The sequence below is a fragment of the Hyla sarda genome, chromosome 2 (genome assembly GCF_029499605.1).
Source record: "Hyla sarda isolate aHylSar1 chromosome 2, aHylSar1.hap1, whole genome shotgun sequence".
NCBI lineage: Eukaryota > Metazoa > Chordata > Amphibia > Anura > Hylidae > Hyla > Hyla sarda.
This window is the reverse complement of record NC_079190.1, coordinates 505,340,356-505,469,940: the sequence shown is the minus strand read 5'-3', so window position 1 is coordinate 505,469,940 and position 129,585 is coordinate 505,340,356. Positions and strand designations below refer to the sequence as shown.

The 129,585-nt window shown below is 43.2% G+C and overlaps 1 protein-coding gene across 3 annotated transcripts; it reads right to left on the bottom strand.

Annotated features, from left to right (window-relative positions):
- Positions 1–17,629: 17,629 nt before the first annotated feature.
- Positions 17,630–116,960, bottom strand: B4GALT4 (beta-1,4-galactosyltransferase 4). Of its 3 annotated transcripts, none has more exons than XM_056559893.1 (8): positions 116,908–116,960; positions 61,134–61,264; positions 46,108–46,559; positions 39,138–39,370; positions 38,128–38,315; positions 36,401–36,523; positions 27,652–27,756; positions 17,630–18,173 (listed from the first exon to the last, which is right to left on the bottom strand). In XM_056559893.1, the coding sequence occupies exons 3-8, from the start codon at positions 46,379–46,381 to the stop codon at positions 18,038–18,040; spliced, it is 1,059 nt and encodes a 352-aa protein (XP_056415868.1). In that variant the 5' UTR covers positions 46,382–46,559; positions 61,134–61,264; positions 116,908–116,960; the 3' UTR covers positions 17,630–18,037. The 3 variants fall into 3 exon arrangements, with proteins under 3 accessions (XP_056415868.1, XP_056415869.1, XP_056415867.1); XM_056559894.1 differs by lacking the exon at positions 116,908–116,960 and adding an exon at positions 95,883–95,904; XM_056559892.1 differs by lacking the exon at positions 116,908–116,960 and adding an exon at positions 83,108–83,236.
- Positions 116,961–129,585: the final 12,625 nt, after the last annotated feature.

Below are 129,585 nucleotides of genomic sequence, written 5' to 3'. Positions count from 1 at the left end.
TAAAGGTTCAGTCCATTGTGCGGGAGCGAAAGCTAAAACATCAAAGAACAAAAAGCTGCCGTCCCCTGGAAAGTACCGTCATACAGTGCCATACCGCACCCTATACAGTGGCATACCGCACCCTATACAGTGCCAGCAAGTGTGCACCCTATACAGTGCCATACCGCACCCTATACAGTGCCAGCAAGTGTGCACCCTATACAGTGCCATACCGCACCCTATACAGTGCCAGCAAGTGTGCACCCTATACAGTGCCATACCGCACCCTATACAGTGCCAGCAAGTGTGCACCCTATACAGTGCCATACCGAACCCTATACAGTGCCATACCGCACCCTATACAGTGCCCGCATCATACTGCACCCTATACAGTGCCAGCAAGTGTGCACCCTATGCAGTGCCATACCGAACCCTATACAGTGCCATACCGCACCCTATACAGTGCCCGCATCATACTGCACCCTATACAGTGCCAGCAAGTGTGCACCCTATACAGTGCCATACCGCACCCTACACAGTGCCATTCTGCACCCTATACAGTGCCATACCGCACCCTATGCAGTGCCATACCGCACCCTATACAGAGCCATACCGCACCCTGTACAGAGCCATACCGCACCCTGTACAGTGCCATACCGCACCCTATACAGTGCCATACCGCACCCTATACAGTGCCAGCAAGTGTGCACCCTATACAGTGTCATACCGCACCCTATACAGTGTCATACCGCACCCTATACAGTGCCAGCAAGTGTGCACCCCATACAGTGCCATACCGCACCCTATACAGTGCCATACCACACCCTATACAGTACCAGCAAGTGTGCACCCCATACAGTGCCATACCGCACCCTATACAGTGCCAGCAAGTGTGCACCCTATACAGTGCCATACTGCGCCCTATACAGTGCCAGCTTTATACTGCGCCCTATACAGTGCCAGCTTTATACTGCTCCCTATACAGTGCCAGCTTTATACTGCACCCTATACAGTGCCAGCTTTATACCGCACCCTATACAGTGCCAGCTTTATACCGCTCCCTATACAGTGCCAGCTTTATACCGCACCCTATACAGTGCCAGCTTTATACCGCACACTATACAGTGCCAGCTTTATACTGCACCCTATACAGTGCCAGCTTTATACCGCACCCTATACAGTGCCAGCTTTATACCGCACCCTATACAGTGCCAGCTTTATACCGCTCCCTATACAGTGCCAGCTTTATACCGCACCCTATACAGTGCCAGCTTTATACCGCTCCCTATACAGTGCCAGCTTTATACCGCTCCCTATACAGTGCCAGCTTTATACCGCTCCCTATAAAGTGCCAGCTTTATACCGCACCCTATACAGTGCCAGCTTTATACCGCACCCTATACAGTGTTAGCTTTAGACCGCACCCTATACAGTGCCAGCTTTATACCGCACCCTATACAGTGCCAGATTTATACCGCTCCCTACACAGTGCCAGCTTTATACCGCTCCCTATACAGTGCCAGCTTTATACTGCACCCTATACAGTGCCAGCTTTGTACCGCTCCCTATACAGTGCCAGCTTTATACCGCACCCTATACAGTGCCAGCTTTATACCGCTCCCTATACAGTCCCAGCTTTATACTGCACCCTATACAGTGCCAGATTTATACCGCACCCTATACAGTGCCAGATTTATACTGCACCCTATACAGTGCCAGCTTTATACCGCTCCCTATACAGTGCCAGCTTTATACAGCACCCTATACAGTGCCAGCTTTATACCGCACCCTATACAGTGCCAGCTTTATACCGCACACTATACAGTGGCAGCATTATACCACACCCTATACAGTGCCAGCTTTATACCGCACACTATACAGTGCCAGCTTTATACTGCACCCTATACAGTGCCAGCTTTATACCGCACCCTATACAGTGCCAGCTTTATACCGCTCCCTATACAGTGCCAGCTTTAGACCGCACCCTATACAGTGCCAGCTTTATACCGCACCCTATACAGTTCCAGCTTTATACCGCTCCCTATACAGTGCCAGCTTTATACCGCACCCTATACAGTGCCAGCTTTATACCGCACCCTATACAGTGCCAGCTTTATACCGCTCCCTATACAGTCCCAGCTTTATACCGCACCCTATACAGTGCCAGATTTATACCGCACCCTATACAGTGCCAGCTTTATACCGCTCCCTATACAGTGCCAGCTTTATACAGCACCCTATACAGTGCCAGCTTTATACCGCACCCTATACAGTGCCAGATTTATACCGCACCCTATACAGTGCCAGCTTTATACCGCTCCCTATACAGTGCCAGCTTTATACAGCACCCTATACAGTGCCAGCTTTATACCGCACCCTATACAGTGCCAGCTTTATACCGCACACTATACAGTGGCAGCTTTATACCGCACCCTATACAGTGCCAGCTTTATACCGCACACTATACAGTGCCAGCTTTATACTGCACCCTATACAGTGCCAGCTTTATACCGCACCCTATACAGTGCCAGCTTTGTACCGCTCCCTATACAGTGCCAGCTTTATACCGCACCCTATACAGTGCCAGCTTTATACCGCTCCCTATACAGTCCCAGCTTTATACTGCACCCTATACAGTGCCAGATTTATACCGCACCCTATACAGTGCCAGATTTATACTGCACCCTATACAGTGCCAGCTTTATACCGCTCCCTATACAGTGCCAGCTTTATACAGCACCCTATACAGTGCCAGCTTTATACCGCACCCTATACAGTGCCAGCTTTATACCGCACACTATACAGTGGCAGCTTTATACCACACCCTATACAGTGCCAGCTTTATACCGCACACTATACAGTGCCAGCTTTATACTGCACCCTATACAGTGCCAGCTTTATACCGCACCCTATACAGTGCCAGCTTTATACCGCTCCCTATACAGTGCCAGCTTTAGACCGCACCCTATACAGTGCCAGCTTTATACCGCACCCTATACAGTTCCAGCTTTATACCGCTCCCTATACAGTGCCAGCTTTATACCGCACCCTATACAGTGCCAGCTTTATACCGCACCCTATACAGTGCCAGCTTTATACCGCTCCCTATACAGTCCCAGCTTTATACCGCACCCTATACAGTGCCAGATTTATACCGCACCCTATACAGTGCCAGATTTATACCGCACCCTATACAGTGCCAGCTTTATACCGCTCCCTATACAGTGCCAGCTTTATACAGCACCCTATACAGTGCCAGCTTTATACCGCACCCTATACAGTGCCAGCTTTATACCGCACACTATACAGTGGCAGCTTTATACCGCACCCTATACAGTGCCAGCTTTATACCGCACACTATACAGTGCCAGCTTTATACTGCACCCTATACAGTGCCAGCTTTATACCGCACCCTTTACAGTGCCAGCTTTATACCGCTCCCTATACAGTGCCAGCTTTATACCGCACCCTATACAGTGCCAGCTTTATACCGCTCCCTATACAGTGCCAGCTTTATACCGCTCCCTATACAGTGCCAGCTTTATACCGCACCCTATACAGTGCCAGCTTTATACCGCACCCTATACAGTGCCAGCTTTATACCGCACACTATACAGTGCCAGCTTTATACCGCTCCCTATACAGTGCCAGCTTTATACCGCTCCCTATACAGTGCCAGCTTTATACCGCACCCTATACAGTGCCAGCTTTATACCGCTCCCTATACAGTGCCAGCTCTATACCGCTCCCTATACAGTGCCAGCTTTATACAGCACCCTATACAGTGCCAGCTTTATACCGCACCCTATACAGTGCCAGCTTTATACCGCACCCTATACAGTGCCAGCTTTATACCGCTCCCTATACATTGCCAGCTTTATACCGCACCCTATACAGTGCCAGCTTTATACCGCTCCCTATACAGTGCCAGCTTTATACCGCTCCCTATACAGTGCCAGCTTTATACCGCTCCCTATACAGTGCCAGCTTTATACCGCACCCTATACAGTGCCAGCTTTATACTGCTCCCTATACAGTGCCAGCTTTATACCGCACCCTATACAGTGCCAGCTTTATACCGCTCCCTATACAGTGCCAGCTTTATACCGCACCCTATACAGTGCCAGCTTTATACCGCTCCCTATACAGTGCCAGCTTTATACCGCTCCCTATACAGTGCCAGCTTTATACAGCACCCTATACAGTGCCAGCTTTATACCGCACCCTATACAGTGCCAGCTTTATACCGCACCCTATACAGTGCCAGCTTTATACCGCTCCCTATACATTGCCAGCTTTATACCGCACCCTATACAGTGCCAGCTTTATACCGCTCCCTATACAGTGCCAGCTTTATACCGCTCCGTATACAGTGCCAGCTTTATACCGCTCCCTATACAGTGCCAGCTTTATACCACACCCTATACAGTGCCAGCTTTATACCGCACCCTATACAGTGCCAGCTTTATACCGCACCCTATACAGTGCCAGCTTTATACCGCTCCCTATACAGTGCCAGCTTTATACTGCTCCCTATGCAGTGCCAGCTTTATACTGCACCCTATACAGTGCCAGCTTCATACTGCACCCTATACAGTGCCAGCTTTATTCCGCTCCCTATACAGTGCCAGCTTTATACCGCTCCCTATACAGTGCCAGCTTTATACCGCTCCCTATACAGTGCCAGCTTTATACCGCTCCCTATACAGTGCCAGCTTTATACCGCTCCCTATACAGTGCCAGCTTTATACCGCACCCTATACAGTGCCAGCTTTATACCGCTCCCTATACAGTGCCAGCTTTATACCGCACCCTATACAGTGCCAGCTTTATACCGCACCCTATACAGTGCCAGCTTTATACCGCACCCTATACAGTGCCAGCTTTATACCGCTCCCTATACAGTGCCAGCTTTATACCGCACCCTATACAGTGCCAGCTTTATACCGCTCCCTATAGTGCCAGCTTTATACCGCTCCCTATAGTGCCAGCTTTATACCGCTCCCTATACAGTGCCAGCTTTATACCGCTCCCTATACAGTGCCAGCTTCATACCGCACCCTATACAGTGCCAGCTTCATACTGCACCCTATACAGTGCCAGCTTTATACCGCTCCCTATACAGTGCCAGCTTTATACCGCTCCCTATACAGTGCCAGCTTTATACTGCACCCTATACAGTGCCAGCTTTATATCGCACCGTATACAGTGCCAGCTTTATACCGCTCCCTATACAGTGCCAGCTTTATACTGCACCCTATACAGTGCCAGCTTTATACCGCTCCCTATACAGTGCCAGCTTTATACCGCTCCCTATACAGTGCCAGCTTTATACTGCACCCTATACAGTGCCAGCTTTATACTGCACCCTATACAGTGCCAGCTTTGTACCGCTCCCTATACAGTGCCAGCTTTAAACTGCTCCCTATACAGTGCCAGCTTTATACTGCACCCTATACAGTGCCAGCTTTATACCGCTCCCTATACAGTGCCAGCTTTATACCGCTCCCTATACAGTGCCAGCTTTATACCGCTCCCTATACAGTGCCAGCTTTATACCGCTCCCTATACAGTGCCAGCTTTATACCGCACCCTATACAGTGCCAGCTTTATACCGCTCCCTATACAGTGCCAGCTTTATACCGCTCCCTATACAGTGCCAGCTTTATACTGCACCCTATACAGTGCCAGCTTTATAACGCACCGTATACAGTGCCAGCTTTATACCGCTCCCTATACAGTGCCAGCTTTATACTGCACCCTATACAGTGCCAGCTTTGTACCGCTCCCTATACAGTGCCAGCTTTGTACCGCTCCCTATACAGTGCCAGCTTTATACCGCTCCCTATACAGTGCCAGCTTTATACTGCACCCTATACAGTGCCAGCTTTATACTGCACCCTATACAGTGCCAGCTTTATACTGCACCCTATACAGTGCCAGCTTTATACCGCACCCTATACAGTGCCAGCTTTATACCGCACCCTATACAGTGCCAGCTTTATACCGCACCCTATACAGTGCCAGCTTTATACCGCACCCTATACAGTGCCAGCTTTGTACCGCTCCCTATACAGTGCCAGCTTTGTACCGCTCCCTATACAGTGCCAGCTTTATACTGCTCCCTATACAGTGCCAGCTTTATACCGCACCCTATACAGTGCCAGCTTTATACCGCTCCCTATACAGTGCCAGCTTTATACTGCACCCTATACAGTGCCAGCTTTATACCGCTCCCTATACAGTTCCAGCTTTATACTGCACCCTATACAGTGCCAGCTTTATACCGCTCCCTATACAGTGCCAGCTTTATACCGCTCCCTATACAGTTCCAGCTTTATACTGCACCCTATACAGTGCCAGCTTCATACCGCACCCTATACAGTGCCAGCTTCATACTGCACCCTATACAGTGCCAGCTTTATACCGCTCCCTATACAGTGCCAGCTTTATACCGCTCCCTATACAGTTCCAGCTTTATACTGCACCCTATACAGTTCCAGCTTTATACCACACCCTATACAGTGCCAGCTTTATACTGCACCCTATACAGTGCAAGCTTTATACCGCACCTTATACAGTGCCAGCTTTATACCGCTCCCTATACAGTGCCAGCTTTATACCGCACCATATACAGTGCCAGCTTTATACCGCTCCCTATACAGTGCCAGCTTTATACTGCACCCTATACAGTGCCAGCTTTATACCGCTCCCTATACAGTGCCAGCTTTATACTGCAGCCTATACAGTGCCAGCTTTATACCGCACCCTATAAAGTGCCAGCTTTATACCGCTCCCTATACAGTGCCAGCTTTATACCGCTCCCTATACAGTGCCAGCTTTATACTGCACCCTATACAGTGCCAGCTTTATACTGCACCCTATACAGTGCCAGCTTTATACTGCTCCCTATACAGTGCCAGCTTTATACCGCTCCCTATACAGTGCCAGCTTTATACCGCTCCCTATACATTTCCAGCTTTATACCGCTCCCTATACATTGCCAGCTTTATACCGCACCCTATACAGTGCCAGCTTTATACCGCTCCCTATACAGTGCCAGCTTTATACCGCTCCCTATACAGTGCCAGCTTTATACTGCACCCTATACAGTGCCAGCTTTATACTGCTCCCTATACAGTGCCAGCTTTATACCGCACCCTATACAGTCCCAGCTTTATACCGCACCCTATACAGTGCCAGATTTATACCGCAGCCTATACAGTGCCAGCTTTATACCGCACCCTATACAGTGCCAGCTTTATACCGCACCCTATACAGTGCCAGCTTTATACCGCACCCTATACAGTGCCAGATTTATACCGCACCCTATACAGTGCCAGCTTTATACCGCACCCTATACAGTGCCAGCTTCATACTGCACCCTATACAGTGCCAGCTTTATACCGCTCCCTATACAGTGCCAGCTTTATACCGCTCCCTATACAGTGCCAGCTTCATACTGCACCCTATACAGTGCCAGCTTTATACCGCTCCCTATACAGTGCCAGCTTTATACTGCACCCTATACAGTGCCAGCTTTATACTGCACCCTTTACAGTGCCAGCTTTATACTGCACCCTATACAGTGCCAGCTTTATACTGCTCCCTATACAGTGCCAGCTTTATACTGCACCCTATACAGTGCCAGCTTCATACTGCTCTCTATACAGTGCCAGCTTTATACTGCACCCTATACAGTGCCAGCTTTATACCGCACCCTATACAGTGCCAGCTTTATACCGCACCCTATACAGTGCCAGCTTTATACTGCACCCTATACAGTGCCAGCTTTATACCGCACCCTATACAGTGCCAGCTTTATACCGCACCCTATACAGTGCCAGCTTCATACTGCTCCATATACAGTGCCAGCTTTATACTGCTCTCTATACAGTGCCAGCTTTATACTGCTCTCTATACAGTGCCAGCTTTATACCGCTTCCTACACAGTGCCAGCTTTATACCGCACCCTATACAGTGCCAGCTTTATACCGCACCCTATACAGTGCCAGCTTTATACTGCACCCTATACAGTGCCAGCTTTATACCGCTCCCTATACAGTGCCAGCTTTATACTGCTCCCTATACAGTGCCAGCTTTATACTGCACCCTATACAGTGCCAGCTTTATACCGCACCCTATACAGTGCCAGCTTTATACCGATCCCTATACAGTGCCAGCTTTGTACCGCTCCCTATACAGTGCCAGCTTTATACTGCACCCTATACAGTGCCAGCTTTGTACCACTCCCTATATAGTGCCAGCTTTATACTGCACCCTATACAGTGCCAGCTTTATACCGCACCCTATACAGTGCCAGCTTTATACCGCTCCCTATACAGTGCCAGCTTTGTACCGCTCCCTATACAGTGCCAGCTTTATACTGCACCCTATACAGTGCCAGCTTTATACCGCACCCTATACAGTTCCAGATTTATACCGCTCCCTATACAGTGTCAGCTTTATACCGCTCCCTATACAGTGCCAGCTTTATACTGCACCCTATACAGTGCCAGCTTTATACTGCACCCTATACAGTGCCAGCTTTGTACCGCTCCCTATACAGTGCCAGCTTTAAACTGCTCCCTATACAGTGCCAGCTTTATACCGCACCCTATACAGTGCCCTATACAGTGCCAGCTTTATACCGCTCCCTATACAGTGCCAGCTTTATACTGCTCCCTATACAGTGCCAGCTTTATACCGCTCCCTATACAGTGCCAGCTTTATACTGCACCCTATACAGTGCCAGCTTTATACTGCACCCTATACAGTGCCAGCTTTATACCGATCCCTATACAGTGCCAGCTTTATACCGCACCCTATACAGTGCCAGCTTTATACTGCACCCTATACAGTGCCAGCTTTATACCGATCCCTATACAGTGCCAGCTTTATACCGCTCCCTATACAGTGCCAGCTTTATACCGCACCCTATACAGTGCCAGCTTTATACCGCTCCCTATACAGTGCCAGCTTTATACTGCACCCTATACAGTGCCAGCTTTATACTGCTCCCTATACAGTGCCAGCTTTGTACCGCTCCCTATTATACCCTCGCCCTTCACCCTATACAGTGCCAGCTTTATACTGCTCCCTATACAGTGCCAGCTTTATACCGCTCCCTATACAGTGCCAGCTTTATACCGCTCCCTATACAGTGCCAGCTTCTATACGCCTTCCCTATACAGTGCCAGCTTTATACGCTCCGCAGCTTCCATACAGTGCCAGCTTTATACCTGCACCCTATACAGTGCCAGCTTTATACCGCTCCCTATACAGTGCCAGCTTTATATGCACCCTATACAGTGCCAGCTTTATACTGCACCCTATACAGTGCCAGCTTTATACTGCACCCTATACAGTGCCAGCTTTATACTCGCTTACCCCTATACAGTGCCAGCTTTATACTGCACCCTATACAGTGCCAGCTTTATACTGCACCCTATACAGTGCCAGCTCTTATACTGCACCCTATACAGTGCCAGCTTTATACCGCTCCCTATACAGTGCCAGCTTTATACTGCACCCTATACAGTGCCAGCTTTGTACCGCTCCCTATACAGTGCCAGCTTTTTACCGCTCCCTATACAGTGCCAGCTTTATACCGCTCCCTATACAGTGCCAGCTTTATACCGCTCCCTATACAGTGCCAGCTTTATACTGCACCCTATACAGTGCCAGCTTTATACCGCACCCTATACAGTGCCAGCTTTATACTGCTCCCTATACAGTGCCAGCTTTATACTGCACCCTATACAGTGCCAGCTTTATACTGCACCCTATACAGTGCCAGCTTTATACTGCACCCTATACAGTGCCAGCTTTATACCGCTCCCTATACAGTGCCAGCTTTATACTGCACCCTATACAGTGCCAGCTTTGTACCGCTCCCTATACAGTGCCAGCTTTTTACCGCTCCCTATACAGTGCCAGCTTTATACTGCACCCTATACAGTGCCATACCGCACCCTATACATTGCCAGCTTCATACTGCACCCTATACAGTGCCAGCTTTTTACCGCTCCCTATACAGTGCCAGCTTTATACTGCTCCTTATACAGTGCCAGCTTTATACTGCACCCTATACAGTGCCAGCTTTATACTGCACCCTATACAGTGCCCAGCTTTATACCGCTCCCCTATACAGTGCCAGCTTTATACTGCACCCTATACAGTGCCAGCTTTGTACCGCTCCCTATACAGTGCCAGCTTTTTACCGCTCCCTATACAGTGCCAGCTTTATACCGCACCCTATACAGTGCCAGCTTTATACTGCACCCTATACAGTGCCAGCTTTATACTGCTCCCTATACAGTGCCAGCTTTATACCGCTCCCTATACAATGCCAGCTTTATACCGCTCCCTATACAGTGCCAGCTTTATACCGCACCCTATACAGTGCCAGCTTTATACCGCTCCCTATACAGTGCCAGCTTTATACCGCACCCTATACAGTGCCAGCTTTATACTGCACCCTATACAGTGCCAGCTTTATACCGCTCCCTATACAGTGCTAGCTTTATACTGCACCCTATACAGTGCCAGCTTTATACCGCACCCTATACAGTGCCAGCTTTATACGCATTGCCAGCTTTATACCGCACCCTATACAGTGCCAGCTTTATACCGCACCCTATACAGTGCCAGCTTTATACTGCTCCCTATACAGTGCCAGCTTTATACTGCTCTCTATACAGTGCCAGCTTTATACTGCTCTCTATACAGTGCCAGCTTTATACCGCTTCCTACACAGTGCCAGCTTTATCCGCACCCTATACAGTGCCAGCTTTATACTGCACCCTATACAGTGTCAGCTTTATACTGCACCCTATACAGTGCCAGCTTTATACCGCTCCCTATACAGTGCCAGCTTATACTGCTCCCTATACAGTGCCAGCTTTATACTGCACCCTATACAGTGCCAGCTTCATGCCGCTCCCTATACAGTGCCAGCTTTATACCGCTCCCTATACAGTGCCAGCTTCATACCGTTCCCTATACAGTGCCAGCTTTATACTGCTCCCTATACAGTGCCAGCTTTATACTGCACCCTATACAGTGGCAGCTTTGTACCGCTCCCTATACAGTGCCAGCTTTATACTGCACCCTATACAGTGCCAGCTTTGTACCGCTCCCTATACAGTGCCAGCTTTATACTGCTCCCTATACAGTGCCAGCTTTATACTGCACCCTATACAGTGGCAGCTTTGTACCGCTCCCTATACAGTGCCAGCTTTATACTGCTCCCTATACAGTGCCAGCTTTATACTGCACCCTATACAGTGCCAGCTTTATACTGCTCCCTATACAGTGCCAGCTTTATACCGCACCCTATACAGTGCCAGCTTTATACTGCTCCCTATACAGTGCCAGCTTTATACCGCACCCTATACAGTGCCAGCTTTATACTGCACCCCTATACAGTGCCAGCTTTGTACCACTCCCTATATAGTGCCAGCTTTATACTGCACCCTATACAGTGCCCAGCTTTATACCGCACCCTATACAGTGCATGCTTTATACCGCTCCCTATACAGTGCCAGCTTTGTACCGCTCCCTATACAGTGCCAGCTTTAACTGCACCCTATACAGTGCCAGCTTTATACCGCACCCTATACAGTTCCAGATTTATACCGCTCCCTATACAGTGCCAGCTTTATACCGCTCCCTATACAGTGCCAGCTTTATACTGCACCTCTATACAGTGCCAGCTTTATACTGCACCCTATACAGTGCCAGCTTTGTACCACTCCCTATATAGTGCCAGCTTTATACTGCACCCTATACAGTGCCAGCTTTATACCGCACCCTATACAGTGCCAGCTTTATACCGCTCCCTATACAGTGCCAGCTTTATACCGATCCCTATACAGTGCCAGCTTTATACCGCACCCTATACAGTGCCAGCTTTATACTGCACCCTATACAGTGCCAGCTTTATACCGATCCCTATACAGTGCCAGCTTTATACCGCTCCCTATACAGTGCCAGCTTTATACCGCACCCTATACAGTGCCAGCTTTATACCGCTCCCTATACAGTGCCAGCTTTATACCGCTCCCTATACAGTGCCAGCTTTATACCGCACCCTATACAGTGCCAGCTTTATACCGCTCCCTATACAGTGCCAGCTTTATACCGCACCCTATACAGTGCCAGCTTTATACCGCTCCCTATACAGTGCCAGCTTTATACCGCTCCCTATACAGTGCCAGCTTTATACCGCACCCTATACAGTGCCAGCTTTATACCGCTCCCTATACAGTGCCAGCTTTATACCGCACCCTATACAGTGCCAGCTTTATACCGCTCCCTATACAGTGCCAGATTTGTACCGCTCCCTATACAGTGCCAGCTTTATACCGCTCCCTATACAGTGCCAGCTTTATACCGCTCCCTATACAGTGCCAGCTTTATACCGCTCCCTCTACAGTGCCAGCTTTATACTGCTCCCTATACAGTGCCAGCTTTGTACCGCTCCCTATACAGTGCCAGCTTTATACTGCACCCTATACAGTGCCAGCTTTATACCGCACCCTATACAGTGCCAGCTTTATACTGCTCCCTATACAGTGCCAGCTTTATACTGCACCCTATACAGTGCCAGCTTTATACTGCACCCTATACAGTGTCAGCTTTATACTGCACCCTATACAGTGCCAGCTTTATACCGCTCCCTATACAGTGCCAGCTTTATACTGCACCCTATACAGTGCCAGCTTTATACTGCACCCTATACAGTGCCAGCTTTGTACCGCTCCCTATACAGTGCCAGCTTTTTACCGCTCCCTATACAGTGCCAGCTTTATACTGCACCCTATACAGTGCCAGCTTTATACCGCACCCTATACAGTGCCAGCTTTATACTGCACCCTATACAGTGCCAGCTTTATACTGCTCCCTATACAGTGCCAGCTTTATACCGGTCCCTATACAATGCCAGCTTTATACCGCTCCCTATACAGTGCCAGCTTTATACCGCACCCTATACAGTGCCAGCTTTATACCGCTCCCTATACAGTGCCAGCTTTATACCGCACCCTATACAGTGCCAGCTTTATACTGCACCCTATACAGTGCCAGCTTTATACCGCTCCCTATACAGTGCTAGCTTTATACTGCACCCTATACAGTGCCAGCTTTATACTGCTCCCTATACAGTGCCAGCTTTATACCGCACCCTATACAGTCCCAGCTTTATACCGCACCCTATACAGTGCCAGATTTATACCGCACCCTATACAGTGCCAGCTTTATACCGCACCCTATACAGTGTCAGCTTCATACTGCACCCTATACAGTGCCAGCTTTATACCGCTCCCTATACAGTGCCAGCTTTATACCGCTCCCTATACAGTGCCAGCTTTATACTGCTCCCTATACAGTGCCAGCTTTATACTGCACCCTATACAGTGCCAGCTTTATATCGCTCCCTATACAGTGCCAGCTTTATACTGCACCCTATACAGTGCCAGCTTTATACTGCACCCTATACAGTGCCAGCTTTATACTGCACCCTATACAGTGCCAGCTTTATACTGCACCCTATACAGTGCCAGCTTTATACCGCTCCCTATACAGTGCCAGCTTTATACCGCACCCTATACAGTGCCAGCTTTATACTGCACCCTATACAGTGCCAGCTTTATACTGCACCCTATACAGTGCCAGCTTTATACCGCACCCTATACAGTGCCAGCTTTATACTGCTCCCTATACAGTGCCAGCTTTATACCGCTCTCTATACAGTGCCAGCTTTATACCGCTCCCTATACAGTGCCAGCTTTATACTGCTCTCTATACAGTGCCAGCTTTATACTGCACCCTATACAGTGCCAGCTTTATACCGCACCCTATACAGTGCCAGCTTTATACCGCACCCTATACAGTGCCAGCTTTATACTGCACCCTATACAGTGCCAGCTTTATACTGCACCCTATACAGTGCCAGCTTTATACTGCTCCCTATACAGTGCCAGCTTTATACTGCACCCTATACAGTGCCAGCTTTATACTGCTCCCTATACAGTGCCAGCTTTATACTGCTCCCTATACAGTGCCAGCTTTATACTGCTCCCTATACAGTGCCAGCTTTATACCGCACCCTATACAGTGCCAGCTTTATACTGCTCCCTATACAGTGCCAGCTTTATACCGCACCCTATACAGTGCCAGCTTTATACTGCTCCCTATACAGTGCCAGCTTCATACTGCACCCTATACAGTGCCAGCTTTATACCGCTCCCTATACAGTGCCAGCTTTATACTGCTCCCTATACAGTGCCAGCTTTATACTGCACCCTATACAGTGGCAGCTTTATACCGCACCCTATACAGTGCCAGCTTTATACCGCACCCTATACAGTGCCAGCTTTATACCGCTCCCTATACAGTGCCAGCTTTATACTGCACCCTATACAGTGCCAGCTTTGTACCGCTCCCTATACAGTGCCAGCTTTATACCGCACCCTATACAGTGCCAGCTTTATACCGCACCCTATACAGTGCCAGCTTTATACCGCTCCCTATACAGTGCCAGCTTTATACTGCTCCCTATACAGTGCCAGCTTTATACTGCACCCTATACAGTGGCAGCTTTATACCGCACCCTATACAGTGCCAGCTTTATACCGCACTCTATACAGTGCCAGCTTTATACCGCTCCCTATACAGTGCCAGCTTTATACCGCACCCTATACAGTGCCAGCTTTATACTGCTCCCTATACAGTGCCAGCTTTATACCGCACCCTATACAGTGCCAGCTTTATACCGCTCCCTATACAGTGCCAGCTTTATACCGCACCCTATACAGTGCCAGCTTTATACCGCTCCCTATACAGTGCCAGCTTTATACCGCTCCCTATACAGTGCCAGCTTTATACTGCACCCTATACAGTGCCAGCTTTATACCGCTCCCTATACAGTGCCAGCTTTATACCGCTCCCTATACAGTGCCAGCTTTATACTGCTCCCTATACAGTTCCAGCTTTATACTGCACCCTATACAGTGCCAGCTGTTGGGTACGGAAAAAAAAAACCGTGCAAAACGGACGCAACCTGATGCATCTTTTGGCATACGGTTTTCAATACGGTTCCGTATGGTTTTCAAATTGAAAACGTATATGAGAACTGTACTGCAAAAACGAGGTGTGAATGCCGCCTAAGACAGGTGGGCACTGGAATGGGGGGCAGCAGGTAGGGACGCAAGAAAGAAAGAACCGATAATGCACCGAAGAATTTACAGCTTCATTTTGTCGTGTGTCACAGCTCTCGTTGATGTTTGTAGTGATGGAGGAAGTAGATAACTTCTCCTCCCATTTAGATTTAAAGGGGTTCTCTGGTGGAAAACTATTTTATTTTTTCATATCAACTGGTGCCAGAAAGTTATACAAATTTGTAAATTACTTCTATTAAAAAATCTTAATCCTTCCAGTACTTATCAGCTGTTGTATGCTCCACAGGAAGTTGTGTAGTTCTTTCCTGAGCACAGTGCTCTCTGCTGCCACCTCTTTCTATGTCAGGAACTGTCCAGAGCAGGAGTGGTTTGCTATGAGGATTCACTCCTACTCAACCGTTCCTGACACGCAAGCACTGAGCCCACCGTCATCCACCTTGCATTTACTTCCTCCATGAGTCTGCTGTGCTGTGCTGGGTCTCTTCTTCCAATCACTGCAGGCTGCTCTGTAACCCGTTCCTCTCTGTTTTTATGCTGCAGTCTGATAGGACAGGAGTGAGCACAGAGGAGTGCTAGTCCTACCCTCAGTTCCTGGCTTTGTCCCTGTCTGTGTTTCAGCTGGGACAAAGATGATGCTGCAGCCGGACAGGATTATGTTCTGGATGGTATGGGGACCCCTAGTGGTCTTGTTTTTTATAAGTCTTTTTGTATAAAAAGGAAATAAAACATTTTCTTATGAAGTATATTAGAAAGGTTTACATTTTGCCAAAATGTACAACATAGAAAAAGTTTTTGATTCTGATTAGAGATGAGGGAAGTTACAGTGATTCGATTCCTCACGAACTTTATCCTGTATAAATTAGTTCATCTTTCAGGTGCTCCGGTGGCTGGAAAAGGTGGATACAGTCCTAGGAGAGTCCCCAACCACCGGAGCACCTGAAAGCTGAACAAATTTATATAAGTCATCAACTGCCGAGCCGAGAAGTTCGTGACGAATCGAATCACTGTAACTTCGCTCATCTCTATTATTAATATATCTATATTCATAACTAATTATATTATTTACCGTATGTATATTTTAATAAATATTTTAATATAATATATAAATATATATATATATACACACACACACACACACACACACACATAGACAGTATATAAATATATATATATATTTATAAACTATATTATTTATTGATTGCATATATATATATATATATATATAATACACACACATACACAGTATATAAATATATATATATATATACACACACACACACACACACACACATAGACAGTATATAAATATATATATATATTTATAAACTATATTATTTATTGATTGCATATATATATATATATATATAATACACACACATACACAGTATATAAATATATATATATATATATATTTATAAACAACTATATTATTTATTGATTGCATATATATATTTATATCTCAATAAATAATCTAAGTATTGTTAAATAAATATATATACCGTAATTACTATATGTGTGTGTGTGTGTGTGTATATATATATATATATATATATATATATATATATGTAATAAAAATAAATATATATATTATATTTATATATATATATATATATATATATATATACATAAACTAACTATAATTATAGTATATATATTTATTTTTAATTAAAAAAATATATATATCTATATACCATAATTATAGTTAGTTTATATATATATATTTTACTATAATTATAATATATATTTATTTTTATTATATATATATATATACACATATAGTAAATATATATTTATTTTAAAATAACTATATTATTTATTGATTACATATATATATATATATCTCAATAAATAGTTTAAGTATTTTTAAATAAATATATATACACACTATAATTATAGTTAGTTAATATATATATTATTTATTAATAACTTTAATTATAGTATTATAGATAAATATAATTATAAAATTTTAAATGCAATCATTAAATTGCTAACCTGAATAATGCTTTGCCTATTGCATACTGCAGTGTTATCAGTGATCTACTGATCAGCAGATCGGACTTGGGACCTGCACTGAGCAGGGGAGGAGACCTTTAATGGGTCTGTAAACCAATCAGACCCCCACATACATGATGCTGGGGTGCCGATCGGGGCAAGGGGACAATGGCCCTTTAGTGCTATGATCGCTATTGATCACAACACTAAAGGGGCTAATGATGGATCACTAGTGTCTGTAAGTGCACGGCTCACAGTCTATGAAGCAGGCACTGCAAAACTACAACTCCCAGCATGCCCGGACAGCCGTTGGCTGTCCGGGCATGCTGGGAGTTGTAGTTTTTCAACATCTGGATGACCGCAGATGCAGCCCATAAGGGACTCAAGGCCTCATTGGGGATTTTTTGAGGTTCACTTTACATGTAACATAGAAAAATCAGTGTTTCTCTGCAAAAAATGGAATAAAAATAGTCTCCAAAATAAAACCTATGTTTTTATTCTCTTTTTCTTTTTTTTGTATCAGAAATTGTCATAAATAATTGAGCGGTAAGAACACCACTATAACAAAGAGCTGGAATGTGATTTTTCTCCTTGGCGGAACGTCATTGTGTATACAAACATCCGTCTAATAAAGCTTTGAGTGTTCTACGGTATGAAAGTTAAAAGTCAAGGCTCGGGACAGGCAGTGGTGCGGTCTTCACGCCCGGATGTACTGTAAACAACCCTTGACGGTATAATGCCGGGCGGCCATGACAGTCAGTGTAGGGGAGGGGGGGGAGGGGATTGCACTCCAGCAGCAGATGCCGTTATATAGACGACATTCACTATAACAGTCTATAATGTCCATTGTGGAGCCGGCCCGGGAGGTGCCGTCGGCCCTTTGGCTAGTGGTGCGGTTTTCCTATGTCGACTGTGATGTTGATGTAGAGAGGTTCGTGTTCTACGGACAGCAGCTTATAGTTGCAGGAGTTCAGCCCGTCCGTCTTCCAGACCTTGGACGCTTTCCTGAGTAAGTGCATCCTGGTAGAGAAAGAGATTTTACATAAATACCATTGTTACACACGGTGATGTTCCTGTTGCCACCACTAGAGGGCAACCATATTACAGTCATAAGTATACTGTATGGTGCTGTTATCTGGGCACCTTACTATAGGCAGCATTTCTTGTTTACTGTACTGTTATCAGGGAACAGTGCCATGTGGTGCTATTATCTGGACACTGTACTGCATGGAGCTCTTATCTGGGTACTGTATTGTATGGTGCAGTTATCTGGGCACTGTATTGTATGGTGCAGTTATCTGGGCAGTGTATTGTATGGTGCAGTTATCTGGGCACTGTATTGTATGGTGCAGTTATCTGGGCACTGTATTGTATGGTGCAGTTATCTGGGCAGTGTATTGTATGGTGCAGTTATCTGGGCACTGTATTGTATGGTGCAGTTATCTGGGCAGTGTATTGTATGGTGCAGTTATCTGGGCACTGTATTGTATGGTGCAGTTATCTGGACACTGTATTGTATGGAGCTCTTATCTGGGTACTGTATTGTATGGTGCAGTTATCTGGGCACTGTATTGTATGGTGCAGTTATCTGGGCACTGTTTTGTATGGTGCAGTTATCTGGGCACTGTATTGTATGGTGCTGTTATCTGGCAATTCCTGGCTACTGTACTGGCTGGCAGTGTTACCTGGACACCTAACCATATGGCGTTATTACCTGGGCATCGTACTGTCTGGAGATCTTATCTGGGCATCATACTGTCTGGGGATCTTATCTGGGCATCGTACTGTCTGGAGATCTTATCTGGGCATCGTACTGTCTGAGGATCTTATCTGGGCACCGTACTGTCTGGGGATCTTATCTGGGCATCGTACTGTCTGGGGATCTTATCTGGGCACCGTACTGTCTGGGGATCTTATCTGGGCATCGTACTGTCAGGGGATCTTATCTGGGCACCGTACTGTCTGGGGATGTTATATGGGCACTTTACTGTCTGGGGATCTTATCTGGGCACTGTACTGTCTGGGGATGTTATATGGGCATCGTACTGTCTGGGGATCTTATCTGGCCACTGTACTGTCTGGGGATCTTATCTGGGCACCATATTGTCTGGGGGATCTTATCTGGGCGCCGTACTGTCTGGGGATCTTATCTGGGCACCATATTGTCTGGGGGATCTTATCTGGGCACTGCACTGTCTGGGGATGTTATATGGGCACTTTACTGTCTGGGGATCTTATCTGGCCACTGTACTGTCTGGGGATCTTATCTGGGCACCATATTGTCTGGGGGATCTTATCTGGGCACCGTACTGTCTGGGGATCTTATCTGGGCACCATATTGTCTGGGGGATCTTATCTGGGCACGTATTGTCTGGGGCATGTTATCTGGGCACCGTACTGTCTGGAGATCGTATCTGTGCACCGTACCGTCTGGGGATGTTATCTGGGCATCGTACTGTCTGGGGATCTTATCTGGGCACCGTATTGTCTGGGGATCTTATCTGGGCACCGTACTGTCTGGGATCTTATCTGGGCACTGTACTGCCTGGGGGATCTTATCTAGGCACCGTACTGTCTGGGGATGTTATCTGGGCACCATATTGTCTGGGGATCTTATCTGGGCACCGTACTGTCTGGGGATCTTATCTGGTCTGTCATCTATGTATACAGCTCTAAAGGGCCTGCACCCAGGGATATACCAGGGGCGTTCATCACCCATATCAGGCCTGTAAGAAATAAAGATTCCACTGGTGCCATATAACAAAATATTCATAAATAATTCACATCTTCTCCACTACGTCCAATGTCTACACTCAGCAGGAAATAAAAGAAAGAGAGGAGGGGGCATATCTGTCTATACAACCCTGAATATACAGTCATGGCCGTAAATCTTGGCACCCCTGAAAAAAAAATTCTAGAAAAGGATTGCAGTAATACATGTTTTGCTATACACATGTTTATTCCCTTTGTGTGTATTGGAACTAAACCAAAAAAAGGGAGGAAAAAAAGCAAATTGGACACAATGTCACCAAACTCCAAAAATGGTCTGGACAAAATTATTGGCCCCTTAACTTAATATTTGGTTGCGCACCCTTTGGAAAAAATAAGTGAAATCAGTGTCTTCCTATAACCATCAATAAGCTTCTTACACCTCTCAGCCGGAATGTTAAACCACTCTTCCTATAACCATCAATAAGCTTCTTACACCTCTCAGCCGGAATGTTAAACCACTCTTCCTATAACCATCAATAAGCTTCTTACACCTCTCAGCCGGAATGTTGGACCACTCTTCCTTTACAAACTGCTCCAGGTCTCTTATTGGAAGGCGCCTTTTCCCAACAGTAATTATAAGATCTCTCCACAGGTGATCAATGGGATTTAGATCTGGACTCATTGCTGACACTTCAGAACTCTCCAGCGCTTTGTTGCCATCCATTTCTGGTCTCCTCCATAGTGGGGTCCTCCTGGGTCTCCTCCATAGTGGGGTCCTCCTGGGTCTCCTCCATAGTGGGGTCCTCCTGGGTCTCCTCCATAGTGGGGTCCTCCTGGGTCTCCTCCATAGTGGGGTCCTCCTGGGTCTCCGGATAGTTCGCGCTGACACTGATGCTCCCTGAGCCTGCACAACAGCTTGAATATCTTTGGAACTTGTTTGGGGCTGCTTATCTACCATCCAGACTATCCTGCATTGACACCTTTCATCAATCGTTCTCTTCCGTCCACGCCCAGGGAGATTATCTACAGGGCCATGGGTTGTAAACTTCTTGATAATGTTGCTCACTGTGGACAAAGACAAATCTAGATCTCTGGAGATGGACTTGTAACCTTGAGATTGTTGATATTTTCCCACAATTTTGGTTCTCAAGTCCTCAGACAGTTCTCTTCTCCTCTTTCTGTTGTCCATGCTTAGTGTGGCACACACTGACGCACAATGCAAAGACTGTGAACTTCTCTCCTTTTTATCTGCTTTCGGGTGTGATTTTTATATTGCCCTCACCTGTTACTTGCCCCAGGTGAGTATAAAGGAACATCACATGCTTGAAACAATCTTATTTTTCCACAATTTTGAAAGGTGCCAATATTTTGTCCAGACCATTTTTGGAGTTTGGTGACATTATGTCCAATTTGCTTTTTTTTCCTCCTTTTTTGGTTTAGTTCCAATACACACAAAGGGAATAAACATGTGTATAGCAAAACATGTGTTACTGCAATATATATATATATACAGAGGAGAGGAGATCTATATATATATACACAAAGGGAATAAACATGTGTAGAGCAAAACCTGTGTTACTGCAATCCTTTTCTGTGAGAAATACTTAATTGTCTAGAAAAATTTCAGGGGTGCAAAGATTTACGGCCATGACTGTACATCATAAAGCGGTATATAACCGAGGAGAAAACCTATATACAATAAAGATAATATATACCAGCTGTACATATATATTATATACAGTATATACCAGGTTATACAGGCATGGTCCATATCACTATATACAGGAGATATATAACTTATACCAGCTGTACATATATAATTATATACAGTATATACCCAGGTTATACCAGCATGGTCCATATCACTATATACAGGAGATATATAACTTATACCAGCTGTACATATATAATTATATATAGTATATACCCAGGTTATACCAGCATGGTCCATATCACTATATACAGGAGATATATACCTTATACAAGCTGTACATATATATTATATACAGTATATACCCAGGTTATACCAGCATGGTCCATATCACTATATACAGGAGATATATAACTTATACCAGCTGTACATATATATTATATACAGTATATACCCAGGTTATACCAGCATGGTCCATATCAGTATATACAGGAGATATATAACTTATACCAGCTGTACATATATATTCTATACATTGTATACCCAGGTTATACCAGCATGGTCCATATCACTATATACAGGAGATATATAACTTATACCAGCTGTACATATATATTATATACAGTATATACCAGCATGATCCATATCACTATATACAGGAGATATATAACTTATACCAGCTGTACATATATATTATATACAGTATATACCAGCATGATCCATATCACTATATACAGGAGATATATAACTTATACCAGCTGTACATATATATTATATACAGTATATACCAGGTTATACCAGCATGGTCCATATCACTATATACAAGAGATATATAACTTATACCAGCTGTACATATATATTATATACAGTATATACCCAGGTTATACCAGCATGGTCCATATCACTATATACAGGAGATATATAACTTATACCAGCTGTACATATATATTATATACAGTATATACCCAGGTTATACCAGCATGGTCCATATTACTATATACAGGAGATATATAACTTATACCAGCTGTACATATATATTATATACAGTATATACCAGGTTATACCAGCATGGTCCATATCATTATATACAGGGGATATATAACTTATACCAGCTGTACATATATATTATATACAGTATATACCCAGGTTATACCAGCATGGTCCATATCACTATATACAGGAGATATATAACTTATACCAGCTGTACATATATAATTATATACAGTATATACCCAGGATATACCAGCATGGTTCATATCACTATATACAGGAGATATATAACTTATACCAACTGTACATATATATTATACACAGTATATACCCAGGATATATCAGCATGGTCCCTATCACTATATACAGGAGATATATAACTTATACCAGCTGTACATATATATTATATACAGTATATACCAGGTTATACCAGTGTGGTCCATATCACTATATACAGTATATATAACTTATACCAGCTGTACATATATATTATATACAGTATATACCCAGGTTATACCAGCATGGTCCATATCACTATATTCAGGAGATATATAACTTATACCAGCTGTACATATATATTATATACAGTATATACCAGGTTATACCAGCATGGTCCATATCACTATATACAGGAGATATATAACTTATACCAGCTGTACATATATATTATATACAGTATATACCCAGGTTATACCAGCATGGTCCATATCACTATATACAGGAGATATATAACTTATACCAGCTGTACATATATATTATATACAGTATATACCCAGGTTATACCAGCATGGTCCATATCACTATATACAGGAGATATATAACTTATACCAGTTGTACATATATATTATATACAGTATATACCCAGGATATACCAGCATGGTCCATATCACTATATACAGGAGATATATAACTTATACCAGCTGTACATATATATTATATACAGTATATACCCAGGTTATACCAGCATGGTCCATATTACTATATACAGGAGATATAAAACTTATACCAGCTGTACATATATATTATATACAGTATATACCAGGTTATACCAGCATGGTCCATATCACTATATACAGGAGATATATAACTTATACCAGCTGTACATATATATATTATATACAGTATATACCAGGTTATACCAGCATGGTCCATATCACTATATACAGGAGATATATAACTTATACCAGCTGTACATATATATTATATACAGTATATACCAGGTTATACCAGCATGGTCCATATCATTATATACAGGGGATATATAACTTATACCAGCTGTACATATATATTATATACAGTATATACCCAGGTTATACCAGCATGGTCCATATCACTATATACAGGAGATATATAACTTATACCAGCTGTACATATATAATTATATACAGTATATACCCAGGATATACCAGCATGGTTCATATCACTATATACAGGAGATATATAACTTATACCAACTGTACATATATATTATACACAGTATATACCCAGGATATATCAGCATGGTCCCTATCACTATATACAGGAGATATATAACTTATACCAGCTGTACATATATATTATATACAGTATATACCAGGTTATACCAGCATGGTCCATATCACTATATACAGGAGATATATAACTTATACCAGCTGTACATATATATTATATACAGTATATACCAGGTTATACCAGTGTGGTCCATATCACTATATACAGTATATATAACTTATACCAGCTGTACATATATATTATATACAGTATATACCCAGGTTATACCAGCATGGTCCATATCACTATATTCAGGAGATATATAACTTATACCAGCTGTACATATATATTATATACAGAATATACCCAGGTTATACCAGCACGGTCCATATCACTATATACAGGAGATATATAACTTATACCAGCTGTACATATATATTATATACAGTATATACCCAGGTTATACCAGCATGGTCCATATCACTATATACAGGAGATATATAACTTATACCAGCTGTACATATATATTATATACAGTATATACCCAGGTTATACCAGCATGGTCCATATCACTATATACAGGAGATATATAACTTATACCAGTTGTACATATATATTATATACAGTATATACCCAGGATATACCAGCATGGTCCATATCACTATATACAGGAGATATATAACTTATACCATCTGTACATATATAATTATATACAGTATATACCCAGGATATACCAGCATGGTTCATATCACTATATACAGGAGATATATTACTTATACCAACTGTACATATATATTATACACAGTATATACCCAGGATATATCAGCATGGTCCCTATCACTATATACAGGAGATATATAACTTATACCAGCTGTACATATATATTATATACAGTATATACCCATGTTATACCAGCATGGTCCATATCAGTATATACAGGAGATATATAACTTATACCAGCTGTACATATATATTATATACAGTATATACCAGGTTATACCAGCATGGTCCATATCACTATATACAGGAGATATATAACTTATACCAGTTGTACATATATATTATATACAGTATATACCCAGGATATACCAGCATGGTCCATATCACTATATACAGGAGATATATAAATTATATACAGTATATACCCAGGTTATACCAGCATGGCCCATATCACTATATACAGGAGATATATAACTTATACTAGCTGTACATATATATTATATACAGTATATACCCAGGATACTCCAGCATGGTCCATATCACTATATACAGTATATATAACTTATACCAGCTGTACATATATATTATATACAGTATATACCCAGGTTATACCAGCATGGTCCATATCACTATATGCAGGAGATATATAACTTATACCAGCTGTACATATATATTATATACAGTATATACTCCGGTTATACCAGCATGGTCCATGTCACTATATACAGGAGATATATAACATATACCAGCTGTACATATATATTATATACAGTATATACCCAGGTTATACCAGCATGGTCCATATCACTGTATACAGGAGATATATAACTTATACCAGCTTTACATATATAATTATATACAGTATATACCCAGGGTATACCAGCATGGTCCATATTACTATATACAGGAGATATATAACTTATACCAGCTGTACATATATAATTATATACAGTATATACCCAGGTTATACCAGTATGGTCCATATCACTATATACAGGAGATATATAACTTATACCAGCTGTACATATATATTATATACAGTATATACCCAGGTTATACCAGCATGGTCCATATCACTATATACAGAAGATATATAACTTATACCAGCTGTACATATATATTATATACAGTATATACCCAGGTTATACCAGCATGGTCCATATCACTATATACAGAAGATATATAACTTATACCAGCTGTACATATATATTATATACAGTATATACCAGGTTATACCAGCATGGTCCATATCACTATATACATGAGATATATAACTTATACCAGCTGTACATATATATTATATACAGTATATACCAGGTTATACCAGCATGGTCCATATCACTATATACATGAGATATATAACTTATACCAGCTATACATATATAATTATATACAGTATATACCAGGTTATACCAGCATGGTCCATATTACCATATACAGGAGATATATAACTTATACCAGCTGTACATATATATTATATACAGTATATACCCAGGTTATACCAGCATGGTCCATATCACTATATACAGGAGATATATAACTTATACCAGCTGTACATATATATTATATACAGTATATACCAGGTTATACCAGCATGGTCCATATCACTATATACAGGAGATATATAACTTATACCAGCTGTACATATATATTATATACAGTATATACCCAGGTTATACCAGCATGGTCCATATCACTATATACAGGAGATATATAACTTATACCAGCTGTACATATATAATTATATACAGTATATACCAGGTTATACCAGCATGGTCCATATCACTATATACAGGAGATATATAACTTATACCAGCTGTACATATATCATTATATACAGTATATACCAGGTTATACCAGTGTGGTCCATATCACTATATACAGGAGATATATAACTTATACCAGCTGTACATATATATTATATACAGTATATACCCAGGTTATACCAGCATGGTCCATATCACTATATACAGGAGATATATAACTTATACCAGCTGTACATATATATTATATACAGTATATACCAGGTTATACCAGCATGGTCCATATCACTATATACAGGAGATATATACCTTATACAAGCTGTACATATATATTATATACAGTATATACCAGGTTATACCAGCTGTACATATATACAGTAATTATATACAGTATATACCCAGATTATACCAGCATGGTCCATATCACTATATACAGGAGATATATAACTTATACCAGCTGTACATATATATTATATACAGTATATACCAGGTTATACCAGCATGGTCCATATCACTATATACAGGAGATATATAACTTATACCAGCTGTACATATATAATTATATACAGTATATACCCAGTTTATACCAGCATGGTCCATATCACTATATACAGGAGATATATAACGTATACCAGCTGTACATATATATGTTATATACAGTATATACCCAGGTTATACCAGCATGGTCCATATCACTATCTACAGGAGATATATAACTTATACCAGCTGTACATATATATTATATACAGTATATAACCAGATTATACCAGCATGGCCCATATCACTATATACAGGAGATATATAACTTATACCAGCTGTACATATATAATTATATACAGTATATACCAGGTTATACCAGCATGGTCCATATCACTATATACAGGAGATATATAACTTATACCAGCTGTACATATATATTATATACAGTATATACCCAGGTTATACGAGCATGGTCCATATCACTATATACAGGAGATATATAACTTATACCAGCTGTACATATATATTATATACAGTATATACCAGGTTATACCAGCATGATCCATATCACTATATACAGGAGATATCTAACTTATAACAGCTGTACATATATATTATATACAGTATATACCAGGTTATACCAGCATGGTCCATATCACTATATACAGGAGGGTAGGTAAGGTGTATTATTCCAGACAGGTCCGTAACTCACCTTTCCACGTTGACTTCATTTCCTGCATCTCTAGTGTGGAAAATCATGGTGTATCTGGCTATTTCTGGGGGAGGCCGAACCACCACCATCTTTTCAAATTCCACCCTGGAATCATGTGGAGATATTAGTTATATTAGTTATATACTGCAATAAACCGACTTTTCACACAATGCTCAGACATGTTCAGATCACCATGGAAGTTATATTCTTGTATACAGGAGGCAGTATTATAGTAGTTATATTCTTGTATATAGCAGCAGTATTATTGTAGTTATATTCTTGTATATAGGAGCAGTATTATAGTAGTTATATTCTTGTATATAGGAGGCAGTATTATAGTAGTTATATTCTTGTATATAGGGGCAGTATTATAGTAGTTATATTCTTGTATATAGGAGGCAGTATTATAGTAGTTATATTCTTGTATATAGGAACAGTATTATAGTAGTTATATTCTTGTATATAGCAGCAGTATTATAGTAGTTATATTCTTGTATATAGGAGCAGTATTATAGTAGTTATATTCTTGTATATAGGAGGCAGTATTATAGTAGTTATATTCTTGTATACAGGAGCAGTATTATAGTAGTTATATTCTTGTATATAGGAGCAGTATTATAGTACTTATATTCTTGTATATAGGAGCAGTATTATAGTAGTTATATTCTTGTATATAGGAACAGTATTATAGTAGTTATATTCTTGTATATAGGAGCAATATTATAGTAGTTATATTCTTGTATATAGGAGCAGTATTATAGTAGTTATATTCTTGTATATAGGAACAGTATTATAGTAGTTATATTCTTGTATATAGCAGCAGTATTATAGTAGTTATATTCTTGTATATAGGAGCAGTATTATAGTAGTTATATTCTTGTATATAGGAGGCAGTATTATAGTAGTTATATTCTTGTATATAGGAACAGTATTATAGTAGTTATATTCTTGTATATAGCAGCAGTATTATAGTAGTTATATTCTTGTATATAGGAGCAGTATTATAGTAGTTATATTCTTGTATATAGGAGACAGTATTATAGTAGTTATATTCTTGTATATAGGAGCAGTATTATAGTAGTTATATTCTTGTATATAGGAGGCAGTATTATAGTAGTTATATTCTTGTATACAGGAGCAGTATTATAGTACTTATATTCTTGTATATAGGAGCAGTATTATAGTAGTTATATTCTTGTATATAGGAACAGTATTATAGTAGTTATATTCTTGTATATAGGAGCAGTATTATAGTAGTTATATTCTTGTATATAGGAGCAGTATTATAGTAGTTATATTCTTGTATATAGGAGCAGTATTATAGTAGTTATATTCTTGTATATAGGAGCAGTATTATAGTAGTTATATTCTTGTATATAGGAACAGTATTATAGTAGATATATTCTTGTATATAGGAGGCAGTATTATAGTAGTTATATTGTTGTATATAGGGGGCAGTATTATAGTAGTTATATTCTTGTATATAGGAGCAGTATTATAGTTGTTATATTCTTGGATATAGGAGCAGTATTATAGTAGTTATATTCTTGTATAAAGGAGCAGTATTATAGTAGTTATATTCTTGTATATAGGAGCAGTAGTATAGTAGTTATATTCTTGTATATAGGAGCAGCATTATAGTAGTTATATTCTTGTATATAGGAGCAGTATTATAGTAGTTATATTCTTGTATAAAGGAGCAGTATTATAGTAGTTATATTCTTGTATATAGGAGCAGTAATATAGTAGTTACATTCTTGTATATAGGAGCAGTATTATAGTAGTTATATTCTTGTATATAGGGGCAGTATTATAGTAGATATATTCTTGTATATAGGAGCAGTGTTATAGTAGTTATATTCTTGTATAAAGGAGCAGTATTATAGTAGTTATATTCTTGTATATAGGAGCAGTAGTATAGTAGTTATATTCTTGTATATAGGAGCAGCATTATAGTAGTTATATTCTTGTATATAGGAGCAGTAATATAGTAGTTACATTCTTGTATATAGGAGCAGTATTATAGTAGTTATATTATTGTATATAGGAGGCAGTATTATAGTAGTTATATTCTTGTATATAGGAGCAGTATTATAGTAGTTATATTCTTGTATATAGGGTGTAGTATTATAGTAGTTATATTCTTGTATATAAGAGCAGTATTATAGTAGTTATACTCTTGTATATAGGGGCAGTATTATAGTAGTTATATTCTTGTATATAGGAGCAGTATTATAGTAGTTATATTCTTTGTAGCTTAGTCAATGCTGCTTTCATGCTCTGTTCACCCTGGAAGCTAATACAAGGAGGGTAATATGATAGATTAGTTTGGTTAGTGGGAAAGGAGCAGTATCTTATTGGCCGATGTCTCGGTTTCCTGCTGTCGGCGGTAATGAATGTGTACTTTACATAAGAAAACTATTTGATGATGGACGTTTTCTCTGTGCTCTTATTTCTGAGACATATCACGTTTGTTATGTTATCTGGGGATTCCTTCATTACCGCCCATGTTCTGCCAATATTCGCTCAGATCTGTGAATGGTTCTACTATTAATGTAGGATTATTCAGAAGACTCCATGATATTATGTCTGTACAATGCGTCTTCTACACAGATCACATGCCCAGAGGAATAATGATCCCTGTGTCTGACTCCATTTACTTGTAATTATAGCTTCACTGATAAGGAAACTCACAAACACTTACATATGAAGTAACTACAACTACTATGAAATGGTACTATAATACTGCCTCCTATGTACAAAAATATAACTACTATAATACTGCTCCTATATACAAGAATATAACTACTATAATACTGCCTCCTATGTACAAAAATATAACTACTATAATACTGCTCCTATATACAAGAATATAACTACTATAATACTGCTCCTATATACAAGAATATAACTACTATAATACTGTCTCCTATATACAAGAATATACCTACTATAATACTGCTCCTATATACAAGAATATAACTACTATAATACTGCTCCTATATACAAGAACATAACTACTATAATACTGCTCCTATATAGAAGAATATAACTACTATAATACTCCTCCTATATACAAGAATATAACTACTATAATACTGCCTCCTATATACAAGACTATAACTACTATAATACTGCTCCTATATACAAGAATATAACTACTATAATACTGCTCCTATATACAAGAATATAACTACTATAATACTGCTCCTATATACAAGAATATAACTACTATAATACTGCTCCTACATACAAGAATATAACTACCATAATACTGCCTCCTATATACAAGAATATAACTACTATAATACTGCCTCCTATATACAAGACTATAACTACTATAATACTGCTCCTATATACAAGAATATAACTACTATAATACTGCTCCTATATACAAGAATATAACTACTATAATACTGCCTCCTATATACAAGAATATAACTACTATAATACTGCTCCTATATACAAGAATATAACTACTATAATACTGCTCCTATATACAAGAATATAACTACTATAATACTGTCTCCTATATACAAGAATATAACTATTATAATACTGCTCCTATATACAAGAATATAACTACTGTAATACTGCCTCCTATATACAAGAATATAACTACTATAATACTGCTCCTATATACAAGAATATAACTACTATAATACTGCTCCTATATACAAGAATATAACTACTATAATACTGCTCCTACATACAAGAATATAACTACCATAATACTGCCTCCTATATACAAGAATATAACTACTATAATGCTGCTCCTATATACAAGAATATAACTGCTATAATACTGCCCCTATATACAAGAATATAACTACTATAATACTGCTCCTATATACAAGAATATAACTACTATAATACTGCTCCTATATACAAGAATATAACTACTATAATACTGCTCCTATATTCAAGAATGTAACTACTATAATACTGCTCCTATATACAACAATATAACTACTATAATACTGCCCCTATATACAAGAATATAACTACTATAATACTGCCCCTATATACAAGAATATAACTACTATAATACTGCTTCTATATACAAGAATATAAATCCTATAATACTGCCCCTATATACAAGAATATAATTACTATAATACTGCTCCTATATATATATACAAGAATATAACTACTATAATACTGCTCCTATATACAAGAATATAACTACTATAATACTGCTCCTATATACAAGAATATACCTACTATTATACTGCTCCTATATACAAGAATATAACTACTATAATACTGCCCCTATATACAAGAATATACCTACTATAATACTGCTCCTATATACAAGAATATAACTACTATAATACTGCCCCTATATACAAGAATATAATTACTATAATACTGCTCCTATATATATATACAAGAATATAACTACTATAATACTGCTCCTATATACAAGAATATAACTACTATAATACTGCTCCTATATACAAGAATATACCTACTATTATACTGCTCCTATATACAAGAATATAACTACTATAATACTGCCCCTATATACAAGAATATACCTACTATAATACTGCTCCTATATACAAGAATATAACTACTATAATACTGCCCCTATATACAAGAATATAACTACTATAATACTGCTTCCTATATACAGGAATATAACTACTATAATACTGCTCCTATATACAAGAATATAACTACTATAATACTGCTCCTATATACAAGAATATATCTACTATAATACTGCCCCTATATACAAGAATATATCTACTATAATACTGCTCCTATATACAAGAATATAACTACTATAATACTGCCCCTATATACAAGAATATAACTACTATAATACTGCCTCCTATATACAAGAATATATCTACTATAATACTGCCTCCTATATACAAGAATATAACTACTATAATACTGCTCCTATATACAAGAATATAACCACTATAATACTGCTCCTATATACAAGAATATAACTACTATAATACTGCTCCTATATACAAGAATATAACTACTATAATACTGCCCCTATATACAAGAATATACCTACTATTATACTGCTCCTATATACAAGAATATAACTACTATAATACTGCTCCTATATACAAGAATATAAATCCTATAATACTGCCTCCTATATACAAGAATATAACTACTATAATACTGCTCCTATATACAAGAATATACCTACTATTATACTGCTCCTATATACAAGAATATAACTACTATAATACTGCCCCTATATACAAGAATATAACTACTATAATACAGCTCCTACATACAAGAATATAACTACTATAATACTGCCTCCTATATACAAGAATATAACTACTATAATACTGCCTCCTATATACAAAAATATAACTACTATAATACTGCTCCTATATACAAGAATATAACAACTATAATACTGCCCCTATATACAAGAATATATCTACTATAATACTGCTCCTATATACAAGAATATAACTACTATAATACTGCTCCTATATACAAGAATATAACTACTATAATACTGCTCCTATATACAAGAATATAACTACTATAATACTGCTTCTATATACAAGAATATAACTACTATAATACTGCTCCTATATACAAGAATATAACTACTATAATACTGCTCCTATATACAAGAATATAACTACTATAATACTGCTCCTATATACAAGAATATAACAACTATAATACTGCCCCTATATACAAGAATATATCTACTATAATACTGCTCCTATATACAAGAATATAACTACTATAATACTGCTCCTATATACAAGAATATAACTACTATAATACTGTCTCCTATATACAAGAATATAACTACTATAATACTGTCTCCTATATATACAAGAAAATAACTACTATAATACTTCTCCTATATACAAGAATATAACTACTATAATACTGCTCCTATATACAAGAATATAAGTACTATAATACTGCCTCCTATATACAAGAATATAACTACTATAATACTGCTCCTATATACAAGAATATAACTACTATAATACTGCTCCTATATACAAGAATATAACTACTATAATACTGCTCCTATATACAAGAATATATCTACTATAATACTGCTCCTATATACAAGAATATAACTACTATAATACTGCCCCTATATACAAGAATATAACTACTATAATACTGCCTCCTATATACAAGAATATATCTACTATAATACTGCCTCCTATATACAAGAATATAACTACTATAATACTGCTCCTATATACAAGAATATAACCACTATAATACTGCTCCTATATACAAGAATATAACTACTATAATACTGCTCCTATATACAAGAATATAACTACTATAATACTGCCCCTATATACAAGAATATACCTACTATTATACTGCTCCTATATACAAGAATATAACTACTATAATACTGCTCCTATATACAAGAATATAAATCCTATAATACTGCCTCCTATATACAAGAATATAACTACTATAATACTGCTCCTATATACAAGAATATACCTACTATTATACTGCTCCTATATACAAGAATATAACTACTATAATACTGCCCCTATATACAAGAATATAACTACTATAATACAGCTCCTACATACAAGAATATAACTACTATAATACTGCCTCCTATATACAAGAATATAACTACTATAATACTGCCTCCTATATACAAAAATATAACTACTATAATACTGCTCCTATATACAAGAATATAACAACTATAATACTGCCCCTATATACAAGAATATATCTACTATAATACTGCTCCTATATACAAGAATATAACTACTATAATACTGCTCCTATATACAAGAATATAACTACTATAATACTGCTCCTATATACAAGAATATAACTACTATAATACTGCTTCTATATACAAGAATATAACTACTATAATACTGCTCCTATATACAAGAATATAACTACTATAATACTGCTCCTATATACAAGAATATAACTACTATAATACTGCTCCTATATACAAGAATATAACAACTATAATACTGCCCCTATATACAAGAATATATCTACTATAATACTGCTCCTATATACAAGAATATAACTACTATAATACTGCTCCTATATACAAGAATATAACTACTATAATACTGTCTCCTATATACAAGAATATAACTACTATAATACTGTCTCCTATATATACAAGAAAATAACTACTATAATACTTCTCCTATATACAAGAATATAACTACTATAATACTGCTCCTATATACAAGAATATAAGTACTATAATACTGCCTCCTATATACAAGAATATAACTACTATAATACTGCTCCTATATACAAGAATATAACTACTATAATACTGCTCCTATATACAAGAATATAACTACTATAATACTGCTCCTATATACAAGAATATATCTACTATAATACTGCTCCTATATACAAGAATATAACTACTATAATACTGCTTCTATATACAAGAATATAACTACTATAATACTGCTCCTATATACAAGAATATAACTACTGTAATACTGCCTCCTATATACAAGAATATAACTACTGTAATACTGCCTCCTATATACAAGAATATAACTACTATAATACTGTTCCTATATACAAGAATATAACTACTATAATACTGCTCCTATATACAAGAATATAACTACTGTAATACTGCTTCTATATAGAATGTGATATCTTCTGATGTTTTATATCGTATCTATTCATCCAGTATGGTGTAATTCTTTTCTTTTAGTAGGCAGGATGCAGTTATCATTGTGTCTGCCCATTATCCTCTTATATTTGTTGTATGGACATTATTGTGCCAGTATATACACTACGCCTGCATCTCTGAGGTCATGTGATCACGTAATTGAGGTCACATGATTGTGATGACTTATAGGTAATGTATCCAATGAGAGCTGAGCTGTTGAGTCACATGGTTTACAATGTTGAACTAGAATCTTTGTACAGTGATCCCTCAACTTACAAAGGCCTCAACATACAATAGTTTCAACATACAATAGTCTTTTCTGGACCATGGTAATTTGAAACCAGACTCAACATTCAATGTACAGACAGTCCAGACCTGTGAAACATGTCAATGGCCGGAAGAACCGACCAATCAGAATGGACATTTTACTGGTGAAACCCCTGTATTACTGAAGTGTATGCACTGACTGGTGTCTGGTAGCGCCCCCTACAGTACAGGGATGTACTATATGTTCTGTACTCTTTACCTGTATTACTGAAGTGTATGCACTGACTGGTGTCTGGTAGCGCCCCCTACAGTACAGGGAGGTATTACATGTTCTATACTCTTTACCTGTATTACTGAAGTGTATGCACTGACTGGTGTCTGGTAGCGCCCCCTACAGTACAGGGAGGTATTACATGTTCTGTACTCTTTACCTGTACCAGGATTAGCTGCTCCTTTGGACACCAGGTGAGGGCGGCTCCATTACTTTTTTAGGACACTGTGTTCTGTACAGGACCCTGAAGAAGCTCCTGTCCTCTACATAGACAGTGATTACAGCTCCCAGCAGATCTTTATTACTTTTATATGTAAGGATTTGCTTTATCTATATTAGTTATCGCCTTATTTTTCTTTAATCCTCAGTTTTTCCTATTTTTGGATGACATTTTGGTGACTTCAGAACCAATTACCAGGTTTCCATAGAGTTCTGGTCTCAACATATGATGGTTTCAACATACAATGGTCGTCCTGGGACCAATTAATATTGTAACTTGAGGGACCACTGTATATAGATACAATAAGCCATTGTGGCCCCTGGGCCTGTACCTGTAGCGCAGGTCGTCGTCCTCGCCGCCCCAGCCCCAGTAATTGTTGGAGTAGCCGTTCACCCTGGCAAATTGTCTCCTGGTCATGGCGGTGACGCCTCCAAAGTAGCCTTTATACCACAACCTGGAGGAAGAGAGGACAGGGCAAAGCTTACTGGATCTGGTTCATGGATGGGAGTTTTAGTTTAGCAACAGCTGGAGGCACCCTGGTTGGGAAACACTGGTTTATGAGTTGACTCCGGTTGCCGTAAAATAGATAAAAACCCGTCACTCACCCTCTCCTTGCTCCCCCGCCACCACTATTTTCACAAAGCCTCTTGCCCTTCTGTGGTCAGTGTCAGCGCGAGGAATTGCCTACGGCCACTGGTTGGCTAAGAAGGAAATTCCATGTGCTGACACCTCAGAGAGTGCGGCACAACAGCGGGGGAGCAGGGAGAAGACGAGTATAGGATTTTTATTTTATTTTACATTATTCTGAGTCTATTTATTTTGAAAAAATAGTCAGGGGAATACATCATTAAATCAGGGAGATATATAGATTATATAGATATAACAGTGTATCTATTCATCCATCTATCTAACCTCAGATCTATCTTGTATCTATACATCCATCTCATATCTATCTATCTCATATCTATCTATATTGTATCTATACATCCATCTCATATCTATCTATCTCATATCTATCTATATTGTATCTATACATCCATCTCATATCTATCTATCTATCTATCTATCTCTCATATCTATCTATATTGTATCTATACATCCATCTCATATCTATCTCCTATCTATCATATCTATATATCTCTCATATCTATCTATCTATATATCTCTCATATCTATCTATCTATCTCTCATATCTATCTATCTATCTCTCATATCTATCTATCTATCTCATATCTATCTATCTATCTCATATCTATCTATCTATCTCTCATATCTATCTATCTATCTATCTATCTCTCATATCTATCTATCTATCTCTCATATCTATCTATCTCTCATATCTATCTATCTCTCATATCTATCTCTTATCTATCTATCTATCTCTCTCATATCTATCTCTCTCATATCTATCTCATATCTATCTATCTATCTCATATCTATCTCTCTCATATCTCTCTCTCTCATATCTATCTCTCTCATATCTATCTATCTCATATCTATCTCTCTCATATCTATCTATCTATATCATATCTATCTATATCATATCTATCTCATATCTATCTATCTATCTCATATCTATCTATCTATCTATCTCATATCTATCTCTCTCATATCTATCTATATCATATCTATCTATCTCATATCTATCTATCTCTCATATCTATCTATCTCATATCTATCTATATCATATCTATCTATATCATATCTATCCATCTCATATCTATCTATCTATCTCATATCTATCTATCTATCTCATATCTATGTATCTATCTATCTCATATCTATCTATCTATCTATCTCATATCTATCTATCTATCTATCTCATATCTCTCTCTCTCATCCTTTAGTAAATGTAACCTGTGTCAGTGCCTTTATACGGAGATAACACATTGTCCTATCTATATAATGAAATGTGGAGACGCGGGTTTATTCTTCCTGCACTATCTATCCCCTCAGGCATCAGTCGGTCTTTCTCGGCCCATTTCTTCTGGTCTCTATAGTTCTCTAAGTGTCCGTCCTGTTATGAGGCAGATAAGAGGTGACCCTTGGGCTCCTTACTTGTATCCGGTGACGTTGCGGCCCACCACCAGGTGCTTGGGTTCGCTGTCGCAGAGGTAAGTGTTGAAGTCGTTCTCGGGGAGCAGGTCCACGTCGTGGAATATAAAGCAGTCCCAGTTCTCCTCCTTTAACGCCTCCAAGTAGCCGATGTTCAGTAGCTTGGCCCGGTTAAATTTCACATCTCCAGCCTGTAACACATGGAATAAATCCTTAAAGGGGTACTCCGGTGGAAAACATTTTTTATCTTAAATCAACTGGTGCCAGAAAGTTAAACAGATTTGTAAATGACTTCTATTAAATAATCTTAATCCTTCCAGTACTTATCAGCTGCTATATTCTCCACAGTAAGAGTTGTAGTTTTGCAACAGCTGGAGGCACGCTAGTTGGGGAACACTTGTTTACATTTTTGTATACCCCATTAAGATGCTACCAGAAAGTTAAAAAGATTTGTAAATTACTTCTATTTAAAAAGCTTAATCCTTCCAATACTTATCAGCTCCTGTATGTTATAGAGGAAGTTCTTTTCTTTTTGAATTCCTTTTCTGTCTGACCACAGTGCTCTCTGCTGACACCTCTGTCCATATCAGGAACTGTCTAGAGCAGGATAGGTTTGTTATGGGGATTTGCTTGTATCCTGGACAGTTCCTGACATGGACAGAGGTGTCAGCAGAGAGCACTGTGGTCAGACAGAAAAGGAAATTCAAAAAGAAAAGAACTTCCTGTGTAGTATACAGCAGCTGATAAGTACTGGAAGGATTAAGATTTTTTAATAGAAGTAATTTACAAATATGTTTTACTTTCTGGCTCCAGTTGATTTAAAAAATCTGAAATCTCCCAGAATCCAGTGCTTGCCCATAACTTATTCTGGTGATTTGCATTCTGGGACCACCCCCACCCTGCCTATAAGGCAGGGTGGGGGTGGTCCCAGAATGCAAATCACCAGAATAAGTTATGGGCAAGCACTGGATTCTGGGAGATTGTCGGATTGCTGGCGGTTTCCACCATCGCACCTGATGGATGACATAAATGGCGTAGTCCAGCTGCTGCCTCTGCAGGAACGGGTGTAAGTTATCCAGCAGGTACAGGAGGTGCTTCTCCCGGTTCCGGTGCGGGATCAAGATGGCGACTCTCTGCTGGGCTCTGCACGTCTGCGGATGGTACTGACCCCCGCTGACCAGGGGATACTTCTTCTCCACATCCTCCAGGCTGAGGTTTGGAGCAAATGTAAGAGGCACAACCCCCTCTGTGATAGAATAAAGAAATAAGTAACAATATAAATAATATACAGTCTCATCTGCTACATGAGTGCACTACAAGTACCACCATGACCGATCAGGACCTTACAGGGATCTTCCAAGTCAACAAAGCATAATCACTGTATAATCAGAAGGTTCGACAACTTTCCTACTCAGTGTTTTAACTGATTGTATCCAGTCTAGACAATGCTCTGTGAGCTAAACATCCTGGCCCCAGACTGATACATTGTACATAGCTAGTCCTGCTCTCAGCTGAGAAGTGATACAATTGTATCCAGTCTAGACAATGCTCTGTGAGCTAAACATCCTGGACTCCAGACTGATACATTGTACATAACTAGTCCTGCTCTCAGCTGAGAAGTTATACAATTGTATCCAGTCTAGACAATGCTCTGTGAGCTAAACATCCTGGCCCCAGACTGATACATTGTACATAGCTCATCCTGCTCTCAGCTGAGAAGTGATACAATTGTATCCCGTCTAGACAATGCTCTGTGAGCTAAACATCCCGGACTCCAGACTGATACATTGTACATAACTAGTCCTGCTCTCAGCTGAGAAGTGATACAATTGTATCCAGTCTAGACAATGCTCTGTGAGCTAAACATCCAGGACTCCAGACTGATACATTGTACATAGCTAGTCCTGCTCTCAGCTGAGAAGTGATACAATTGTATCCAGTCTAGACAATGCTCTGTGAGCTAAACATCCCGGACTCCAGACTGATACATTGTACATAGCTAGTCCTGCTCTCTGTACCGGATACAATTGTATCCAGTCTAGACAATGCTCTGTGAGCTAAACATCCTGGACTCCAGACTGATACATTGTACATACCTCGTCCTGCTCTCCGCTGAGAAGTGATACAATTGTATCCAGTCTAGACAATGCTCTGTGAGCTAAACATCCTGGACTCCAGACTGATACATTGTACATAGCTAGACCTGCTCTCAGCTGAGAAGTGATACAATTGTATCCAGTCTAGACAATGCTCTGTGAGCTAAACATCCTGGACTCCAGACTGATACATTGTACATAGCTAGTCCTGCTCTCAGCTGAGAAGTGATACAATTGTATCCAGTCTAGACAATGCTCTGTGAGCTAAACATCCTGGACTCCAGAATGATACATTGTACATAGCTAGTCCTGCTCTCAGCTGAGAAGTGATACAATTGTATCCAGTCTAGACAATGCTCTGTGAGCTAAACATTCTGGACCCCAGACTGATACATTATACATAGCTAGTCCTGCTCTCAGATGAGAAGTATATACAATTGTATCCAGTCTAGACAATGCTCTGTGAGCTAAACATCCTGGACTCCAGACTGATACATTGTACATAGCTAGTCCTGCCCTCAGCTGAGAAGCGATACAGTTGTATCCAGTCTAGATAATGCTCTGTGAGCTAAACATCCCGGACTCCAGACTGATACATTGTACATAGCTAGTCCTGCTCTCAGCTGAGAAGTATATACAATTGTATCCAGTCTAGACAATGCTCTGTGAGCTAAACATCCTGGACTCCAGACTGATACATTGTACATAGCTAGTCCTGCTCTCAGCTGAGAAGTGATACAATTGTATCCAGTGTAGACAATGCTCTGTGAGCTAAACATCCCGGACTCCAGACTGATACATTGTACATAGCTAGTCCTGCTCTCAGCTGAGAAGCGATACAGTTGTATCCAGTCTAGACAATGCTCTGTGAGCTAAACATCCTGGACTCCAGAATGATACATTGTACATAGCTAGTCCTGCTTTCAGCTGAGAAGTGATACAATTGTATCCAGTCTAGACAATGCTCTGTGAGCTAAACATCCTGGACTCCAGACTGATACATTGTACATAGCTAGTCCTGCTCTCAGCTGAGAAGTGATACAATTGTATCCAGTCTAGACAATGCTCTGTGAGCTAAACATCCTGGACTCCAGACTGATACATTGTACATAGCTAGTCCTGCTCTCAGCTGAAAAGTGATACAATTGTATCCAGTCTAGACAATGCTCTGTGAGCTAAACATCCTGGACTCCAGACTGATACATTGTACATAGCTAGTACTGGATACAATTGTATCACTTCTCAGCTGAGAGCAGGACTAGCTATGTACAATGTATCAGTCTGGAGTCCAGGATGTTTAGCTCACAGAGCATTGTCTAGACTGGATTGTAGCAATTACTTTAGCTGAGAGAAATATTAGCTCTGTGCAGGATATCAACCACTGGACATACACAAAAAAATAAATGCCATTTACTGACAGCAAAGGATTGAAACACAAATTACATTAGAAAGTTAGAAAACATCTCATACAATGAATAGACTATTTTTACGTAACGCCCCTATGAACGTCCATTGCTGCTCCCCTCCGTCTCTTATCTCGGGGTCCACGCCTCATTATTAGACGCCATAAACCCTCTATCCCACTGTTGACTTTGGCGTTAGAATATACGGCCACGTAATTACGGGTCATATATGACATCTGGTTGGCCTCCGCTCACTGCCTACATGGAACATATGACCAGATAGAAAATTAAACATCCTACCAATTTCCTTTCACACTTTTTTCTGAAACGCTCTGCTTGCTGTCAGTGAATTGGAACGTTCTTGTTCACATACAGGCGATGAAAGCTTGTATCCAATATGAGCAATTCGCACACAGCAGCACATGGTTTGTTACAATGTATCAGTCCAGAATTTTACTGAAAATATTTCATTCAGGCCCGAAAAAAAAAAAAGTTGGGAAACCGGAAAAACTGCAATTCGGTCGGAAAGGAGAATTTCTAAATGTCACATTCCATAAAAAGTGATACGTAAGGGGCTCCTTTTAGGGTTTGGGCTGAAACCATTTGACATGTTCTGCATTGTGCATTGGTAATGCAGCTCAGGCATTTACTTGAATAGGGATGCGCTGCAGTACCAGGCATGACCACAACTATGGATGTGGCGCTGTACCTGGAAAAACACTGAAGAAGATGTTATGGTCCATGCTGCAGGGGCCGTACAATCACATATCAATAGACTACATTAAAGGGGTACTCCGCTGCTCGGCGTTTGGAACAAACTGTTTCAAACGCTGGTGTCGGGAGCTTGTGACGTCACAGACCCGCCCCCTCATGGCGTCACGCCCCACCCCCTCAATGCAAGTCTATGGGAGGGGGCGTGACGGCTGTCACGCCCCCTCCCATAGACTTGCATTGAGGGGGCAGGGCTTTAACGTCATAAGCTTCTGGCGCTGGCTCCAGTGTTTGGAACATGTCCAGTGCAAAATAATTTATGCCCTGTCCCAGCAGTCGGACCCCCTGGGATCTCCCGTACAAGGCCCCGGCTCTGCTCTGCTCAGTCAGATTCACAGACTGGGAAGGGGGCGTTCCCCAGCAGGCGTGACATCATCTGAAGCCATACAGGGGAGAACTTCCTCCCTCACTCTGCTACACACAGCCCAGAGTAGCTCAGTGTGTGATGAGCTATGATTGGCTAAGGCTGCACACACACCCCTCAGCATTCCAGACTGCATTTCCTTATTTTGGACTTCTGCCAGGCCAGAACGAGTCCAAAGTCTGGGCGAGGGATGGGGGGAAATGTGCTCTGGACAAATAGGGAGACACCTAGTGGCAGCTTTTTTTTTTTTTTTTAAAGATACAAAACAAAACATAGAAAACTTCATTTTTTTAAATAAACAAAGTACATTAGAAAGATTTTTTATTTACTGTAAGGAGCGTAATAGAAAAAATTGTTGTAATGAGAGATGAATGGAAGAGGCGTGTTTCGAACAGCTGACGTGTTGGGTGTGAAACGTCACATACAAAAGCGAGCCAGGGGCCCCGTACATGAGATTGCGACCCCCCCCCCCCCCCCCTTCCAAAATCAGACACTTTTCCCCTGCAGATAGGGTATAATTTCTTTTTGCGCTGGACATCTTCATTAAGTGTAGCTTCTCCTATTACATATTTCTGGTCAAATCATACAAAACTTTTATAATACAGTATATTAATATATATATATATATATATATATATATTATATATATATATATATATATTTTTTTTATATTATAATATAAGAATCAAAACTTAAAAGAAAAAAAATCCTTCAATATCTGACTTCACATTTTTTTATTGTAGTCAGAGCCCCCCATAATCTGTATACAGTGGTATCTTCCACATAGCCGTAGTTATGGAACAGACCACTGTACACACAGAATAGGGGATTCTGACAACAGCAATAATTCAATGGCCTGAGAATTTTCTCTTTTTTTATATATATATTTTTCTGCATTGGGGTATAAAACAAGGTAACAATAATTTATATTAAAGATTTCTATATCCACAAGCTTATAAAATGAATCACTCACTATAACAGTGGTCTCAAACTTTGGCCCTCCAGATGTTGCAAAACTTTAACTCCCAGCATGCCCGGACAGCCAACGGCTGTCCGGGCATGCTGGGAGTTAAAGTTTTGCAACATCTGGAGGGCCAAAGTTCGAGACCACCGCTCTTGTAAGTGTTATCTATCACCCAGTGCTACATTTACATTGGTTATTACTGCTTTATATTGTCCTCCATGCTGCTGCTGCTTTTGAGGGTATGCTATAAAGATACAGAGGAACAGGACTCCCCAGTGTGTGTGTGCGACATTTAAAGGGGTAATCCTGTTAAAAACTTTTTTTTTTTAAATCAACTGGTGCCAGGAAGTTAAACAGATTTGTAAATTACTTCCATTAAAAAATCTTAATCCTTCCTGTACTTATTAGCTGCTGTATACTACAGTGGAAATTGTTTTCCGTTTGAAACACAGAGCTGTCTGCTGACATCACGAGCACAGTGCTTTCTGCTGACATCATGACCACAGTGCTCTCTGCTGACATCTCTGTCCATTTTAGGAACTGTCCAGAAGTTGAGAAAATTCCCACAGCAAACATATGCTCTTCTGGACAGTTCCTAAAATGGACAGAGACGTCAGCAGAGAGCACTGTGCTCGTGATGTCAGCAGAAAGCTCTGTGTTTCAAAAAGAAAAGAATTTCCTATGTAGTATTCAGCAGCTAATAAGTACTGGAAGGATTAAGATTTTTTAATAGAAGTAATTTACAAATCTGTTTAACTTTCTGGCATCAGTTGATTTAAAAAAAAGAAAAAAAAAAGTTTTCCACGGGAGTACCCCTTTAACCCCTTAAGGACTCAGCCCATTTTATTTTTACGCTTTAGTTTTTTCCTCCTCGCCTTCAAAAAATCATAACTCTTTCATATTTTCGTCCACAGACAAGTATGAGGGCTTGTTTTTTGCGCGACCAGTTGTCCGTTGTAATGCCATCACTCACTTTACCATAAAATGTACGGCGCAACCAAAAAAATTCTATTTGTGTGGGGAAATTAAAAAGAAAACCGCAATTTTGCTAATTTTGGGAGGTTTCGTTTTCACGCCGTACAATTTATGGTAAAATTGACGTGTGTTCTTTATTCTTTGGGTCAATATGATTAAAATGATACTCATGATTATACACTTTTCTATTACTGTTGCGCTTAAAAAAAATCGCAAACTTTTGAACCAAATTAGTACGTTTAAAATCCCCCTATTTTGAAAACCTATAACTTTTTCATTTTTCCGTATAAGCAGCGGTATGAGGGCTCATACTGTACTTTTTATTAATACCATATTTGCTTATACAAAACTTTTTTTACATTTTTTATAAAAAATTTTTGGAATAAAATGTTATAAAAAAGCAGCTATTTTGAACTTTTTTTTTTTTTTTTACGTTCACGCCATTCACCGTACAGGATCATTTACATTTTATTTTAATAGCACGGATATTTACGCGCGCGGCGATACCAAATATGTATATAAAATAATTTTTTTACACTTTTTGCGGGTAAAATAGGGAAAATGTGACAATTTACGTTTTTATTGGGGGAGGGGGTTTTTCACATTTTTTTTACTTAATTTTTTTACTTTTATTTTTACACTCTTATAGTCCCCATAGTGGACTATTTATAGCAACCATTCGATTGCTAATCCTGATCAGTGCTATGTATAGGACATAGCACTGATCAGGGTTATTGGTGATCTTCTGCTCTGGTCTGCGGGAAGGCAGATCAGAGCAGAAGACTCCCGGAAGACAGCGGAGGCAGGTGAGGGGACCTCCATCTGCCGTGCAGGATGATCGGATCGCCACCGCAGCGCTGCGGGCGATCCGATCATCCTGTTAAGTGACCGCGATGCTGCAGATGCCGTGATCTGTATTGATCACGGCATCTGAGGGGTTAATGGCGGACATCCGCGGGATCGCGGGTGTCTGCCATTACCGGCGGGTCCCTGGCTGCGATCCACAGCCGGGACCTGCCGCGCATGATGCCGGCATCGCTCCGATGCCCGCGGTTATGCTCAGGACGTAAATGTACGTCCTGGTGCGTTAAGTACTAGCTCACCAGGACGTACATTTACGTCCTGCATCGTTAAGGGGTTAAGGGGCCACAGTTTGAGACCACTGCACTATAATGTCAGGGCTGCTGGAAGTTGTAGTTTTGCAGCAGGCTGGAAAGGGTGATTGATGAGAAATTACCTTATGGGGAATAGTAGGGACTGTAAGACATTGGGCGGTTGATCGACACCCAGTGACTTCAATGGAAACCCTCCCCCCCAATGATCACCTGATTGGGGTAGTAAGGCAAAATTAGCTTGCCGTAATGGTGGTCACATTGAGAGCAACTCATGGCAATGAGCCGCAATACTCACTGAGCTGCGGGGACAGCACCGGGCAGATCTTTAAGTCCACTTTCTTCTGCGTCGTCTGCTCCAAGACAGGCGACAATCTATTGTCCTCCGGTTTCTTCTCGGAGGGTGGACACTTCCAGAAGCTGTCCATACGAGTTCTGTATTTGGGGGTGTACCGGGTGCTGTCCGTTACATAGAAGCAGGCCCAGCCAACGATCATAAGACACACGGCGATGAAGAGCAGCAGCAGCCGGATCTGGCAGAAGCGGTTCCCGATGGCGCTGGCCATCCCCATCACCTAGTCCTGGGCTGCCACAAAGAGACGACTGCTCAGCACCAAAGAGTAAATACGGACTGGAGATCAGCGGCGAGTCCTTTAGGTCACCTGGTCCGCCTCTCGTGTAGAACGTCCATCTTACAACAGACCAATCAGAGCGATCCCCACTTCACAGCCGTCATCCGGAGAATTCGACCTGCAGAGAGAGAGAGAGGAAACATATATATTATCTACATGTGTGTGTGTGTATATATATATATATATATATTTTTTTTTTATTATTATTATTATATTATATATATATATATATTATTCCTTTTTATTTATCATTTTTTTATTATTATTTTTTTTTTTTAGTTGAATTTTTTTTTCGTTTTTGCTGATTTTTTTTTATTTCTATCTATATATATATATATATATATATATATATAGATAGAAATAAAAAAAAATCTGCAAAAACGAAAAAAAAATTCATAATATATATATATATATATATAAAATATATATATATTTATTTATTTTATAAACTTCTTTAAATTGGACTAGTTGATCAGCACTTTTCATAGGGGGGGGGGGGATGGGGGATTTAAAGGGGTATTCCAGGAATTTTTTTTATTTGACTATGCTACAGGGGCTGTAAAGTTGGTGTAGTCCATAATATAGTGTCTGTACCTGTGTGTGACAGTTTTCTCACAATTCTTCTGTGATTTTCCCCCCAATATTTATTTTTACCAGCATACAAAATGACTGTTGTCTCAGATTTTTCCCAGCTTACAATGCGGCTGAGACCTGACATCACTAGTCAGCTGATGGCAGGGAGCCTGTCTGCTTCAGTGGGTGGAGAGATCAATCTGCAACTAATGCAACAGATGTAGGCACCCTGACTGGAAAACACAGGTCTTTTGATTGGATGCAGCTCATTTATGTTTCAATGGGTGGGGTGGCTGATGTATGGGAGGGATGAAGATGGAATTGTGGGATTTGTAGTCAAAGAAGAAAACTCAAACAGGAAACACCAGTTCACCAACAGCTAGCCACAGTATTATGGTAATCTCACAACACAGCCATTTATCCCCAAGACAAGCGCAGACCCTTCCTAAGCATGTCCATTACTGTCTGTCAGGTACGTACTAAAATCACCTTATGGTGGAGTACCCCTTTAAACAAGAAGCGGCCAAGCAAGAGACATCTATTTGTTACCTATGTGAAGTAGGACACCTACTGTGCAGTTGAACACTACCCCATAATGTAAGGCAGCGGTCCACATCTTATAGCTCTTCAGCTGTTGCAAAAGTACAATTGCCACGAGAGCCGCAGGTCAGAGACCACTGCTTTAAAGGGGTACTCTGGTGGAAAACTTTTCTTTTTAAATCAACTGGTGCCACAAAGTTAAACAGATTTGTAAATTACTTCTATTTAAAAATCTTAATCCTTGCAGTACTTATTAGCTGCTGTATGCTCCAGTTGTGCTGTTCTTTTCTGTCTGACCACAGTGCTCTCTGCTGACACCTCTGTCCATGTTAGGAACTGTCCAGAGCAGGAGAGGTTTGCTATGGGAATTAGCTCCTGCCCCGGACAGTTCCTGACACGGACAGAGGTGTCAGCAGAGAGCACTGTGGTCACACTGGAAAGAATTCCAGAAAGAAATACAACTTACTGTGGAGCATACAGCAGCTGATAAGTACTGGAAGGATTAAGAATTTTAAATAGAAGTAATTTACAAATCTGATTAACTTTCTGGCACCAGTTGATTTATAGAGTACTCCTTTAGGGTCTATTCACATGTGCAGTATTCTGCGCAGATTTGATGCGCAGGATTTCAGTTTACATTGACATCTGCTGCAGAAAATCATGTGCATCAAATTTGTGCAGAATACTGTACGTGTGAATAGACCATTAAGGTATGGATGAAATCAAATACACACGTGGAGCGCACAATAACTCCTGTAGTAACAAGTAATGTAGGCACGGTATGGTGGATGAGTAGGGTGGCGATATTTAGTAACAGTATGGTGGTGTTATTTAGTAACAGTATGGTGGTGTTATTTAGTAACAGTATGGTGGTGTAATTTAGTAACAGTATGGTGGTGTAATTTAGTAACAGTATGGTGGTGTTATTTAGTAACAGTATGGTGGTGTTATTTAGTAACAGTATGGTGGTGTTATTTAGTAACAGTATGGTGGTGTAATTTAGTAACAGTATGGTGGTGTTATTTAGTAACAGTATGGTGGTGTAATTTAGTAACAGTATGGTGGTGTTATTTAGTAACAGTATGGTGGTGTTATTTAGTAACAGTATGGTGGTGTTATTTAGTAACAGTATGGTGGTGTAATTTAGTAACAGTATGGTGGTGTAATTTAGTAACAGTATGGTGGTGTTATTTAGTAACAGTATGGTGGTGTTATTTAGTAACAGTATGGTGGTGTAATTTAGTAACAGTATGGTGGTGTTATTTAGTAACAGTATGGTGGTGTTATTTAGTAACAGTATGGTGGTGTTATTTAGTAACAGTATGGTGGTGTTATTTAGTAACAGTATGGTGGTGTTATTTAGTAACAGTATGGTGGTGTAATTTAGTAACAGTATGGTGGTGTAATTTAGTAACAGTATGGTGGTGTAATTTAGTAACAGTATGGTGGTGTTATTTAGTAACAGTATGGTGGTGTAATTTAGTAACAGTATGGTGGTGTTATTTAGTAACAGTATGGTGGTGTTATTTAGTAACAGTATGGTGGTGTAATTTAGTAACAGTATGGTGGTGTAATTTAGTAACAGTATGGTGGTGTAATTTAGTAACAGTATGGTGGTGTTATTTAGTAACAGTATGGTGGTGTTATTTAGTAACAGTATGGTGGCATTACTTAGTAACAGTTTGGTGACGTTATAAGTAACAGCGCGGTGGAGTTATTTAGCAAGAGTATGGTAGAGTTATTTAGTAACAGTATATTGGCATTATTTAGTAGCAGTACGGTGGCATTATTTAGTAGCAGTACGGTGGCATTATTTAGTAGCAGTACGGTGCATTATTTAGTAGCAGTACGGTGGCATTATTTAGTAATAGTATGGTGGCCATATTTACTAACAGTACGGTGGCATTATTTAGTAACAGTATAGTGGCATTATTTAGTAAGAATATGGTGGCATTATTTACTAAAAGTATGGTGGCATTATTTAGTAAGAATATGGTGGCATTATTTATTTAACAGTATGGTGGCATTATTTAGTAACAGTATGTGGTGTTATTTAGTAACAGTATGGTGGCATTATTTAGTAACAGTATGTGGTGTTATTTAGTAACAGTATGGTGGCATTATTTAGTAACAGTATGTGGTGTTATTTAGTAACAGTATGGTGGCATTATTTAGTAACAGTACGGTGGCATTATTTAGTAGCAGTACAGAGGCCATATTTACTAACAATATGGTGGCATTATTTAGTAACAGTATAGTGGCATTATTTAGTAACAGTATAGTGGCATTATTTACTAAAAGTATGGTGGCATTATTTAGTAAGAATATTGTGGCATTATTTATTTAACAGTATGGTGGCATTATTTAGTTAACAGTATGGTGGCATTATTTAGTTAACAGTACGGTGGCATTATTTACTAACAATATGGTGACATTATTTAGTAACAGTATAGTGGCATTATTTAGTAACAGTATGGTGACATTATTTAGTAACAGTATGGTGGCATTATTTACTAACAATATGGTGGCATTATTTAGTAACAGTATAGTGGCATTATTTAGTAACAGTATGGTGGCATTATTTAGTAACAGTATAGTGGCATTATTTAGTTAACAGTACAGTGGCCATATTTACTAACAATATGGTGGCATTATTTACTAACAATATGGGGGCATTATTTAGTAACAGTATGGTGGCATTATTTAGTAACAGTATTGTGGCATTATTTAGTAACAGTATGGTGGCATTATTTAGTAGCAGTACAGAGGCCATATTTACTAACAATATGGTGGCATTATTTAGTAACAGTATAGTGACATTATTTAGTAACAGTATAGTGGCATTATTTACTAAAAGTATGGTGGCATTATTTAGTAAGAATATGGTGGCATTATTTATTTAACAGTATGGTGGCATTATTTACTAACAATATGGTGGCATTATTTAGTAACAGTATTGTGGCATTATTTAGTAACAGTATAGTGGCATTATTTACTAAAAGTATGGTGGCATTATTTAGTAAGAATATGGTGGCATTATTTAGTAAGAATATGGTGGCATTATTTATTTAACAGTATGGTGGCATTATTTAGTAACAGTATAGTGGCATTATTTAGTTAACAGTATGGTGGCCATATTTACTAACAATATGGTGGCATTATTTACTAACATTATGGTGGCATTATTTAGTAAGAATATGGTGGCATTATTTATTTAACAGTATGGTGGCATTATTTAGTAACAGTATAGTGGCATTATTTAGTAACAGTATAGTGGCACTATTTAGTTAACAGTATGGTGGCCATATTTACTAACAATATGGTGGCATTATTTAGTAACAGTATGGTGGCATTATTTAGTAACAGTATGTGGTGTTATTTATTTAACAATATGGTGGCATTATTTATTTAACAGTATGGTGGCATTATTTAGTAACAGTATGTGGTGTTATTTAGTAACAGTATGGTGGCATTATTTAGTAACAGTATGTGGTGTTATTTAGTAACAGTATGGTGGCATTATTTAGTAACAGTATGTGGTGTTATTTATTTAACAATATGGTGGCATTATTTATTTAACAGTATGGTGGCATTATTTAGTAACAGTATGTGGTGTTATTTAGTAACAGTATGGTGGCATTATTTAGTAACAGTATGTGGTGTTATTTAGTAACAGTATGGTGGCATTATTTAGTAACAGTATGTGATGTTATTTAATAATGGTATGGTGGGAAATAGGAGGAGCTAGAGCTAAATATCATGTATAAAGTGTGTGAATACTTATGTCCATGTCAAATTTGTACTTTTAATAAGTTTGCGTGAATTTTTAATGCTCTAATTTTCTCATTATGGGGGAAATTATTATTATTATTTTTTTACTTCAGCACAAGGAGCAACATACAAAAATGCGGGAAAAAGTGAAAGGGTCTGAAAACTTACCAAATGCAGAAAGACTACGAGATACATAAAACCTATATATATTTTAGTATTATATAAAGAGAAAGTAAAAAAAAAATTAAAAAAAAGAACCTTTACGAGCTTTCATGCCCTAAAACACACAATCCATATGTTAACAGGTAGATGTGATCTCGCCGGTGACTTCTCACCTTCCATAAACATTAACAGCGAAGCTTCCGCATGTATAGAACGAGTGGAGATTGTAATCGCGATAACGTAAAAAGGATCGGCAAACACTATGTAACTCTTTAGGTTCCGTCATAGTCAATAGGAGCCTATAGGACAGTGTTTCTCAACCAGGGTGCCTCCAGCTGTTGCAAAACTACAAGTTGTAGTTGTGCAACAGCTGGAGGCACACTGGTTGGGAAACACTGCTACAGGGCATGCTGGGAGGGGATATTAGCAGTTGGACCACCACCGATATTGATGTCTTATATGTGGGACATGAAAAATAGTGATCGTGGGGGGAGTTCATCCCAATGGACACTGGAAAGGCACTGATGTGACTCCTGGGGGGGGGGGGGGGTAAAGAAAGGCACTGATGTGACTCCTGGGGGGGGGGGGGGGAAGAAAGGCACTGATGTGACTCCTGGGGGGGGGGGTAAAGAAAGGCACTGATGTGACTCCTGGGGGGGGGGGGTAAAGAAAGGCACTGATGTGACTCCTGGGGGGGGGGGGTAAAGAAAGGCACTGATGTGACTCCTGAGGGGGGGGGTAAAGAAAGGCACTGATGTGACTCCTGGGGGTGGGGGGGGGGTAAAGAAAGGCACTGATGTGACTCCTGGGGGGGGGTAAAAAAAAGGCACCGATGTGACTCCTGGGGGGGGGTAAAGAAAGGCACTGATGTGACTCCTGGGGGGGGGTAAAGAAAGGCACTGATGTGACTCCTGGGGGGGGGGGGTAAAGAAAGGCACCGATGTGACTCCTGGGGGGGTAAAGAAAGGCACTGATGTGACTCCTGGGGGGGGGGTAAAGAAAGGCACTGATGTGACTCCTGGGGGGGGGTAAAGAAAGGCACCGATGTGACTCCTGGGGGGGGGGGGGGTAAAGAAAGGCACTGATGTGACTCCTGGGGGGGGGGGGGTAAATAAAGGCACTGATGTGACTCCGGGGGTAAAGAAAGGCACTGATGTGACTCCTGGTGGGGGGGGGGGGGGGTAAAGAAAGGCCCAGATGTGACTCCTGGGGGGGGGGGGTAAAGAAAGGCACTGATGTGACTCCTGGGGGGGGAGGGTAAAGAAAGGCACTGATGTGACTCCTGGGGGGGGGGAGGGTAAAGAAAGGCACTGATGTGACTCCTGGGGGGGGGGGGGGGGTAAAGAAAGGCACTGATGTGACTCCTGGGGGGGGGGTAAAGAAAGGCACTGATGTGACTCCTGGGGGGGGGGGGAAAGAAAGGCACTGATGTGACTCCTGGGGGGGGGGTAAAGAAAGGCACTGATGTGACTCCTGGGGGGGGGGTAAAGAAAGGCACTGATGTGACTCCTGGGGGGGGGGGTAAAGAAAGGCACCGATGTGACTCCTGGGGGGGTAAAGAAAGGCACTGATGTGACTCCTGGGGGGGGGGTAAAGAAAGGCACTGATGTGACTCCTGGGGGGGGGTAAAGAAAGGCACCGATGTGACTCCTGGGGGGGGGGGGGGTAAAGAAAGGCACTGATGTGACTCCTGGGGGGGGGGGGGGGTAAATAAAGGCACTGATGTGACTCCGGGGGTAAAGAAAGGCACTGATGTGACTCCTGGTGGGGGGGGGGGTAAAGAAAGGCCCAGATGTGACTCCTGGGGGGGGGGGGGTAAAGAAAGGCACTGATGTGACTCCTGGGGGGGGAGGGTAAAGAAAGGCACTGATGTGACTCCTGGGGGGGGGGAGGGTAAAGAAAGGCACTGATGTGACTCCTGGGGGGGGGGGGGGTAAAGAAAGGCACTGATGTGACTCCTGGGGGGGGGGTAAAGAAAGGCACTGATGTGACTCCTGGGGGGGGGGGGAAAGAAAGGCACTGATGTGACTCCTGGGGGGGGGTAAAGAAAGGCACTGATGTGACTCCTGGGGGGGGGTAAAGAAAGGCACTGATGTGACTCCTGGGGGGGGGGGGTAAAGAAAGGCACCGATGTGACTCCTGGGGGGGGGTAAAGAAAGGCACTTATGTGACTCCTGGGGGGGGGGATAAAGAAAGGCACTGATGTGACTCCTGGGGGGTAAAGAAAGGCACTGATGTGACTCCTGGGGGGGGGGTAAAGAAAGGCACTGATGTGACTCCTGGGGGGGGGTAAAGAAAGGCACTGATGTGACTCCTGGGGGGGGGGGTAAAGAAAGGCACTGATGTGACTCCTGGGGGGTGGGGGGGTAAAAACAAGGCACTGATGTGACTCCTGGGGGGGGGTCAAGAAAGACACTGATGTGACTCCTGGGGGGGGGTAAATAAAGGCACTGATGTGACTCCGGGGGTAAAGAAAGGCACTGATGTGACTCCTGGGGGGGGGGGGGTAAAGAAAGGCACTGATGTGACTCCTGGGGGGGAGGGTAAAGAAAGGCACTGATGTGACTCCTGGGGGGGGGGGGGTAAAGAAAGGCACTGAAGTGACTCCTGGGGGGGGGGGGGGAAGAAAAGCACTAATGTGACTCCTGGGGGGGGGGGTAAAGAAAGGCACTGATGTGACTCCTGGGGGGGGGGTAAAGAAAGGCACTGATGTGACTCCGGTGGGGGGGGGGGGGGGGGTAGAGAAAGGCACTGGTGTGACTCCTGGGGGGGGGGGTAAAGAAAGGCACTGATGTGACTCCTGGGGGGGGGGGTAACAGTGACTCCTGGGGGGATAAAGGCACTGATGTGACTCCTGGGGGGGGTAAAGAAAGGCACTGATGTGACTCCTGGGGGGGGGGGGGGCGGAGGTAAAGAAAGGCACTGATGTGACTGCTTGGAGAACAATGCATTACAAGTATTTCGACACAGAATATTCCAAGCACCTCACTCACTGAGAATAAAGGAGTCAGGTTATGTGATCAAATATCCAGCTCTCTCAGTGTACAAGAATGCTAATAACCAGGTATAAAGACACCTAATACGGGTCAAGTCATCTATTTATATAATTCACCTACATCACATGATCCACGAGAGGCGACTGATAACTGAATCAATCCTATTCGACACGTATAATCCTATAATCCACATAAATCATCTAGATAGAAAACAACTATAAAATAAAAATAATAGTAAATCTGCACCAGTTACGGTTATGGCCTTTTTTTACACCCCTCCCCCTTTCTCCTTAGTACCTCTGTCACGCCCCCTCCCATAGGCTTGCATTGAGGTAGCGGGGCGTGATGTCATGAGGGGGCGGGGCTATGACATCACAAGCTCCCGTCTCCAGCGTTCGGAACAGTTTGTTCCAAACGCTGAGCAGCGGAGTACCCCTTTAAGGAAATCAGTTAATATAAAAGGATTTGGGATTAAAATGTTGAGGTATGCTGCTGATCTGCTCCTATTCTTAGAGAACACAGAGGTAGGGGTCCCAGAAGGTGGTGAAAGTGGTAGAAGGATTTGGTAAACTGTCCGGGTTTAAAATTAATTGGGAGAAATCTTCTTTAAAGGGGTACTCCCCTGGAAAACATTCTTTTTTTCAATCACCTGCTACCAGAAAGTTAAACAGATATGTAAATGACGTCTATTTAAAAATCTCAATCCTTCCAGTACTTATCAGCTGCTGTATGCTCCACAGGAAGTTATTTTCTTTTTGAATTTCTTTTCTGTCTGAGCACAGTGCTCTCTGCTGACACCTCTGTCCATGTCAGGAACTGTCCAGAGTAGGAGCAAATCCCCATAGAAAACCTCTCCTGCTCCGGACAGTTCCTGACACGGACAGAGGTGTCAGCAGAGAGCACTGTGGTCAGACAGAAAGGAAATTAAATAAGAAAAGAATTTCCTCTGGAGCATACAGCAGCTGATAAGTACTGGAAGGATTAAGATTTTTTAATAGAAGTAATTTACAAATTTGTTTCTGGCACCAGTTGAAAAATATATATATATATATATATATATATATATATATATATATATATATTTTTTTTTATGTTTTCCAGTGGAGCACCCCTTTAAGAGCTATGAGCAATGGAAGAGTAAGGGGTCAAAGAAAGGTTATAAAAAATATCTTCATATTTGGAATGGATGGTCTGAATAGTTTTTTTTGTTTTTGTTTTTCCTCTCCCACCAGAAGGGGAGGGTGGGGTTGGATTTGGATTTAAGAGGTTGTTAATATTGTGTAACTAATTACAAAAATTACAACTAATTATAATTGTTGCGCTTAGGGTGGGGTTTGGAATGGAAAATAAATATTGTGAGTGATTATGTACAGTAAGAAAGTTTGCTAAATTTATGGAAATGATAATTGTATGTAAATATGTATGCTTTGTATTGCTTGATAAAAGGGCAGAGATGTGACTCCTGGGTGTGAAGAAGGGCAGAGATGTGACTCCTGGGTGTGAAGAAGGGCAGAGATGTGACTCCTGGGTGTGAAGAAGGGCAGAGATGTGACTCCTGGGGGAGAAGAAGGGCAGAGATGTGACTCCTGGGGGGGAAGAAGGGCAGAGATGTGACTCCTGGGGGGGAAGAAGGGCAGAGATGTGACTCCTGGGTGTGAAGAAGGGCAGAGATGTGACTCCTGGGTGTGAAGAAGGGCAGAGATGTGACTCCTGGGGGAGAAGAAGGGCAGAGATGTGACTCCTGGGGGGGAAGAAGGGCAGAGATGTGACTCCTGGGGGGGAAGAAGGGCAGAGATGTGACTCCTGGGGGGGAAGAAGGGCAGAGATGTGACTCCTGGGGGAGAAGAAGGGCAGAGATGTGACTCCTGGGTGTGAAGAAGGGCAGAGATGTGACTCCTGGGTGTGAAGAAGGGCAGAGATGTGACTCCTGGGGGAGAAGAAGGGCAGAGATGTGACTCCTGGGGGGGAAGAAGGGCAGAGATGTGACTCCTGGGGGGGAAGAAGGGCAGAGATGTGACTCCTGGGGGAGAAGAAGGGCAGAGATGTGACTCCTGGGGGGGAAGAAGGGCAGAGATGTGACTCCTGGGGGAGAAGAAGGGCAGAGATGTGACTCCTGGGGGAGAAGAAGGGCAGAGATGTGACTCCTGGGTGTGAAGGAGGGCAGAGATGTGACTCCTGGGGGAGAAGAAGGGCAGAGATGTGACTCCTGGGGGAGAAGAAGGGCAGAGATGTGACTCCTGGGGAGAAGAAGGGCAGAGATGTGACTCGTGAGGGAGAAGAAGGGCAGAGATGTGACTCCTGGGGAAGAAGAAGGGCAGAGATGTGACTCCTGGGGGGAGAAGAAGGGCAGAGATGTGACTCCTGGGGGAGAAGGGCAGAGATGTGACTCCTGGGGGATAAGAAGGGCAGAGATGTGACTCCTGGGGGAGAAGAAGGGTGCAGTGATGTGACTCCTGGGGAAGAAGAAGGGCAGTGATGTGACTCCTGGGGGGGATAAAGAAAGGCACTAATGTGACTCCTGGGGGGGATAAAGAAAGGCAGTGATGTGACTCCTGGGGGGTATAAAGAAAGGCAGTGATGTGACTCCTGGGGGGGATAAAGAAAGGCACTGATGTGACTCCTGGGGGGGATAAAGAAAGGCAGTGATGTGACTCCTGGGGGGGATAAAGAAAGGCACTGATGTGACTCCTGGGGGGGGATAAAGAAAGGCAGTGATGTGACTCTTTGGGGGGATAAAGAAAGGCAGTGATGTGACTCTTTGGGGGGATAAAGAAAGGCAATGATGTGACTCCTGGGGGGGATAAAGAAAGGCACTGATGTGACTCCTGGGGGGGGTAAAGAAAGGCAGTGATGTGACTCCTGAGGGGGATAAAGATAGGCAGTGATGTGACTCCTGGGGGTGATGAGAAAGGTGTTGATATGACAACTAACTTTGTATGTTGACACATGGACACATTACCATATACATATGGCGAACCTGCAGTGTCCTATAGCTATATACACGATCAATGTACAAATATAACTCTAAAACTTCTATTACACTTTTCATGTTGTTATTTTGTGGACTGTTGTGATGTTTCGCAGTACGTGTGCGTGTGGCGGAAAGTCCCATATTTTCGGTTGCGATTAGAGATGAGCGAACTTACAGTAAATTCGATTCGTCACAAACTTCTCAGCTCGGCGGTTGCTGACTTTTCCTGCATAAATTAGTTCAGCTTTCCGGTGCTCCGGTGGGCTGGAAAAGGTGGATACAGTCCTAGGAAAGAGTCTCCTAGGACTGTATCCACCTTTTCCAGCCCACGGGAGCACCTGAAAGCTGAACTCATTTATGCAGGAAAAATCATCAACTGCCGAGCCGAGAAGTTCGTGACGAATCGAATTTACTGTAAGTTCGCTCATCTCTAGTTGCGATCTACTTTTTTTTTTTTATAGAGCCCTGTGCCCTAGATATTCTGCTGACGTTATTATTTATACTAGGCTAATAAAAGAGTCGCAAAGAGGAGATATTACTGCACCTTTACAATAATAATTTTTTATTGTTTTTTATTTTCTGGGACATTTAAAACTAAACTATTGTTTTATTGTAACCTATTGTTACATAGTAGTCATCGGCATTATTTAACCTGAAGACCACCAGCTGTTGCAAAACTACAACTCCCAGCATGCCCGGACAGCCAACGGCTGTCCGGGCATGCTGGGAGTTGTAGTTTTGCAACAGTTGGAGTGCTGCATGTTGGACAACTAGGCCCTGAACTCTGGTTTGGCTTGAAGGACTACCGAGAGGATATTGATTTTTTAACATCAATAAGAATTGTTGTAATGCTTCACTTCTCCTTCGGAGGCGCTGCAGAGAAATCTACCTAGTTCTCCCAAAGATTACGGCTGGGCGATCCCATTGATCTACGGGTCACCCTTTGACTTTTACTGATAAATTTAGAAATGTTCTTTTTTAACGTATAACAATTTGGAAGACTCCTGCTTGCTGTCAGTGAATAGCTCAACCCGGTGATCAGCTGATCGTCACAGGTATGTATCACAGACATAAAAATAGGGTTATAAAAACGTTTTATGAAGAATTGAAAAAAGAAGAAACTTTATAGCTATCAATCCAAGTGCAGGAAAAAAAAAAAAACACGAAAAAAAAAATTTTTCAGCAATTTTGCAACATTTTAAGTACAGGAAGTGAAGATTTGGTCCTAATTTTGGAAAATTGTGAAACTACTAAATTGGTGGAAAAAATTAAATACATAAATAAATAAATGGATGGATTAATAAATTAATTAATTAAATACATAAATAAACTAAAATAAATAAATAAGCTAAAATAAATGAATAAAATTTAATAAATAAATACATAGATAGCTAAATAAAATGAATACGTTAATGAATAAATAAATTTGAATGAATAAATGAACTAAAATAAATAAAATTTAATAAATAAATACATAGATAAATAAATAAAATGAATACGTTAATGAATAAATAAATTTGAATGAATAAATGAACTAAAATAAATAAAATTAAATAAATAAATACATAGATAAATAAATAAAATGAATAAATAAATAAATTAATTAATGAAATTAAATAAATTAAATATGTGAACACAACCCTATGCTAAGCTTTTACATAACTTAATTTGGGCCTTTTTTACGCTGATTTTACACTCCCAAGATGCAGTTTTTCTAGTGTTTGTTTTTTGTGGGGTTTTTTGTCTTAACCTTTGTTTTTCCATTACAAGACATATTGTTTATTCATCATGTGATTCCAGGATTTCTAGAAAAAAAATGGAAGTGGGAAACGCCAATGTTACACCAGCTTTGTGTTTTTCTTGGGTGTTTTTTATTTCTCCCATGCAAGTCTATGGAAGAAAAAAAGACACTATAAAAAAAAAAAAAATGTTAAAATGGTCAATGAGCCAAAAAAAAAGCCAAAGCATAAAAAAAAAAAAAAAAAAAAACACATCATGTGGGTCTAGATTTTTATTACCCTTTTCACTCCCAGCTTTTTGCCCTGAAAAAAAACGTCATTTAGCGAATATAGCATTTTTTTTTTTTTTGCATAAAACTAAATAGTACAACAATCCTGTGTGAACTGACCTGTAAACATTCTATCAATTCACGCGGAGAAGCTCTCAGGACTCGGGAAATTCCCACCGCACAGCTGTGCAACCTAACACTTGGCCGCGGATTCACCGGAGATGTACAGGATAGACTGTCAGCTCATGTGACCAGAGTCATGTACATAGGAATGCAGCCTTTATACAATGGAGAGGAGAAGCCTGGATATGTGCGCGGCACCTGTGCTGATGTCCCCGGCCATATACAGGGAGTCCTCCGGAGATAAGACCATTTCACCACTGAGGGAAATCAACATAATCCTGGAAAAAGCATCCCCCCCCCCCCCCCCAAATCTGTAAGAAGAGTCACTACCTGGGAGGGATGGGGTGGGCTCCTAGATACCTGTCCACACAACACAGAACAAAAAAGACTCCGCACAGAGAGCAGGGACTACAAAGGAGCACGAGACGTGTGTGTATGTGTAATATATATGTATATATATATATATATATATATATATATATATATATATATATATCAGAGTTTACCGACTAGTGTGACTCCAGTATGTTAGGACTTGTAGCTGTGTATCAACAGGAGACACACTGGTTGGGAAAAACAGATATAGAAAGATATATATGAGAGAGATAAATAGATAGATAGATAGATAGATAGATAGATAGATATGAGATAGATAGAAAGATAGATAGATAGATATGAGATAGATATGAGATAGATATGAGATAGATATGAGATAGATATGAGATAGATAGATAAATATGAGATAGATAGATATGAGAGATAGATATGAGATAGATAGATATGAGACAGATAGATAGATATGATATAGATAGATAAATATGAGATAGATAGATAGATATGAGATAGATAGATAGATAGATAGATATGAGAGATAGATATGAGATAGATAGATATGAGATAGATAGATATGAGTAAGATAGATATGAGATAGATAGATATGAGATAGATAGATAGATAGATAGATAGATATGAGTAAGATATATATGAGATTGATAGATATGAGAGATAGATATGAGAGAGAAAGATATGAGATAGATAGATATGAGATAGATAGATAGATATGAGATAGATAGATAGATAGATATGAGATAGATAGATATATAGATAGATATGAGATAGATAGATATGAGATAGATAGATATGAGATAGATAGATTTGAGATAGATAGATAGATATGAGATAGATAGATATGAGATAGATAGATATGAGATAGATAGATATGAGATAGATAGATAGATAGATAGAGGATCAGTCTTTAATTGTTTGCTCTACAGCAGCTCTTCTATGGGATCAGATGAGCCTTCACCCCCCCCCCCCCCACACAAACCTCAACGAGCCCTTTTGAAACAATATATATATGTCCCAACTGTGACCCTCCAGCTGTTGCAAAACTACAACTCTCAGCATGCCCGGACAGCCAACGGCATGCTAGGAGTTGTAGTTTTGTAACATCAGTCTGGAGAGCGCTGCCATAGGCTATAGATATAGAAGTTGTCACTACATATAAATAAATCTAAAATCCATATAAACCCAGTATAAAGTTCCTACCGGCAGCGTCCTGTCATGGTGTCCTACAGGTTGTGTCCTTCCTGGGTTTCGGATCTTAGAAGACGTTGCGTTCCTGGGGACACACAGGCCTCTGTCCAGACCAAAAGTAACTGTTCTACATCTCCGAGCAGCTGAGGAGACAGAAGGAGGAGAGGTAAGTGTCTTGAGTTGGGAGTGATCATTCCTGCGGCCGCCCCTCCTCCGTCTTCACAATGCTCCTGTGCCATGTGGCAGGCTGCCTGGCACCGCCCGCAACTGCTTCACCGGACATGTACAATGGAGGGAAGGAGGGGGGACCGGGACTGTGAGAAGATGAGGGCCCCCGCTCAGGGCAATGTACACACCTGTACAGGGACTATGTACAGAACAGGTTCTACATGACACAGAGATAAAAGACAGAACAAGAAAGAAAGATAATATAGAGAAGAAGGAAAGAACGATACTATAGAATGATACAGATACAATAGAGGAATAATGATACAAACAGATAATACAATGATACAGACACTATAGAGGAATAATGATACAGACAGATTATACAATGATACAGATACTATAGAGAATAATGATACAGATACTATAGAGAATAATGATACAAACATATTATACAATGATACAGATACTATAGAGAATAATGATACAGATTATACAATGATACAGATACAATAGAGAATAATGATACAAACAGATTATACAATGATACAGATACTATAGAGAATAATGATACGAACAGATTATAAAATGATACAGACACTATAGAGGAATAATGATACAGATTATACAATGATACAGATACTATAGAGAATAATGATACAGATTATACAATGATACAGATACTATAGAATGATACAGATACTATAGAATGATACAGATACAATAGAGGAATAATGATACAAACAGATAATACAATGATACAGATACTATAGAGGAATAATGATACAAACATATTATACAATGATACAGATACTATAGAGGATAATGATACAAACAGATTATACAATGATACAGATACTATAGAGAATAATGATACAGATTATACAATGATACAGACACTATAGAGAATAATGATACAAACATATTACACAATGATACAGATACTATAGAGAATAATGATACAGATACTATAGAGAATAATGATACAAACAGATTATACAATGATACAGATACTATAGAGAATAATGATACAGATACTATAGAGAATAATGATACAAACAGATTATACAATGATACAGACACTATAGAGAATAATGATACAAACATATTATACAATGATACAGATACTATAGAGAATAATGATACAAACAGATTATACAATGATACAGATACTATAGAGAATAATGATACAAACAGATTATAAAATGATACAGACACTATAGAGAATAATGATACAAACAGATACCATAGAGAAGATTAATACAGGTACTATAGAATGATACAAATAAATACTATAGAGAAGAATAATACAAATAGATACTACAGGGAATAATGATACAAACAGATAGTATAGAAAAAATTAGGATACAAATAGATATAATAAAGAATAATAATACAAACCCCCCATAACAGTGTGTCATCTACATATCCCCATAACAGTGTGTCATCTACAGATCCCCCATGACAGTGTGTCATCTACAGATCCCCCATCACAGTGTGTCATCTACAGATCCCCCATAACAGTGTGTCATCTACAGATCCCCCATAACAGTGTCATCTACAGATCCCCCATCACAGTGTGTCATCTACAGATCCCCCATCACAGTGTGTCATCTACAGATCCCCCATAACAGAGTGTCATCTACAGATCCCCCATCACAGTGTGTCATCTACAGATCCCCCATCAGTGTGTCATCTACAGATCCCCCATAACAGAGTGTCATCTACAGATCCCCCATAACAGTGTGTCCTCTACAGATCCCCCATAACAGTGTGTCCTCTACAGATCCCCCATAACAGTGTCATCTACAGATCCCCCATAACAGTGTGTCATCTACAGATCCCCCATAACAGTGTGTCATCTACAGATCCCCCATAACAGTGTCATCTACAGATCCCCCATAACAGTGTGTCTTCTACAGATGCCCCATAACAGTGTGTCCTCTACAGATCCACCCATAACAGAGTGTCATCTACAGATCCCCATAACAGGGTGTCATCTACTGATCCCCCATAACAGTGTGTCATCTACATATCCCCATAACAGTGTGTCATCTACAGATCCCCCATAAAAGTGTGTCATCTACATATCCCCATAACAGTGTGTCATCTACAGATCCCCCATAACAGTGTGTCCTCTACAGATCCACCCATAAGTGTGTCATCTACAGAGCTGCCATAACAGTGTCATCTACAGATCCCCCATAACAGTGTGTCCTCTACAGATCCCCCATAACAGTGTCATCTACAGATCCCCCATAACAGTGTGTCATCTACAGATCCCCCATAACAGTGTGTCATCTACAGATCCCCCATAACAGTGTCATCTACAGATCCTCCATAACAGTGTCATCTACAGATCTCCCCATAACAGTGTCATCTACAGATACCCCCATAACAGTGTGTCATCTACAGATCCCCCATAACAGTGTGTCATCTACAGATCTCCCATAACAGTGTGTCATCTACAGATCCTCCATAACAGTGTGTCATCTACAGATCCTCCATAACAGTGTGTCACCTACAGAACTCCCCATAACAGTGTGTCATCTACAGATCCCCCCCATAACAGTGTGCCATCTACAGACCCCCCCCCCATAACAGTGTGTCATCTACAGGTCCCCCCATAACAGTGTATCATCTACAGATCTCCCATAACAGTGTGTCATCTACAGATCCTCCATAACAGTGTGTCATCTACAGATCCCTCATAACAGTGTCATCTACAGATCTCCCCATAACAGTGTGTCATCTACAGATCTCCCATTACAGTGTGTCATCTACAGATCCCCCATAACAGTGTGTCATCTACAAATCCCCCATTACAGTATGTCATCTACAGATCCCCCATAACAGTGTCATCTACAGATCCCCCATAACAGTGTGTCATCTACAGATTCCCCATAAGAGTGTGTCATCTACAGATCCCCCGTAACAGTGTGTCATCTACAGATCCCCCATAACAGTGTGTCATCTACAGATCCCCCATAACAGTGTGTCATCTACAGATCCTCCATAACAGTGTGTCATCTACAGATCCTCCATAACAGTGTGTCACCTACAGAACTCCCCATAACAGTGTGTCATCTACAGATCCCCCCCCATAACAGTGTGCCATCTACAGATCCCCCCCATAACAGTGTGTCATCTAGAGATCCCCCCATAACAGTGTGTCATCTACAGATCCTCCATAACAGTGTGTCATCTACAGATCCCCCCCATAACAGTGTCATCTACAGATCCCCCATAACAAGCAGTATTATAGTAATTAGATTCTTGTATATAGGAGCAGTATTATAGCAGTTATATTCTTGTATATAGGAGCAGTATTATAGTAGTTATTCTTGTATATAGGAGCAGTATTATAGTAGTTATATTCTTGTAAATAGGAGCAGTATTATAGTAGTTATATTCTTGTATATATGAGGCAGTATTATAGTAGTTATATTCTTGTATACAGGGGGCAGTATTATAGTAGTTATATTCTTGTATATAGGAGCAGTATTATAGTAGGTATATTCTTGTATATAGGAGCAGTATTATAGTAGTTATATTCTTGTATATAGGAGGTAGTATTATAGCAGTTATATTCTTGTATATAGGAGCAGTATTATAGCAGTTATATTCTTGTATATAGGAGCAATATTATAGTAGTAATATTCTTGTATATAGGAGCAGTATTATAGTAGTTATATTCTTGTATATAGGAGCAGTATTATAGTAGTTATATTCTTGTATATATGATACAGTATTATAGTAGTAATATTCTTGTATATAGGAGCAGTATTATAGTAGTTATATTCTTGTATATAGGATGCAGTATTGTAGTAGTTATATTCTTGCATATAGGAGAAGTATTATAGTAGTTATATTCTTATATATAGGAGCAGTATTATAGTAGTTATATTCTTGTATATAGGAGCAGTATTATAGTAGTTATATTCTTGTATATAGGAGCAGTATTATAGTAGTTATATTCTTTTATATAGGATGCAGTATTATAGTAGTTATATTCTTGCATATAGGAGAAGTATTATAGTAGTTATATTCTTATATATAGGAGCAGTATTATAGTAGTTATATTCTTGTATATAGGAGCAGTATTATAGTAGTTATATTCTTGTATATAGGAGCAGTATTATAGTAGTTACTTTGTATATAGGAGCAGTATTATAGTAGTAATATTCTTGTATATAGGAGCAGTATTATAGTCATTATATTCTTGTATATAGGAGCAGTATTATAGTAGTAATATTCTTGTATATAGGAGGCAGTATTATAGGAGTTATATTGTTGTATATAGGAGCAGTATTATAGTAGTTATATTCTTGTATATATGATACAGTATTATAGTAGTAATATTCTTGTATATAGGAGCAGTATTATAGTAGTTATATTCTTGTATATAGGAGCAGTATTATAGTAGTTATATTCTTTTATATAGGATGCAGTATTATAGTAGTTATATTCTTGCATATAGGAGAAGTATTATAGTAGTTATATTCTTATATATAGGAGCAGTATTATAGTAGTTATATTCTTGTATATAGGAGCAGTATTATAGTAGTTATATTCTTGTATATAGGAGCAGTATTATAGTAGTTACATTGTATATAGGAGCAGTAATATAGTAGTTATATTCTTTTATATAGGATGCAGTATTATAGTAGTTATATTCTTGTATATAGGAGCAGTATTATAGTAGTTATATTCTTGTATATGGGAGCAGTATTATAGTAGTTATATTCTTGTATATAGGAGGCAGTATTATCGTAGTTATATTCTTGTATATAGGAGCAGTATTATAGTAGTTATATTCTTGTATATAGGAGCAGTATTATAGTAGTTATATTCTTGTATATAGGAGGCAATTTTTATTGTGCAAACAAACAAAATTACAATTAACATAATTTCTTACAATGCAAAACAAAAATAACAAGCATTGTACACACAATGACTACTCAACTAGAGTATGTACAGAGTAATATTAAACTTAGAAAGTCCACATTTGCTGGAAAAGGAAAAACACAAAAAATTTAATAAAATAACATGACATCATCCGTGTTAAACCAAAGAGACATTCCTTCATAATTTCCCATTATTTTGGTTCCTCCGTATCTCTAATGACTTTACCCACTGGAGCTCGGACATGATCTGTCTTACTGCTGTGATGTGGTGGAATGGCTCATTGTGTATGGACACTCGGGTTCTCATGTGCCAATGGTAATATTTAATGATTGTTATAATTATGTACATTGTCTCTCTGTCTACAGTCCTGTTACTGGATGGTACAGCATATATGATGTCAGGATACGTCAGGTTCTGCAGTAATGGGATGTTCAGCTTACTGGACACTTCTTCCCATATCCTCCTCCCGGCCCTGCAGTCAGATATGAAATGCTCCATAGTCTCCTCCTGCTGACAACCCAGAGGACAGTTCCTATCTGAGACACTTAGATATTTCAGGTTACCCCTGACAAAGAGCCTCCCATGGAGCGACAGCCAAGCTATGTCAAAGAATTTTGCGGGGAGTCGTTTCCCATTGAGGAACTTAAGACTTTCCTGTAAAGTGCTGGTCACACAGTCCCTCAAGGCAAGTGGAGAGCAGAAGAAAGCCCTACAAACCCTTACGTATAGATCCTTCCTTGGCTTACTCTCTATATAGGACTTCTCAATGCGCCATCTCTTCAGACATCTGAGCCCGTATTCCAGGTACGGGGGGAGGTAGTCACGCGTCCATCTCCCCCTCTTGAGACTGCCGCCTCGCACCCAAGACTCTGCAAAAGGCAATATCCAGTCCCTGATACTATTCGCCCACAGAGAGCTGTTTGAGTCCATGCAACCAAAATTAACTTTTAGAAACATGGAGTCAAAGAACACCCTTGGATTCAGCATATCCAACCCACCCTCTCTCCTCTGTAGGTAGGTGACCCCTCTTTTTATCAGGTTCAACCTGTTCCCCCAGAACATTTGGAAGAACAGGCTAAAGAGCCGAGCAGAGAAAGATTCTGGCAAAGGAAAAACAACAGAGACATACAAAAAGACAGGGACCAGGTAAGTCTTCAACATTTTAACCCTTTCTCTATAGGTCAGCCTCCAGTTCTTCCATCGCTGAACCTTTGCATTTCCGGCTTCCAACTTCTCTTCCCAATTTAATTTGGCGTTATCGTCCCTCCCGAATTTGACCCCTAGGATTTTAATATAGGAGGAGGCTCTCACAAATTGGAGCAGATCAAAGTCTGGATCAGAATCAGATATCCAGAGAGCTTGACTCTTCTCAAGGTTGACCAGAGACCCTGAGGCCTCCGAGTAACTTCTGATGGCTGCAGACAACATCTCCACCTCACGAGGCTCAGATATCACTACAGTCACATCATCCGCGTAGGCAACAACACTCAGGGGTAGGCAGTGGGGGACCGGCACCCCCTGAAAACCACACTCCTGCAGTGACCTCAGAAACGGGTCTAAGGCAAACACATACAGCAGCGGACTCAGTGGGCAACCTTGTCTAACCCCCGCCTCAACCCTGAAGGTGTCACCTTGCCAACCATTGATCAGAGGAAAGCTCTCGGCCTCACAATACAAAGTCTTCAGCCAATCGATGAATTGTCCCGGAATACCGTACTTTGACAAAGTGGCCCATAGATACTCGTGATCTACTCTGTCAAAGGCTTTAGCCTGGTCAAGACTCACAACATATCTCCCACACCTCAGGGCTTTACATCTCTCAAACATCTCCCTTATGGAGATCACTGCCCCAGAGATGTTCCGCCCTTTTACTGTGCCATACTGACAGCCTGCCAACAGTGCCGGGGACAGACAAACTAACCTAGAAAACAGGATTTTTGCCAGAATCTTCCTGTCGACATTCAAGAGGGCAATCGGCCTCCAGTTCTTGATGTCACTCGGCTCTTTACCTTTAGACAGCAGAATCAGCGAGGACACTCTCATGGATGGAGGCATCAGGTGACTTTCTAGACAATTTGTGTAAACATCCACGAGGATTGGGGCCAAGAGGTCTCTGAATGTCTTATACAATTCTGCTGTTATCCCATCTGGACCTGGTGCCTTCTTCAGATGTAACTTATCAATGGCCTCTTTGACCTCTGCCACCGTCAATTCTGCTGTCAAAGGAGAAAAGTCCAAATCATTAGTATCAGGGAGCGGAGTTGTCTCCAAGAATTGGGTCATCTTGTTTCTATCCAAAACCTTCCTCTGAAACAAGTCAGCATAGTACGATCTCACCACCCCCAGGATACCCTCCCGAGATTCCTGCAAAACACCCTGGGAGTCAGTGAGACCGGTGACAGATTTATTTGCCACCCGCTCCCGGCAATTCTCAAAGGGATCAGGAGACCCTAAGGACCCATAATCCCGTTCAAGAACCAGGGAGGTATACCTGCTGTACTGATACTGCCTTATCTCAGATTTCAGCCGGTCTATCCTTTGTTGGTCCCCACCCGCCGAATACAGTGACTCCAATTCTTTGCGCAGCTTGAGATACTGGCCATACTTACTCTTCCCCTTTATAACTGACAGTCTCTTTAAGAGGGTTCTGATCTCATCCTTGACATCCTCCCACCAGGCGGCCATATCATCATAGAAGTCCACCCTCTCTAGTTGACCCTGTATAAGAGAGTGAACCTGCCTCTGCACAGAAGGATCCTCTAATAGGCTGGAATTCAGTCTCCACAACCCTCTACCTGTCTCAGGACACCGTGTGACACCCAAACAGAAATATAAGGCCAGATGGTCAGAATAAGGGACGATCTTCTCATCTTTCTCACCAGTCGTCTCTGTAGGACTAACCAGAGCCAAATCTATCCTACTGCTTCTTCCACCACAAAAATAGGTATACTTTGCCTTCCGACCACCCTGCACAAACACATCTGACAACCCGGCCTGTAGAATGATTTGGTTTAAGACCTTGGAGTCCCGTGTTAGAGGTCTATTAGAGGATCTGTCACTAGTTGTTCTGGAGGCATTAAAATCTCCAGCCAAGATGACGGGGACAGACGTGAAGAGATCTGGCTTCACTTCATTATAAAGGTTAACCCTTTCAGTCACTGTCTGTGAACCATAGATATTAATGAGTCGGAGCCTTCTACCCCGAATAGTAACTTCTAGCATTAGGCACCTTCCCATCAATACCTCTGTCAGCCTATGTACAGTTACATCATTGGTGGTAAACAGAATAGAGACCCCGGCACTTGGTTCCACAGCCAGTGACCAAAAGGATGGACCAGACCGCCATTCCCGCTCTGCCTCACGTAACAGTCCTTGAGTATTTAAACGTGTCTCCTGTAAGAAGATGATGTCAGCATCAATAGACTTTAGATAGTCATATACGACATGTCTGGTCCTCCTCACTCTGACACTGTTCACATTACTGGAGAACACTTTAAGGGTAAAGTCGGCCATCATAACAAAGGAAAGAAGAAAGTGCAGAGATGTCACCCCCATCATCACAGATCTGAGTCCGAGCCCTCCTGCTGACCACCTGTTTCCATGTCCGATTCGGACAGACGTTTATCCCGCGGGGGGCTCCTTTTTGTGGGGGGATCACCCTCTTGGTCCTCATTAAATTCATCTACCACTCGCTTCAACTCCCTCTCCATCTCTTCCTCAGCGTCTGACTCTGACAACACACTGTACCTATTTGTGATTGTCATTACACCTGACCCGGGGTCTACTTTCTTTTTGGAGGGCTTTTGGACAGTGGTCCATCCCTCCTCAGGCTTACGGCTGGTTTTGTCTTTTTTCCGTCTCTTCTGCGGATTTATTGATGCTGGGGCGGAAGAAGACATGGCCACAACCTGCTCAGTGACCTCCCTGTTCCCCTCAGTGGCTCCTGGCTGGGACTGGTCGGGCACTGTGTCACCAATATTGTCACCCATATTGTCACCCCTAGTGTCACCTACAGTGTCACCCATATTGTCACCCCTAGTGTTATGTTGAGGCTCGGGCTGTGTCACTGCTGACCCTGACACCAACGTCTCCTCCTCCAGGTCCTCTGCCCCCTCCAGCAGGTCCTCATCAGGGAAGTCCTTACAGATGTTATGCCAGGCGTCAGGACAGTCCCTGTGGGAGTGACCGGTCTTACCACAGAGGTTGCAGCGGATGTTCTGGCAGGTGGCGCTGACATGGCCGATCTCCCCACATAAATTACACTTCACCAGGGTGCAGACACTCGCGATATGACCGGTCTTCCCACACTTGAAGCATTTTCTGGGCTGACCTGCATAGAAGCAAACCCCTTTCTCCCGACCAATGAAAAATGAATTGGGCAGATGTTGGGTAATGTTATTAATCTGCCGTAACTTCACCAGGACCTTCCACCCGCCCGTCCATATGCCGTCCTCATCCCTGGTCTTAGTCAGGTCTGACATTAGGTCACAGTGCCTTTTTAACCACACAACAATATCCTGGGGGGGGACAGACTCGTTCCAGAATATAATGGTGACATTCGCTGTGTCCGGTCTGGAGATGGGGACAAAGCTGAACTTATTCCAGCCATCAGCATCTCTCACCCGGGTGACATGGGCCCAGAAGCGGTCCAGGTCAGACATGAGTTTGAAGCTGACGTCATAGCCCTGCCTGTCAGGAAGGTTTATCACTGCCAGGATGTTAGATGGCAGGAAGCCCATTTGGTGGCACAGAAGTTCACGGACCACAAACCTCCTGTCAGGCAGCTCCTCCTTGGCCCCTCTATGTCTGAACCTGACCACGTTCCTCCTCTTGAAAGCCTGACCCGTATAGTTTACATTAGACATGAATGGTGACCCACGACTCCAGGCATTACCAGAGGAGGCGCCACTACTTCTACCCTCCTGCTGTACTTGGGGGCGCTGTGATGGCTGCTGACCAGCCGTACTAGGGGGGTCTGACACTTGTGTGACTAAAGGGGGGAAGTGTTGTGCATCAGACTGTACAGCCCCCTCCCCACCATCAACCTCTATACTCTGGGGGTCACAAGCCTCTGAAGGCTGAACTAATGGTGGACCTGACCCCAGAGATGACCCCAGATCCCACACAGACTGTGAAGCGCCCCCCTCTGCAGACACATTATCAGTAATATCACATACAGTCATATCATTGCAGTCACTGGCAGCATGATCCTGCACTACAGAGCCCAGCAAGCCCTGCAGAGCCATGTCCTGTGAACTCTCTGCTGCACTGCTGCCTTCAGGTAAGAGTCCACAGTCCTGCTGCTCTCTACTGCCCCCAGGGGCTTGTGGTGACTGCACTACTGTTACAGAGTTACCTTCAGGTATGTGTCCATAGTCTTGCTTCACCGTGCTGACTGCTGGGACTTGTGGTACCTCTGGAGGAGTCTCTGCAGGTCTCTGATGTTGCTGGACGCTTGCTTCTGCTTGTCTGTACAAATCCCCTTTTTCAAAAGGGAAGCTGGCTGGTCTGAGGAGTGGTCTTGCACAGGACTGCTGGATGTCCTCTTGTCTTGTACAGGACTGCTGGGTGTCCCCTGGTGAGGCTGTAGACTTGGGTTCAGCAGTAGATGGAGATGACTTTGTTGCTGGTCTTTCCTTATATCCCTCAAATCGCTGCTGATTTCTGAAGGTCTCAGCGACTGGTCCCATCTGGTTCAATACGTCCTCCATGTCCTGCACAGTGTCAGCGAGCTGCACAGCGAGGGAGCTCAGCTTCTTGTCATGTACAGCCTGGTTATTGGGGTTTGCTGCCTTTAGCTTGTAAATACATTCAATTTGTTTCTGCAGCTGTAACTTTGTCTTTTTTAAAGTCTCAAGTCTCTTTACCAGAGCTGGGATCTGCTCGGCCAAACACAGTTCAGGTGCCCGCTGAGTATTGGGGGGCCGTGCTGGTGGGGTACTCACAGGACTCTGCTTCTGAGGTGGGATCTGTCTCGGTGTTGCTGTGGTCACTGCTGCGGGGTCACAATCTCCAGACTGGGGACTAGGCCCCTGGTTCTTCTCAGTGACCGCACTTGTGGCCCCCTGAAGCCTTCCTGGTGTATTCCCTCTGGTCCCCTATGGCGTGCTTGTAACTTTTGCGCTGCTCCCGCTCCCGTATCGTGTGCGGTCAGAACGTATCAGGACAGGCTGCTGCAGATTCTCCTGCATGGTCTGCTTCTCCAGGGATGTTCTCCTCTGTCTGACTGCAGGAGGGGTGGATTGTACCTGCAGCCATTACCTTACTTGATGATTCCTTCTTTAGTTCCACAGCTTTCTTCTCATCTGTGCTTCTTACTGCACCAGAACTGACAACATTCTGAACATTTCTCACATCCAGAGAAACTTTAGGATTTTCATCCATGGATTGTGGTGTCTGGGGATTAATTCCCAGAATAGGCCGAGAAGCCTGGGCCTTGCTTGGGGAGCTTCCCCACCCAGGGTGGCCCCTCCCTGGGCTTTCTCCAGACATCAGGAGAGCTACACAGACACAACCTCTCAGCTAGGAGGCAGTATTATAGTAGTTATATTCTTGTATATAGGAGGCAGTATTATAGTAGTTATATTCTTGTATATAGAAGCAGTATTATAGTAGTTATATTCTTGTATATAGGAGGCAGTATTATAGTAGTTATATTCTTGTATATAGAAGCAGTATTATAGTAGTTATATTCTTGTATATTGGAGCAGTATTATAGTAGTTATAATCTTGTATATAGGAGCAGTATTATAGTAGTTATATACTTGTATATAGGAGCAGTATTATAGTAGTTATATTCTTGTATATAGGAGCAGTATTATAGTAGTTATAATCTTGTATATAGGATGCAGTGTTATAGTAGTTATATTCTTGTATATAGGAGCAGTATTATAGTAGTTATAATCTTGTATATAGGAGCAGTATTATAGTAGTTATATTCTTGTATATAGGAGCAGTATTATAGTAGTTATATTCTTGTATATAGGAGACAGTATTATAGTAGTTATAATCTTGTATATAGGAGCAGTATTATAGTAGTTATATTCTTGTATATAGAAGCAGTATTATAGTAGTTATATTCTTATATATAGGAGCAGTATTATAGTAGTTATATTCTTATATATAGGGGCAGTATTATAGTAGTTATATTCTTGTATATAGGAGAAGTATTATAGTAGTTATATTCTTATATATAGGAGCAGTATTATAGTAGTTATATTCTTATATATAGGAGCAGTATTATAGTAGTTATATTCTTGTATATAGGAGCAGTATTATAGTAGTTATATTCTTATATATAGGAGCAGTATTATAGTAGTTATATTCTTATATATAGGAGCAGTATTATAGTAGTTATATTCTTATATATAGGAGCAGTATTATAGTAGTTATATTCTTATATATAGGAGCAGTATTATAGTAGTTATATTCTTGTATATAGGAGCAGTATTATAGTAGTTATACTCTTGTATATAGGAGCAGTATTATAGTAGTTATATTCTTGCATATAGGAGCAGTATTATAGTAGTTATATTCTTGTATATAGGAACAGTATTATAGTAGTTATATTCTTGTATATAGGAGGCAGTAGTATAGTAGTTATATTCTTGTATATAGGAGCAGTATTATAGTAGTTACATTCTCGCTCGCTCCATGCTTTGTGCTCCGGTCCATCCACCACTCCACTAGACAACGCATAGAGTGCGCGCCGACACACAGCTCCACGCAGCAGAGACAGTCTGGGGCCCCTTTAATCAGAATCCCAACCCTACAGATAGGGGATACATTTTTATGGTCCGGGATACCCATTTAGGGGATAATCGAGTTCATTTCCTCTTCCATACCTTGATACACACGTTTTATCCTGTTACGTTAGGGTTTTTTTCTTTCCTTTTCTTCATGTTCCTGGATATGAAAGCATGCTTACCGTCTCCTTTCTGTTTATATGTATCACTGATTTACCTTATTTTATGACTTGAACTTTACCTGTGTAGACAAATTATAGACTTTGTACGATACAATGTTTCTTTTCCTGTAGGTCCTACAGATTTATCTGATGAAGCTCATTGTGACCCAAAACCTTAAAGGGGTATTCCATGAAAAAAAAAAACTTCTTCATATCAAATGGCACCAGATAGTTGAACAGATTTGTAAATGACTTCTATTAAAAAATCATAATCCTTCCAGTACTTATCAGCTGCTGAAGTTGAGTTGTTATTTTCAGTCTGACCGCAGTGCTCTCTGCTGACACCTCTGTCCATGTCAGGAACTGTCCAGAGTAGCAGCAAATCCCCATAGCAAACCTCTCCTGATCTGTAGAGTTCCTGTGACAGACAGAGGTGTCAGCAGAGAGCACTGTGGTCAGACTGAAAAAGAGAACAACTCAACTTCAGCAGCTCATAAGTACTGGTAGGATTAAGATTTTTTTTTAAATGGAAGTCATTTACAAATCTGTTCAACTATCGGGAACCGGGTTGAAGTTTTTTTTTCATGGACGTCACGGACCGCCTCCTCAATACGAGTCTATGGGAGGGGGCGTGGCGGTCGTCACGCCCCTGCCATAGACTTGCATTAAGGGGGCGTGTCGTGATGTCATGAGGGGCGGAGCTATGACGTCCCGCTGCTCCGTCCCCTGTATCGCCCGTCATTACGCAGAGAGCGAACTCGCTCTGTGCAGTAATGATAGTGCGGTGCCGCAGCGGCGATCCCAGGGGTCCCCAGAAGCGGGACCGCGGCGATCTGACATCTTATCCCCTATCCTTTGGAGTACCCCTTTAAGGTTTTGGGTCACAATGAGCTTCATAAGATAAATCTGTAGGACAAACAGGAAAAGAAATAATTTCAGCAGCTGCTAAGTACTGGTAGGATTAAGATATTTTTTTTGTTTTTTATATTTTTTTTATTTAATTCTTTGTGGAGCCAGTTGATATGAAGGAACATGTTTTGTTTTTTTCATGGAATACCCCTTTAAAATGTTTCCGTCTGCGCCTATCTCACGCTGGAGTGCCAAGTGCTTTATGTATTGCGTGACGGTTTTATAGTAGCACCATTTATTTTTATATAACCAGTATAACCTGTCTGAAATGAATTTTTATTGGGATTCATAAATGTTTTTTTTTTTTCTTTTTTGCTTCCTTGCTACTCTGGAAATCATGTGACGACCTGATCTTCGTTCTGCTAAATCACGACCCTATTAATTATTTATTTTTATTTATTTATTTTTTTAGTTTTTTTTTCTATGCTCTCGGTCCTTTTACATTACGGCAATGGTCTCCAGCTGTTGCAAAACTACAACTCCCAGCATGCCCGGACAGCCGATGGCTGTCCGGGCATGCTGGGAGTTGTAGTTTTGCAACAGCTGGAGCGGCGTGTCGGAGCAGGATATGTCACCTCTCGTCCAGTGTACACAGCGCACCCACTTCTGTGATGACTCTGCGGCTTTTTCTGGGGACAATGGACATACAGTCGTCTCTTGGTGTCTCCAGGTGACAGTCGCTCGTGCGCAAAGTACACGGACGCTACTATGGCGTTTTGTTTTATTGGGGCGGCTGTGTGCGGCACGCAAAGTATATACAAATATAAAAGGACAGTAAATGGACTGGTTGCTCGGGAGCGGCAGGTTATGAGGGTGGGGTCAGTAAGTATAAACATAGTCACCGCCACCCTGTGCACCTTAAAATGCAAAGTACAATGATATGTAGGGGTCTCGTCATAACAGACCAGTAATGAACTTCCATTCGTCCCAGGGATTGCTGGAGCCCCTTCTTTGTAGGTCGGACCCCCCAGATCAATGGCCTAAGCTTTATTAGTCCCTCGTTGTCATGGACTCACAGAACTACAGAGACGGCGCAACCACATATACCAGGAGAAGCAACGGCGGCCCTGTATAAGAGGACGGGTCACGATGACATTGTCTCAGTATAACAGACAGGCCGTGGCTACCTCCTAGAACGGGACGGGGCACGGCGACCCCATAGAAAGGAACGGGACACGGCGACCCCATAGAAAGGGACGGGGCACGGTAACCCCATGGAAAGGGACGGGACACGGCGACCCCATAGAAAGGGATGGGGCACGGGGACCCCATAGAAAGGGATGGGGCACGGTGACCCCATGGAAAGGGACGGGGCACGGCGACCCCATAGAAAGGGACGGGGCACGACGACCCCATAGAAAGGGACCGGGCACGGCGACCCCATAGAAAGGGACCGGGCACGGCGATCCCATAGAAAGGGACGGGACACGGCGACCCCATAGAAAGGGACAGGGCACGGCGACCCCATAGAAAGGGACGGGGCACGGTAACCCAATGGAAAGGGACGGGGCACGGCGACCCCATAGAAAGGGATGGGGCACGGGGACCCCATAGAAAGGGAAGGGGCACGGTGACCCCATGGAAAGGGACGGGGCACGACGACCCCATAGAAAGGGACGGGGCACGACGACCCCATAGAAAGGGATGGGGCACAGGGACCCCATAGAAAGGGATGGGGCACGGGGACCCCATAGAAAGGGACGGGGCACGGTGACCCCATGGAAAGGGACGGGGCACGACGACCCCATAGAAAGGGACGGGGCACAACGACCCCATAGAAAGGGATGGGGCACAGGGACCCCATAGAAAGGGACGGGGCACGGTGACCCCATGGAAAGGGACGGGGCACGACGACCCCATAGAAAGGGACGGGGCACGACGACCCCACAGAAAGGGGCAGGGCACGGCAAACCCATAGAAAGGGACGGGCACGGCGACCCAATAGAAAGGGACGGGGCACAGCGACCCCATAGAAAGGGACAGGGCACGGCGACCCCATAGAAAGGGACAGGGCACGGCGACCCCATAGAAAGGGACAGGGCACGGCGACCCCATAGAAAGGGACGGGGCACGGCGACCCCATAGAACGGGACGGGGCACGGCGACCCCATAGAACGGGACGGGGCACGGTGACCCCATAGAAAGGGACGGGGCACGGTGACCCCATAGAAAGGGACGGGGCACGGAGACCCCATGGAAAGGGATGGGGCACGGCGACCCCATGGAAAGGGATGGGGCATGGCAACCCCATAGAAAGGAACGGGGCACGGCGACCCCATGGAAAGGGATGGGGCACGGTGACCCTATAGGAAGGGACGGGACATGGCGACCCCATAGAAAGGGGCGGGGCACGGCGACCCCATAGAAAGGGATGGGGCACGGCGACCCCATAGAAAGGGACAGGGCACGGCGACCCCATAGAAAGGGACGGGACACGGCGACCCCATAGAAAGGGACGGGGCACGGCGACCCCATAGAAAGGGATGGGCACGGTGACCCCATAGAAAGGGAGGGGGCATGGCGACCCCATAGAAAGGGACAGGGCATAGCGACCCCATAGAAAGGGACGGGGCACGGGAAACCCATAGAAAGGGACGGGGCACGGCGACCCCATAGAAAGGGATGGGGCACGGTGACCCCATAGAAAGGGACGGGACACGGCGACCCCATAGAAAGGGATGGGGCACGGTGACCCCATGGAAAGGGACGGGGCACGACGACCCCATAGAAAGGGACGGGACACATGGACCCCATAGAAAGGGACGGGGCACGGCGACCCCATAGAAAGGGACGGGGCACGGCGACCCCATAGAAAGGGACGGGGCACGGCGACCCCATAGAAAGGGACGGGACACGGCGACCCCATAGAAAGGGACGGGGCACGGCAACCCCATAGAAAGGGATGGGCATGGTGACCCCATAGAAAGGGACGGGGCATGGTGACCCCATAGAAAGGGATGGGGCATGGCGACCCCATAGAAAGGGATGGGGCACGGGAAACCCATAGAAAGGGACAGGGCACGGCGACCCAATAGAAAGGGACGGGGCACAGCGATCCCATAGAAAGGGACGGGGCATGGCGACCCCATAGAGAGGGACAGGGCACAGCAACCCCATAGAATGAGAGGGGCATGGAGACCCCATAGAACAGGATGGGGCACGGCAAACCCATAGAAAGGGACTGGGCACGGCGACCCCATAGAAAGGGGCAGGACACGGCGACCCCATAGAAAGGGACGGGGCACGGCGACCCCATAGAAAGGGACGGGGGACGGCGACCCCATAGAAAGGGACGGGGTGGACGGCGACCCCATAGAAAGGGACGGGGCACGGCGACCCCATAGAAAGGGACGGGACACGGCGACCCCATAGAAAGGGACGGCGACCCCATAGAAAGGGACGGGGGACGGCGACCCCATAGAAAGGGACGGGGCACGGCGACCCCATAGAACGGGATGGGGGACGGCGACCCCATAGAAAGGGACAGGGCACGGCGACCCCATAAAAAGGGACAGGACACGGCGACCCCATAGAAAGGGACGGGGGACGGCGACCCCATAGAAAGGGACGGGCATGGCGACCCCATAGAGCGGGACGGTGCACATCGACCCAAGAGAACGGGACGGGGCACGGCGACCCCATAGAAAGGGACAGGGCATGGCGACCCCATAGAATGAGAGGGGCATGGAGACCCCCTAGAACAGGATGGGGCACGGCGTATAACGGAAAGAGGCACAGCTACCCCATGGAACGGGACTGGACATGGCGACCCCATAGGACGGGATGAGCAGCAGCGACCCCCTAGAATGGGACGGGGTGACCCCCCTAGGATGGGGTGGGGCGACCCCCTAGAACGGGATGGGCCACGGCGACCCCCTAGAACAGGACAGGCCACCGCGACCCCTTATAACAGAACGAGCCACAGTGCACCCATACCAGTACAAGCCTTACTACAGTGACAACCATAGTGTGCGCGCACTACTGTCATCCAGAGTATCACCGCCATATCACTGTCATCCAGAGTATCACCGCCATATCACTGTCATCCAGAGTATCACCGCCATATCACTGTCATCCAGAGTATCACCGCCATATCACTGTCATCCAGAGTATCACCGCCATATCACTGTCATCCAGAGTATCACCGCCATATCACTGTCATCCAGAGTATCACCGCCATATCACTGTCATCCAGAGTATCACCGCCATATCACTGTCATCCAGAGTATCACCGCCATACCACTGTCATCCAGAGTATCACCGCCATACCACTGTCATCCAGAGTATCACCGCCATATCACTGTCATCCAGAGTATCACCGCCATATCACTGTCATCCAGAGTATCACCGCCATATCACTGTCATCCAGAGTATCACCGCCATATCACTGTCATCCAGAGTATCACCGCCATATCACTGTCATCCAGAGTATCACCGCCATATCACTGTCATCCAGAGTATCACCGCCATATCACTGTCATCCAGAGTATCACCGCCATATCACTGTCATCCAGAGTATCACCGCCATATCACTGTCATCCAGAGTATCACCGCCATATCACTGTCATCCAGAGTATCACCGCCATATCACTGTCATCCAGAGTATCACCGCCATATCACTGTCATCCAGAGTATCACCGCCATATCACTGTCATCCAGAGTATCACCGCCATCTCACTGTCATCCAGAGTATCACCGCCATCTCACTGTCATCCAGAGTATCACCGCCACATCACTGTCATCCAGAGTATCACCGCCACATCACTGTCATCCAGAGTATCACCGCCACATCACTGTCATCCAGAGTATCACCGCCACATCACTGTCATCCAGAGTATCACCGCCATATCACTGTCATCCATAGTATCACCGCCATATCACTGTCATCCAGAGTATCACCGCCATATCACTGTCATCCAGAGTATCACCGCCATATCACTGTCATCCAGAGTATCACCGCCATATCACTGTCATCCAGAGTATCACCGCCATATCACTGTCATCCAGAGTATCACCGCCATATCACTGTCATCCAGAGTATCACCGCCATATCACTGTCATCCAGAGTATCACCGCCATATCACTGTCATCCAGAGTATCACCGCCATATCACTGTCATCCAGAGTATCACCGCCATATCACTGTCATCCAGAGTATCACCGCCATATCACTGTCATCCAGAGTATCACCGCCATATCACTGTCATCCAGAGTATCACCGCCATATCACTGTCATCCAGAGTATCACCGCCATATCACTGTCATCCAGAGTATCACCGCCATATCACTGTCATCCAGAGTATCACCGCCATATCACTGTCATCCAGAGTATCACCGCCATATCACTGTCATCCAGAGTATCACCGCCATATCACTGTCATCCAGAGTATCACCGCCATCTCACTGTCATCCAGAGTATCACCGCCATATCACTGTCATCCAGAGTATCACCGCCATATCACTGTCATCCAGAGTATCACCGCCATATCACTGTCATCCAGAGTATCACCGCCATCTCACTGTCATCCAGAGTATCACCGCCATATCACTGTCATCCAGAGTATCACCGCCATATCACTGTCATCCAGAGTATCACCGCCATATCACTGTCATCCAGAGTATCACCGCCATCTCACTGTCATCCAGAGTATCACCGCCATATCACTGTCATCCAGAGTATCACCGCCATATCACTGACAGCCAGAGTGTCCACCAGGCAGGAATGGGTTATTGCCCCACTTCTCAGCCTGACAGACGATACGCCCACTTTCACATGACGCCCACATGTACGCTCGCCCAGATTGTAGAAGTGCTCTCCTGATGTCTGTCCTATGAGGTTATACTCCGCACCCGCTGTAATAGACAGAGCGAGTATTCACCGCCACCGCATGTAGCTTCATTACTGGCACCAGAGGTGAATTTCCACCAAGCTGCAGAAATCCCATAAAAGTCTCAGAAACTACACAAACTGGGAGCATCAGCACCGTCTAGTAGTGGAAAATACTGCACTATACTGCTCACCCTGACATACCGCACGACAGCACGAGAACAACCGCAAACCCCCACAATATCCAAGATATATTCTTGTACATAGGAACAGTATTATAGTAGTTATATTCTTGTACATAGGAACAGTATTGTAGTAGTTATATTCTTGTATATAGGAGCAGTATTATAGTAGTTATATTCTTGTATATAGGAGCAGTATTATAGTAGTTATATTCTTGTACATATGAACAGTATTATAGCAGTTATATTCTTGTATATAGGGGCAGTATTATAACAGTTATATTCTTGTATATAGGAGCAGTATTATAGTAGTTATATTCTTGTATATAGGAGCAGTATTATAGTAGTTATATTCTTGTATATACAAGCAGTATTATAGTAGTTATATTCTTGTATATAGGAGCAGTATTATAGTAGTTATATTCTTGTATATAGGAGCAGTATTATAGTAGTTATATTCTTGTATATAGGAGCAGTATTATAGTAGTTATATTCTTGTACATATGAACAGTATTATAGCAGTTATATTCTTGTATATAGGGGCAGTATTATAACAGTTATATTCTTGTATATAGGAGCAGTATTATAGTAGTTATATTCTTGTATATAGGAGCAGTATTATAGTAGTTATATTCTTGTATATACAAGCAGTATTATAGTAGTTATATTCTTGTATATAGGAGCAGTATTATAGTAGTTATATTCTTGTATATAGGAGCAGTATTATAGTAGTTATATTCTTGTATATAGGAACAGTATTATAGTAGTTATATTCTTGTATATTGGAGCAGTATTATAGTAGTTATATTCTTGTATATAGGAGCAGTATTATAGTAGTTATATTCTTGTATATAGGAGCAGTATTATAGTAGTTATATTCTTGTATATAGGAGCAGTATTATAGTAGCTATATTCTTGTATATAGGAGGCAGTATTATAGTAGTTATATTCTTACATATAGGGGCAGTATTATAGTAGTTATATTCTTGTATATAGGGGCAGTATTATAGTAGTTATATTCTTGTATATAGGGGCAGTATTATAGTAGTTATATTCTTGTATATAGGAGCAGTATTATAGTAGTTATATTCTTGTATATAGGAGCAGTATTATAGTAGTTATATTTTTGTATATAGGAGCAGTATTATAGTAGTTATATTCTTGCATATAGGAGCAGTATTATAGTAGTTATATTCTTGTATATAGGAGCATTATTATAGTAGTTATATTCTTGTATATAGGGGCAGTATTATAGTAGTCATATTCTTGTATATAGGAGACAGTATTATAGTAGTTATATTCTTGTATATAGGAGACAGTATTATAGTAGTTATATTCTTGTATATAGGAGAAGTATTATAATAGTTATATTCTTGTTTATAGGAGCAGTATTATAGTAGTTATATTCTTGTATATAGGAGCAGTATTATAGTAGTTATATTCTTGTATATAGGGGCAGTATTATAGTAGTTATATTCTTGTATATAAGAGCAGTATTATAGTAGTTATATTCTTGTATATAGGAGACAGTATTATAGTGGTTATATTCTTGTATATAGGAGCAGTATTATAGTAGTTATATTCTTGTATATAGGAGACAGTATTATAGTAATTATATTCTTGTATATAGGAGCAGTATTATAGTAGTTATATTCTTGTATATAGGAGCAGTATTATAGTAGATATATTCTTTTATATAGGAGCAGTATTATAGAAGATATATTCTTATATATAGGAGCAGTATTATAGTAGTTATATTCTTGTATATAGGAGCAGTATTATAGTAGTTATATTCTTGTACATAGGAGCAGTATTATAATAGTTATATTCTTGTACATAGGAGCAGTATTATAATAGTTATATTCTTATATATAGGGGTCAGTAGTAATAATAATCGGTATCAGTAATTTGCAGTAATTCCTGTATTGGACAGTGCCCATTTGCCCCCGGGGTGGGTCCTGGGGTAGTTATTATGCAGGATAATACATTCTCACAGACACATAATGGCAGACAATACACAGGCAGGATGTACGTGCAGTCCCCGGCCGCTGGGGGGCGCAGTATGTGCGGATATATAAGCGGGTCCTCACCTGCTCCTCATTACGCTTCATACGTGTCCATCTTTCCCGATCCGTTATTCACCATCGAGTTTTGGATGACTGGAAGAGAGAGCGCCTACAGCGACCAGCAGTCAGCTCACATTACAGCTCGGCACAGAGCTAGATTATCACCCGTGCGGAAACAGGAAGTGTTACGGCCGCCATCATGTTTAAGGGAAAAGTATTAATTTGCCCTTAAATTATTATTTTAAAGTTTAAAAAAAAGTTATAAATTATCCTTTCACTTTTCTTTTAATATTTGGAAATACATATGCTATTGGGAACAAAATATAAACATGCTGTGATCTGATTTGCTGATACTAATTGTTTTTAGTTTTAATTATTGTTATTATCATTATTATTATTATCATTATCATTATTATTATTCATTTTACTACTACTACTACTACTACTACTACTAAGAATATTACAATGTAGGAAGGTGTTGTCTTGGCAATTTTACAGCAGTATGCGTCCCATTAGACATTGGGGTTAGCTCTGTGGTGCAGAGATGTCTACTCTCTTGGAAAGTTGGGGGGAAATTCCAGAGCAAAGGGAAGACCTCCCAGAATCCCCACCCCCAAGGTTCACCGGTACAGGTTATTTCGGTCCCTGCATAGCAGTAAAAGTTCAGGAATGTACCCACTATTGTGCGCATAGCAAGGTTATAGGGGGAGATTTATCAAAACTTGTGCAGATGAAAATTTGACCTGTTGCCCAAAGCAACCAATCAGATTGTTTCTTTCGTTTTAAACCAGGCCTAATAAAAGAAGCGATCTGATTGGTTGCTATGGGCAACTGGGCAACTTTTCCTCTGCACAGTTCTTGATTAATCTCCCCCATAGCTCCTAAAAACCAGAGCAGACACCTCTATACCAGACCAGACAAACCATCTAAATGGATACAGACCCTGGCCCAGAACCCTCCATACAAACCAGACTCCAGACCAGACCCCTCAACATAAATCTGATCCCAGACCAGACCCCTCCATATAAAACAGACTCCAGACCAGACCCCTCAATACAAATCAGATCCCAGACCAGACCCCTCCATACAAACCAGACTTCAGACCAGACCTCTTCATACAAATCAGACCCCATACTAGACCCCTCCATACAAACCAGACCCCAGATCAGACCCCCTATGCAAATCAGACCCCAAACCAGACCCCCATGCACATAAGACCCCAGACCACACACCCCCATGCAAATCAGACCACAGACCAGACCCCTCCATACAAACCAGACCCCAGACCAGACCCTTCCATACAAATCAGACCCCAGACCAGACCCCTCCATACAAACCAGACCAGACCCCTCCATACAAAGCAGACCCCTCCATACAAACCAGACCAGACCCCTCCATACAATCCAGACCCCAGACCAGACCCTTCAATACAAATCAGACCCCAGTCCAGACCCCTCCATACAAATCAGACCCCAGACCAGACCCCTTCATACAAATCAGACCCATGACCCCTTCATACAAATCAGACCCCAGACCCCTTCATACAAATCAGACCCCATACCAGACCCCTCCATACAAACCAGACCCCAGATCAGACCCCCCCATGCAAATCAGACCCCAAACCAGACCCCCATGCACATAAGACCCCAGACCACACACACCCATGCAAATCAGATCACAGACCAGACCCCTCCATACAAACCAGACCCCAGACCGGACCCCTTCATACAAACCAAACCCCTCCATACACACCAGACCCCTCCATACAAACCAGACCCCCAGACCAGACCCCTACATACAAACCAGACCCCAGACCAGACCCTTCCATACAAATCATACCCCAGTCCAGACCCCTCCATACAAATCAGACACCAGACCAGACCCCTCCATACAAATCAAACCCCAGACCCCTTCATACAAATCAGACCCCAGTCCAGACCCCTCCATAGAAATCAGACCCCAGTCCAGACCCCTCCATACAAACCAGACCCCAGACCAGACCCCTCCATACAAACTGGACCCCAGACCCCTCCAAAGAAATCAGACCCCAGTCCAGACCCCTCCATACAAATCAGACCCCAGACCAGACCCATCCATACAAACCAGACCCCTCCATAGAAATCAGACCATACAAACCGTGCCCCAGACCACACCCCTCCGTACAAATCAGACTCCAGACCAAACCCCACCATACAAATCAGACCACAGGTCAGACCCCCCCCCCATGCAAATCAGACCGCAGACCAGACCCCCCAATAAACATACAGAGCATAGAGTAGACTCCATACTAATACAGTCCCCCAGACCTGACTCCCTAAGTACATACAGACCCACAGGTACCAGACATCCTATAGTAATACAGATCTGAGACCAGACCCCATAAATAAATAGAGAGCCCCCAAACCAGCCCCCAGATCAGAGCAACTAAGTAACCACGAATCCCAGGCCTCTGAAAGATAAAAGAAGCAATCCGATTGGTTGTTATGAGCCACTGGGCAACTTTTCCTCTGCACAGTTCTTGATTAATCTCCCCCATAGCTCCTATAAACCAGACCAGACAAACCATCTAAATGGATACAGACCCTGGACCAGACTCCAGACCAGACCCCTCCATACAAATCAGATCCCAGATCAGACCCCTCCATACAAACCAAACCCCATATCAGACCCCCCATGCAAATCAGACCCCAGACCAGACCCCCTTGCAAATAAGACCTTAAACCACACACCCCCATGCAAATCAGACCACAGACCAGACCCCTCCATACAAACCAAACCCCATATCAGACCCCCCATGCAAATCAGACCCCAGACCAGACCCCCATGCAAATAAGACCCCAAACCACACACCCCCATGCAAATCAGACCACAGACCAGACCCCTCCATACAAACCAGACCCCAGTCCAGACCCCTCCATACAAATCAGATCCCAGTCCAGACCCCTCCATACAAACCAGACCAGACCCCTCCATACAAATCAGATCCCAGTCTAGACCCCTCCATACAAACCAGACCCCCAGACCAGACCCCCAAATCAGACCCCAGTCTGGACCCCTCCATACAAACCAGACCCCAGACCAGACCCCTCCACACAAACCAGACCCCAGACCAGATCCCTCCATACAAACCAGACCCTAGACCAGACCCCTCCATACAAATCAGACCCCAGGTCAGATACCCCCCCCCCCCCCATGCAAATCAGACCCGAGTCCAGACCCCTAATACACATACAGAACCTAGAGTTGACTCCATACTAATACAGTCCCCAGACCTGACTCCCTAAGTGCATACAGACCGACAGGTACCCGACCTCCTATAGTAATACAGATCCGAGACCAGACCCCATAAATAAATAGAGAGCCCCCAAACTAGACCCCAGATCAGAGCCACTAAGTAATCACATACCCCAGACCAGACTCTTCATAATTTGAGGGGCACTGTCGCTGTTACCAGTTTGGAGGACACTGTGGTTGTTACCAGTTTGGAGGGCACTGGCCGGCATTCATCATTGTAGGTGTAAGTGAAGCATTTTTCTACACCTTTTTTTTTTTGTGTGTGTGTGCTGGTAAGGTGTAGGAGAAAATGGAGATATAATTAATTAAGAATGAATTAGGTACCAGTCCTCAAAGGTGTATATAAGATATGCCAACTGAATATAGTGTTAGTCCAATGATAATATATATCACTCGCAATATCATAAATATTGTGGTAACAGCTGGAGTTCATTGATCGAAAAAGTACATTAGTAGCGCAATGAAAGTTCAAAGTTCATTAATAGAGAAAGTACATTGGTGGCGCAATGGTTCAGGAACGCAATGTAATATCAAATAGTTCCGTAGTATTATCGGATCTGGTAGTATAGTCAGATATTGTAAATCTATAACACGGGATTGTTGGTGCATGGTACCACTCACTGACCATACAGGTTGTAGGGATGTGTGAGGATCGGGCTGGCACGGAAGCGTCCGGCGCAAAGGGTAGTGCCCGTCTGCATGATTAGGTCTCTGTACTTTGCGGCTGGCACGGGATGGCGTCCGGAGGTGAGTTGATTGCCGTTGTTTGTAGAGCAGTGGTGCGAGAGTAGGAACCTAGGTATCCAAGTTGCCACCACTATCAACCAATCGAGGTGATTGGTTGATAGTGGTGGCAACTTGGATACCTAGGTTCCTACTCCCGCACCACTGCTCATCTGTCATCCACCTGGCTACATACAAAAGGCTTTCATAGATACGGGTCTTGTTTAGGATGTAAGACAACACATTTTCCTAACAAAATTACTGAAGTTATATCTACTTCTAACCAATTTACACCCAAAATATCTGAATGTCTTACCTGCCACAGCAAGGGTGGAATTTATTTGATACAATGCAGTTGTGGCAAACTATATATACCGTATTTTTCGCCCTATAGGACGCATCGGCATATAAGACGCACCCAATTTTAAAGGTGCAAAACCTAGAAAAAAAAGATTCTGAACCCAACAGTGATCTTCAACCTGCGGACCGCCAGATGTTGCAAAACTACAACTCCCGGCATGCCCGGACAGCCGTTGGCTGTCCGGGCATGCCGGGAGTTGTAGTTTTGCAACATCTGGAGGTCCGCAGGTTGAAGACCACTGGATAGGAGGTAATACCCACGTTTACTCGCTGCTCTGGACCCGTCACTGCTGCCCTGGATGTCGCCCTCCATCGCTGTCGCCGAGTCCCCGGGGTGTCCCCGTCACTCCGGACGTCTTCTTCCCCGGGATCCACGCTCTCCGTCGCCGTCATCACGTCGCTACGCACGCCGCCCCTATTGGATGACGGGACGGCATGCGCGAAGTCGAAGGAGAGTGCCGCCATGCAGGGGATCCCGGCACGGAGCAGACACCAAGGAGGCAGGTAAGGTCCCTCCCGGTGTCCTTTAAGCTGTTCGGGACGCCGCGATTTCACCGCGGCGGTCCTGAACAGCCCGACTGAGCAGCCGGGTTAGTGTCACTTTCGCTTCAGATGCGGTGGTGAGCTTTGATCGCCGCATCTGAAGGGTTAATACAGGGTATCACTGCGATCGGTGATGTCCTGTATTAGCCGCCGGTCCCTGTCGTTAATGGCCGCAGGGACCGCGGTGATAGGTGTGTGTATTCGCCGTATATGACACACCAACTACCCCCCCCCCCCCCTAGTTTTGGGGAAGAAAAAGTGCGTCTTATACGGCTCACTGACACCAAGAGGACTGAACGCAGAACTCGAGATTTTGGGATTTCTCTGAAGTTTTAGGATTCCTCTGATCCTCATCTTGTGGTGTGGCTCCGCTCCATGGCCCGTCACTGGCAGGCCGTTTACCTTTAGGTACGAGGTTCGTGCCAAGTTATTCTAATTTATTCATGGCAGCCTGGGAAGAACATACCATCACACCCAGAATTGGCGCAGACCTCGTACTATGGCGGCGTTACATTGATGATATCATTTTTATTTGGAAGGGAACCAGAGACCTTTTAGATGATTTTATGCAGGAAATAAATACCAACACCTCTAATCTTAAAGGGGTATTCCAGGAAAAAACTTTTTTATATATCAACTGGCTCCAGAAAGTTAAACAGATTTGTAAATTACTTCTATTAAAAAAATCTTAATCCTTTCAGTACTTATGAGCTTCTGAATTTAATGTTCTTTTCTGTCTAAGTGCTCTCTGATGACACCTGTCTCGGGAAACGCCCAGTTTAGAAGAGGTTTGCTATGGGGATTTGCTTTTAAACTGGGCGTTTCCCGAGACACGTGTCATCAGAGAGGACTTAGACAGAAAAGAACAACCTTAACTTCAGAAGCTCATAAATACTGAAAGGATTAAGATTTTTTAATAGAAGTAATTTACAAATCTGTTTAACTTTCTGGAGCCAGTTGATATATAAAAAAAAAAAAAGTTTTTTCCCTGGATAACCCCTTTAATTTCACACCTTGCATCAGCACTGGCACTTTAGAGTTCTTATATCTTTTAATCACTATTGACCCTCCAAAATTAATCTGCAGCACATTCCATAAACCAGTTGCAAAAAACTGTTTTATTTTTTTAAATTTTTTAACAGTTGCGATCTACCCAGATGGCTTTTAAACGTCCCCACAGGCCAATACCGCAGATTGAAAAGAAATTGTACTCCAAATGAAAAATTTGAAGAAGCACAAATTTTGACTGACAAATTCCTGGATAAAAACTATCCTAAAAATGGGGGGGGGGGGGGGGGGGGGACGGAGCCTAGCCGCAAACTGGTATGAACGCGTGAGCCCGCAGCTCTCCAGTCTGCCTCGTGATCTAACACCTCTCACTGCCTCCTTACCTGCTCACGACGGTCAAAATTGGCCATGGAACACCTGGTGATCCTAGAGACTCCCCTAGGCCAGGCAACAACCAAGCGGACATATACTTCAAGAAGAAAGGCGGCGTCTCGCCTGCTCGGCCACCAAAGATGGCGCCGGACGCTCACTCACAACACCACTCCCAGGAAAAAGGTGAGCCGAACAGTGACACAGAGGGGTGCTCACCAGCAGTGGTCACACAGAAGTTCCTGAAATCCTTCTTGAAGAAGGTTCTAGCCCAAGCGGTCAAACCGGTTATGGTAGAGCTAGCTGAAATAAAAGCGGAGGTGCAGGCAGTTGGCGCCAGAACAGAGGCCACCTGCGCAGCCCTGTCCTCCCACTACGCTGCAGTATCCGACTGCACGGAGCTTATGGAAGCACACCTCATTGCCACATACTCCCTCATTGATGACCAGGAGAATAGGAGTCGGCCCAAAGGTATACCTGAATCGTGGGCTGCGGACGCTCCCTCGAGAATCACCCGAGACATCTTCTCGGGTCTGCTGGGCCCGGAGCGGGCTAAAGTGATCGTGATAGAGAGGATCCACCGTGCGTTGAGACCAAAGCCGCAACCCTCTGATCCCCCGAGGGATATTATATGTGGTCTTCTCTCCTATGTTGATACAGCTGCTGTCCTCCAAGCTGCAAGGGAAAAGAGGCCTATCACCTATGGAGACGTCGAAATAGCATTGTATCAGGACATTGCCCCTTCCACCCTTGTCAAGAGGCAAATGCTGCGCCTGCTCTGGGAACAACTGAGAAGTATGGGCCTCCAATATGCCTGGCTGTTTCCATTTGGCCTGTCCATCTCTCACGGTAACCGCCAAATCACTGTCAGAACACCTGGACTTAGTCTGGCTCGCATTGGGTATGAAGCCTCTAGAGATACGCTCCTGGCTGCCATTGCAGATCTGAAACCGCTTCCTCCTTTGCCGAAGCCGGACAAATGGACAGTTGTGTCTCGCACCAAACCTACTAAAAGAAAGAATGCAATGCTTAAAGAGGGTCCTCCACCTCATTGAAACCCCTGGTCATCTCCTGGAGGACCCTGGAGTTCCCTGTCTTCACATGCGACATTGTCTGCAATGATGTGTTCGTTATCCCCTCTTGGGGACACCAGGTTTGACGGTATTTGGTCCTGAGTGACCAGTTGCTTTCTTCTCCCCGGTGTGCAATGCCCGTTGCCTTACTCCTCAGTTCCTGAACGGCCCCACTCCATCGCACTGGGCATCTCCTGTTGGCATTGTTTCTACGTTTCCAGACCCCATGCCAATGGGATGCCCCGAATCATGCCAAGGTGCCATGGCTTTTATCCGCTCTGTCGGACTTGAAATTATTTGCTGAAGGGCCAATCATCATGTAACTCTGAACCCTTGCATAGACTCGTCCTCCCCCACCCCTAATGTGTCGCAACGCTCCTTGTCAACTCCTCTCTACAGGTATTGACACGATCTCAGATCACACCCCTATCTTTCTCACTCTTTACCTGCAGAATGCCTCACCTTCTGCCTCTACTTGGAGACTTAACGATAGAATTCTGGAGAATCCCCAAGCTTTCACGGACCTAACAAAACACCTTGAGATGCACTTTGCAGTCAACATGGGTTCTGGCCCGTCTCCCCCCCCCCCCCCCCCCCATGATTTGGGAGGCCCACAAGGCTTATATCCGGGGGGATTCTCATCTCCTGAGGTACTAAATTAAAGCGAGATTACAGGAAAAACATTGATGACCTTCTTGCTAGGATCTCTGTCTTAGAAAGTGCTCATAAACGCACAAGGCTATTTGAGACTTTGGCTGAGCTGAAGTCCTTGAGAGAACAACTGCTCTCACACCTGCATGAGCAATCCTCCAAGGCATACTTACACTACAGACACAGAGTTTACACATGGTGACAAGGGTGGTAGGCTAATGTCTGCACGCCTAAAAAAGGCTAGGGCGAAACAACACATCCATGAGATTAGGGATGGAGCGGGTTCTAAACTCACCTCTACCAAGGACATTGCACAACAGTTCCAACATTTCTATTCTGACCTCTACAATCTCCGGCCCGGTCCACAGGTGGGAGATCATTCTCCTTTGGGCCTCCTACAGGAGAAATTTCTGTACGGCCTTAGTCTGCCCACTTTAGACCCCTCAATGACTCAGGCTCTGCTCGCACCTGTCTCTCCTTAGGAGGTTCGGGGAGTTGTGTCATCCTTCCCGCCTGGGAGGAGTCCGGGACCGGATGGGTTGCCTCTGACCTGATCTTACTCCCACACCTTACAGATTCCTGCTCCTCTCTAATGCAGGCCTCTACGCTTCCTAAACAATCACGAGAAGCACACATCACTCTCATTGCCAAAGAGGGAAAGGACCCTGCTGAGTGTGGCAGTTACAGGCCCACTTCATTACTAAACCTGGACTTGAAGATCTGGGCCAAACTTCTTTTCAATTGGATCAAGAAGTTTCTTCCTCATCTGATCGCCACAGAACAATCTGATTTTGTACCTGGAAGAGAAAGTAGAGCCAATATGTTTAAGCTATTGGCCTCCATCCACAGGGCCCACCTGACCCGCTCTCTGTTGGTCCTTCTCGGTGTGGACGACGAGAAGGCCTTCGATAGAGTCCAGTGGTCCTTCATGAGAGCGGTCCTCCAGAAATTCGGCTTCCCGACCCCGCTCCTAACTGCGATTTTCTCTCTACACACAGCCATACGCCTCCTAACTAGTGAATGATTCAATATCTCCATCATTCCACATCACAAATGGCACCCAGCAGGGCTGCCCGCTCTCTCCGACTCTATTTGTCCTGGTCATGGAGTCTCTACTCCAGAAGGTCAGGCAACATTCTTCCATTTGTGGGGTCCATAACCCATTTGGTGAACGGAAGGTACTGGCATTCGCAGACGATTTGCTTTTTCTTCTCACCAAACCTGAGTCGGACTTGCCCTGCCTGGTGTCTTTGTTTGAGGAATTCGGCCTGTTTTCTAACTCCAAAGTCAACATTTCAAAGTCGGAATTGCTTAACCCCTTAAGGACTCAGACCCATTTTGGCCTTAAGGACTCAGACAATTTAATTTTTACGTTTTCATTTTTTCCTCCTCGCCTTCTAAAAATCATAACTCTTTAATATTTTCAGCCACAGACTAGTATGAGGGCTTGTTTTTTGCGCGACCAGTTGTCCTTTGTAATGACATCACTCATTATATCATAAAATGTATGGCGCAACCAAAAAACACTATTATTGTGGGGAAATTAAAACGAAAAACGCAATTTTGCTAATTTTGGAAGGTTTCGTTTTCACGCCGTACAATTTATGGTAAAAATGACGTGTGTTCTTTATTCTGAGGGTCAATACGATTAAAATGATACCCATTATTACATACTTTTATATTATTGTTGCGCTTAAAAAAAATCACAAACTTTTTAACCAAATTAGTACGTTTATAATCCCTTTATTTTGATGACCTCTAACTTTTTTATTTTTCCGTATAAGCGGCGGTATGGGGGCTCATTTTTTGCGCCATGATCTGTACTTTATTTTTGTACCAAATTTGCATATAAAAAACTTTTAATACATTTTTTACAATTTTTTTTTAATAAAATGTATTAAAAAGTAGGAATTTTGGACTTTTTTTTTTTCCGTTCACGCCGTTCACCGTACGGGATCATTAACATTTTATTTTAATAGTTCGTACATTTACGCACGCGGCGATACCAAATATGTGTATAAAAATTTTTTTTTACGCTTTTTGGGGGTAAAATAGGAAAAAACGGACGTTTTACTTTTTTATTGGGGGAGGGGATTTTTTACTTTTTTTTTACTTTTACTTTTACATTTTTTTTACATTTTTTTAACACTTGAATAGTCCCCATAGGGGACTATTCATAGCAATACCATGATTGCTAATACTGATCTGTTCTATGTATAGGACATAGAACAGATCAGTGTTTTCGGTGATCTTCTGCTCTGGTCTGCTCGATCTCAGACCAGAGCAGGAGACGCCGGGAGCCGCACGGAGGAAGGAGAGGGGACCTCCGTGCGGCGTTATGAATGATCGGATCCCCGCAGCAGCGCTGCGGGCGATCCGATCATTCATTCAAATCGCGCAGTAGGAATTTTGGACTTTTTTTTTTTCCGTTCACGCCGTTCACCGTACGGGATCATTAACATTTTATTTTAATAGTTCGTACATTTACGCACGCGGCGATACCAAATATGTGTATAAAAATTTTTTTTTACGCTTTTTGGGGGTAAAATAGGAAAAAACGGACGTTTTACTTTTTTATTGGGGGAGGGGATTTTTTACTTTTTTTTTACTTTTACTTTTACATTTTTTTTACATTTTTTTAACACTTGAATAGTCCCCATAGGGGACTATTCATAGCAATACCATGATTGCTAATACTGATCTGTTCTATGTATAGGACATAGAACAGATCAGTGTTTTCGGTGATCTTCTGCTCTGGTCTGCTCGATCTCAGACCAGAGCAGGAGACGCCGGGAGCCGCACGGAGGAAGGAGAGGGGACCTCCGTGCGGCGTTATGAATGATCGGATCCCCGCAGCAGCGCTGCGGGCGATCCGATCATTCATTCAAATCGCGCACTGCCGCAGATGCCGGGATCTGTATTGATCCCGGCACCTGAGGGGTTAATGGCGGACGCCCGCGAGATCGCTCCGATGCCCGCAGTTATGCACAGGACGTAAATGTACGTCCTGGTGCGTTAAGTACCACCTCACCAGGACGTACATTTACGTCCTGCGTCCTTAAGGGGTTAACATTACCCTCTCCGCTGATCGCATTTCTAGACTTTCGCACCTATCTCCTTTCCCTTGTGCGCAGTCGTCCCTGAAATACCTAGGGGTACACATCACAAACTCTATTCAGACACTTTACCATGCTAACTTTCAACCTTCTCAAAGACGACGATAATCCCCTTATCTCGTGGATCGGCAGGCGTAATGTTCTGCAGACTTATGTGGTTCCTAAAATTGTATACAAACTTCAAATGCTCCCAATAGCACTTTCTCCATCCTTCTTCTCCTCTATCAGGAGGATATTCTCCGCATATCTGTGGAGGTATATAAGACCTAGGATGGCACATTCTCTTTTGACCAGACCTGCAAGTGGAGGCGGAATAGGCATTCCTGATATACAGGTTCCTTATAGGGCCATTCAGCTCCGTAAATGGTTTGCATGCTCCTCTCCTTCCTACACTGCCTCTTCTCACAACTCTTACTCCGAATTCTCTTGGTCCCAGTGGGCGTTTGGTCCTCACTTCTTGAAAGATCTCTGGCTGCCCAGATGGAGGCGTTACTCCCACTTGGACACATCCCTCCTGTTCTCGAGCATATTTCTTGTGTGGTTCTCTTTCTCCTTTACTCTCTCCACCTGTCTCACCTTTACTCCCCTCTGCACTGTTACCTGAGATCGTGAATCGTGTCTCACCTACATATGCTCCTATTTGGTCGAAACGTACTCATGTTCCTATCAAACAATTGATTCAAGACGGAGGGGTCCCGACGGCTGATATGTTGCAATCTCTCCTCCCTACTGTTCATTTATCTTTTCTACTTATTCAGCACCTACAACATTGTTGCGCACTGTTTTTGGCACATGCGGGTAAGTTCAGAGACCTGACGGACTTTGAATCTCTTTTGGTTTCACCTCCTCGGAACTCTCATAAACTGTCTTTTGCCAAGAAGCTGTGTACTGGTCCAGCACACTCTTCCCATCCGGGCTATCTAGCCTCATGGGAAAAGGAACTGGGAATCAAACTCTCTGACTCTGATAAAGATTATGGGGGGTATTTATCAAAGGATTTATGTGTTTTTTTAACGTAACTTTGGCGCAATACTTTAGCGCAGTGTCTTTTTGCGCCAAAGTTTGGCGCATCTTCTCCACTGTCATTTTTACAACTTTCTCAAAATCCCACGGTCCTGTGTGTGATTTTAACTTTAGTCAGTAATTCATCATTTATGCCACTCGATCTTTGGCGCAATTTTGGTGCAAATCCCGTTTTTTTGGGGCACAAATCCCCGCCAAGAAATTTTGCACATGGAAAACACACTTAGCAATGTCAGAAAATGTAAAGGCGTCAAAATACATTAAAAAATGTTTTTTGGTGAAAGCAGCGACGCCTCCAGGGCTGCTCAATACTATCCTGCGACATAGTTGTCTCTGAGGAACCTTCACCCTCCGTTGAGCCAGTATTGGACATGGCCACACAGGGTCAGGAAAGGTAAGCACTAAAGCAGTGGTCTCCAACCTGCAGACCTCCAGATGTTGCAAAACTACAACTCCCGGCATGCCAGGACAGCCAACGGCTGTCCGGGCATGCTGGGAATTGTAGTTCTGCAACATCTGGAGGTCCGCAGGTTTGAGACCACTGCACTAACAGTAACAAAAAAAAAAAAAACTACCCAAGTTGAAAATAAAATCCATTTCACATGGTGGCTATAAACCCCACAAAAGAAAATAACTCACGTCGCTTGCTGATATACTGCAGGAGGGACTCCGAAATGGCTGCACAAGGGGTAAAATACGCGTCCTCTGTGGCGGTAAGTTCTGTGTAAAAGGCGCTGTGAACAGATGATTTCAACATTTGAGCCAAAATTACTAACAACGTGCACCAAATGATAAATTTGGTGCATGTCCACGAAAACCAAAGTGAAAAAAAAAGGGTAATAAGAAAAGAAACGGTCAACAGGCAAAATTGATAAATACCCCCCCTATATTCTTAATGCACTCCCAGGGTTACGCTAGATGTATCCGCCTTAGAGAATCTCATTGTAAACTTTTGTCCCGACGGTATAGGACACCAGAGTTTCTAGATGCTCACGCTTTGTCTTCTACTAGCTCCTGTTGGCGTTGTGGGACACATGTGGGAGCCTCACGCACATTTGGTGGACTTGCCCTCGCATTACGCAGTTCTGGAAGGACCTTGAGGCATCCCTCAATTCCATTCTCCCCACTCCATTATCTCTCGAACCGTATATGGTCCTTCTTGGGAAGCCCACCTTGACATTTCGTCCTCATAAGGATGCTCTCATTGCCCATCAATTGGCCGCAGCCAAATCACTAATTCCACTAAAATGGCTTAGCCTCCAACCACCATCTATAGCATAATGGGTAACCAAAGTCCACCAACTGCGTAGATTTGGAGATGTCTAGTGTTGAGCGGCATAGGCCATATTCAAATTCGCGATATTTCGCGAATATATGGACGAATATTCGTCGTATATTCGCTACATTTGCATATTCGTAATATTCACGGTTTATTTTCGCATATGCGAAAGTTAGCATACGTGAACATTTGCATATACAAACATTAGCATATGCGTAAATTAGCATATGCGAAAAATCGCACGCCAGTCTCACACAGTAGTATTAGAGCCTTCTTTACACCACACAAGCTGGAAGCAGAGAGGGATGAGCACTGTGATGTGTACTGTGAAAAAAAATAAAATAAATAAGAATATTCGTAATTACGAATATATAGTGCTATATTCGCGAATAAAATTCGCATTGCGAATATTCGCGAGCAACACTAATGTCTAGTAGATCTGAAAGGTCTCATGAGAGCCATGGTGCCATGACTAAGAACCATATGGTTCGAAACCCGTCGGTGTTTCTGCTTGCTTTTATACCCCACTATTTTTGGGTATCATTTTAATATGATTTAATAAATTTTATCGATTTATTGGGAGCTGGAATTTTTTGCAATTTTTTGCACCTATGCTTTTTTGGAACTATTTGACATTACATTGCATTCCTGAACTTCCATTGCGCCACCAATGTACTTTCTCTATTAATGAACTTTGAACTTTCATTGCGCTACTAATATACTTTTTCTATCAATGAACTCCAGCTGTTACCACAATATTTATGATATTGCGAGTGATATATATTATTATTGGCATACACATTTGCATATTTTTTTTTTTTTAAGCTCCTCCGCCCGATGCATGGGCCCTGCTAGGACGTCAGGAGACTTATATTAATTCATGATTTTATTAATTTCTTTTAAGTGAATACATTTTTCATCTACTATTTTAACTGGATCCACTCTCTCTATTTCTATCTTATATACACCTTTGAGGACTGCTACCTAATTCATTTTTAATTAATTATATCTCAATTTTTTCCAGTATTTTGGCCTTTCTGGGTGAAGGCATCACCAGTAACCTTGGGTATATATATATTCTATTCCTTCAATCCAAGTGAGCTGCACATCCACTCTACAATGTGTAGGAGAAACAAATATGAAATGGTCGCAGGGCATTTGACAAATTTTGTGCAGGTCACATTTTCAGAAATTTCTCTCTTCACATACACCAAAAAGCTAAGTCTGGGCTGGTGTAGGTTTTTGTTGGTTTTGCGCCATTCTTGGTGGTTTTGCACCTTTTTTAGGCGCAGTTCATAAAACCCTTCCATATCATGCGTATTACCTTAATCAGTGGATTGCAACTCGAAATCAGCAGAAATGTGTAAACCAAAAGGTGCAAAAAAGGCGAAAATAAACCCTGCTTGCACCTTTTTTGCACCTTTTCTAGACACAAAAAACAATCTAAAGACATGATAAATGTCGGCCACTGTGGCCATCACTAGTTCAGAAGTCACTGTGGCTGCCACTAGTTCAGAGGTCACTGTGGCCGTCACTAGTTCAGAGGTCACTGTGGCCGTCACTAGTTCGGAGGGCACTGTGGCTGTCACTAGTTCGGAGGACACTGTGGCTGTCATTAGTTTGGAGGGCACTGTGGCTGTCATTAGTTTGGAGGGCACTGTGGCTGTCACTAGTTTGGAGGTCACTGTGGCTGTCATTAGTTTGGAGGACACTGTGGCTGTCACTAGTTTGGAGGACACTGTGGCTGTCACTAGTTTGGAGGACACTGTGGCTGTCACTAGTTAAGAGGCCACTGTGGCTGTCACTAGTTTGGAGGACACTGTGGCTGTCACTAGTTCGGAGGTCACTGTGGCTGTCACTAGTTTGGAGGACACTGTGGCTGTCACTAGTTTGGAGGTCAATGTGGCTGTCATTAGTTTGGAGGTCACTGTGGCTGTCACTAGTTTGGAGGACACTGTGGCTGTCACTAGTTCGGAGGTCACTGTGGCTGTCACTAGTTAGGAGGTCACTGTGGCTGTCACTAGTTCAGAGGTCACTGTGGCCGTCACTAGTTTGGAGGACACTGTGGCTTTCACTAGTTTGGAGGGTACTGTGGCTGTCACTAGTTTGGAGGTCACTGTGGCTGTCACTAGTTTGGAGGTCACAGTGGCTGTCACTAGTTCGGAGGTCACTGTGGCTGTCACTAGTTTGGAGGTCACTGTGGCTGTCACTAGTTTGGAGGGCACTGTGGCTGTCACTAGATCGGAGGTCACAGTGGCTGTCACTAGTTTGGAGGTCACTGTGGCTGTCACTAGTTTGGAGGGCACTGTGGCTGTCATTAGTTTGCAGGACACTGTGGCTGTCACTAGTTCGGAGGTCTCTGTGGCTGTCACTAGTTTGGAGGTCACTGTGGCTGTCACTAGTTCGGAGGTCACTGTGGCTGTCATTAGTTCGGAGGTCACTGTGGCTGTCAATAGTTTGGAGGTCACTGCGGCTGTCACTAGTTCGGAGGGCACTGTGGCTGTCACTAGTTTGGAGGTCACTGTGGCTGTCACTAGTTTGGAGGTCACTGTGGCTGTCATTAGTTTGGAGGTCACTGTGGCTTTCACTAGTTTGAAGGTCACTGTGGCTGTCACTAGTTTGGAGGTCACTGTGTCTTTCACTAGTTTGGAGGTCACTGTGTCTTTCACTAGTTTGGAGGTCACTGTGGCTGTCACTAGTTTGGAGGTCACTGTGGCTTTCACTAGTTTGGAGGCCACTGTGGCTGTCATTAGTTTGGAGGTCACTGTGGCTGTCACTAGTTTGGAGGACACTGTGGCTGTCACTAGTTTGGAGGTCAATGTGGCTGTCATTAGTTTGGAGGTCACTGTGGCTGTCACTAGTTTGGAGGACACTGTGGCTGTCACTAGTTCGGAGGTCACTGTGGCTGTCACTAGTTAGGAGGTCACTGTGGCTGTCACTAGTTCAGAGGTCACTGTGGCTGTCACTAGTTTGGAGGTCACTGTGGCTGTCATTAGTTTGGAGGTCACTGTGGCTTTCACTAGTTTGAAGGTCACTGTGGCTGTCACTAGTTTGGAGGTCACTGTGTCTTTCACTAGTTTGGAGGTCACTGTGTCTTTCACTAGTTTGGAGGTCACTGTGGCTGTCACTAGTTTGGAGGTCACTGTGGCTTTCACTAGTTTGGAGGCCACTGTGGCTGTCATTAGTTTGGAGGACACTGCGGCTGTCACTAGTTTGGAGGTCACTGTGGCTGTCACTAGTTTGGAGGGCACTGTGGCTGTCACTAGTTTGGAGGGCACTGTGGCTGTCACTAGTTCGGAGGGCACTGTGGCTGTCACTAGTTCGGATGTCACTGTGCTTTCACTAGTTTGGAGGCCACTGTGGCTGTCACTAGTTCGGAGGGCACTGTGGCTGTCACTAGTTCGGAGGGCACTGTGGCTGTCACTAGTTCGGAGGTCACTGTGGCTGTCACTAGTTTGGAGGTCACTGTGGCTTTCACTAGTTTGGAGGCAACTGTGGCTTTCATTAATTTGGAGGACACTGTGGCTGTCACTAGTTTGGAGGGGAATGTGGCTGTCACTAGTTCGGAGGACACTGTGGCTGTCACTAGTTCGGAGGTCACTGTGGCTGTCACTAGTTAGGAGGTCACTGTGGCTGTCACTAGTTCAGAGGTCACTGTGGCCGTCACTAGTTTGGAGGACACTGTGGCTTTCACTAGTTTGGAGGGTACTGTGGCTGTCACTAGTTTGGAGGTCACTGTGGCTTTCACTAGTTTGGAGGCCACTGTGGCTGTCACTAGTTCGGAGGGCACTGTGGCTGTCACTAGTTCGGAGGGCACTGTGGCTGTCACTAGTTCGGAGGTCACTGTGGCTGTCACTAGTTTGGAGGTCACTGTGGCTTTCACTAGTTTGGAGGCCACTCTGGCTTTCATTAGTTTGGAGGACATTGTGGCTGTCACTAGTTTGGAGGGGAATGTGGCTGTCACTAGTTCGGAGGACACTGTGGCTGTTACTAGTTTGGAGGTCAATGTGGCTGTCATTAGTTTGGAGGTCACTGTGGCTGTCACTAGTTTGGAGGACACTGTGGCTGTCACTAGTTCGGAGGTCACTGTGGCTGTCACTAGTTAGGAGGTCACTGTGGCTGTCACTAGTTCGGAGGTCACTGTGGCCGTCACTAGTTTGGAGGACACTGTGGCTTTCACTAGTTTGGAGGGTACTGTGGCTGTCACTAGTTTGGAGGTCACTGTGGCTGTCACTAGTTTGGAGGTCACTGTGGCTGTCACTAGTTCGGAGGTCACTGTGGCTGTCACTAGTTTGGAGGTCACTGTGGCTGTCACTAGTTTGGAGGTCACTGTGGCTGTCACTAGTTCGGAGGGCACTGTGGCTGTCACTAGTTTGGAGGTCACTGTGGCTGTCACTAGTTTGGAGGGCACTGTGGCTGTCATTAGTTTGCAGGACACTGTGGCTGTCACTAGTTCGGAGGTCTCTGTGGCTGTCACTAGTTTGGAGGTCACTGTGGCTGTCACTAGTTCGGAGGTCACTGTGGCTGTCATTAGTTCGGAGGTCACTGCGGCTGTCACTAGTTCTGAGGGCACTGTGGCTGTCACTAGTTTGGAGGTCACTGTGCTTTCACTAGTTTGGAGGCCACTGTGGCTGTCATTAGTTTGGAGGACACTGCAGCTGTCACTAGTTTGGAGGACACTGTGGCTGTCACTAGTTCGGAGGACACTGGCTGTTACTAGTTTGGAGGTCAATGTGGCTGTCATTAGTTTGGAGGTCACTGTGGCTGTCACTAGTTTGGAGGACACTGTGGCTGTCACTAGTTCGGAGGTCACTGTGGCTGTCTCTAGTTAGGAGGTCACTGTGGCTGTCACTAGTTCAGAGGTCACTGTGGCCGTCACTAGTTTGGAGGACACTGTGGCTTTCACTAGTTTGGAGGGTACTGTGGCTGTCACTAGTTTGGAGGTCACTGTGGCTGTCATTAGTTCAGAGGTCACTGTGGCTGTCACTAGTTTGGAGGTCACGGTGGCTGTCACTAGTTTGGAGGTCACTGTGGCTGTCACTAGTTCGGAGGTCACTGTGGCTGTCATTAGTTCGGAGGTCACTGTGGCTGTCAATAGTTTGGAGGTCACTGCGGCTGTCACTAGTTCGGAGGGCACTGTGGCTGTCACTAGTTTGGAGGTCACTGTGGCTGTCACTAGTTTGGAGGTCACTGTGGCTGTCATTAGTTTGGAGGTCACTGTGGCTTTCACTAGTTTGGAGGTCACTGTGGCTGTCACTAGTTTGGAGGTCACTGTGTCTTTCACTAGTTTGGAGGTCACTGTGTCTTTCACTAGTTTGGAGGTCACTGTGGCTTTCACTAGTTTGGAGGCCACTGTGGCTGTCATTAGTTTGGAGGACACTGCGGCTGTCACTAGTTTGGAGGACACTGTGGCTGTCACTAGTTCGGAGGACACTGTGGCTGTTACTAGTTCGGAGGACACTGTGGCTTTCACTAGTTTGGAGGTCACTGTGGCTGTCACTAGTTTGGAGGGCACTGTGGCTGTCACTAGCTTGGAGGGCACTGTGGCTGTCACTAGTTTGGAGGGCACTGTGGCTGTCACTAGTTCAGAGGGCACTGTGGCTGTCACTAGTTCGGATGTCACTGTGCTTTCACTAGTTTGGAGGCCACTGTGGCTGTCACTAGTTCGGAGGGCACTGTGGCTGTCACTAGTTCGGAGGGCACTGTGGCTGTCACTAGGTCACTAGTTCGGAGGTCACTGTGGCTGTCACTAGTTTGGAGGTCACTGTGGCTTTCACTAGTTTGGAGGCCACTGTGGCTTTCATTAGTTTGGAGGACACTGTGGCTGTCACTAGTTTGGAGGGGAATGTGGCTGTCACTAGTTTGGAGGGCAGTGTGGCTGTCACTAGTTTGGAGGGCACTGTGGCTGTCACTAGTTCGGATGTCACTGTGGCTTTCACTAGTTTGGAGGCCACTGTGGCTGTCACTAGTTTGGAGGGCACTGTGGCTGTCACTAGTTCAGAGGGCACTGTGGCTGTCACAAGTTTGGAGGTCACTGTGGCCGTCACTAGTTCGGAGGACACTGTGGCTGTCACTAGTTCGGAGGACACTGTGGCTGTTACTAGTTCGGAGGACACTGTGCCTTTCACTAGTTTGGAGCTCACTGTGGCTGTCACTAGTTTGGAGGCCACTGTGGCTGTCACTAGTTTGGAGGGCACTGTGGCTGTCACTAGTTTGGAGGGCAGTGTGGCTGTCACTAGTTTGGAGGGCACTGTGGCTGTCACTAGTTCGGATGTCACTGTGGCTTTCACTAGTTTGGAGGCCACTGTGGTTGTCACTAGTTTGGAGGGCACTGTGGCTGTCACTAGTTCAGAGGGCACTGTGGCTGTCACAAGTTTGGAGGTCACTGTGGCCGTCACTAGTTCGGAGGACACTGTGGCTGTCACTAGTTCGGAGGACACTGTGGCTGTTACTAGTTCGGAGGACACTGTGGCTTTCACTAGTTTGGAGGTCACTGTGGCTGTCACTAGTTTGGAGGGCACTGTGGCTGTCACTAGTTTGGAGGGCAGTGTGGCTGTCACTAGTTTGGAGGGCACTGTGGCTGTCACTAGTTTGGAGGGCACTGTGGCTGTCACTAGTTCAGATGTCACTGTGGCTTTCACTGGTTTGGAGGGCACTGTGGCTGTCACTAATTCAGAGGGCACTGTGGCTGTCACTAGTTCGGAGGTCACTGTGGCTGTCACTAGTTCGGAGGTCACTGTGGCTGTCACTAGTTTGGAGTAGTTTGGAGGTCTCTGTGGCTTTCACTAGTTTGGAGGCCACTGTGGCTGTCATTAGTTTGGAGGACACTGTGGCTGTCATTAGTTTGGAGGTCACTGTGGCTGTCATTAGTTCGGACGACACTGTGGCTGTCACTAGTTTGGAGGGCACTGTGGCTGTCACTAGTTCGGAGGTCACTGTGGCTGTCACTAGTTTGGAGGTCACTGGGGCTGTCACTAGTTTGGAGGTCACTGTGGCTGTCATTAGTTCGGAGGACACTGTGGCTTCCACTTGTTTGGAGGACACTGTGGCTGTCACTAGTTCGGATGTCACTGTGGCTGTCACTAGTTTGGAGGTCACTGTGGCTGTCACTAGTTCGGATGTCACTGTGGCTGTCACTAGTTTGGAGGTCACTGTGGCTGTCACTAGTTCGGAGGTCACTGTGGCTGTCACTAGTTTGGAGGACACTGTGGCTGTCACTAGTTTGGAGGTCAATGTGGCTGTCACTAGTTCAGAGGTCACTGTGGCTGTCACTAGTTTGGAGGACACTATGGCTGTCACTAGTTCGGAGGTCACTGTGGCTGTCACAAGTTTGGAGGTCACTGTGGCCGTCACAAGTTTGGAGGACACTGTGGCTGTCACTAGTTCGGAGGACACTGTGGCTGTTACTAGTTTGGAGGACACTGTGGCTTTCACTAGTTTGGAGGTCACTGTGGCTGTCACTAGTTTGGAGGGCACTGTGGCTGTCACTAGTTTGGAGGGCACTGTGGCTGTCACTAGTTTGGAGGGCACTGTGGCTGTCACTAGTTCAGAGGGCACTGTGGCTGTCACAAGTTTGGAGGTCACTGTGGCCGTCACTAGTTCGGAGGACACTGTGGCGGTCACTAGTTCGGAGGACACTGTGGCTGTTACTAGTTCGGAGGACACTGTGCCTTTCACTAGTTTGGAGCTCACTGTGGCTGTCACTAGTTTGGAGGCCACTGTGGCTGTCACTAGTTTGGAGGGCACTGTGGCTGTCACTAGTTTGGAGGGCAGTGTGGCTGTCACTAGTTTGGAGGGCACTGTGGCTGTCACTAGTTCGGATGTCACTGTGGCTTTCACTAGTTTGGAGGCCACTGTGGCTGTCACTAGTTTGGAGGGCACTGTGGCTGTCACTAGTTCAGAGGGCACTGTGGCTGTCACAAGTTTGGAGGTCACTGTGGCCGTCACTAGTTCGGAGGACACTGTGGCTGTCACTAGTTCGGAGGACACTGTGGCTGTTACTAGTTCGGAGGACACTGTGGCTTTCACTAGTTTGGAGGTCACTGTGGCTGTCACTAGTTTGGAGGGCACTGTGGCTGTCACTAGTTTGGAGGGCAGTGTGGCTGTCACTAGTTTGGAGGGCACTGTGGCTGTCACTAGTTTGGAGGGCACTGTGGCTGTCACTAGTTCAGATGTCACTGTGGCTTTCACTGGTTTGGAGGGCACTGTGGCTGTCACTAATTCAGAGGGCACTGTGGCTGTCACTAGTTCGGAGGTCACTGTGGCTGTCACTAGTTCGGAGGTCACTGTGGCTGTCACTAGTTTGGAGTAGTTTGGAGGTCTCTGTGGCTTTCACTAGTTTGGAGGCCACTGTGGCTGTCATTAGTTTGGAGGACACTGTGGCTGTCATTAGTTTGGAGGTCACTGTGGCTGTCATTAGTTCGGACGACACTGTGGCTGTCACTAGTTTGGAGGGCACTGTGGCTGTCACTAGTTCGGAGGTCACTGTGGCTGTCACTAGTTTGGAGGTCACTGGGGCTGTCACTAGTTTGGAGGTCACTGTGGCTGTCATTAGTTCGGAGGACACTGTGGCTTCCACTTGTTTGGAGGACACTGTGGCTGTCACTAGTTCGGATGTCACTGTGGCTGTCACTAGTTTGGAGGTCACTGTGGCTGTCACTAGTTCGGATGTCACTGTGGCTGTCACTAGTTTGGAGGGCACTGTGGCTGTCACTAGTTTGGAGGGCAGTGTGGCTGTCACTAGTTTGGAGGGCACTGTGGCTGTCACTAGTTCGGATGTCACTGTGGCTTTCACTAGTTTGGAGGCCACTGTGGCTGTCACTAGTTTGGAGGGCACTGTGGCTGTCACTAGTTCAGAGGGCACTGTGGCTGTCACAAGTTTGGAGGTCACTGTGGCCGTCACTAGTTCGGAGGACACTGTGGCTGTCACTAGTTCGGAGGACACTGTGGCTGTTACTAGTTCGGAGGACACTGTGGCTTTCACTAGTTTGGAGGTCACTGTGGCTGTCACTAGTTTGGAGGGCACTGTGGCTGTCACTAGTTTGGAGGGCAGTGTGGCTGTCACTAGTTTGGAGGGCACTGTGGCTGTCACTAGTTTGGAGGGCACTGTGGCTGTCACTAGTTCAGATGTCACTGTGGCTTTCACTGGTTTGGAGGGCACTGTGGCTGTCACTAATTCAGAGGGCACTGTGGCTGTCACTAGTTCGGAGGTCACTGTGGCTGTCACTAGTTCGGAGGTCACTGTGGCTGTCACTAGTTTGGAGTAGTTTGGAGGTCTCTGTGGCTTTCACTAGTTTGGAGGCCACTGTGGCTGTCATTAGTTTGGAGGACACTGTGGCTGTCATTAGTTTGGAGGTCACTGTGGCTGTCATTAGTTCGGACGACACTGTGGCTGTCACTAGTTTGGAGGGCACTGTGGCTGTCACTAGTTCGGAGGTCACTGTGGCTGTCACTAGTTTGGAGGTCACTGGGGCTGTCACTAGTTTGGAGGTCACTGTGGCTGTCATTAGTTCGGAGGACACTGTGGCTTCCACTTGTTTGGAGGACACTGTGGCTGTCACTAGTTCGGATGTCACTGTGGCTGTCACTAGTTTGGAGGTCACTGTGGCTGTCACTAGTTCGGATGTCACTGTGGCTGTCACTAGTTTGGAGGTCACTGTGGCTGTCACTAGTTCGGAGGTCACTGTGGCTGTCACTAGTTTGGAGGACACTGTGGCTGTCACTAGTTTGGAGGTCAATGTGGCTGTCACTAGTTCAGAGGTCACTGTGGCTGTCACTAGTTTGGAGGTCACTGTGGCTGTCACTAGTTTGGAGGTCAATGTGGCTGTCACTAGTTTGGAGGTCAATGTGGCTGTCACTAGTTCAGAGGTCACTGTGGCTGTCACTAGTTTGGAGGACACTGTGGCTGTCACTAGTTTGGAGGGGAATGTGGCTGTCACTAGTTGTGGGGGGGGCACTGCGTCTGTCACTCGTTTTAAGGGTTATAGATATTGCAGTGTTTCTCTACCTGTGTGCATCCAGCGTTTGCAAAACTCCAACTCCCAGCATGGCATGGGCATGCTGGGTGTTGTAGTTTTGCAATAGCTGGAGGCGCACTGGTTGGGAAACACTGAGATACTGTATTACAGCTCAAACAATTGACAGCAAAGACCACAAAACTGCAAGAGTGCCACCTACTGGATTAGAAAAGCAACTGCACTGATATGGGGAGAAGTGTGACCCATTGTAAATATTGATCCTTAATTCTAATTATCTTTTTTGTTGCTAGGTGACAGCACGCAAATTATGTCAGACGGCGCCTACTAGGGAGTGATATTGTCAGTGATATATAAATATACTCAGTCCTGATGTTCAGGACCGTAAACTGAATGGTTTCGGAATGACCAATGGTTAATGGGGACTAAAAGAGGCAATACAGGTTCAATGTTACATGGACTGTCATGAGGGCACTATTGTATACACTACTATGTGGGCACTATTGTATACACTACTATGTGGGCACTATTGTACACACAATTATGTGGGCACTATTGTATACACTATTATGTGGGCACTACTGTATACACTAGTATGTGGGCACTATTGTATACACTACTATGGGGGCACTATTGTATACACTACTATGTGGGCACTATTGTATACACTATTATGTGGGCACTATTGTATACACTATTATGGGGGCACTATTGTATACACTACTATGTGGGCACTATTGTATACACTATTATGTGGGCACTATTGTATACACAATTATGTGGGCACTATTGTATACACTACTATGTGGGCACTATTGTATACACTACTATGTGGGCACTATTGTATACACTATTATGTGGGCACTATTGTATACACTACTATGTGGGCACTATTGTATACACTATTATGTGAGTACTATTGTATACACTACTATGTGGGCACTATTGTATACACTATTATGTGGGCACTATTGTATACACTACTATGTGGGCACTATTGTATACACTACTATGTGGGCGCTATTGTATACACTACTATGTGGGCACTATTGTATACACTACTATGTGGGCACTATTGTATACACTATTATGTGGGCACTATTGTATACACTGTTATGTGGGCACTATTGTATACACTACTATGTGGGCACTATTGTATACACTATTATGTGGGCACTATTGTATACACTACTATGTGGGCACTATTGTATACACTACTATGTGGGCACTATTGTATACACTACTATGTGGGCACTATTGTATAGTATATTACTTGAGCACTATGGCGTGCATTGTTGTGCGGGTATTTTAGCATGCAATATAATATGGGCACCATGGCATGAATTATTATGTGGGTACTATAGGATGCAATATAATATGGGCACCATGGCGTGGAATTTTACATGGGCACTATGGTATACGCTACTATGTGGGCACTATTGTATAGTACATTACTTGAACTCTATGGCATGCATTGTTGTGCAGGTACTTTAGCATGCAATATAAAATGGGCACCATGGCATGAAATGTTTCATGGGCACTATGGCATGAATTATTATGTGGGTACTATAGCATGTAATATCATATGGGCACTATTTTATACATTATTATATGGACACTATAGCATGCAATATAATGCGCGTTTCGGGTCTGCATGACAATGCCCTGATTAAGGGTCATACTGACCCAAAACATGTTTAGCGTTGCAGTTTTGTCCTATTCGTAATTCATTGGATGTTAAAGTTAAGGTGATTTAATGTTTTATCGTATCGGTGAAGCTAGATCCCTTGTTTTGGATATCACGGTATTGTATACCAAATGTTGTTAGAAAAAAACAGCTGGAGTATTTTTTTGTCTGAACTACTAAAACTGTGATTGATTTTACATATATCATGGTAAATATCCGGCAGCGCCTTCAGGTTACAGCAAATAGATGCCCAAAACAAGGGCTCTAGCTTGACCGGTGTGGGGTATTCCAGGAATTTTTTTTTATATGACTATGCTACAGGGGCTGTAAAGTTAGTGTAGTTCATAATATAGTGTCTGTACCTGTGTGTGACGGTTTTCTCACAATTCTTCTGTGATTTTCGACCCCATTATTTATTTTTAACAGCATAAAAATTACTCAGGTCTCGAGTTTTCCCAGGTTGCAGTAGTAGAGACATTACATCACTAGTCAGGTGTGCAAAGGGAGCTTGTCTGTGCTTCGATGGGTGGAATGGACCAATATGGTCTTTTGAATGGAATGCAGCTCATTTGTGTTTCAATGGGTGGGGTGGTTGATGTGTTGGAGGGAGGAAAGTGACCTCACACTTACAAACAAGGGATCATGGGATATGTAGTTTAAGAGACCGAACTTCAACAAGAAATAACTAGTTTACAAAAAGCGTTATGGTAATCTCACAACAAAGCCATTTAGCCACAAGACAAGCACAGGTCCTTCCTAAGCATGTCTATTACTGTCTGGCAGGTACGTACTGAAATCACCTTATGGTGGAGAACCCCTTTAAAATAAGATCACCTAATAACATCCGATAAATTACGAATTGATGAGTTTCAGGTCAGTTTGACCCTTAGTCATGGCACGGGTTTTGGGTCAATATGACCTTTAGTTATGGCACGTGTTTCGGTTCAGTATCACCCCTAATCATGGCACTCATTTTGGGGGGGATGTGGAATACCAACCAGACCGCTTTAAGACAGTCTCTATACATGAGACTCAGCCATCAGTTTCCAGTATATCTATGTACATTGTATTCATCATCTCTCCCAGTCCCCTTTTAGATTGTTCCAGTGCTGTATAGTTTAAACCTTATACTTCGAAGTTTCCTCTGCACTACAACTATTACTTAAAGGGGCAGTCCAGTGGCAAAAAAAATCTAATCAACTAATTCCAGAAAGTTAAACAGATTTGTAAGTTAGTAGACAAGAAATCCAGCTCACCGTGCAGTTGTCTATTCGCCCGGACTGTGCTATGGCAGGCACACAATACAGAGAAGCAACAGAGGAAAATAGTCCAGCGAAAAAGGATTGTGCCAAATAACATTCTTCTTTATTGTAGTAAAAGCCAGAATACAGGAACAAACATGGACAATGTGACGCGTTTCAGGTGTCGTAGTGCCCCCTTAGTCGTGCACCATGTACGACTAAGGGTGAACTACGACACCTGAAACACGTCACATTGTCCATGTTTGTTCCTGTATGCTGGCTCTTACTACAATAAAGAAGAATGTTATTTGGCACAATCCTTTTTCGCTGGACTATTTTCCTCTGTTGTTTCTCCAGATTTGTAAGTTACTTCTATTAAAAAAATCTTAATACTTCCAGTACTTATCAGCTGCTGTATGCTGCAAAGGAAGTTGTGTAGTTCTTTTCTGTCTGACCACAAGTGCTCTCTGCTGACACCTCTGTCCATGTCAGGAACTGTTCAGAGTAGGAGCAAATCCCCATAGTAAACCTCTCCTGCTCTGGACAGTACCTGACATGGACAGAGGTGTCAGCAGAGAGCACCCTGGTCAGGCTAAAAAGAACTACACAACTTCCTCTGGAGCATACAGCAGCTGATAAGCACTGGAAGGATTAATTAAAATAATTAACAAATCTGTATAAGTTTCTGGCACCCGCTGATTTAAAAAAAAAATAGTTTTCCACCGGAATACCCCTTTAAAATAGTAAATGGGGAAAAAAATTTGCTTAAAAAAAAATCTGTTCTGCTGTTGTAGTTTAACCACCAGGAGTCACTCATTTGGCAAAACTTGTGCTTTCTAGTGTCTGCACTATTGTAGTTTCACCAGTAGGGGTCACTGGTTACATACACTTGTTAGCAGTTAGACAGGCAGTGAACAAGTTCTATTCACGAAAGTTTTAACATAAAATATAGTTAAAAACAGGAAGAAAATGTATATATTTTTTTTTATATTTTTTTCACTGTGTGGTAAAATTAGCATGTTATTTGTTTTCATCAGCTTGGTATTATTACAATACCCAATTTGTATTTTTTTTGCGTGTGTGTTTTACCACAAAAATTCTTTAAATGGGCAATGTTAGATTCAAAAACTTTTATATGTTGCACAGCTTGACAAAACATTCATTTTTCCGATATACTTTATAAGAAAATGCGATTTCCTTTTTAAAGAAATCATGGGTTATAAAAAAATAAAAAAAAACACTAGGGGTCCCCATACCATCCAGCACATAATCCTGTCCAGATGCAGCATCATATTTGTCCCTGTTGAAGCGCAAGCTGGGACAAAGTCCAGAAAGTGAGGGCGGGACTAGCGCTCCTCTGTGCTCATTCCTGTCCTATCAGACTGCAGCATGAAAACAGAGAGGAGGGGGTTACAGAGCAGCCTGCAATGATTGGATAAATAGATCCAGCACAGCACAGCAGACTCAAGGAGGAAGTTAATGCATGGTGAGTGAGGTCGGGCTTAGTGATTGCTTAGGACATGCCCCTTCCTGAGCAGTGGATGTCAGAATAAGTGACCAGCAGAACAGAGGGATTTGTGAGCCAAATACAGAAGGTAGACACATAAAAAAAAAGGCATGTAAAGCATCTACATGACCTAGTGAGTAACATATAGGAGCATTATATTCTTTCTGTGATATGACAGGTACACTTTAACCCCTAGAGGACGTAGGGCATACAGGTACGACCTAAACACCTGGTACTTAGTCCACTAGGACACACCTGTATGTCCTGAGGCCCGCCATAGCTATGAAGCGAGGGGCAGGAGCTGCCCTCACATCATACACCACGGGTCCCAGCTGCTATAAGCAGCCAGGGATCCGCCAGTAATGGCGGATATCAGCGATCACGCTGATGTCTGCCATTAACCCCTCAAATGCTGTGATCAATACTGATCACAGCATCTGTAACAATGGGGCGGTTCTACCGTCGAGCAGACCAGAGAAGTAGATCGCAGAAAACACCAATCAGTGCTATGCATATGCTTAGCTCTGATCAGTATCTGCAATCTAAAGATTGCAATTAATGGGACTAAGAAAGTATTAAAAAAAAAATAAGTTAAAAAAAGTTTTAATAAAACTGAATAAGCCCCTCCCCCAAGTAAAAATAAAATTCTCTTTTTTACCCACAAAAATAAATAAATAAATAAAAATAAAACATGCTTGGTATCGCCGTGTGCGGAAATGTCTGTATACAGGGGGTTCTGGTCTGGGGTCTGTATACAGGGGGTTCTGGTCTGAGGTGTGTATACAGGGGGTTCTGGTCTGAGTTCTGTTTACAGGGGGTTCTGGTCTGGGGTCTGTATACAGGGGGTTCTGGTCTGGGTTCTGTATACAGGGGGTCTGGCCTGGGGTCTCTACAGGGGGTCTCGTCTGGGATCTGTATACAGGGGGTCTGGTCTGGGGTCTCTACAGGGGGTCTGGTCTGGGATATGTATACATGGAGTCTGGTCTGGGGTATCTACAGGGGGTCTGGTCTGTGATTTGTATACAGGGGGTTATGGTCTGGGGCCTGTATACAGGGAGTCTGGTCTGGGATCTGTATACAGGGGGTCTGGTCTGGGGTCTCTACAGGGGATCTGGTCTGGGATCTGTATACAGTCAGTTATGGTCTGCGGCCTGTATACAGGGGGTCTGGTCTGGAATCTGTAAACAGGGGGTTATGGTCTGGGGCCTGTATACAGGGAGTCTGGTCTGGGATCTGTATACAGGGGGTCTGGTCTGGGATCTGGATACAGGGGGTTATGGTCTGGGGTCTCTATAGGGGGTCTGGTCTGGGATCTGTATACAGGGGGTTATGGTCTGGGGCCTGTATACAGGGGGTCTGGTCTGGGATCTGTATACAGGGGGTAATGGTCTGGGATCTGGATACAGGGAGTTATGGTCTTGGGTCTCTACAGGGGATCTGGTCTGGGATCTGTATACAGGGGGTTATGGTCTGGGGCCTGTATACAGGGGGTCTGGTCTGGGATCTGTATACAGGGGGTTATGGTCTGGTATCTGTATACAGGGGGTTATGGTCTTGGGTCTCTACAGGGGATCTGGTCTGGGATCTGTATACAAGGGGTTATGGTCTGGGGTCTCTACAGGGGATCTGGTCTGGGATCTGTATACAGTCAGTTATGGTCTGCAGCCTGTATACAGGGGGTCTGGTCTGGAATCTGTAAAAAGGGGGTTATGGTCTGGGGCCTGTATACAGGAAGTCTGGTCTGGGATCTGTATACAGGGGGTCTGGTCTGGGATCTGGATACTGGGGGTTATGGTCTGGGGTCTCTATAGGGGGTCTGGTCTGGGATCTGTATACAGGGGGTTATGATCTGGGGCCTGTATACAGGGGGTCTGGTCTGGGATCTGTATACAGGGGGTTATGGTCTGGGATCTGGATACAGGGGGTTATGGTCTTGGGTCTCTACAGGGGATCTGGTCTGGGATCTGTATACAGGGGGTTATGGTCTGGGGTCTCTACAGGGGATCTGGTCTGGGATCTGTATACAGTCAGTTATGGTCTGCGGCCTGTATACAAGGGGTCTGGTCTGGAATCTGTAAACAGGGGGTTAGGTCTGGGATCTGGATACAGGGGGTCTGGTCTGGGATCTGGATACAGGGGGTTATGGTCTGGGGTCTCTAGAGGGGGTCTGGTCTGGAATCTGTAAACAGGGGGTTATGGTCTGGGGCCTGTATACAGGGAGTCTGGTCTGGGATCTGTATACAGGGGGTTAGGTCTGGGATCTGGATACAGGGGTTATGGTCTGGGTTCTCTAGAGGGGGTCTGGTCTGGGATCTGTATACATGGGGTTATGGTCTGCTGCCTGTATACAGGGGGTCTGGTCTGGAATCTGTAAACAGGGGGTTATGGTCTGGGGCCTGTATACAGGGGGTCTGGTCTGCAATCTGTAAACAGGGGGTTAGGTCTGGGATCTGGATACAGGGGGTTATGGTCTGGGGTCTCTAGAGGGGGTCTGGTCTGGGATCTGTATACAGGGGGTTATGGTCTGGGGCCTGTATACAGGGGGTCTGGTCTGCGATCTGTATACAGGGGGTTATGGTCTGTCCTGGGAACTCCTACCCTTTTGGACAGTGGAGACCGCCCCTAAAGCTACATGGCTGCCAGTACAGGCCCCTCTGCATGGGCAGTAATTCCCTCTCGCCATGTTGCTTGAGTGCAAACTTAAAGGGGTATTCCAGGCAAAACCTTTTTTTTATATATCAACTGGCTCCGGAAAGTTAAACAGATTTGTAAATTACTTCTATTAAAAACTCTTAATCCTTCCAATAGTTATTAGCTTCTGAAGTTTTCTGTCTAACTGCTCAATGATGATGTCACGTCCTGGGAGCTGTGCATGATGGGAGAATATCCCCATAGGAACTGCACAGCTCCCGAGACGTGAGTCATAAGAGAGCAGTTAGACAGAAAACAACAACTCAACTTCAGAAGCTAATAACTATTGGAAGGATTAAGATTTTTTAATAGAAGTAATTTACAAATCTGTTTAACTTTCCGGAGCCAGTTGATATATAAAAAAAAGTTTTGGCCTGGAATACCCCTTTAAAATCTTAATCCTTCCAGTACTTATTAGCGTCTGTATACTACAGAGGAAATTCTTTTCTTTTTGGATTTCTTTTCTGTCACGAACACATCGCTCTCTGCTGACACCTCTGTCCATGTAAGGAACTGTCCAGAGCAGGAGAAAATCCCCATAGCAAACATATGCTGCACTGGACAGTTCCTAAAATGGACAGAGGTGTCAGCAGAGAGCACTGTGGTCATGATAGAAAAGAAATCCAAAAAGAAAAGAATTTCTTCTGTAATATACAGACGCTATTAAGTACTGGAAGGATTAAGATTTTTTAAATAGAAGTTATTTACAAATCTGTTTAACTTTCTGGCACCAGTTGATTTAAAAAAAAAAAGTTTTCCAACGGAGTACTCCTTTAAGATGCATTCCAGTGGTAACACTAAAGAACAGAGAGGCCAGAGAAAACATCATTGAGAGCTGTCCTGTTCTAGGACAAGATTCTTTAGATAGATAAAACCCCGATTACATTATACTAGAAAAATGGGAAGAGAATACAGTGACCCCCCGACCTACGATGGCCCCGACATACGATCATTTCAACATACGATGGCCTCTCAGAGGTCATCGCATGTTGAAGGCAGCATCAACATACGATGCTTTTGTATGTCGGGGCCATCGCATAAACGGCTATCCGGCAGCGCAGACTACTTCAGCTGCCACCGGATAGCCGTTTACGGTGCCCCGTGTGGTCCTCTGACGATCACTTACCTGTCCTCGGGGCTCCGGCACGTCCTCTTCGGGATCCCCTGCATCGTCGGCGCTCTCCATCTTCGTCATCACGTCGCTGCGCACGCCGTCCCGTCATCCAATAGGAGCGGTGTGCGTAGCGACGTGATGGCGGCGACGGAGCGTGAGGATGCCGGGGAAGCAGAGACCTTGCCGGAGCGTCGGGGACACCCCAGGGACGCTGCGACAGCGATGGAAGGCGACATCCCGGGCAGTGGTGACGAGCGGTGACGGTCCGCAGCGGCGGGGACACGTGAGTATAACCTCCAATAACAGTGGTCTTCAACCTGCGGACCTCAAGATGTTGCAAAACTACAACTCCCAGCATGCCCGGACAGCCGTTGGCTGTCCGGGCATGCTGGGTGTTGTAGTTGTGCAACATCTGGAGGTCCGCAGGTTGTAAACCACTGTCCTATACTTTACATTGCACGGATCCCTCAACATACGATGGTTTCAACAAACGATGGTCCATTTGGAACGGATTACCATCGTATGTTGAGGGACCACTGTACTGTAATATGAATATGAAGCCTCTCACATCACCTGTCAGACATGGTGGTTGTCGAGCGTCACGCCCCCTCCCATAGACTTGCATTGAGGGGGCGTGACCATGGCATCACAAGGGGGCGTGGCCGACCTTCGCAGCGCGAAAACAGCGTTCCGAACATTTAGTTCCGAACGCTGGCCAGTGGAGTACCCCTTTAAAGTGGGATAAAAAAAGGGAGGCTACGGAATGTTGTAGGACAAATCCTTGACAACAGGCAGGCGGTAAAAAAAGGACTAACTGCCAGCGACTCCCGTAACCTACAGCCTTGTGAGATATTTGAATACCCGGCTATGGGTAATAGGGGTAAATTCACTGCAGCTGTAGTACGTCCTCAAGACCTTAAAGGGGTACTCCGGAGAATTAAAAAAATATTTTCAAATCAATTGGTGCCAGAAAGTTATACAGAAAATCTTATAGGGGTACTCCGGTACTAAACAACTTATTCCCTATCCACAGGATAGGGGACAAGTGTCCGATCATGGGGGGGTCCAACCCCTGGGCGCTGTATCCCCAAATCTCCCATAGTGATGCATGGAGGGGGCTTGTCGGCCACTGCTCTGTGCGGTGGTTGACACAACTCAACTCTGTGAATGGGGAGAGCTTGGGGTCCCATCGGTCGATTACCCTGCAATCAGACACTTATCCCCTATACTCCAGAGGAAGTTATGTAGTTCTTTCCGGTCTGACCACAGTGCTCTCTGCTGCCACCTCTGTCTGTGTCAGGAACTGCCTGAAGCAGGAGAAAATCCCCATATCAAATCTCTCCTGCTCGGGAGACTCTATACTTATGCCATATATTTACTTTGAGTTAATACTGTTTGAGTTATTAAAATATTCTCAGGAAAAAGTATAATGTTTATAATGCAACAGTATCCTGCTTATACCAGTGAAATGACTGAAGTAACGTGCTGATTGAAAAAGGAAGTGATTTACTGAGAAAAGTAATAATCTTGGTCATGGCCTTACACTTGTGTATTCTCTTTACATTACTTTTGAGTCTAGGTACCACCCTTTAAAAATGTCACCGAGGATGGCTTATTTTAAGAGGGGGAGTATGTAGTGTCCCATTTACCAATGGTCCAGCTGGGTTTTGCAAATTGCATACTCTTGGTTTATCTTCAAAAGATATTTATGTGCATTTCACCATACTTATTGCATAAACTGAGGTATTCAAGCATGTAAAGGGTAAAAATCTGCCTTAAAGTATCAGATGAATGATGCCTTGGTCATGTAATCCTCCAAGTTTATGATTGTGGTAGAGCTCCTAAGTCCAGCCTCCCTCTCCCAGGAGAAGGGGTGGACCCACACCTTGTTAATCCGTCTAGGTCTTGTCTTGGCCAGAGCAGCATCATTGCTCTTGCCGTGTGCATATTTCCTATTTTCTAGCCCTGCTAGGCATACATTCGGCTAGACTACATGTGTCAGTTCTAGGGGAAGGCCTGTTCTACAATCAAGTCACTGTTCCTGTCCATATTGTGAGCAAAGTGTGTTCAAATTCTTTATCTCTAGAAGGAGTTCTTTGTTTTTGTCAGAGGAGTATAACAAGGCTGAACAAGGGCCCCTCTTTAATACACTAATCTCTTCAGTGACCTACCGTCAGAGTGATGGATAGCTGCCACGTCATGGAAAGTTTTCCTTCTTATGAACCTGAGGAGCAGAAAAAGTCTATATGTTGTACTACAATAAGCCAACCTGTGAAGAGCCTTATGAGCAATTGAACTGGAACGTGGCCATTTAAGAACATCTGTATTTGAATTAGTCTTTACACTTCCTTATGCTAGAAAGCACCTCAAGATTGCTAAATTCAGTAAACACACTCATAACCATTCATCTGGCTAAGAAGCTGTAACATTCGGAGCTGTGCTCAAGCAACTGCATTATATTGGATTTGCAAAAGAACTTTAACCCCTAAAGGACCAAGCCAATTTTCACCTTAAAGGGGTACTCCGGTGAAAACCTTTTTTCTTTTAAATCAACTGGTGCCAGAAAGTTAAACATATTTGTAAATTACTTCTATTAAAAAAAATCTTAATCCTTCCAGTACTTATTAGCTGCTGAATGCTACGGAGGAAATTCCTTTCTTTTTGGAGCACTGATGACATCACGATCACAGTGCTCTCTGCTGGCATCTCTGTCCATTTTAGCAACCGTGCATAGCAGTTATGTGTAAAGGGCAGCATGGTGGCTCAGTGGTTAGCACTGGGGCCTTGGGTTCAAATCCCACTAAGGACAACAATAAATAAAGAGTTATAATTATTTTTATTATAATGACGTCAGCAAAGAGCACTGTGGTCGTGATGTCATCAGAGAGAATTCCAAAAAGAAAAGAATTTCCTCTGTAGTATTCAGCAGCTAATAAGTACAGGAAGGATTAAGATTTTTTAATAGAAGTAATTTACAAATCTGTTTAACTTTCTGGCACCAGTTGATTTAAAAGAAAAAAGGTTTTCACCGGAGTACCCCTTTAAGGATCGGAGCGTTTTTGCACATCTGACCACTGTCACTTTAAGCATTAATAACTCTGGGATGCTTTTACTTTTTATTCTGATTCTGAGATAGTTTTTTCGTGACTTATTCTACTTTATGTTAGTGGTAAATTTCTGTCGATACTTGCATCATTTCTTGGTGAAAAATTCCAAAATTTGATGAAAAAAATTGAAAATTTTGTATTTTTCTAACTTTGAAGCTCTCTGCTTGTAAGGAAATTAGACATTCCAAATAAATTATATATTGATTTACAAATACAATATGTCTACTTTATGTTTGTATCATAAAATTGACATGTTTTTACTTTTGGAAGACATCAGAGGGCTTCAAAATTCAGCAGCAATTTTCCAATTTTTCTCAAAATTTTCAAAATTGGAATTTTTCAGGGACCAGTTCAGTTTTGAAGTGGATTTGAGGGGCCTTCATATTAGAAATACCCCATAAATGACCCCATTATAAAAACTGCACCCCCCAAAGTATTCAAAATGACATTCAGTAAGTGTGTTAACCCTTTAGGTGTTTCACAGGAATAGCAGCAAAGTGAAAAAGAAAATTCAAAATCTTCATTTTTTACACTAGCATGTTCTTGTAGACCCAGTTTTTGAATTTTTACAAGGCGAAATAGGAGAAAAAGCCCCCAAAATTTGTAACCCAATTTCTCTCTAGTAAGGAAATACCTCATATATGTATGTCAAGTGTTTGGCGGACGCAGTAGAGGGCTCAGAAGGGAAAAAGCAACAATGGGATTTTGGAAAGTGAATTTAGCTGAAATGTTTTTTGGGGGTCATGTCACATTTAGGAAGCCCCTATGGTGACAGAACAGCAAAAAAAAAAAAAACAACACATGGCATACTATTTTGAAGCTACACCCCTCAAAGCACAAGTGCAGTAACAAGTGCAGTTTCTGCAGTTTTTTTCCCCAAATTTACCATTTTTACAAAGGGTAATGGGAGATAATGACCCCCAAAATTTGTAACCCCATCTCTTCTGAGTATGGAAATACCCTATGTTAGGACGTAAAATGCCCTGCTGGCGAACTACAATGCTCAGAAAAGAAGGAGTCACATTTGGCTTTTGGAAAGCAAATTTTGCTGAAATGTTTTTTATGGGGGCATGTCGCATTTAGGAAGCCCTTATGGTGCCAGAACAGCAAAAAAAAAAAAAAAAAAAACACATGGCATAATATATTGGAAACTACACCCCTCAAGGAACGTAACAAGGGGTACAGTGAGCCTTAACACCTCACAGGTGTTTGACGACTTTTTGTTAAATTTGGATGTGTAAATGAAAATAAATAATTTTTTCACCAAAATGCTGGTTTTTCCCCAAATTTTAAATTTTTACAAGGGGTAATAGGAGAAAATGACCCCCCAAAATTAGTAACCCCATTTCTTCTGAGTATGGAAATACCCCATGGGTGGACATCAAGTGCTCTGCTGGCGAACTACAATGCTCAGAAGAGAAGGAGTGCCATTGAGCTTTTGGAGAGAGAATTTGTTTGGAATGGTAGTCAGGGGCCATGTGCGTTTACAAAGCCCCCCGTGGTGCCAAAACAGTGGACTCCCCCCCACATGTGACCTCATTTTGGAAACTACACCCCTCACAGAATGTAATAAGGGGTGCAGTGAGTATTTACACCCCACTGGCATTTGACAGATCTTTGGAACAGTGGGCTGTGCAAATGAAAAATTACATTTTTTATTTTCACGGACCACTGTTCCAAAAATCTGTCAGACACCTGTGGGGGTAAATGCTCACTGCACCCCTTATTACATTATGTGAGGGGTGTAGTTTCTAAAATGGGGTCACATGTGGGGGGTCCATTGTTCTGGCACTATGGGGGCTTTGTTAACACACATGGCCTTCAATTCCAGACAGATTTTCTCTTAAAAAGCCCAATGGCATTCCTTCTCTTCTGAGCATTGTAGTTTGCCCGCAGAGCACTTTACATCCACATATGGGCTATGTTCTTACTCAGAAGAAATGGGGTTACAAATTTTTGGGGGCATTGTTCCTATTTTCCCTTGCAAAAATAAAAAATTTAGGGTAACACCATAATTTTAGTGCAAAAACATTTTTTTTTTTCATTTTCCCATCCAACGTTAATGAAAATTCGTCAAACACCTGTGGGGTGTTAAGGCTCACTATACCCCTTATTACATTCCGTGACGGGTGTAGTTTCCAAAATGGGGTCACATGCTGGTATTCATTTTTTTGCGTTTATGTCAGAACCGCTGTAAAATCAGCCACCCCTGTGCAAATCACCAATTTAGGCCTCAAATGTACATGGTGCGCTCTCACTCCTGAGCCTTGTTGTGCACCCGCAGAGCATTTTACGCCCACATATGGGGTATTTCCGTACTCAGGAGTAATTGCGTTACAAATTTTGAGGCTCTTTTTTTCCTAAAAATGTGTTCCAGGGTGCTCTTACACACAGTGCTAGAGCATGCAATCGGTAGCACAGCTACTGGCACTGTGTGTACGAGCACCCTCAATGTACATGGGTATTGACCAATGCCACATTAGCAACCCAAGTGCTTCTGACAGTGAATGTATCATCAGAGCTTCTACTCCGCCAACAGTATTTAAAGGGATACTCCAGTGGAAAAAAATTTTTATAAAATGAACTGGTGCCAGAAAGTAAAACAGATTTGTAAATTACTTCTATTTAAAAATCGTAATCCTTCCAGTACTTATCACCTGCTGTATGCTACAGAGGAAGTTATTTTCTTTTAGAATTTCCTTTCTGTCTGACCACAGTGCTCTCTGCTGACACCTCTGTCCATGTCAGGAACTGTCCAGAGCAGGAGCAAATCCCCATAGCAAACCCTGCTCTGGACAGTTCCTGACATGGACATAGGTGACAGCAGAGAGCACTTGTGGTCAGACTGGAAAGAAATATAGCAGCTGATAAGTAATGGAAGGATTAAGATTTTTAAATAGAAGTAATTTACAAATCTGTTTAACTTTCTGGCGCCAGTTGATTTAAAAAAAAGTTGTTTTAAACTGGAGAACTCCTTTAGGGTCTATTCACACATACAGTATTTTGTGCAGATTTGATGCGCAGGATTTGAAGCTGTATTCAGTCATTTAGTTTACATTGGAATCTGCAGCAAAAAATCCTGCGCATCAAATCTGCGCAGAATACTGTACGTGTGAATAGACCTTTAAAGAGATGCTTTATGGCAGCTACACGGATATAGTATACAATAGACTAGAGATGATTCATTGGCTTCTATAGGTGGCTGTTTAAAGAGGTACTCCGGTGGAAAAAAAAAAAATTTTAAATGAACTGGTGCCAGAAAGCTAAACAGATTTGTAAATTACTTCTATTAAAAAATCTTAATCCTTTCAGTACTTTTTAGCAGCTGTATGCTACAGAGGAAAATCTTAATTTTTTTTAGTTCTTTTTTGAGTTGTCCACAGTGCTCTCTGCTGACACCTGATGCCCGTATCAGGAACTGTCCAGAGCAGAAGAAAATCCCCATAGCAAACCTATGCTGCTCTGGACAGTTCCTGATACGGGCATCAGGTGTCAGCAGAGAGCACTGTGAACAAGACAAAGAAGAAATTCAAAAAGTAAAGAATTTCCTCTGTAGCATACAACTGCTAAAAAGTACTAAAAGGATTAAGATTTTTTAATAGAAGTAATTTACAAATCTGCTTAACTTTCTGGCACCAGTTCATTTAAAAAAAATAAAAAGTTTTCCACTGGAGTACCCCTTTAAGGTGTGGTCTGTGACCTGCACAGAGGACAGAGGAGGAGGGCTGTGACCATCACCTATTGTGAACGGTGTGATCTTGTCTTATCTATCTCCTGATGTCACCTTTCCTCGTAATCCTACCTGTGACGATAAGGAGGAGAAGTGATTTTTACAGAAGTGATAGCTTTTTAGGCTTAGTGGTAAGGCTAATGCAGTGTTTTCCAAACAGCGTTGTTACGCCGAGCGCTCCGGGTCCCCGCTCCTCCCCGGAGCGCTCGCAGCATCCTCTCATTCGCAGCGCCCCGGTCAGACCTGCTGACCGGGTGCGCTGCAATATCACTCCCAGCCGGGGTGCGATTAGCGACGCAGGAGGCGCACGCTCGCGATGCGCATCCCGGCTCCCGTACCTGACCCGTTCCCCGTCTGTCTTGTCCCGGCGCGCGCGGCCCCGCTCCTTAGGGCGCGCGCGCGCCGGGTCTCTGCAATTTAAAGGGCCACTGTAACGCTGATTGGCGCAGCAGGCCTAATCAGTGTTTTCACCTGTGCACTCCCTACTTATACCTCACTTCCCCTGCACTCCCTCGCCGGATCTTGTTGCCATTGTGCCAGTGAAAGCGTTCCCTTGTGTGTTCCTAGCCTGTGTTCCAGACCTCCTACCGTTGCCCCTGACTACGATCCTTGCTGCCTGCCCTGACCTTCTGCTACGTCCGACCTTGCTCTTGTCTACTCCCTTGTACCGCGCTTATCTTTAGCAGTCAGAGAGGTTGAGCCGTTGCTGGTGGATACGACCTGGTTGCTACCGCCGTTGCAAGACCATCCCGCTTTGCGGCGGGCTCTGGTGAATACCAGTAGCAACTTAGAACCGGTCCACCAACACGGTCCACGCCAATCCCTCTCTGGCACAGAGGATCCACCTCCAGCCAGCCGAATCGTGACAGTAGATCCGGCCATGGATCCCGCTGAAGTCCCACTGCCAGTTGTCGCCGACCTCACCACGGTGGTCGCCCAGCAGTCGCAACAGATAGCGCAACAAGGCCACCAGCTGTCTCAACTGACCGTGATGCTACAGCAGCTATTACCACAGCTCCAGCAATCTTCTCCTCCGCCAACTCCTGCACCTCCTCCGCAGCGAGTGGCCGCTTCCAGCCTTCGATTATCCTTGCCGGATAAATTTGATGGGGACTCTAAGTTTTGCCGTGGCTTTCTTTCGCAATGTTCCCTGCACTTGGAGATGATGTCGGACCAGTTTCCTACTGAAAGGTCTAAGGTGGCTTTCGTAGTCAGCCTTCTGTCTGGGAAAGCTCTGTCATGGGCCACACCGCTCTGGGACCGCAATGACCCCGTCACTGCCTCTGTACACTCCTTCTTCACGGAGATTCGAAGTGTCTTTGAGGAACCTGCCCGAGCCTCTTCTGCTGAGACTGCCCTGCTGAACCTGGTCCAGGGTAATTCTTCTGTTGGCGAGTACGCCATCCAATTCCGTACTCTTGCCTCCGAATTATCCTGGAATAACGAGGCCCTCTGCGCGACTTTTAAAAAAGGCCTATCCAGTAACATTAAAGATGTGCTGGCCGCACGAGAAATTCCTGCTAACCTGCATGAACTTATTCATCTGGCCACCCGCATTGACATGCGTTTTTCAGAAAGGCGTCAGGAGCTCCGCCAGGATATGGACTTTGTTCGCACGAGGCGGTTTTTCTCCCCGGCTCCTCTCTCCTCTGGTCCTCTGCAATCCGTTCCTGTGCCTCCCGCCGTGGAGGCTATGGAAGTTGACCGGTCTTGCTTGACACCTCAAGAGAGGACACGACGCCGCATGGAGAATCTTTGCCTGTACTGTGCCGGTACCGAACATTTATTGAAGGATTGTCCTATCCGTCCTCCCCGCCTGGGAAAGACGTACGCTGACTCCTCGCCAGAAGCCTGCTGGTCTCCTTCATCCTCTGCCTGTTCCTGAACAGCCTTGGTCACAGATTGGTATGGACTTTATTACGGACTTGCCCTCATCCCGTGGCAACACAGTTGTTTGGGTGGTCGTTGATCGATTTTCCAAGATGGCACATTTTATTCCTCTTCCTGGTCTTCCTTCAGCGCCTCAGTGGCAAAGCAATTTTTTGTACACATTTTTCGCCTTCACGGTTTGCCCACGCATATCGTCTCTGATAGAGGCGTCCAATTTGTGTCTAAATTCTGGAGGGCCCTCTGTAAACAGCTCAAGATCAAATTAAACTTCTCTTCTTCTTATCATCCCCAATCCAATGGGCAAGTAGAAAGAATTAACCAGGTCCTGGGTGACTATTTACGGCATTTTGTTTCCTCCCGCCAGGATGACTGGGCAGATCTTCTACCATGGGCCGAATTCTCATACAACTTCAGAGTCTCCGAATCTTCTGCTAAATCCCCATTTTTCGTGGTGTACGGCCGTCACCCTCTTCCTCCTCTCCCTACTCCCTTGCCCTCTGGTTTGCCCGCTGTGGAGAAGTGACTCGTGATCTTTCCACCATATGGAAAGAGACCCAAAATTCTCTTTTACAGGCTTCATCCCGGATGAAAAAATTTGCTGAAAAAAAAAAGAAGAACTCCCCCCATTTTTGCTCCCGGAGACAAGGTATGGCTCTCCGCTAAGTATGTCCGCTTTCGTGTCCCCAGTTACAAACTGGGACCACGCTATCTGGGTCCTTTCAAAGTCTTGTGCCAGATTAACCCTGTCTCTTACAAACTCCTTCTTCCTCCTTCTCTCCGTATTCCCAATGCCTTCCATGTCTCTCTCCTTAAACCACTCATCATCAACCGTTTCTCTCCCAAAGTTGTTTCTCCCACTCCTTCTTCTGACGTCTTCTCTGTGAAGGAGATTCTGGCCTCCAAGATTGTCAGAGGTAAAAGATTTTTTTTAGTGGATTGGGAAAACTGTGGACCAGAGGAGAGATCCTGGGAACCTGAGGACAACATCCTAGACAAAAGTCTTATCCTCAGGTTCTCAGGTTCCAAGAAAAGGGGGAGACCCAAGGGGGGGGTACTGTTACGCCGAGCGCTCCGGGTCCCCGCTCCTCCCTGGAGCGCTCGCAGCATCCTCTCATTCGCAGCGCCCCGGTCATACCTGCTGACCGGGTGCGCTGCAATATCACTCCCAGCCGGGATGCTATTCGCGACGCAGGAGGCGCCCGCTCGCGATGCGCATCCCGGCTCCCGTACCTGACCCGTTCCCCGTCTGTCTTGTCCCGGCGCGCGCGGCCCCGCTCCTTAGGGCGCGCGCACGCCGGGTCTCTGCAATTTAATCAGTGTTTTCACCTGTGCACTCCCTACTTATACCTCACTTCCCCTGCACTCCCTCGCCGGATCTTGTTGCCATTGTGCCAGTGAAAGCGTTCCCTTGTGTGTTCCTAGCCTGTGTTCCAGACCTCCTGCCGTTGCCCCTGACTACGATCCTTGCTGCCTGCCCTGACCTTCTGCTACGTCCGACCTTGCTCTTGTCTACTCCCTTGTACCGCGCTTATCTTCAGCAGTCAGAGAGGTTGAGCCGTTGCTGGTGGATACGACCTGGTTGCTACCGCCGCTGCAAGACCATCCCGCTTTGCGGCGGGCTCTGGTAAATACCAGTAGCAACTTAGAACCGGTCCACCGACACGGTCCACGCCAATCCCTCTCTGGCACAGAGGATCCACCTCCAGCCAGCCGAATCGTGACAAGCGTGCCTACAGCTGTTGCAAAACTGCAATTTCCAGCATGCTCGGACAGCCTTTGGCTGTCCGGGCATGCTGGAAGTTGTAGTTTTGCAACAGCTGGGAACACACTGTTTGGAAAACACTGACTTAAAGGTACTCTGGTGGAAAACTTTTTATTTTTTATTTTAATTCAACTGCTGCCAGAAAGGTAAACAGATTTGTAAATGACTTCTATTAAAAAATCTTAATCCTTCCAGTACTTATTAGCTGCTGAATACTACAGAGGAAATGGTTATCTTTTTGGAACACAGTGCTCTCTGCTGACATCTCTGTCCATTTTAGGAACTGACCTGAGCAGCATATGTTTGCTATGGGGATTTTCTCCTACTCTGGACAGTTCCTAAAATGGACAGAGGTGTCAGCAGAGAGCTCTGTGCTCATGATGTCAGCAGAGAGCTCTGTGTTCCAAAAAGAAAAGAATTTCCTCTGTAGTATTCAGCAGCTAATAAGTACTGGAAGGATTAAGATTTTTTAATAGAAGTCATTTACAAATCTGTTTAACTTTCTGGCACCAGTTGATTAAAAAATAAATAAAGTTTTCCACCGGAGTACCCCTTTTATGTCACGTTCTAGTGATGCATTCCCTTTTACAGTGGCCATGTAAACCAACTGAGCTTTTCCCGTTAGAGCCCATTCACACTAAGGTATTTTTTTCTTTTTCTTCTTTGGCGCTGCCGAAATCAATCGGCACTATGACCACATGGACATGCGTCGCCATTGATGGCAATGCAGTCCACACAGATTTCCATTGGAACTAGAGATGAGCGAACTTACAGTAAATTTGATTCGTCACGAACTTCTCGGCTCGGCAGTTGATGTCTTTTTCTGCATAAATTAGTTCAGCTTTCCGGTGCTCCGGTGGGCTGGAAAAGGTGGATACAGTCCTAGGAGACTCTTTCCTAGGAATGTATCCACCTTTTCCAGCCCACCGGAGCACCGGAAAGCTGAACTAATTTATGCAGGAAAAGTCATCAACTGCCGAGCCGAGAAGTTCGTGACGAATTGAATTTACTGTAAGTTCGCTCATCTCTAATTGGAACCCAGAATCCGTAAAATTTCACAGCAAAAATTCTGCACCACACTTTCCACGTGGAATATGAATTCCGTAGTGTGAACGCGCCCTTACTGAAGACGGAACCGAAAGCAGAAAAGAGCCGCAAACAAGCAGAAACTAAAGGCGGGGGCAGCAAAACCCTCCCGAAAAGCATTTCAAGGGGAAACTCTACGTTTCGTGATATCCATACATTTCAGACACTGAGAGCAAGATATTTTTAGTATTAAAGGGGAACTCTGATGAATTAACCCTATGTAATAGTTGCTTGGGAAGGGGCATGTTAAAAAAAAAAAAAACAACCTTCCATTACCTTCCTCGCTCCCGGGCCACTGCCAGAATCATGGAACTTGGTTCCCAGTGTCCGGCGCTCTTTTGTCTCCGGGCATGCTGGGAGTTGTAGTTTTTTCAAATTTTCAAAATCCTGGAAAACTTCCTATTAAAATGTTGTCCAACCCATGGACCTGCAGCTTGTGCAAAACTACAACTCCCAGCATGCCAGGACAGCCGTTGGCTAAAGGGTGTCCAACATGCGGCACTCCAGCTGTTGCAAAACTACAACTTCCAGTATGTGCCATCCGGGCATGCTAGGAGATGTAGTTTTGCAAATGTTAAAAATGTTGGTAAACTTCTATTAAAGGGTGTTCAACCTGTTTCCCTGCAGCTGTTTGCAAAACTACAACTCCCAGCATGCCCGGACAGCCGTTGGCTGTCCGGGCATGCTGGGAGTTGTAGTTTTGCAATTGTTTTTTATTTTTTTATTCCTATTACAAAGTGTGTCCAACCAGCAGCCCTTTAGCTGTTGCAAAACAACAACACCCAGCATGCCCAAACAGCCAACGGGCATGCTGGGAGTTGTAGTTTTGCAACAGCTGGAGACACCCTGCCCTATCATGAAGTATATATATATATATATATATATATATATATATATATAAACGGTATGGGGGAGATTTATCAATACCTGTCCAGAGGAAAAGTTGCCCAGTTGCCCATAGCAACCAATCAGATCGCTTCTATCATTTTGCAGAGGCCTTGTTAAAAATGAAAGAAGCGATCGGATTGGTTGCTATGGGCAACTGGGCAAATTTTCCTCTGGACAGGATTTTTATAAATCTCCAGTTGCCCATAGCAACCAATCAGCTCGCTTCTTTCATTTTTAACAAGGCCTTTGCAAAATGAAAGAAGCCATCTGATTGGTTGCTAGGGGAAACTGGTCAACTTTTCCTCTACACAGGTTTTGAGAAATCTCCCCTATTTCATATATATATATATATATATATATATATATATATATATATACCAAAAACAGGCGCAGCACTCCAAAAAAACTGTGTGATTTAATATCTCATGTTAGCATTACAATGTTTCAACTCCTCCTGGAGCCATTTTCACGCATAGTGATATACAAACACCACAGGGCTTTTATGCCCCAAACAATTAATTAGTGCAAATCAATTCATAAAGTGCCAATCATATAAACATCATATAAAAATATAAACAGTGCGTTACATAATTATATAGCACATACAAGTTTTCTACATAATATTGAAATCCGCATTAAGACCATAGGGACGTAGTGTTTTAAGTTTATGTATCCACCACAATTCACGTCGTTTCAAGATTGCTAATCTATCACCCCCTCTCACAGGATGTGGTATATGATCAATTGCCATAAAACGTAGGTCCTTCTCCAAGTGGCCAAGCTCAGTGAAGTGCTTGGACACCGGGAGGTCCAACCGACGTTTACGTATGCTAAACCTATGGTTATTAATTCTAGTTTTCAAATTCAAAGTAGTTTGCCCCACGTAGACCAAATTACATGGGTAAGTCAGAATATAAATTACCCAGGTTGAGTCACACGTGAGGTAAAGTTTAAGAGGATAGTCCATCCTGGTCCCTGGGTGTCTAAAGCTAGATCCCTTTATCATAAATTTACAATCCACACATGTTAAACATGGAAAAGAGCCAAAATTACGTATACTGAGTACAGTCTGTCTAAGGGTTTGGGGTGAGTCAATAGTAGATTTTACCAGTTTATCCCTCAAATTTCTTGATCTTTTATAGGACATCAAGGGAAATGTGGAAAACTCCTCAATTCCCTTGAAACTTTTTTGTAATATGGTCCAGTGTTTGTTGATAACACCCGCAATTTTACCACTATGGTTATTATACACTGATGTGAAGGGAATTCTTCTTGTTTTTTGTGTCTTACTAACTTTTGTCAAAGTAGATTGTCTGTCAAGAGTCTGTAATTTATTTCGCTGTCTGTCAATTATGTCTTTGGGATACCCTCTCTCCAAAAAATTGGAAGAGATGGTGTCCAAAGTAGAGTCCAGAGTTAATTCGACACTTACTATTCTTTTTGCTCTAAGTAACTGGCTGTACGGGAGTGATTCGATCATCCTTCTAGGATGACAACTTTTGAAATGCAATAGCGTATTTTTATCTGTTGGTTTAGTATACAATGATGTGAAAATCTGTCCATCCTTTTTACCCACCCAGACATCAAGAAAACTGATGCCCTCTAGGGAAAAAGTCATAGTAAATTCAATGTTGGGGTCAATTGAATTTAGAAATTGGTGGAATAGATTTAATTCATCCACAGAACCATTCCACAGGAGGAAGATGTCATCAATATATCGCCACCATGCCAGACAATGTCTGGCATGGTGGGACGGGTAGATGACATCCTCCTCCATTGTGGCAACATACAAGTCTTTGCTGATACCTGTGTTCTTGTTTTCTTCATTTCTATATATACACATCTCGCGGCCTGGATTGTCGCCTGCGATCGTGCTCCGGCTGCCTCTGTACACTGCCTCGCAGATAGCGATGGCCGTTGCCGGGGTAGCGGATCACGTGAGCGGGTGAGTCACATGACCGCGAGTCTGTATGCGGAAGTATTCACAGCCTGTTTGCGAAGACGCAATAGCTAGTAGCCCACGCTTACGGCGCCATTGTATGGAGCAGGTGGATGTTTCCTCCTCACTATGCAGTATGTACTATTTTATGATGTTCATTATATACACAGGTGTTTATGATTGTATGATTATATGCAATCATATCTTGAGATGTATTTTCAAGCTGTATTTTAACTTTTTGTATGATTCTTATGCACTATATGCACCATAGCACTTTATCTACACTGATGCACTATGTGCTATACAATTATGTAACGCACTGTTTATATTTTTATATGATGTTTATATGATTGGCACTTTATGAATTGATTTGCACTAATTAATTGTTTGGGGCATAAAAGCCCTGTGGTGTTTGTATATCACTATGCTTGAAAATGGCTCCAGGAG

Bases quoted from the DNA above. Each gene is read 5' to 3' on its own strand.
- B4GALT4 (XM_056559893.1), bottom strand. From the start codon at position 46,381: ATGGGGATGGCCAGCGCCATCGGGAACCGCTTCTGCCAGATCCGGCTG. The intron at 38,316-39,137 runs GTGCGATGGTGG...CATGTGTTACAG, and splicing joins CCATTTATGTCATCCATCAG to GCTGGAGATGTGAAATTTAA. The intron at 27,757-36,400 runs GTACAGGCCCAG...ACATGATTCCAG, and splicing joins GACGACGACCTGCGCTACAG to GGTGGAATTTGAAAAGATGG.